At 42.3% G+C, this 127976-nt stretch overlaps 2 protein-coding genes across 9 annotated transcripts in view; both read left to right on the top strand.

Moving 5' to 3' along the window:
* The first annotated feature begins 15964 nt into the window (after positions 1–15964).
* On the top strand, positions 15965–90647 carry gnao1a (guanine nucleotide binding protein (G protein), alpha activating activity polypeptide O, a). Of its 2 annotated transcripts, none has more exons than XM_062390499.1 (8): positions 15965–16673; positions 17471–17513; positions 34566–34707; positions 68109–68269; positions 73041–73169; positions 74735–74864; positions 86394–86547; positions 88524–90647. In XM_062390499.1, exons 1-8 carry the CDS (start codon positions 16556–16558, stop codon positions 88709–88711), a joined length of 1065 nt encoding a protein of 354 aa, XP_062246483.1. In that variant the 5' UTR covers positions 15965–16555; the 3' UTR covers positions 88712–90647. The 2 variants fall into 2 exon arrangements, with proteins under 2 accessions (XP_062246483.1, XP_062246484.1); XM_062390500.1 differs by lacking the exons at positions 86394–86547; positions 88524–90647 and adding exons at positions 79079–79232; positions 80393–85994.
* Positions 90648–101478: 10831 nt separating this feature from the next.
* cbfb (core-binding factor subunit beta) overlaps positions 101479–127976 on the top strand; it is a 30512-nt gene continuing 4014 nt past the window's right edge. The window contains exons 1-8 of one of the 7 annotated variants that reach the window (XM_062390416.1): positions 101479–101612; positions 102058–102186; positions 102684–102770; positions 108702–108818; positions 109670–109699; positions 119460–119576; positions 119944–120039; positions 127327–127976. The exon at positions 127327–127976 is cut by the window's right edge and continues 4014 nt beyond it. In XM_062390416.1, the coding sequence (XP_062246400.1) occupies positions 102109–102186; positions 102684–102770; positions 108702–108818; positions 109670–109699; positions 119460–119576; positions 119944–120039; positions 127327–127398 (597 nt within the window). In that variant the 5' untranslated portion in view covers positions 101479–101612; positions 102058–102108 and the 3' untranslated portion in view covers positions 127399–127976. Of the gene's footprint in view, positions 101613–101708; positions 102187–102683; positions 102771–108701; positions 108819–109669; positions 109700–119459; positions 119577–119943; positions 120040–121228; positions 121295–127326 lie in introns of those variants that run through there. The other 6 variants (XM_062390420.1, XM_062390419.1, XM_062390417.1 and 3 more) reach the window with 6 other exon arrangements.

Genomic DNA, 127976 nt, shown 5'->3' with positions numbered 1-127976 from the left:
GAGTTCCTGCTTGTGGAAGTGATTTTTCTTCTTCCTCTACATAATCTACTATTTAATATTTTTTTATATTTTATGCTTATTACAAAAAACATTTTTTATTGAGGGGCAAACTTTAGTTTAAAAAAAAATATATAAAAAAGTCACTGGTGGACAACTTAGAATATATTACAAGTAATGTAAATATTGTCAGTCTGTGTAAAGGTGTAAGAAATATACGGGCTCCTCATTTGATTAATGCATTTCACACAACGATAAATGTGTCGAGACGGACGAGAGGTGCGTTAACATTTGTGATATCAGAGGTTCTTCTATAGCGAAAATTATGATCCTGCAAGAAACCTTTGATTTTTGAGAATTTACACATTTAAAGACCCAACTTATCTCCGCACATGTCTGACATGTCGCCAGAGACTTAGTTCCTTCTCCTCTGTCCATTTACATGTGAAGTTTGAAGCGTGAAGAAAGACTTCTCATTGACAAAAGCATGAACACCGCTGCGTTTTTGCACAACCTGTATCTCTAGATATATTCAGTTATATATAGACAACAGGTCAGTTACTTTTTGTCTGTAGATGACTAACACTCTGTGGCTCTAGACATGTGTGTCTAAAAGAGATACCGGCCACAGCGGCAGGACTTTTCCAAATACTCAGAAAGGAGACGTTCACCAGGAGGTGTCTGAATGTTACTGCTGCTGTCATCTGGAAACAAAGACCACAAGTCGAGACTGAGGAACTTTAACGATAAACAGTCGATACGACGAGACGCTGGTTTCATACTTGTCCGGGAGCCGGTCTTTAAAAAGATTTTCATCATGGTTTCTCTATGTTTTATTCAATGTATGGGGTGGTTACTTGAGAATTTGATGTAAGACTTTGAATACCTGCTTGAAGAAATGCATATGAATTCTCTTGATTAAGAAAAATCCTTTATGAATATGCCATTCGATGTAAAATATTAATCCTCAGCGCTGGTTGCAGGCAACACTTAAACTGTTGAATATAGAGTTGAATTGTGCAATAATGTACAGAACTGTGAGAACTCACAAAATTGCAATACATGGATGACCATAGGAATGTAGGAAACAACAACTGTGAGTGGTGGACAGGAACACAGTGAGAGGCACAGCCGGAGGAGAATGTTAGCCTGCGATTAGAAGAGCCCAAATTGTGTTTAAAGTCCAGGGGAGGACTTGTCAATCATGGCAAACTTCTTGGATAAATTAACACTTTTAACATCATGTGATAAGAACTAGATAAGATGACAAAAACCATCTTTGAAAATAATTTACCATGAAGACTTTTTATTATCCACGTCCTATGATGCAGCAGCCACTAGAGGGCGATCCAGATGTTTTGGCTTCACTTTTGGGAATATGTCATGGCGTCCATCTTTACATAAGCGAGTCAAATAGTGACGATGTGGCCCAGCGTGAGCAAAGGACCAGGCTACAGCTAAATGCTAACTTCAGAGGAACTTGAAAGCTCTTTACGCAACAGACTGGAAGCCTGCATCAGCTTCTAGAAAAAATCGAATCATTGCAGTTTTTAGATAATGTCGGCCTACATTGATTCTGTCTTAAACTACTAAATACTAAAACTACAACTACTACAACTCTTCAATTAATAATACTCGCTGAATGAGAAATGCTGTAACTTTGCCTCTAGATTTGGTACAGTGTGATTCTGCAAAAGTTAGAAAAAGATATTCCTCAGACACGATTGAGTTTTTCTTGTCCCACAAAAAGGACAAATAGTCCAATAAGTCCGGTTAGAGATGCACTTGAAGCAATTTAAAGAATGTGTTCATATTTATTTACGTAAACATAATGCTTCAGTTAATAAGCCAACGCAGACTGCCCCCTGCAGGTTAACATTTTCCCGGCAGACCCTCCATCTGTGCACGTGCATGCTTTGAGGAGAAGGGAGGAAAAGCAAGCTGTGGTTTGTAACAAGTGAAATTGCACTAAAAGAATCACACATGTATGATAATTGCGAGTATACAGTACATTTTAGACATTTAGGCATTTATTCTTGTTCCTCATGATAATATGAGTGTTAATGATTTATTTTTTTCCAAGGAGTGACAAATACAGAAATTCAGTTGCTGTTGTGTTCCTTAACTTATTCTGTTTTTACCCATTTTAATCATTTGCACTGGAAATAAACGGATGTGTGTTCAAATGACATTTATGCTTGTCAGGATTGCAAAAAATAGAAGTATTTTTGTGAGTGAAACGATCTCTGGCATCCCAAAAGCACCTCGGCACCACGAGGGGACACCACCTGTCAGTGTGTGGCATCAACCGACAACATGCAGTTGCTGTCAGTGACTGCACACACACACACACACAGAGGGTCTTAGTGCCGAGCTGCTTTTGAAAGTGGGCCACAACCTGCTGAACATGTGAATTGTTTTATGTGGATTTTTGCAAAGACTATTGTAACACAGACCCAAAGGAACTGGACATGTATTCCACCTGTGTATGAAATATTTAAGTTGTTCAAACAAATAAAAATGGAGACTCTGATTTCTTTCTTTTAATCGGTGGGTGAATTTTAATGCCTCTTCTGAATCCTTGTGCCTCGTTGGTTTAACTCCTGTCCCAACACAGCACTCATCCAGGTCAGAAACATGATGAAGTTATAGGTATGTTTAGAGAACAGAAAACTAAATGAGCACTAGAGCAAACATTTACTAAAAATGACAGAAACTATGTTTATGGAGAAATGATTTATTGTGTACGTCACTCAGACGCTGCCCGCTCAGTATCTTGCCCAAGGACACTTCGTAGGGCCAATCCTCCTGATGGTGGACGACCCGCTCTACCTCCTGAGCCACTGTGTCAGGGGTACATTATGATAAGCTGCTTCACACGGCGGTCGAGTTCTGACCTGGGACCCATCCACAGTGCTGCTTGTACTTCAACTAAAGTGACATGACTCAAAATCAAATCCATCTATGTCCGTCCCCTCTAATGTAAAAAACCCTATTTTGAATACATGTATTATCTTCTCTGGGCCTCGGAGGACAAACAAAGAGGCGGAGCTGGACTCGTCCGTAATAACCAACACACACCGTCAAACACGTGGCTTTGAAATAAATTGCTTTTCGTTTGGAAATGCAAATGTTCCTTTGTCCTCTACATGTCACCAATAAACAACCCCTGTAGAAACAGCCTGTCCTTTTTACAGAGCTTCTTTTCAACGCTGCCATCGGGACATTAAAGAGATATTTTTAGAAACAGTCATTTTGTGTGAAAATGCTTTTTGGCAAACACTGAGTTTCAAGGATAGAAGCTGTTTTTTGGGTGGATTCTATCTTAATCTACCAGAGTATTATTTTATGTTGTCAACTTGTGAGCAGACATATGGAGTTTCAGGTTATCTCCTGCCTGCAGATCAACGTGATTATCTGAGGTCAGGTCTGTTGCTGTTTCTCTGTTGCACCTGCAACCACAACGACATTTGTGTTAAAGTTTACTGACACATCTTCATCACACTTCGTCATCACCTCATCACGGGGAGAGGTCGGTCAAAACAGGATTTTAGGCTGCTATGAAACTGCTCTTGATATATTTACACCCTAGTATTTTTTATTATCTTTTAAATTTAATAAAAATTCGATTCTTTCCTGCCTTTCTTTGTGTCTTCTTCTATTGTTTTGGTGCATCAATCAACTGCATTATTTTTTAATATGATTTCTAAGTAAACTTGACTCTTTTAACATACAAACACAATGAACTGAATAGTCACAATAATCATTGTTTGAAGATGTTTATAATAATAAACATCTTCAAACTAATTAACTAATCATGACGCATACTTGTCAAACCTGATTAAAATAAGTTGGATCAAAACCCAAAGTGTTGCTCAAATGACCTTGTTAATTATTCACTCTAAAAGTTTGATTAATCCTCATATAAATATGGGATGGAGCCAATAATCAATCATTCTGTAAAAATATGTTTATATTTTATAGATAAAGTGGATACTTATATTTATATTTATATCTATATCAGCACATTACCAGTGTATAGTCATTCATCTTTGTTGTGCCACAGTACCATCTGCTGGTGCTGTCACTGTGAATTAATTTTAGAAATATGTCTAATTCTCTAACAGATCATGACAGTGCAGACATGTAAATACCGGTGCAGGTAATTTTAGAACAATCGCTTCTTTACACCAGATATGAGCTGAAAGTGTTTGGAACGTGTCAACCAGCAGCATCACAGAAACTCGTTCTGACGTTCAGAAGTCAACACTGACTCCAGAATCCTACACACTTGTTATCCACACTCACACGGAGACAGGAAGCACAGCTGCTATAAATACCATCATCTCTCTTCTCCGCTCCGTGTGTCTCTCTTCTCGAGGCTCCGCGGCGCTGGAGGCTGCTCCGCTCTCCAGTTACGCCTCTGATGGAGCAGATATTCCATTTGTGAAGCCTCCAAATTCGATTTGCTGCCTTTTAAACCGGCCATCAACCTGAGAGTGTCGGTGGTGGAATCGCTGTCTGAAATTTTCTTACAACGATGAGGTCAGATAACACGTCTCTGGTTACTGAGCGGAGTTACAGGCAGAGTATGAAGTGAGAAGCTGTCTCCCACATCCAGACTGAATATCACTGACAGATGTGTAGTTTGTGCCTCGATTAATGTGCTTTTGAATCTATTCTCCAAATTATTGAATTACCTGTCAGTGTTATTGTTACAAATGCACAGCCTGATGGAAGTACTACGATACGGTCTCTGGGAGTTTTCATGCTCCGTCATGAATGCAGCAGTGTTGTTTCCTGACCTCTGGATCAGCTCATGTCGCCTCAGGACCCAATTCTTCTTCAACAGGCCACAGGCTGGGCTCACATAGGAGCACACGGGCATGTGTCTTCTCTGCTGCATGAATGTGACAGCACCATGTTGTCTGGAGGCATCATCAGCAGGATCGCTCTTCCTGGGTACATTTCTCCAACGAGACACAACTAAGTGGTCACGAATCAATAGAGCTCTGCAGGCTGCATGACACCGGGAGGTTTGTTTTTGGTGATTTCCAGCAAAGTTTCTATCATTCCAGAAGACTGAGGATTTACTGTGAACTGAAAAACCATCAAAACAAACTGATAAACGGCAAAACTGGAAAATGCAGACTCCACTTTCAAATAAAGAGAAAGTTACACCAAGTATGAGACTAAGAAGTCGAAACAATGCACATAATTGTGAAATTGTTAATTGTGAATGACCCTCTGTCCTGAATCAGATTATTTTTCAAAAGGAAACTCTCCTAGTGGCTGTCAGTGGTGAACTTTAAGGCACCTCCACATCAAGATGTCATTTCATTGCATTTTGTTCACGTAGGGCTTTAATTAAACATTGATACTGAGCCACTTTTATTTAGAGACCGTGGATCAAGATGTAGTTTCTTGATTAAAGGTTAAAAAATCTTTCAAATGAGTGAATAAATTACTGATGCACCAAAATTCAACCATCAGAGGGAGAAATGCTTCTTCTTTGTTGTGCACACACACGCTGCTGTCTCACCATCATCCCTGTCGAACCGTTTGGATCCTTGAGTTTGAGTGATATCATGTGTTTTTCCTATATTGACCTTAACCCTAACCCGATAGTGTGTCTTGGACTAATCTGGAAAATGGCAGAGGAATCAAAGGGGGAGAAGCACTGTTGTGCGTTGACGTGTGTTGTGGTTGCGTCCGGGGCTGCACGGAACGACAAACTGACGTTTATGATCATCTGCACATAAATCAATGAGTTGAACATGAATCTGTCCTATTATGAAGCTGCTGTTAGAGAAAAGCCACGACTCCTGCTTCAGCATCTAATACAGGGTTCTAATCTGAATCTGCATTGGACTGCACTTCTGCCTCTTCTGGATCATTTAGTCTGTGGTGAGTTCTCTGTAACTCCAACATCTCTCTTCTGTTTAATTCCTTTTGCGCTTCATGTCTGCAGCTTTGAAGCTTTGGTCATTGAAGCTGCTCTCTGTGCCGGTGTATTCATGTGAAAGGATAAAGGGTTTGATTCTTTGGCCCTGACTGACTAAACTGTATTAACATCAGTCACATCAACCTTTGCAGTTTTACTCTCACTGTTCTCATTCGAGGGTTAAGGGCAGTCACACCTCGTTAAGCCCTATGAGGCAAATTGTGATTTCTGAATGTTTCCAACACAAATAAAGTTTGACTGATTGACTCAAGTGGAAATTCACTGACTGCATTTTCCAGTTTCGCCGTTAATTAGATAGATAGATAGATGGATAGATAGATGGATACTTTATTAATCAGCATTGACATTCAACTGTTTAAATAGATTTTATATAAAGATGGAGGACTTGCTCCTCAGGCTCCAAAAAGTGAAGCCAAAGCATCTCAATCACCACCTATTGGCTGGCTGCTGTATAGGTCATTAATCCCTTCTCCTATACTTAAATAGTATATGTTAAATAAAGAGGTGAGTTCAGTTTTGATTGGTTATTTGATGCTATAAAATGGGGTGAAACATCATAAAGGACAGCTCAGACTGACTCATGATTGGTCAAGCAAGCTTATTGGCACGATCTATATCCCCCTGATAACAAAATGCACAAGATGGTGGATATTTTGATTTCATTTTTGTAAAGTGGGATGAGGTGGAGTCGTCCATCTTTATCTGTGGTTGTTAGTTTCAGTATAATAATTCACTTGATGCTCTGTGTTGCCAGCCCCTCCCTCCCAGCTGCCAGCGATGTATTGACCATCACACTCTGGGTTCCAGCACATCTGTGAGCAGCTGGACCGTAAAAAAATCCATAAAGTTTTCTCCAGCGCCCTCTGTGCACCTGGGATTCTGGACTGGGCTCACCGACCCGAACTCCCATTTGTTTTCCTTCTTGCTGCCACATCCATCTCTGCTCTTTTTTTGGGGGCGTGCCGTCTTCTTCTCCCATCCTCTCCACCCACCCTCTTCCTCCTCTTCTTCTTGTCCTCCCCACTTAAACACTTTCACTCTATTTAACCTCCCCCCTCTCACTCTCTTTTTTTCTCTTGCTTCTTTTACTGTGCTCAGTTCATTCAAATCTTCCTTACCCCACTCACTTCACAATCTCTTTTACAGCCTCTCCTGTGATTCTTCCTCTTCTTCATCCTTTCATCCCTCCTCCTCTACACCTCCGTCCCTCCCTCCATACTGCTGCATTATTCAGACTGAGTGCCATTTGGAAAGGCTTGTGTTGTCCCTGAGTACCTCTCCTCTCGTCACGCTCCACGGAGCTTCACTCTGGAGTTTAACCCCTGCTTGGAAAACTACAGATATGCATACACAAAAACACACAAACATGCATGAGAACACACCGTTGCTTCTGCACACCCAGGTGAATGAGAAGTAGTTGCTATGTCATGTCGCACATGCTCCCTTTGTCTTTCTATTCCTTCCCCCAAATATCAGCCAGGGGTCCTCAGAGATCACTCAAGCAGTCGCTGCAGGCAGATGCCGGACCAGACTACGACAGAACAAGATGTCTTTTATTTATAACTACCAGTGGAACCCAGATGAAGCACTTCAGTTGCAGGCGCCACAGTTTTACAACACTGAGCAGGGACAAGGTTCTGTACCCGTGAAAAAAACGGGGTTAAAAGAAGAAACCTCCCTGCATATTTAATCACTTAAAAAAAGAGAGCGAGGACTGAAATGGAAATACAAAGAGTCACTGGACAGTCCTGCAAAGTTAGTGATGTGTAAAAGTAACATAGGAGGAGGAAAAGATGAGAGAGGTGAGATGTAAGAAGATGAAAAATGAGCATCTGGGTGTGTTGAACATGTTTCACTGTTAAAAGTAGAATGTATTATGCAAAAAATGGTTTAAATGAACAATAGATGACGTTTAGATGAGGATCATATACAAACTCCCAGCTGATGTGGGACGGACGGATAAACATCTGTGCTGCTTCTTCCTACGTTTACAGTTTGAAGTGAAATTCTCCAGTGGTTTGACAGTTGTCTCCTTCATTCAGTTTCCTCCTCTTCCAGCAAATGTGGGCTGTGCGACGTCTCGACTCTCCGTCTCTTCTGACAGCCAAGATTTTCTTCAACTCCTTCATTGGTGCCCAACAGCTGTGCAGACGATCTAACGGGAGCACGAACGAAAGACGTGAGCTGTGACTGTTCCTGGAAAGAAATGGCCGGGTTGAGTGTGAGTGGAAGCGGCGATGATGATGTGACTGGGGCATCAGGATTGAAACACTTCTGCATTTTTCATGCAAAATATCTTTTTATAGTCGCGGCCATGGTTTTTTTTCTTTTTCCAAGCAGTGAAGTAGAGTTAAGAACAAGATACAAAACATCATAAAAGGCACAACCCCCCCCCCCCCCAAACGTATCGCTCATATCATAACGATGTATTTCACAGTGTAGAGTTTAAACAGCACACATTTTTCCTCACCTTCAATGGGAAATAAATCTGGATGATGAACTGGAAGAGATTAAAAACAGTGAGTGCCTTTTATAAGGAACGCTGCCGAATGAATCACTGACAGCCACAGAGTCATTGTGAAACACGATCCACAGCACAGGTCAGAAGTCAGTTTCATTTTGTTTGTAGCAGTGGGAGTATCTTTCATGTCCACAAACAATATTGTACGACAGATCTAATCCTTGAGCTCAGAGCAACTGATAAAAATAAATGAAAGAATCACGCACAAGCCCCATTTTTCTAAACTGTCACTTCACACCAGATTTAAACAGAAGAGACTATTGTCATGAGAATTTATAGTAAAAGCAACTTTTTTTATTTGAATCCCCAAGAAGCTTGTTTAGCAACTAAAACTATTATTTTCAAAAAAGGTTATTTCTGTAGGCAGGGATGATTTCAAAGGCTTCTCACTGAGCAGCAAAGTAGACACAGGTCCGTGGTAAGTTCTCACTATGGAATAAATCTTTGTGTGGAACCCGTATCTCAAGGTCGAGCTTCACTGAACTTTGAATGAACAGGTGAACATCTCTTTTTGCAGCAGGGGTGGTGCAGCTCCAGCTTCCTGTGGACTGGAGTCCAGCGGGTGGTCTTTATTTTCACAGTTTCAGGAAGTAAGCTGCAACCAGCATTACAACACGAAACCAAACAGCTCATTTAAACTGGTTTAGAATGGACACTACCAAGTAAATTCAAGGGGCTGAGCATCAGTTTCATTTCACTGTGGTATACCCCAAGGACCTATGTTTGGTACCCTGCTCTTCTTTACCCACATCTCTCTCCACATTTCCTGTCTTGTACTTGGCCACGGCTGTAGTTGATCCCTAATGTTCTTCTTTACATCACTTGACTTTATGTTTCTTGTTCTTAAAAATATGAAGTTCATTAAAACCGACTTGGAAAATGAAATGAATAATCTCTTGTTTTCAGTCTCAGTCGTTTTCTCTTAATTGTGGCTGTTGAAGAGCCAGAGTGAAAATCACATATGGCTCTTTCAAACAGACTGCATCTGTGCATCCAGATAAACTGTAGAGCTGCAGGATGCTGCAGTGACTCGAAGCTGTAATCAATTCCTGGTATTAATTAAGAATATAATCAAACTTCAAACCTCTTGAAAAAATGTCTCTCTGAGTCTTTTCTGCTGACGACAGAGAGCTCACACAAGAAAATGGAGACAGCACCTGCCAAGGTTCGGGGGAAAGAAAGCATGTTGTGTCACACAGTTATTATGGATGTGTAGTTTTGTCCTGGACCACTGCTCCATTGCACACTGAGCTATTCCTGTCTGTCTAATTTCATTAAGATCAGTCATATCCTTCAGAGGAGCTGAGATTTTCCATCTGAATAGTGTTCTGAGTTTGACTCGCTTTTTTACTCCAATTCAACCTCATACTCCAAGGTCCTTTTAACCTCCTTCTATTATTCAATCCTTAGTGTATAAACGTGCTGTTTCTCATACTCCCGGGTTTTCAAGTTTCATTTTATAAACAGGAGAAATGCATTTATGCTTAACATGAAGAATATTATGTTCCCATATCTGCCAAGAAACTCGAGTAAATGAATCCCTTGCACACATTCAGCAGGTCAGTAAACAGTGAGCTGCTTTTCTGTGAGAACATTTTTAACTGCTGACAGATTAAAGAGAAGTACATCAATGATGGTTATTTAATGATCACGGTAAAATTTTTATATAAAATATAAAACACATCAGGGAATTATGGGCATCGTAGCGGTGACACAATCCTGGGGATTAACTGTAAAGATAACGGATAGATGGAAAAATATATGCAGATTATAATGTTGTGCTTGTGTCGCCTCAAGTGTAAAAACTGAGCCATTACTTTCTCAACAAATGCAGATGATAGTATTTTTTTACAGCACTTGTTTCTTACTCCTTTTGTTATAGAAAAAAACATTTCATACCTGTTATTTAAAGCCGAATATTTTATATAAATGTTATGATAAATAAGACAATTAACTGTAAAAGTAACAGCCATATACTTTATTTATGGTCATACTCTATCTGTTACTTTAGGTGTTTTGAACGTTACATTCTTCCAGTTCAACAGTTAAAATCTGGCGACAAGGGTGTGCTGTATTCTTAGACGATGTCATTAAAATTAATATATTCTCTGTCTGTTGAACGTTGCCTGTTCCACGGAGTCGACTCCATTGTTGCTGTGGCTCCTTCACTATAAACAGAAACATACTGTCTCTGCTATTTTCTTACATAATTGTATTATTACACAGGCCTGTTTGTTATTTAAAATAAAGTGACACGGGGCATCAAGCAAACAGTAATTTCCAAACCCACGCACTCAGTAACCCCCCCCCCCACACACACACAAATGCATTAATCACATAAAATTAACAATAACAGGATTTCCCACACATCATTAACAGCTGCAGGGGAATTAAATATCGAATGATCAAAATCAACATCTCTGTAGTTCTTATGTAACCCTGAACAGAAAAAAAAAACTGAATAAAGGAGGGCAAACCCCAGTCCCAGCTCCGATGGATGCGTTGTTATTCAAAGACATGTTTGTAACGCTCCCACAACTTTCCAAAGTGTCCAGGTCTTATTCAGGAAGCAGGAGTGGGTGTGTTGTTTTGGAAAGGTCCACAGAGTGCAGGACCCTCACGTCAGCCGGGGCTCTGCTGCTCTGTTTGATCGTTTATCGATGTAATAACTGCTGCTCTGGAACCGACAGGAAACCCTTCAGAGGAGAGAAGAGTCTGATTTGTCCTCTTATATCTTTAAAATGAGAAAGCCACGTCGGTGCCCGAGGTGGAGACGAGGGTGAGCAGACCCTGATACCTGTGACGACTGGGAAGTAAACAGGAAATGAACCCGAGGGGCGAATGTTTAAAGTTCCTCCACGTGAAAACACAGCTAATGGAATTTAACTCAAACAGAGCAAGAGGGATCTCCAGCCACAGTGACATCACGTCTATCCACTCAAACCTGGTTTGTCCTTATACAACATCTGCAGAAGATTTAGCATTATAACAGAGCCTATAAATGGATATGGATATTAAGGGGGGTGATGCTAAGAAACACCGATATATGAGAGTCAAAGTTTCGTACCCCGATATACATTATACATACCATTATCAAACCCTTGTAAAAAAGAAATGTAGTTCAGCATTGATATTTCACAGTTTGACTTTATAACCATGTATTAACTATGAGTATAAATGAAAAGAAAACACAAATACCACCAAATATGTAGAGCTTGATTTTAGAAACTAAACAAACTATTTGTGTGAAATGAATATATGGGCACACATAATCCTGATGATACCAAGATGTGTATTTAACATGTCTGTTTGAGTCTGTTTGTATTGTGGCTCTGCTTAAGTGACACTCGAGTCTGGAAGGAAGATGAGAAGAGCTCCTATTTCCCGGGCTGCATTCCCTTCCCTCTTTTGGTTTTCTACAGTACACCACTCATTGGACCTGTCTCTTCCTTCCCCTCACATCACCCCGTCCCTTTTCATTCATCTCTCTCAATCTGTAGCCGCGTCTCTTCATGCTGCAGACGGAGGAATGCAAATTACCTCCTGACACCTGGAGCGAGCCCTCGTCCCAGACACTCTGCATCTTCACTGCCGACGTCAGGTCCCTGCACCTGAGCTCAGACTTTGGAAACAAGATGTAGATGTTGTTCTATCAACATCTGCAGACGTTTTAATCACTGTTGGTTCTTGTGTTGTAATATTAGAAGCTATTCCAGCATTAGTCTGTTCCCTTTCTCACGCAGCACGTATACACCTCACAATGATTTTTGAAACAGTGATGATTTCAGACAGAGGCGTGCAGACCTAAAGCTGGTTTCTCATTTTTTACTGGCAACCCCTTTGCTTTCGCTGGTTGAGATGATTCTTGCTGGCAGATTTTGTGTCTAGAGATCTGATTAAAAATTGGCTCCATGAGTGGGTGAGATCTAATTAGCTGAATTCCTAATATTTCTCTGTCTCTTTAAAAAAGAATCATCGCGGGGCATCTCCAATATGAACTTGGCGGCTACATTCATGATATCATGATAAGACTGAGACTAAACCTAACAGGTCCCTGGTGAAGGTCCTCACCAGCTGAAGAACAAGGAGATATTAGTTGTATCGTACTGAGTCCCAGTTCATTATGGAAAGAGAAATGTAATATACTTGCATTATATAATATACTTCCTTTTTTTTGCACTTCTGGTTAGACGCTAAACTGCATTTCGTTGTATAAGTACTTGTACTGTGCAATGACAATAAAGTTGAAGCTAATCTAATCTAAAAAAAAATTCTAAATCAATTTCTATTTGACTCCATAATTCATATTTAGACACAGTTTCTTTCTGGGGTTACTGGGGTTTTAATGTCCCAAATCCTTAAAGTGCAAGGCATTATCCATATAGTTAATGATGGGCTTCTTGGTTTAGTAAGAAATGCTCAAGATGAATGTGTAAGTATTTTGGTATATTTACCTTCAGCTATGTTATCTTTTAATTAACCGTGTTAGACGAGGGTAAAATGTCATCACAAAATAGTTTCTTCTGTTTTATTTTGTCTCCAATCAGTGGATTCCAGCCTGAGTGTGAGGCAACAGCATCGTTCTTACACACTGCTGGAGAGAATTGCATCACATCAGCGTTGTTAGTGTGTGTGTGTGTGTGTCGCCTGTGTGTCTCCGTCTGTGTGTGCGTCTGTGTCTGTGTGTCTGTGTCTGTGTGTGGGTGTGTGTGTCAGTGTGTGTGTTTGTGTGGGTGTGGGTGTGTGCTGCTTGTGTAACAGCGACCACAGCCTGCGTTTGTTAACGGACTGACCAGATGTAATAAAGGAAGGAAGGAGAGAAAGAGGCTGTAACCGCATCACTCCCATATCACTGGACATGCAGTGAACATGCAGAGAACACGTCACATGCCACAACCACTGGAACTGAACAGGTCATGTTCAGGCTGCTTTAACCTGTGAATGAGGCCATTTAAGGCGTTGAGGTGTTTCCAGTCAATAATCTTGAATACTGTAACCATATCCTGTCTCTAGTCTCACATCTACATGAGCTAAACAGTGGGTTGAGCTTTTCACCGAACTCAGCCAGGAAACAAAAGTCTGTGTCTAACAAGGTTTGAAAAAATGTTTCTTTCCCAAAATCTTGGCCGTGAACATGATCCTGGACACAAACAACTTGTGGTTAAAATGCGCTGTCCGCCCCAATCAGGATTCCACGAAGGTTAAATTTAGTCTGCTCGCTCTGAACCAGCAGCTGAGACCACAAACAGGTTCATCTGGACTTGGAGCATAGAGCAGAAAGCCGGGGTTAGAGCCGAGGTCTGACTGTGAACCGTCACAGTGACGACAGGAGATGTCACCGCTTCTGCTTTCGTCAGGTTTCCAATGTACAGTGTGAAAACATGAGACGAGATAAGATGAAGTTTTATTCATTTCTACAATGGGAAAATACAACTCCTGCTATAGGCCCCATGAGAGCGGAACAGATTGACCATGGAATGTAACCAATTGGATTAGGCCTGATCTAAACAAAGCAGAATACTGCATTCGGTTCTGTTTTCACCTTTTAGATCTGATGCTCTGATGGAATAGTGATCGTCTGAAAACCCACCAGGATGTGGCAGCTACACCAGTTAGCAACTGCTCGATGCTCGACTTCCGGCAACAGCCACTTGTTGTCGTTGGCTCGCTGCCGTTTCACGCTGGGCAGGGGAATGTACACTCAGCGCAGCGTGTTTGAGGGCGTGTGAGGAAACAGCTGCAAGAGGTGGGGGGGGGGGGGGGGGGGGGTCATTAATGGGGACAGATGAGAACCCTGACTCTGAACCCAATCATCTCTGTGCAGCCCAAGAAACCATCAGCTGCAGAGACCGAGGAGCTCAACAGCTACACATGCACTTCTCTATCCAAAGTGTGAGGAGGATTTTTCGGGCAATGACTTTACCGGAGCATCTTTGATTCTGATATATTAAGTCTTGACAAAAACCACAACTTAAAATACGTTATGTCGACAACCATAAACTGAGACGAACTTTGCATTGCTGCAATTTTACTCTTTGGACATGGCAATATATCATATAGGAGGAAATGTGCAGTATCATACCCGAGGATGCAGTTTGAACTAATGGGAATATTAAATTCAAACAGGTTATGAATCATGCCTTAGAGAAAGTTAACTAAAACTTTTGAATGTTGACTGGAATATATATTTTGTGGCAGAAATTCAACCACCCAACTAAATTAATGTAATTCATTTATATTAATTAATTCCTTTTTTTAAGATTTTGAAATTAATAACCAAACATGGATTCACCACACAGAGCCACTCATTTGTATCCTGTTTGCTGCAGTTCACAATTGATTTAAATGTGTGTAATATCAGACTATAACAGAGGGATGGAGGCACTCTCTGGTGAAACAAAAAGTAAAAATGAAACCGTGATGATGGAAATGAAACCTAGCCCAAGCACCTGTCAGTCACGCTCCAGATGTTACCAACATCCATCAGCGACCCCTGGGAGAGTGGTTCCCCTAAATGGATGAACGCCGGTGTTCTCATCTTGCTCCTTCTGACAAAAGAATATTGATCTGTTATATTTTTTAGGCTTCACTCTCAGGGTAATAGACATATGCACCAATCAAATCTATTATTAAAACTAACATGGTGTTGATGTTGTGGCAGATCAGTGTTCATGGCCTCACATTAACATATCGTGGATTCACATATTCATGCGCTGACACAATCAATGCCTCACCCCTACATCCGGTTAGATCCCATACAATCTGTTGGGAGCCTAAGTTGGTTAGCACATACCTGAAATAATCAATCTCAACTCTAAACATTTTGTTTATGGATATGGCATTTAAAAAGTAGCACGGCCACATCCCGAGGTCCAGGGAACGACCTCTGTGTCCGAGGCCTGTCCATACCTGGGTTCTATGCCTCATTCTTTTTTAAACTGCTGGTTTGACTCGAAACAGCCTCATTTACACTGTGTTTTACACCCTAGACGTCCTCTGTTACCCTACCCCGGAGCAGCGTTATAGCCTGGACCACAGAGGACGTTTAGGCTTGGTGTAGATGACCTTGTTTGTAGTCGAATTTGAATGAGGGGATGGCTAACACTTGGATGACAGCCCAGGAGCAGTGTGGAGGGTTTGATAGAATTGGTCATCATTTACCTTCTGTTGCTGCAACGCTGTGTACCCCTGAAACTCCAGAAGTGTTTTATGAACTCAAACATTTCCCCCCCCCCCCCCCCCCCCCCCACACACACATCCATCAACACAGTGGTACGTTGATAATGAGTGAACTTTTTCAGTGAACTAACCCTTTAACACAATCTATCACAGAAGGTGTAGTTGCACAGTGCCCCGCCAGGCTCCGCCACTTGGACCACCTCGCTCTCTCTCTCTCGCTCACTCTCTCTCTCTCTCTTCCCCCTCCACACTTTTTCTCTCCCCCCACCACCCCCCCACCCCGTTTTGACGTCAGCAGCCCCGCAATTGAGCGACAGAAGCGAGGAAGGACCGAGCCCCTCTCCGCTGGAGCTGTTACCGGGAGGCAGTAGCGTCACACGCCGAGAGAGCGAGTCCCAGCCGCCGCCGCCGCCACCAGCCGCCCCGGAGAGAGAGACAGCGAGGAGCCGAGGGAAGGTCCGCCGTGAGCCGCCGCGAGAACCGAGCGATGCCCGCGCTGCTCACCGACGCCCAGTGACACACACGAGTACCCGTCGACGAGCGGATAGAGAGAGAGAGGAAGAGAACCGTGATTTTCTTTTTTTTAGTTTGAAAGAGAAAACCTGAACACACGGGACGAGCAGCCGCTTAGCACCGGAGGCTCCACCGCGTCGCGCCCCGCGGATCAACCCGAGCGGACCGTTGGGTTCTTCTCAATGCTCTAACGGCCCCCCCAACCCCGGTTCGAGACGCGAGAGGCACCAGGAGGAAACTAACCGAGCCGCCGCCAGGAGAAGAAGACATTTTGGGGGCTTGTTTTGGGGTTTTTCTGGTTGTTGTTTCAATTTTTTTTTATCTAATCGTTTCCGTGGATCCTGGTTCCCGGTGCCACCATCAAGCTGTGTTCTCTAACCATGGGATGTACTCTGAGCGCGGAGGAGCGGGCGGCTCTGGACCGGAGCAAAGCCATCGAGAAGAACCTGAAGGAGGACGGGGTCACCATGGCCAAGGATGTCAAGCTGCTGCTGCTGGGTAAGACTGACCCCAGGGGGGGAAGTGGCTCGCAGCGGCCTGGGGAGCCCCGGCTCCTGCTGCTGCTGCTGGTTGTACTGGTGGTGGTGGTGGTACTGGTGGTGGTGGGGGTGTTAGTGGAGGAAAAGGTGTGGTAGTGATGGTGGGCGTCTGGTAAGGAAATCCTCATCTGAAGGTGTGAATGAATCAAATAAAACACCATCTTCACCATCAGCCTTTTGCTCTGATTACCTAAAACACATCCTCCATCCTCCCAGTTACATGACAGCCAGTACAAACCAGCAGGAGAAGGTGGTCTCTCCACCCTGGTGAAGCTTGTAACTCCACATATCAGATGGTAACTGCAGATAAAAAACAAGGCAGTAGCTCTGCAGCAGGGCAGGCAGCCCCCCCCCCCCCCCCCTGCTCCTTCAGCTGGTTCTCTGGGTTCTTCAGGGGGGGTTCTGGGTGATTGATGCATTGGTTTCTTCTCAGCGGGGGAAATTATCTTGTGTGTTTAAGTCCATGTGAGAAGATGGAGGATGGAAGCAAAGGAAGGGAAAGGGGGTGAATGAGTGAAGAAAGGATGTTGAGGAACAAAGGGTGCAGCAACTTTTCTGCATCTCCACCCCACTGCTGCTGTTCTTATTCACTTAGCTTTTTAACAGGCGCGATCTATTCCTTCCTTCCTCTCTCTCTCTCTCTCTCTCCTTCTGTCTCCCCCCCTCCTCCTCTCTCTCACTCTGTCTCCATCTTGCTGTCTTACACACACACACATGCACCCTGTTTACATTGTCTTCTTGTCTCTTATCCCTCAGGGGCTGGAGAGTCAGGGAAAAGCACCATCGTCAAACAGATGAAGTAAGTCTTAAATAAGCACGGTCTAATAACCCTATAGTGTGTATGTGGTGTCCCTTTATCACTTTTTCTGTATGTGTCTCTCCCACCCACACACACACACACACATACATACACACACACACACACACACACACACACACACACACCGCACACAGGCTGCAGCCTTCAGCACCTTGATTCTTACATGTCTTTCCCAGAGGATTAAAAGCATCTCAGTCGACCCCACTGTACTTCTGACCTCAACCCAAACTGTGATCGGTTTCAAAACATCTGACATCCCATCATCACTCACTCTCAGGCCTGGTCAAGCAGCTGAAGTCGCTCTGTGTGTGTGAGTGTGTGTGTGTTTGGGGGAGGGGGGAGGATGATGCAGATGCACTGATTTGCTGATTTGTTTGAACATGTTGCTGAAACACATCAAGTCGCCTCTCGTGTAATATGTTTAAGTCCAGTACTTCCTCTTCCAAAGCACAAGCCTGCATCAGTGAAAGGTCTGAGGAGTGGCCCAGTGTCACCAGACCTCACTGGTGACACTGGGATAAAAATGGTAATCCCCAAGCAAACTTGGAACACGCATGTTCTAATCAATTTGATCTTTTAGTCACACACCCACAGGATTCATGTTAGTAATAGTATCTGGAAAGGGGGTGGGGGGTGTCTTTAATTGATATTGCATAGTCTCCGTATATGGATGCCCAGGGGTCTGACAGGAAACAGTCAAGCTATTGTTGAAAACATTTTATTTTCTAATATATTCTGCTGATTGATTGGTTCCAGCTTCTTTAATTTCTAGGCTTCTGTACTTGTCTCTGTTTTTGTATTACTGGAAATGGAATATGTGTTTGTCACGCACAATAATTAGGAGTTGAGAACGATCCTTTGTCGCAGCCTTGTGTTGTTTTTAGCTCAAAATATGAACAGGCTACTTTTGGAAAACGAGTTGCCAACGGCTGTTGTGGTTGGTTGTCGCCCACTGGCTGTGTCTGTATCTTTGGCTCCATCCATAGTCCATACCATGCTTTTGTTTTGAAACTCAATTGATCCCCGCCCATGTGAGTGTTTTAGCCCTTTATCAGTAATAATCCCATATTAGTCCATATTAATGCACCTGAAAACACAGATTCAGAGACGATTCACATACACTGGGCTTGTGCATGACCGTGTAGACAGGAGGCAGATGGGCAGGAGACAACAGAGAAACAACAGTTATGAGAAGTAAGACGAGGGATTTCCTGGACTGATGACGTGGTGGAACTTTCAGTATTTTGCGTTCATCACTGGAAGTCCAGTCTTGACTAATACGAACCAATCAGGAAGCACCGGTGACTGTGTCACCGTTTCTCAACGTCTCAGAGTGTGCTCATCTCTACTCTGCCCGTTTTCACACCACACAGCACCAGATGTGTTTCTGAACGTCTCCGTCTTAAACACTGAAACACAGGGGAGAAATGTGGACAACTAAAGAGAAGCCGTGTGGATGAAGCCTGTGAACTTTACAGGGGACAGGCGTATTTAACTAAGAGGATACCAACAAGGAACTTCTGTTTAGAAACAGGAATCTCTTGCACCAGTCATATTCGGCTGTGACTTGTCTGTCTCAATTAGATTCTGTCCGATTTTTTTATTTTCTCCTATGGCATCATTATGTGCTCCTGTTGTTTCTCTCTATCGGAATTTATTTGTATTATTTCCTCTTGGATTTGTTTCCAGCTGCAGGGGAAGGATTTACCTCTGCATAATGTAATTAACAAAGATATTGTACTTAAGGGAGAGTTAACTCTAATAGCACATGTATTTACTGTGTCACTGCAATAATTCTACCATGTAGGAATTACCACAGATTAGATAAACGCTTAAACATCAACACAACACTCAAACCCTGCCCCCCCCCCCCCTGTCCCATATCATTTTCTCTTTAATCCACTTATGACATATGGTTTTTCTTCCATCTCCTCTGCTGGGTCCTTTCACAGGCAGCTGAGTGTCTTTTAGCCGATAATAGGCTTTGGCTGTGCTCGTACACTGACATGTCACAACAACGTGACCCAGAGGATCCAGCTGTTAATGGTCATTCCAGCAGCACAGCACATTGTGCACTCTGCCTGCCCAGCGCTCACTGAATGGTTCATTGAATGTACATACAGTTTAGTAGTCCATAACTCTAAGATCATCCGAAGGCACCAACGGCTGTGAAGCATTGTAAATCACACAGTTATATGACTTGGATTGACACAAATGCATATGAGGTGGCTGCGTTAGTCCATATAGAAGCTGTTATGGTGTTGGTACAGGTGTCAGGTGTGGTGCTTTATTGCTCTGAATTACGACTGTTGAATGAATTTAGCAGGATTTGTTGTTAGCAGAGAGCAAATTGTCTTGTTCTTCTGGTTCACGTCACGCTCACATCTTTCATTCATTCCAGTCATGCCACCTCCATGGGTCTGTTGTTTCGCTGCAAGCTGTTCTTGGTCATTCTTGAGATGATGAAACTGGATCACGTGAGACAGTGTTGTTTTGTAATTACAGGTTTTGTGTTATCCACCCTGTATTAATCTCAGGGGATGTCCTATTTATGAATAGGTAGCAAATTAATACAACGTGCAACAGCAAATTCTCTGCTGACACTTAAGTTGTTGTGGCCATTTCAGAAGCTTATGTCAGACATTTTTCAAAGTGCGAGAAGGTTTAAATACAAAACCAATAGAAAAGACATATTTCTGTTGGAAAAATCCAAACTTCCAAGCTGGAATAAGTTTTGAGCCGAGCTCTTTGAAGGCTGGATTTATTTATTTTCTTGACAATGGACTCCAGTGTTTGTGTGTCTTTTACAGAGAGCCTGTGATATTATAGAGGGAGTGAAGCAGCTTTTCAAGTGGCGGACAGCGCCCTGCCAGGGAAGCCTTCACGTTCCTGTTCAGAGATGCTCAGCTATTTCCGGAACCGCATCAGAGGCTCGGAAAGCACTCGCTGCGTTTTCTTTCACAGTGCTTTGAACATCTGGGGCGTGTTCAAGTGACCAGTTGTGTGTGTGGGTGTGTGGGTGGGGGTTGTTGTGTGCCTGCTTTCTTCAGAGACGCACAGGGAGGAGAGGATTAGATTTAGATTATATGCTGTATATGTTGAAGTGTGTGACACAGCTGTGCATGAGCTCAGGGGAGAAGAATTGAAACTATGAGGAGGGCGTTTTGGAAATGGGTTCTTGAAGTTTCCTCCTTCTTAGTTTTGTTTCTGACAAAACTGCAGATTCTTGAATTAAAAAAAAAAAAACGATTACGCAATTTCTCGCTGACTGAAGTCGGGGCTCCATGGAAATGTGCTGCTAATTTTAACTAGATTTACAGAAAATGTACAAAAGAATATGCTAAATCATGTGCGACATAAGCGACTATGAGGAATTTGTTTATCAGTATATGCAGTAGGTTTTCCGGTCAGTTGAAATTATATATTAGCAGAAGAAGAGGACGCAACATTAACATGATGGAAAGTGTTGTTTTTTTATTGAATTTATGGAAGTAACGTTGCCATCTCCTTGTTTCTATCCCTTCTGGAGCAGAAGCTTGATTGACATTTAAAGGCTCATTTATGCAAAACTGTCGGTAACGTTAGCATGGTTGTTAAGCAATACATCCACTAGAGGGATGTGCAGAGTTGAGAGTTTCGGACATCTTAAACATGGCGACGTGGTGGAGCTTATGATGATGTACCTCCTTAAGAATGAAAATAGCATTGGGCCAACTTACCACTTTTCTTTTGGTACTGCCCCAATTTGTCTGTTTCGCATGAATCCGTAAGCTTTCAGAAGAAATGCACAAATACGGATGAAATGAACGCAGAGTATTGACAGAAGGCTCCGTCTGTAGCCATGTACGTATCTAACCATGAGGCATGAGTCATGATTCTTGTACAACATCATGTATTTACTAAATCCGTGTTACCTGGTAGCTTATACCTTGTATCAACACACCTACTTTTGCAGCTTTTTTCGGCGATGTTTAATATCACTCTTGCTGTATCCACAAATCTAAAATGTGCATCGAAGCAGATGCACGGAAACACACCTGATAACTCAAGGCATTGATAACATCTCTGTGGCGAGCAGAGTTCTGTAGAGAGAGAGAGAGAGAGAGAGAGAGAGAGAGAGAATCTTGAAGAAACTGGTTGGAGAACCTGTGCATGCATACATGTATCACGTGATCTTCTATCATTGAGTTTTTTGGGCCTGCAACCCAAGGGGATCTGGTCATGCGTGAAGAACATATCTCTACCTTGTGCAGAGAGCTTGCCGTGCATGTGTGTGTGTGTGAGTGTGTGTGTGAATGTGTGTGCGGGGGAGACACCATCTGTTTATGGAGCCGGTGTGTGTTTAGACATGTGCAAATGTTTCTCTCGCTGCCCAGCTGGCAAACTGACCTCTCCAGCAGGGCTCAACGTGTGTATGTCAGAAAAATAAATAATGTTGTAACACTTTTATATAATCGAACAGGAAGCCACTACTGACCACACAAAAAGCCTCTACACTCTGGTGGGTACAAGTGTAGCCCCTCCCCCCCTCCCCTTTCAAAGTTTCTTCGTTGACGGCAAACTTCAGAAATGGATGTAAATGTGCCAAGTGAGGAATGAATCAGTCCTGGTTAACTTGCTTTGTAGACATGAGATATTTTTAATGGTTTATCCCGTCAGCAAGCAACTATTACAAGTATGAAGTGAGACTAAACTAGCAATGTCACAAAAAGTGGAATTGCAATGGTGTTAAAGTTCAAAAAGTTTTTACCTTCTCCCAAGAGGATATATTTGTTTGTTGGGTGTTTCTTTTCTTCACTTTTGCAAAGGGAGTAAGAGACATTTCCTGTGAGAGAGCGAGAACAATGAAACTGCAAAAATGTCAAGAGGATGTGAGTTGTCGTGTTTCTAGTCAAATGTGCTGAAAATACTAATTTATGCAAGTTCAGTCTTCTGTTCGGCAAAGACAAAAATGTGTTTTACCAAGACAACAAGCACCCAACAAACAAACGTATCCTCTAGACTCAACACTAGGGTTATGATGTCATAAATTAATAGGAAAATAGAGAGACTAGTTTAGATTAGGGAACTTCACTCTTTGTGTTGATAGTTCACTCAGTGGTGTAAACCAGCTGCTGTGAGGTCTAGACACCTTGGAAAAAAAATCAGCCCAGTGACTCCTCCTGACTTCTCTTAGTCACATGAGGACTTGTGACATGTTTTCATTCCTGATAAACCCTCCAAGTAATTTCTCCCCCAATCATTTACAGAGAACGACCCATATAACACCAGTATACATGTCTCATATAGCTCTCACAACCTGATCTGTAGTTTACAAACCAAAAGTAACTTATATCATCCAAAGGTTTTAAAATGTTTACTAGAACTTATGTTTCAGCCATTTTTACCCTCAAAGATAAAGAGGGTGGATTTGCTAAACGTTTCTATTACGTTGCTGCACTGAGTCAAACATCAGCCTCATTCAGTCAGACACTGCTTGAGTGTATAACATACAGCACTCCTCATTTTCTTTCTCCATCTTCATGTGTGTGTGTGTTTGGGCCTTTTTGACATGATCAGAGGCGACTGCCCAAAGGGAGAACAAACGCTGCCCGTCCCTCACCGCTGCACTGCTTCCCACAGGCTGTTCCCACCGTGTGTGAGTGTGCTAGTGTGAGTGGGTGGGAGGGGGTTCTCTAGAACAGGAGATAATTAGGTTTAAGCCTCAGAAGAGGAGAATAAAAGGGGGAAGGGGAGGGGGACAGAGGGAGGAAAAAAGGTGGCGGTGTTCTGTGCAGAAAGGGAGAGTGGGAGAGGGGACACACGGAGGGAGACAGCGAGGGAGTTTTAATGAAGGGGACTTAGTGCCCTGTGCATTGAATGAAAGACAGAAAGACAGAGAGTGGTGGAAGTAAGGATGAAAAGAGAAGGAGTGGAGGAATATCAGGACGGGTGAGGAAGAGAGAAGTGAAAATCCTCAGTGATAGCGACACCCAGCAAAAGCAACCGGGGGAGAGAGAGATTCCATTTTTTTGCGAGAGTGTGAAAAGAAACAGCAGAGAAGAGGGTGAAGTAAGATAGAAGGAGGGAGGACGAGTGCAAATGAAGCCGGGGAGGGAAGAGGAGCGAGGAGAAGCCATTTTGAGCAGGAGAGGAGAGACGTTGGCAAGTGGAAGAACATGTTCTCAGTTATTAGGCAAGTTGGAGGAAGCGACAAAGAAAGACGGGTTGTCAGGGACACGGTGCAAAGTGCGCTCCTCTCCTGGACTCTGTTCCCTTCGATAATTATTAGCCTCCTTTTCCTGGGATGGTTCCACACAAGGACAGAAAACAGAGTCAAAAACGAATGAAAGACAAGGGGGGGGGGGTGGTTAAAGGGGAACTCGTGTTGGCACCAACCCAAGTGTTGCATGAAGAGACAGTCTGTAACTGGTCATCTGAAGCAGTCTGTCAGCCAGATACTCACCCTTCATTGGTTAAATATAGCCCTGGGCGTGCTCATCTCTCGGATGATTTGATTGGCTGCCTCAGTGAGCTTTGAAATAACAGGCATCATGATAGCTGTGTTTGCATGTGTGCCCGTGTTTGCATGTGTGTGCGTGTGCTCGCCGACGCCTCCGAGCAGCCTTTAGTGTCAGTGTGCGTTCTGCACATAGGAAGGTGAACGTTTTTATATTTAGTATCGAGTACCACAACTTTATCGAGGCATATGCAACCCCACCAGATAGCTGTGTACCACTCTCATGGTATACCAGGTATAATGAATAAAGAATTGTAACCTGTGGGTGTGCACCTCCGTCTCCTCTTGACAGCCTTTCAGTGACACATACAGTCAGCAGGGACAAGCAAGGCTGATAACGCCATTTGTCTTATTTTTGATTTATGGAGGATGGACGTCCAGTTTATTGTGGCTGACGCGTTTCCAGTTCCTCCCACTATCCAGAAACTAAGCCAAAATCTCCTGTATATTAACGCAGCCATCTACAGCTAATTGTGCCAAGTCAATAAACTGCTCTACAATGAACTACAGTTAAATGCTCATCATCTGGTTTTTTAGTATCTCTGCAAAGTATGAAATGAAGAAACTCGAGTCAAGTACAAGTATCCTTTATGTAAATACATTACTAGAATAAATATACTGAGTCTCTTTCCACCATTGAACATGTCACCTGTTTCCATGCCATCTACTTACTGTCTTTACTGGAAACCACCTCTGCTTTCTCTTGCCTGGTCAGGGTGACTGTGTGTGTGGTCTGCACTCTAATCAGGAAGTCTTATAAAATACAAAGGTCTTTTGTGGGAGGAATCTTTGAGTGTGTATGTCTGTCAGTGTGTGTACAGCACTTATACAAAGTCGACAGTGTGTGTTTTTGGGTCTATGCTTTTGTCTTTGTGCATATGTTGATGTGAGAGTGAGTGTTTTTTTTTTATGTAAGACCTATTTGGCAGATTTCATGTCAGTTCAGCACACCACAAGACAATGGAGTCTTGTTACAGTGGCCATGCTCAGCTGATAGAGAGTCAGCTGATGGGGACTGTGGCTTGGTTTAGAGCTGGAAGAGTGTTTGAGTGTTGTATCACACCTAAGTGTGGAATCAAATGTTATACAATCTATTCAGTAGTTTTTCTACACTGCTATTTTTTCACTCCTTCGTAAAGTGGAGTTGGTTTAGTTTAATGTAATTTAAATAATGAACTTAACATCAAAAAACATGATTCGATTTTATCCAGAGCCTCTAACTTTTGGAAAATCTAATTTTGAGCATTGATTCCTCTTGATCAACACAGGAGATAAATTGATAGATTAGTATCATTATCATTATTATTATAGACAAAAATTATCTTTCCTATTGAAAATATATATAACATTTTCAAACTAGGACTAAACCCCAGGTCCTGCTGAGGCTGTATGAAGATGGCCCAATTCTGGGGAGGGGCAGGGCATTACCCAAGAAGGAAACACATTCAATTTTGGTGGCACCAAATTAAGTGGGTGGATCCAGGACTTATTTTTCTTAACTTGCTAGTTGTTTGGATTGTTCAGTCTAAATCAAAGTGGTGGACCAACATTCAGTTTGCTGTGCTAGGCCTCCAGGCCAGAGCCATCTATCTGTCTGTCCATCAATCTACTAGTGAGTCAAATTGCCGGCGACAGGACACACGGTCTGATGCTATCGGCTGCTCCTGGAAACAATTAATTTCCTTAATTGTGCTGACATCTGGAAATGCAGAACAAGAGTCACTGCTTCTTTTCCATCGCTTGATGCTAACACGAAAACTCTTCTAAATAGTTTGTACTTGTTTATAGTTGTTGAGTCTTCTGAATTACACAAATATAATATGTTCAAATACCTTTGCAAAGACATTTTTATGTAGACTCCTTAACGTGTGCTGCCAACTAAGATTACATAATAAGATTTCAGGTTCCTTAGAAGCAGTGAATATAAAACAGCGATAGATCTTGAGACAGTAAATGGCCTAGATTCAAATGAAAGTTTCAAGAAACTCCCAAGAAAAGCTGAACATCACGCCAAAGCAGATACAGAGAAAAACCTTGATGGGAAACTACCCCACGGTGGTTAACTGGAGCTGGTTATTGGGAACAGTGGTGCTCACAGCTTCTCTTTCTCTTAAAGGGAGACATGAATGTAGGTATTCTTTTGTGTGTACAAGTTATGCAAAGTTGAAAACCCCAAATTTGCCCTGTGAGTATAGTTTGGCCGATACTTCCCGGTCATAGTGATGTGGGTTAGGGTCATGTGGCATCACAATGCCCATATTTGCGTATTACACACCCAGCACAGCTAGTCTGACACGTCCCGGAACAAAGCCACCTAATAATAATAGTAAAAATTATGCAAATTTAACGTATCCAGCTGAATGTACGCATAGTGTGTTTCCTTAATATCATTATTGTGATTGTTCCACATTCTGATTCGTTTCTTTACCTTTACTTTTAAGCGGATCTCTCACAGATCAGCAGTTACAGATGCCAAGACTCAAACCTAAAATGTGCACAGCACAGCTAAAACGGCTTTGCTGTGATTGGATGAGGCAGCGAGCCAATGCGGCAAGGCCTCGAACCTCGGCAGCTGTATCGCTATAGCCAGCCAACAATAATATTAGCCAGATATTTACATTTTATTCTCTCATGATTACTGGTCTCTGGTCAGAGTGTCTACCAAGGAACTGAGCATTTATCAAGCTTAGTCCTGAGTAAACAGTTTAGAGACGAATGCAATCGTCAGGTTTACCAGTCAAATAAAAATACTCATCCAAAAATAAAACCCACAATTAAATTAAAACTTCATTACAAGACATCAGTGCAAAGTTTTGGGTGTGGCTATTTTTACCTACAACAGTTATGGTTCTGCACTCAAGTCACACTGAGCTTTACCAGATGAGCACCTGTGTACCTGTGTGTGTTTCCCTGTAGAAATCAGTGACTGGGCAGGGACACAGTTGTGCCCTTCATCAACACTGTGTTTGTTTAATTAATATTTAATTGCAAATGGACAAGGGGAGGAAGCTAGAGGAGAGCGGCACAAAGAAAAGAGGAATAAATGATCAAGAAGGAGGGGTGAGAAGGGACGAAAGAAGAACAACAGACTGACGGAGAAAGAGTGTGATGTGTACGGAGATTGAGAGAGAGAGGACAGAGGAATAACAGGGGATGAAAGAAGGCCTGGCAGAGGAGAGCGGCAGATAGAGATAACACGTGACAGTGAAACAGAGGGATAATGGCAGACAGATTTAATGAGGTCTTCCTAGATGTAATAGCGAACTGCAATTATTCTGCTCTCCTGTCTGCCTGGATTTATACGCATGTGTGTGCAGCTCCTAACATCCCTGCTGAACCGGAGTGAAGCAGACTGTGTCCCTTGGCACGAGGAACCCTCCATCAGCACATGACCCAACCTGGAGCCAGGGCGACTCCTCGGCATTAGGAGAGACATTGTTAGCACGAGAAAAAAAAACTCTTAAAGGAGGAAACCCCTCATCAACCTGTAACTGAGGAAATACTGTCTTTTAGTAGAGGGGACCCGGGGGCCAAAGACATTAACTTTTTCTCATGGGAGTATTCTGTTTTCTGACCTCGCTTAGAACAGTTGAAGATAAGAGATGTCAGATAAAAAAGGGATGCAAGTAAGGGATGAAGTGCAAAGATTGAGTTGTTGTATTATTCATAGAGAATTGCCAGTATGGAAAAAGCCTGGAACAAGAGGAAAAACCGCTTATAGATATAATAGTCTGTGCCCCAGGTTTTTTATACATTAGGGAAGTAGATGTATACACCAGTAAATCAGGGTTACATGCCAAATGCATTGACACAAAAAATATGTGTACATATGTAGTGGAAACTGGAGTTGATTATTGTTACTTGAATATGTTTCACAACTCATTCGTCCAACACTTTGGTATCAATGAGTGACTGTTGGGCCTCGGTGGAGGTACGTGCTCGGCTGAGTGACAGTTTTTTTAATAGGTTCTCATTACACATGTTATACAAATAGTGCAGTGTCAGAATATGCCCCGCCTGTAGAAACTGATTGCTTGCCTCTTTATTTTTAAAAAGGTCTACACTCAACACTGCGCTTCCACGGGCTCTGGGCCATACACCAGCCTCGACATAGTTGTGTTCCCTTTTTTGCTCCTAAAGCGTGTCAGGGAAGTTATAGAAAATGTATTCCAACCTTCTTGAAATACTACATGTGCACAACGTAAAAATATCTGGGTGTTGATCCGCCCATTTCTCAGTGAAGTAACATGGAGAAAAGTGTAGCTGTCTTGAGAAACACTTTAAACCAATCGAAGCTAAATACAGACGAACAGAGGTTCCTCCATTAGAAGCTGGTTTTCTGCATGTGCTAGTTTCATGTATAAATAATGTCCTCAACACTCCTCACAGATGTGATGTTTTTAACTGCTGCAATATTTAGTCTCTTTAGTGGAGCAGAGACCTCTTTGGATAATAAAGTCATATTCTTATTTAGCTTCCAAGTAGCAACTTTTCTACAGCTATTCAGTTATTTACATTTATATTTATATTTTTTTAAAACATTAAAAACACTCTTGATGTTTTACTGTAAACCAGACAGGTTAACTTCTTGGTTGCAAAATAGAGAACTGGAAGATTCATCCTCTGGACGCCATCAATATCAATAGACTGACCGAGCGACTGACCGAGTGACTGACCATCCCTAGAGCCATGCCGCTGTCAGAATTACATAATTGATTGTATCTGTTCTGAAGAAAAGCAGATAGAGAGCTGATGGTGTGGGAGTGTGTGTGTTTGTGAGAGTATGTGCTCAGGATGCTGCTGCTTGACCTCAAGGTGTGATGGCAAGCGAGTGGAGCCAGATGACCGAGCAGCTGAGGCCTCCATCTCACTTATTGTGTGTGTGTGTGTGTGTGTGTCTGTCATTGTGGGTGCTGTGTTACCGACACCTCCAGTTATTTATAGCTTCTTTTTCCTGATTATCGCCTTCTTCTTTCATGCTCTCTTTCATACCCATTATCAGCCATCACATTGTTTTCCCCTCTCTCTCCTTCACCCGTTGCACTTGCTCCATCACTCACAAATACACACATACGCACACACACACACACACACAGGTTGTGTTGTGTTAGTAACTCTGTCCAGCAGTGCTGACAGGAGTAAGTCAGTTTACACTTTACCACAACTAAGAGCTCTGTCGACAAAGACCACAAAGTAAGTGTATGCACAGCATATCAATAAGAACTCATCCAAGGGACTTGTGTGTGTGTGTACGTGTTTGGTGTGTGTGCGTGTGTCAGTGTGTCAGGACAAACAGTGGTAGCTAGCAACAATGCAAAACAAAGATAAAGACCTAATTGCACAGTGCAGTGTGTAGGCTTTGTGTTCACATGAGTAGGTGTGTGGATAAAAATATGAGTGTGGGGGATAATGGGAGACAGAAAGAAGAAGAGGCTAACGTGTGTGTTAGTGTGTGTGTTCTAATTCTCTGAGAATGATTATTATTCACTTGATGAAATGTAATGTTGACAGGATTCACCTTGACATTATAGTCACTTGATTTGAGTTGTTTTTTTTTGCCTCTGTCAAGGAGGTTATGTTTTCATTAGCCTTTGTGTGTCTGTTGGTTTATTAACAGGGTTACTTAGCAGCTACTGAATAAATTTCCATGAAATGTTGTTGAGGGGCAGATCCATGATTTTTACCCCTTTGTTTAACGTTGCAAGATAGAGCCTTCGCCTTGGCAGAGGTGTGCCCGCTATGAGGGCTTTTCAAGTTGTGGATACATCTTTATTATAAAACCCACAGACAATTTGCTTTGTGGCCTTTCTTTGTCCCGGAGTGTAAAAGTAGTGTCGACACCTGAGAGGAGGTGTTGAGGGTCAGTCTGATGCACTCCGGGTCCCAAAGGAACTGGTACCAAAGCGTAGTGGTCATTACTTAATTGCCGTCCAACTGGCCTGGCTGGTTTAGCTCGCTTATATATGCTGATGTGGACATGGTTTTCTAACACAGTGCAGCCCTCAAAGGCGAATGCTGAACAACCAGCTTTGCTGAAAAAGCCCCTTTCAAAGAGAAGAGGTTTCCTCCTTCATCTTAGAAAGAAAACAATGCCTTGGACCATTTCGGTTATTTACTCTGCTGTTCTTCTTCTCTTCTTCTTCTGGAATTTGTTTTACATACTTATCATCCGCAGGTTTCGACTCTCTATGTTCACACATGTAAAATGCCCAAATAAACCAATCCTAGAGTAGTATGTGAACTCAATTTGGCCATTATTTTAAAATGTGCCATTGATGGACTCAAATTTCCCACAATGCAATTCAGAACAGAACTAGAGAGCAGCTCACATTAGGGAACATTTAAAAAAAGATTACATTTAATTGTGAGACACCTCGAGACAGATCCTGGGAATATTCTTGAAAAATAGCCCATGAATAAATTAGCAGATTAGTTTCACACAACCAAGAAATTGAATCTAGAATTGAGAAATTATAATTTTCATGTCAAACCTCAAATATGATTGCTTGCTGACATTGGTCATTAAACTGAACATCTGCTATTTGGCCACCAAAATGGCAGCCGTACAACAATATCACGCAATAATATCATTGTTAAGTTGCCCATATGTCCGTCTCATTGTCCATCTGTCAGCCTCAGTGTGAAACTAAACTATGTTCCAGGTCACCGTACAGATTGTGCCAAAGCTACTGGAAATTACACACACACACACACACACACACACACACACACACACACACACACACACACACACACACACACACACACACACACACACACACACACACACACACACACACACACACACACACACACACACACACACACACACACACACACACACACACACACACACACACACACAAACACACACACACACACACACACACACACACACACACACACACACACACACACACACACACAGTGCTCTCTCTTTGCTGACAGAAGGGCTTGGAGAGTGGGTAATGAGAAAAGGTTCACTTGCATGGACGCTCACGTCAGCACTCCTGCCAGCTCGACACACACACACACACACTCACAGGAAAAAGCTGCGACACTGCAATACACCTTTAACAAACACTTGCCAAAACACTAATCTTAAATTTCTCCTCCTTTTATAATGTAATCTTTATATTTTGTAACTGTTCTTGTTTTTCTTGCTTGATCCTTCTGCCGGTGAATAAATCTTCTACCGAGACATAACAATTTGATTTCATAAACAACCCACACTGAGATCTACTAGAGCTTGTTAATGTTAATTTATCAGTTTGAGTTTTGAAAATTCTGTATTGTTTCTTTTATCGTTTTTTTAAATTGCACACAAATGTTTTGGTCATTACTTTAGAGCAGGTGGATATTTCATGTTGCTTCATTTCCGAGCTCCCTGGTTCCACTTTAAAGGTTATTGTTTTCAAAGCCTGAAGCAATGGAGACTGCAGACCCCGTAGGTCATGTGACCTTATTGTGACTTAATTATGTTTAATTGTTCGAGAACCTCCAGCGGCTTTAGTAGTTCTGACAAAAACAAAATGAGGAAGTCAGGTGACGTAGTCTGAAGGGCAGTAAAGACAGGAGGAGGTGGGTGTGGACGGATCAATAAAACATAGAACTTTCACTCGGGAGATCCACTTCTCTTAATTGGATGCTTGTCCTTTTTTCACCTTTGTGTTGCCGAGAAAGATGGAAGAGAAAGTGTCGGGTTGGCAGGTCATTAAAACTGAGTGAGACAAGGGAGAGAAGACTTAAACTCAGGGCGGCATATTTAGAGCTGCAGAAAAGATGTGGGATCGTTTTTTTATGCTGTGATGCAGGGTCATACTTGAGCCCTGCCTGGAAACCCTCCCACCTGTTTGCACATCATACAGATACAGTAGGGATATACTTATATATGTATATATTTATCCTAGTTCCAGTGTATAGATCTGTCCTTTGGCCCCGTGTGTGAAAGTCACAGATGTAAATAGAAGCCTGGTGTATTTATATAGAACTGGCCGGCTGCCTGATTGATCTGAAACGTTACCCTGCCCAACAATCTGTCCATGAGACCGCAAATACACACACGCACACACACTTGCATACAGGTGTATAGTGGCACGTGTTTTCCAGTTAGCAAGACACACACTCAGAAAGACTCTGATGTGTACGTACCACACTGCCCGCTCGCTAACTACACAACAGCTGAGGTGCTATAGAAACAGAGAGCTTTGTGTTTGTGTGTGTGTGTGTGAGTGTGAGAAATGAAATCCTTCTGTTCCCACTATTTCAAAAATGCCATCTTGTTTCCATGTAAGATATTATAGTTTTCTTTAGAGATATTTATATCAGTTTTTAAATGTATTTTGGTAATTGTGACGAGAAGCATATAAGCAGCTAAAAATGACAAAATTACACAACTTTGTTTTTTTTGTACGTGTAGATTTAAGAAATCAGAGTCAGTTGTGTGTTGTGTTAACTAGAGACCAACCCAGATGGAGTTTTAGGAGCCTTGTATGTGATAACAAGGATTAGGATGTAAAAAATACCCTCTGCTGATCCATATATAAAATAACATTTGGCACTGTTTCAAATCCTTTATCCTCCATCCTGACAAAGAAATGTAAGGTTTCACAGTTTAAGCATAAACCTAAATAATAACAATGGTAAAATTACTATGGATTAAAAGAAAACAAAAATACAACCAAGTATATTCGACGACATTTTATTTGGTTTACTACAAAAAATGGGAACCACATGTTCTGCCTAGTTGTTTGTGTGGAATAAATGTTTTCATTCTTAAACATAATCGTTGTTTCCAGTATGTCTGTGAAATTCTGATATCAAACCATATTCAATAAATCGATCCGTCACACTTCAGCCCCCCCCCCCCCCCCCCCCCCCCGACCCACACCATCATTACAGCTGCATTTCTCAAGTGTGTCATGAATTAATTGGTTAAATCTCCACGCTCCTGATTTGTGTTGGTTAAAAAATGTCCTTTGTAATTTCTCAAAGGACAGAAAATGATGATTATTTTTAAACCGTTGCTCCGGGGCTCAGCTGCACATGTGGGCCGGCTACAATGGCTGCATTTGTTCCTTTCAGTTGTATTAGTTTAATTTTAGTTTCTTTTGGTTTCCTGGGTTTTGTACTTGGCCTTTTGCTTCTTCCTGAGCAACACTTTGTCCTAAAACTCTTTGTTAATTATTTTATTTATTCATTTATTATTATTATTATTTATTTTTTCCCAAAGACTTTGAATTTGTGACACTAGAGCTTTGTTGGCTGGGTGTCCTGGTACTTGTATTCGTCCTGACAGGAGCTCATTAGCATCCCGTCAGTCGGCTCGCTTGTTCTGAGATGTGGACAGGTTATCGGCTGCCTGGCTGACATCTAATAGGCAGGTGACCAAAACAGTATTTCTTTCAACATAGAGATTAGTGGGTGGTGCGCCCATCGGCTAATCTATGTGCTGTGTCAGGCGGTTTCAGGAGGATAGAGCCACAATAATAGTCATTTATTCCAGAGGATAGTGAGCGAGCCAGCACTGCAGCTGTGATGGAGCTATTTGAAGTTGTGCTTCGGGAAGGAGCTCGGTTTGATCATCACTCCAGCACTAGTTCAACCTGATTAATGTGTCAGTTTTTTTTTGTTGCATCATCATGGTCCCAACCCATATCAGTCCGTCTGTATCAGAGGACTGTTTTCTGGTGTCCTGTATATTGTCCTCTCTCGTTTCTCTCACACTTTGTCCATCTGTCCTTCTGACTCTGTTTCTTTGGGTCGGCCTCTCGGTGTGTCCTTAGCTGCAGTAAAAGATAGCATGACATTTAAAACAGCAGGATACACTGCTGCTGGGCACTGTGTGCCTAAATGTCAGCTTAGCCGACTGTTTATGGACCCTCCCCGGCCTCCCTCCAACCTCCCCCCTGTCCTGCTCTCTTGCCTTTGTGTTTTTGTTGTAACCCTCCTCCTTCAACCACCTGTGCTTCTTTGCAACCTCCCACCTCCATTCTCCCAAAACCTTTATTCATCTAACCTTTCTAATATACCTCCACCTACCTTATTGTCAGGCCAGCACACTTTCTGTCTACTGATAATTGAGAGTCTGGTTTAGTAATATTTCAGGATTTATTGGTTATTATTGGCTGATATGAGACCAATATACAGACATATCAGGGTTCGTGTTTGCAGCTCAAACGTATGTAACAGAATATATAACGTGGAAAAGATTCGCATTTATGTTTATGGTTGACTGAAAAAGTGTTTATTTTCTTAATTCAAGGTTTATATTTGGTTGTTAATGTGTTTTTTACGTTTCAAGTCACAATTACATTTCTTTATCATTAGGGTTTGATGATGACAACTTTTTTAAATACTCATTTGTAAATATATCATTATTGGGACTGTTTACTCCCTAATATCAGCTGAGCTCCTCAGAAATCCACACCAGTCAGAATCTGTTGGTAACAGTATCACTGTTAATGTTTACAGCAGCACAGCTCAAAGTCTGTGACCCACTGACTCATGCGTGTGTGTTTCTGTGCGTTCAGGATCATCCACGAGGACGGTTTCTCTGGTGATGACGTTAAGCAGTACAAGCCTGTCGTGTTCAGCAACACCATCCAATCCCTGGCTGCCATCGTCCGTGCCATGGACACACTGGGGCTGGAGTACGGAGACAAAGAACGCAAGGTCAGCACTCGTTGAGTCCTCTCTCCAGTCACGTCTACCATGCACACACACAATGGAATCACACACACGCAACAATGATCACTACAGCAAACTTCAGTTTCCACATTTATGGTGTTTAATGATGTGCAGCCATATTAATATGTGGCAGAGAAACAAGGAAATCACAGTTTGTTGATAATCTCCAAATGTCCTGAGCTGTGAACTGAATAAAGCTGATTGAAGAAGTCAACATGGACGACTGAGCCGAGGTTCCAAGCGCTCAGCATCCCGTCCCGAATGCAGCAAGTAGCCACTGGATGGATGCCATAAGAACTGATGGAGTTCAGGGAGAGGGCACTGTGTGCTTTATACAGAGTTACTGTCTTTCATACAAAGTACCCGGAGTCCAGCTCTCGTATTTGCCCTGGTAACATATCTCTGAGCTAGACACCAATCTCCTCCGACACCGGGTCCTTGCTACGACCTCTTGGAAAGTGATATGTCACATAATGTTGATGGGATCAGTTTAATAGTGATTGTGTCACTGCCAGTGCAGCAAGAGGCTGGAGTTAAAACACAAAATATCTTGTCCCTATGTGCAGTTGCAATGGGTATGGTATATGTATACAGTACGCATGCAGTGACCTGTTGGAGGAAGGTGTTGTTAATGTATGTGTTACAGTACTTTGTTATGGAGGGATGAAGGCTGGTGTTAGATCCTCACAACAAAACTGTTTCTTCATCACCCAGATGGATAATGAAATGTTTTTATGCAACAGAAGTTACTCTGTAGTTCTCAATTTCTATTAGTATTTGGTGATAGTAATAGAAACAGTAATAAGAAAACAGCATAATGTCAATTTATACTTTTCACTATTGATTAGAGACCGACCAGTTTTATAAGAAGATATTCTCATTATACAGATACATGGGTTTTGGTCTTTATGTTGTTTGATTTACACGCACACTTACAGAAATGAGATGCTTCACACCATATTTAGCTAGTTTTTATCTCTTGGCAGGAAAACAGAAACAATATAAAACAGATTAACAACTTCTCTCTTAAATCAATATCGGCATCTTCCCCAGAAATCTTTTATCTGATGACGGTGGTTGCAGAGAAGTAATGGCATTTTGAAATCATTACCTAATCCTATGCTTTGGCCTCACATTTTTACGGTCAATACAGTCTTTCCTTCTGGATGGACTTGAGCCTGAGCAGCTAACTGGGGCTTTGACGTCGTTATTGAGTGTCAGCTCTTCATCATCAGCCAGAGTCTTTCATTTATGATTCTGTCTACATCAGCACTGATACAGAAGTTAATGGGACCGGCTACCAACCAACTCTGTCCTCCTTGTGCCAAAATTCCTTCATTCTAAGTTAGCTGTGCCTCTAAATCCCAAAGCACACAAGTTCAGTGTACGTATGATACTCTAATTGAGGATTATGAGTCTAATCCGGCGAAGAGCATCAGTTGTATCTCAACACAGAGCAGTAGAAAGAGGTTAATTAAGTGTGTAAGGGTCATGGAGACGCAGCGTTGCATTACAGCGCCACTGTCCCTTGCTGTCCCTCGCTGTCCCTCGGTTCTCGTACCACACGCCACCAGAGTCTTTAAGACATTAATTTAGTGTACGAGTGAGAAGGGATGTTTAAAATGGTTTATTGTTTTTTATTCACTATATTTTTGCAGCTCACATTTATTAACACATCTGGAAACGAAAGATAACTTGTATATATAAAGAGGCACATTCAGATGCATCATGTGTAGTAACAACTTCTTTAGTCATTCTCATATAATAGTAAGTTAATGAGGTGTTGAATGATTGATAGCTTACTACTCCAACATGAAAACCTCCTTCCTATGAGAAATACTCAATTATATCAACAAACAATGTGCTGTATATAACACACTTATTGTATTTATAGCAACGCAGTATATGTATATTCTGTGGGTCCCTCTGTGCCTGACACACATCGATGGATAGATAGACCGATTTTTCAACCACTCACACCCTGCCTTCCCCGGCCTTCACCTTATCCAAAGACACTGTACATTTTTAATCACAATGAAGCTGTTGATACTGAGAGTACAGAGCTGAAATAACAGTACACCTATTGATTAGGAAATGATGTGCGTGCGTTTGTGTGTGTGTGTGTGTGTGGGTGTTTAATATCTCTGTATTGTGTTTCTACACTGAGATGCAGCAGTGGATCTAAGGCTGATGAATCCATACATACTAATGCCTTTTGTCTTTAAAGCATTTATAAGTTCAACGGCCCTCAACCGCTGCTGAAACAGCAGAATAGATTGTGGCGGGGTTGTGTCATTAAAGTCTCATTCAGATACAATACAACTCTGCATTAAGGAGCTGTGCAATATTGTTTATTCTATACAAGGGAGTTCTGCTTTATTATTGCTACTTTCGCTGAGTTTCATCACTCTTGTTTAAAGATATTATTAGAACCTTGAAATCTTGGACAAAAACCTAATAAGGTGTTTACCTGCTAATATGATGGAGATTATGATCCAAGGAGAAGGAGAAGTATTTTGATTTCATTCATCATATTTCCCTGTTCTGATATGTATTACTATTTATTTATATTTGTGATTACAGGTAATAGTACTCTGTAGAGTCACACAACAAATTAAACATACAACTAGTGTTATAACTAGTTACTGCATTAAGCATAAAGATGAAGGATGACAGAAAGGTGTTGGACCAAAAAGCAAGTGCTAAAGGAGAGAGACGTATTGAGCTGGATATGAAAGCCGGGAGGAATCGCAGGGAATGAGGAAAGAAAGCTGATTATTTACGAGAGAATGGAGAGAATGTGACAGACGAGAAGCAGACAGAGACCAGCCTGAGCCGTGTTTAAACTTCGCTCTACGTTTGACTTCCCCTTAAAGTAACCAGGAGACGTCGAGACATCCTCCTCACACCAAGAAGAGACGGAGAGTATAGATAGACACCCACTGAATTAATAAAATCCAGATCTTTTCAGATGTTGTAATAGAATTTGTATAAATATTCCTCAATTTCTTCTTGCAACTCCATTCCTCCCACTTCAGTTTCCAGTCTCTCTCTAACTATCATCCTAACCCTTTCTTTTCAGTCATCCAATATATTCAACTCCATCTGTCCCACCTTTTTGTTTTTTTCTCTTGCTTGCTTTCACCTCATCTCATGATAGCACCCACCACTACCACCACCACCACCACCACCCCACCCCCATCTGTTTCCCCTGGTCTTGGCTAGTTGCTGTGGTAACCCAGTATTTTGCCTTCCTTTCAACACATTCCGCCAGCCCATGTCCAAGGGCGGCGTGACACACACTGTAGAGACACACACACGCAGCGATGTCGGGCTCGGAGCAGGATGCTTGTTGTCGCCGATGTTTGAATCTTTTGAGCAATTTTTACTCACTTGTCATAGAAGAAGTTCCTCCAGCAATTTTGACTAATTGTTAAAGTCTCGTCATGTATCGTGCACTGGGATGATGAACTCACTGATGAATTGAGTCCTACTATATCCTGGAGAAATTATTCTTCATTTTGATTAGTGGTCGCACTGTGGGACCTGCAAAATAACACATGTAGGACAAGAGTTATTGGTAACGACTTTTTTAACTTCATCATCCTCTCACAGTGGTCGACAACATGACAGCGCTCGGCTGCTTTATGTGAACATTTGTACCGATGGACGTCTGTAGGCAGCTCACAAGTCACAAGTGCCTTTCTAACCCTCACTCCTCCGACAGAATTATGCAGTTCACATTTTGTCTTTCTAACTTTGGTGAGTCTTAGTAACCTCACAGTCAATTTAAAACCTGGCATCAGACACAATACACAAAAAATAAGGGACGCATATAAATTGAAATAAATCAACCTATTGTACATTTTATCCATTCAGTATTACATTTAATGTTGAATTTTTTTTTCTTAATTCAAATTCTATATATTTTTTTGTATTTGTGTTTTGGTTTAACTGTAAAAAATCAAGTATTGATTAAGTCTTTGCCATACAGGCCGATGTATCAGTGTCACACTTGTATCTATACTGGTCGCAGCTCGGCCCCATGTCAGTGGTCTCTCTGCAGTGGGGCCTAATTAATTTGAGATTGTTAGGAACTGCCGAGCTCTCTTTCACCTCGACTGTACTGGTTGTACAGGACCGCAGTTTAATCTTCAGTACCACGAATCCTCTGAATAGCATCAGTGGAGTGTAAGAATGAGCCCAGGGCAAAATCTAGCTTTTATTTATTTATTTTCCTGTTTGTGTGCCAGCTTGTGCATCACTGCCGCATTGGCCTGAGGCTTCATTTTCTGTGTTAATGCTTCAATGCTCCCTCACAATTCACCAGCCTTACATTATGTGTTCACATGTACACTCAGCCTTATTTGTTCAAGGTCGGTAGACCTACTTGTAGAAATACATGAAGTCAGCGGTAGACCACACACAAACTGCACAAACTTGAGTTTAGGATCAACTACATATTTTTGGTGTGTCAAGAAAACACATTCCTTCATTAAAATCTGTATCATTTGGTCACATCAGCTTTTTCGGTGCTGTCTGTCAACACAAACTGCCACGACAGAGATAATGGGGGACAAATTGTTTGCAGTATAATTGGCTCCTACCTCTCGTTCCTGTCCTCCTCATTACAAGGGCCTGATGAAGAGTAGGACACAGCTGCGGGATTCACACACACACACACACACACACACACACACACACACACACACACACACACACACACACACACACACACACACACACACACGCACACACACACACAAACTGATGACAGAAAAACACTTTGTTTCTCAATGGACTCCTGAAGGGAGAAAGGGGGAAGCAGACAAGAGGGAGATGGAATGAACAGAGGCTGGAGATGAAGTGGCAGAAGAAGCAGAACGAGAGACAGAGAAAGTGAGAGGGAGGGAGCGAGCTGGCAGACAGGTTGCTGCCTGTTGTTGTGGAAACCAACTGGTTATCCTCACGAGTTGGTCTGTGTGTGTGTGTGTGTGTGTGTGTGAGAATGGTAAGGTGGGGGGGTATGGGAACAACGCCCCTCTGATGATAATGTTCCCTCTGCTCGTTATCAACCTGCACGTGAACACACTTTAGTGTTGTGTAAAGTGGAGGTAAGTGTGACAGGTTTACTGCTTCCTGAGTTTTGGCTTTCACACAAACATTTACCAAGATTCACTCATTTATCTCTGTATCAACACAACAGCAGCTCGACAATAAGAAAACACAATCAACACACTGCACAATTAACAGCAGCAATCAACACAAGTTACAACAAAAACGAGGGTTAGGGATTGGGTTATAATACCAATATAAATGCAGTTGGTTCAACTATAAACTCCGTGCCTTTTAAGTGCCATATTATCACTTTTATTTTACCAATATTTTGAAGACTAAATAGAGAGTTGGCCTGGTTTAAGAAGTCCTTCAAATTTCCGAGCCCATTTTCTTTAGTGTAAACTGCTGATGAGGTAAATGTTTTGACTCGTATTGCAATGCAAGTCATGTTTTTACGGATTATAACGATGGAATTCTGTTTAAAGCCTTATTATATTCAAAATTTGTCAATGTCAACAAATCCAATGTAAACAAACCGATGATAAAATCACCACAAACCAACCAACCAACATCCATTATCCATCCATCCATTAACAACAACCCCACAGTGTTTAAAATTATAATAATTAAAAGCTTTACAAATATTTGGATTATTATTGAGTTAAAGAGACCCTTTTTTTGTTTTCCATTACACTGACTTTTGAAAAAGGGATATTTCCAAGTGCCATAATTGTGAGGAACAAACACCACATTCATTCAAGCTGTGTATAGATCTAAAAGGTTAAAGATGGACATTGATTAGGCAGCATGTGACTTTCAGTCATCACAACAGAGCATGAGCATACTGCTGTACACCAGGCTTAATGCCTTTGTCAAGAGTCTCTGTCTCTGTGTGTGTGTGTGTGTGTGTGTGTGTGTGTGTGTGTGTGTGTGTGTGTGTGTGTGTGTGTGTGTGTGTGTGTGTGTGTGTGTGTGTGTGTGTGTGTGTGTGTGTGTGTGTGTGTGTGTGTGTGTGTGTGTGTGTGTGTGTGTGTGTGTGTGTGTGTGTGTGTGTGTGTGTGTGTGTGTGTGTGCGCGCGCTTAAACCAATGACACACACATTTTTGGTTATTGATTATTGTGAGTCTTTGAATCAGCTTGTGCTGCATGTGTGTCACTATAGATTCCTTCCCGCTAGGTTAAGAAGGTCATTGACTGGACAGAGCCTCCACTCAGCCCCTTTCAGATGTTGGACCTTTTTGTGTGCGTGTGTGTGTTTGCATGTGTGTTTGAAGTGTGCATCAGTCTGCCTACCTTCCTGCACGCTTTGATTTCTCCTGATCTCTCTCTCTCTCTCTCTCTCTCTCTCTCTCTCTCTCTCTCTCCCTTGTTATTTTCAGCTTCCTTCTTTTGTCTTTCCCCTCCTTACTTCTTCTGACCTTCCTTCATTCCCCTCTTCCCCTTTTTCTCTCTCTTTATCTCACTTCCTTCCTCATATCCCCATGTCACTCTCTCCCCCTCTTGTCCCCCACATCTCAATCTCCCTCCTCTCTCATATTACATATCTCTCTTGTCATGTTTCCCTCTCTCTCTCTCTCCATCGTCTCTCATTGAAACCTGTCAGGAGACTTTCACTGTCTCCTGGTCCATTCGCTCATTGATCCAACATCGCTTTTTATACGACTCCTATCTGATTGGTTGGTTCGGTCGATCTCAGCTGTGATAAGAGATCATGAGTTATTGAGATACAGCAGCTGGCCAATTAACACACACACACACATACACACAAGCACGGACGTGTGTGTGAACAGAGAGATTGGGAGAACAAAGATTCTGCTTCATGAAAGTGAGATCGTCGTGGCTGAGATATGAACCGTATCCTAGCAACAGAGAGGACCATGATCCCATACCTGAGATTTGGGGAGTTTGTTTCTTTAATAATTTTTTTTAAACACAAAGTTTCCTTCCTGGTTACAGATTCTGATACCTGGCCAACTTAGGTTAATACACTGATGTGATTTGCATTTGAAAAAATAACAGCTCATTTTAACAGCTGTAATCATTATTGTGTGGCCTTGCTCAGGCAATTCCATAGACATCCTTTTATCATCTAGTTTGACAGTCATAACTGTAACGAAGTGCTTTTTGAGATTGCTCGTGTTGTAATTTGCGACACTGGGGCCACACCTCGAAACTGAAGTCTTGCATACACTGCATGTCGCCGTTGTGGGACTTCCCATTGTGAAATAACTCTGGCTGAAGCAACACTACCAGAAATCTCCTTTTCTTCGCTGTGCTAACATACTAACATAGATTTGCATCCTCACCCATGTCAGCCCAGCATTTCAGTACACACGTCATTTTAGTTTTCACAGAAGAAGAGATAGCTGTTTGTGGCCCAATGGCAATTGTCAGCCAAGAGCTTACTGCGACTTAGAGAGTGGAAGCTGCCTCTCTGTGCTGGAGCATCATGGCTTGGTTCATTGGCTTGTCTCCTTCTGGCTGGGACCTTCTTGTGTGCAGTTGGCATCTTACATTGTCCAGAGACATGCAGATTGGGTGAACTCACCACTCTGCTTTGCCTGTAGGTGTGAACGAGAGTGTAAGTAAGTCTTTTTGTGTGTGCCAGCCCCTGCGATAGACAACCATTGAATTCTGGGATAAAATCCAGCATCCTGTGACCTCGAACAGGCTAAGCGGTTTAGAAAATGGTTGGATGTCTGACTCAATAACATCTCAGTGACTCTGCCTGAGGAGAAACCAAGCACTAAACATCCCACCAAGTGTGTGAGTTATTCAAATGTTATGTCCGGTGACCTGTTGAACATCTGATTTCGTTTCACTTCAGTTTGGACACACTGGATGTGATTAGTCACTGCATTGATTGCAATTCGTCTAACTTGCAGAGTGGATTGCCATGTCATTTTCTACACCGTCAGTGATGATCCCCAGATGGTGAATCCTAATGACCTGAGTGGTCCTCTGACTAAGCTAATGTTAGCATTTAGCACATAGACACAGCCCAATGCCTCACTGAGTTATTCGCAGGGCTCTAGACTCAATGTTTGGTTGAGTGTTTCTCGCTGCTGTAAGTGTTTCAACCTTGTTATTCAATCAGTGGGCAAAATGCATCCATCCATTATGTGGATTCGATCCCAGCTGACTTTGGCCGAGAGGCAGGGTACACTGTGGACAGGTCACCAGCATATCGCAGGGCTGACACAGGGAGACGAACAACCACTCACTCTCACATTCACGCCTACAGGCAGTTCAGAATCTCCAATTAACCTGCATGTCTTTGGACTGTGGGAGGAAGCTTGAGTCCTCAGAGAAAAAACCCACACAGACAAAGGGCAGCAACTCCACATAGAAGGTCTCTGGTCGGCCGACAGTTTCGAACCCAGAACATCTCGTTGTTTGGAAACAGTGCCAATCATGCTCACTTTCCTGCCCCAGACCAAAGCCAATCATTTTATATTATTTTTGCACAGTCTGGAAGATACGGATTTTGAGATCTGTTTGTAAAATTTGTATTATTATTTAATTAACGAAGTAATCAGTTGTACACACGTTATATTAGAGGGGGAGTCTTATTAAATACCCAAAAGAAACACCTGGGGTGTGTGGGTGTGTTTTCTGTGTATGTGTGTGTTGTAACCCCACTTACTGCAGCTGCAGCCTCTCATTGCTTTGCCCTCGTATCTTCCCTATGTGTGTGTCTCTGTGAACCTACAGTGCCTTGTAGATAAAGTCTGTGAAATATGTCAGAGTGTATAACATCATACATGCTCAGAGAAGGCCCTTTAGGGGAGGCAACATATACACACTCACAAGCACACACAGCTAGTTCTCTACCAGACCTTTATAAATTACCCTGTAGCTCTCTGAAACCACAGATAGACTCTCACACAGACACACACACACACACACACACATTTAGTACAAACCCTCTTTCCTGCTAACCTCCTCACTGTGTTTCCAGACCGGTGCTTCATATGACAGGCACATGGACCTGTCTCACCTCGCCAAGCCACAACACTGCTGAGAACAGGAGCTAAGAAATGAGCTTCTGTTCAATTATAAAATCTTTCTTTCTCTGAGCTAACGTGAATGAGCTGTAAATAGGAACTTCGGTCATTGAACTATAAGGATGTTCCTAATAACAAATTTACTGCTCTATTAAAGAAAATGGCATTGGAGCAGAGTAAACTTACTTAAATACTTACGAACTGCCCAGGTTTTACAAAAGTCACCAGCCCCACTTATCCTACCCTACGGGCAGAGGAGGGCTGCAGCCCCAGTTAGTGCCGATGGCTGTGTAGCATCTCAGGAACAAAAAATAACCTGAGTGAAATAATATGTAGTTTAACTGATTAATTATATCTGGTACCGACTAGCACATCCCTAATATCCACTGATACACAGACTTAATACTGGGACTTAAACTGAAAACCTTCTCTATAGATAACACGAATTTAAGGGGAATTTAAAGTTTTAACTTAACTCAGATTATGGACATGAAGAGAAAAAGGTGTTAGATTAAGTATATAAATATAACTGTTATCATTTGCTGTCTTTCTGACGACCCTATCACCAGAACATCATCATTTTTTGGAAGGTTTATTTAATGTAAAATAAATTCCTGCTCATATGCTTGTGATTAGTCAGTCATGAACTGGCATTTACTCATGTGTGCGTCCTGTAGTAGCCTTTTCTCCGGGGATGTGTGTAGGTGACCTCAAGGATTCGGATCTCAGGTGCTGTGAGAGACAGAACATGGACCCTACTCCCCTGAGAGTGTGTGGGGGCTCCCTCAGGTGTAAAGAATGATGAATATAGTGAGGGAGGAGAAAAGAGCACAGGGCGGGAGGGAAGGAGGGAAGGAGGGAGATGCTCCTGAGGGGTTAGCACACTGCCACACCATGATGCCACTATGTCTGTGAGTGTGTGTTTGTGTGTGTGTGTGTTGGCCTACGCAGAGTGGATTATGTTGATAAAGCAACCTGCATTGATGTCATCACATTTCCGTTCCTCTGCAAAACAGCCAAATGTCATTATTTGCTGCCTCAGTTCAGATACAGTGTACTGCTCAGTATACAGTAGCCGCTGTTTGCAAACACACACAAACACACACACACACGCACGCACACATAGTGGCATCATGGTGGTTTGAGCGGTGGGATGATAAATGCCATGAGGTGAAACACAATTACCAGCTGATAGATTTTGACTTACTCTCAATACCAAGCTGGCTGCGGCTTTAGTCGCTCGGGTCGTATGAGGCCATTGTGAGCAGAGTTTCACTGCAGTGTTTTTATTTAATCAATTCACTCTATTGCGTAAAAGCAGACAATACCATTGTGTACTTTATACTGTATATGTAAGTATTGACAATTTGAAACAAGAATTTTAATGGAAGCAAAAACAAGTATACTGAATGTTACACTTCTTGTATTTCATACCGTTATGAACCAACATTCTTCTGTTTTGTTGTGACTGAATTCCTCTCTGTTCTGTGCTCAACGTGTCGGCCAACTGCTGGTGCAGCTAATTAGGCCAGGCTAAAAATAGACGCCTGCTTATAAGATATATCATCTCTGTCATACAAAGCCTAGGAAGTGCAAATCTCCTGCCTCCTGGCTGGTCAGAATTTTTCAGAGCGTGGCCAACCACGTCGCCTCTTTTTTAATTGATTTGTTCAAATATATAATTTTTTTTAATCATGTATGTAAGTCACTCAGTAAGGTGCATGCCATCACCAAGACCCAATAGACCCCAATCAAGTTGCATAAGCTCATTATTCTCCAAATATTCCTGTTATTTTTCATCCCGATCTTTTTAATATTCCCTCGGGAATCTGTGAAAATGTCAAAAAACACAATGTTGAAGAAAGAAAGAAGGTTTCCTGGATCCAGCCCCAACTTTAATTGATTGTGATGAAGCCCAGAAACCTTCCACCAGATTCCGTGGAAAATTGTTCCGCAGTTTTTGCGTCATCCTGTTGACAAACAAACAAACAAACAAACAGACCAGCAGAGAAACGATCAGACAGGGGTGAACACATAACCAGCTTGACAGAGGTAAAAATATCCATCCATGGCAACATTAATATGCTTGAGCTTGCGCTAGCAGTTTCCCATAAATAGCCCCAAACTGTTGAGAACGAAGTTAGCCAGTTAATTATACCTGCCTCAATATAGACCCTAATATAATTAAAGTATGATGCTGTGGCTGCTCAGTGCTTCCTGCTCTGGTATCATGAATTAACACGATGAGTCTGTAAAAACCACGACTAAGATAAGAAACTTCAGCAGCTCAAAAAGCAGGTACACATAAGAAATGATGACAACTGACGGCTCTGTGACGCTTTACCTTCGCATAGCGGTGGTTTAAGCTAGATGCTAACGCTAGCATGCGTAAATGCAATGACAATGCTAACAAATTGATGTTAAGTCAGTATAATGTTCACCATGCTAGTTAACTGTGCTAGAAAATTTGTGCCTGATGGGAATGTTGTTAGTTTTGAAGGTATTTCTGAATCAAGCAAAGTGTTTGAGAAATACTCACTTTGATTAAATGGTGGCACTAGAGTCAATTCAAGTGACTACCTGTAATTATAATGCATCCTGAGGGAGACATTATTTTATCATATTCCATGCATAGATATAACAATTATGTTTCTGTACCTTCCTCTGTTGGGTCCTAGTTTTGCTGCTTGGTGACGTACATATTTCCCTGTACACACAATGTACACATACTCACATATAGTGCATACACTGAAGGCAATGGAAGTGTGGGCAAGTGTGTGTGTAAGTGTGTGTGTGTGTTTGCCTGCTGTGTCTTGTAGATGTAAATTATGCAGGACATTTGAATCTATATTTGATGAAAGCCTCTTATTTGGAAAGCAGGCATTTGACAGAGCGGCGGAGGCTACAGCGGATATCTGTGTATGTGTGGGTCTGTGTGTGTTTGTGCGTGCACATAAATTGCCCTGTGTTCCATTTCATGTGTATGAGTGTATATGCATGTTTCTGTTTATATGTAGTTAAAGGTTACAGCTGTTGAATTTATCACTCGTTGTTGTGTATGTTTGTGTTGTGAGGTCAGCACAGACACTGGCTTGGTCATGCAGGCACCAAATGGAGATATTTTCTTTTTAATAGTGAAGGACTTTGCAGTTAAACCCACCACAACCATGTTTCAGTTGTAAATATAAGGTAGAGGTTCACCTGTTGATTAGCTACTTTACCAAATCCAGCTTCTGTAGTGAATCACCAATCAAAGCAAAAGCTGAAGGAGGACCTGCCTCTGTCAGTGTAGGTGTGAAACGATGTGGGACAGAGGGGTGAGGCAGGATTCCTGTAACACCAGGAATCTACTTTCCTCTCTGAGTTGCTGTAAGTCAGACCTGAACTACTGATGACCTTGATGGCCTTATGACTCTCAGCTGCCCAGGAAGGAGAGAGCTCTTCTCTGCTTCTGTCTTCATTATCTGCGAGAAGGCTGATTATTTCAGACTGTCCTCGGCTTGGCCAGTAAAGCTGGTGTACTGTGGTGGACTGCATGTCCAGGGCCAGAGGTGAGTATTCTCATCCTCTTCTCAGACGACTGTAGGGGCACGAGGAGCCTGATCCATGAGCTGATTGTGGACAAGTTGACACTGAGAATGCGGTGGCTTGTTTTCCTGGGGACTGGAGTATGGATTTTGTGGCCTGGCCGCAGATTTGTGTTGGAGGCTGTATTGGAAATTACCTTTTAGTCGTTTGTTTCTGGATCATGTGGCAATCATGAGAGTCTCAGCCTGGGATATAGTTGACCTCAAGAGACTGAACTAATTATTGAGATAATTATTGCGTGTAAGGTTAAAAAATAGCATACATTATCCCGACTTGCCTCGGGATAATGTATGCTATTTTTTTCTATTCAAATAATATTGAATTTAGACACGCGACAAGAATACACTTGATGAGGCTAAATAAGAACTGGTGTAACAGGCTGCAGTCACAGTAGCTCAGTGAGTGACTTAACACTGTTTCATATTGAGGACTACGTGAACTATAATAATCTATTTGATCCAGCTGGAGAAAAAAGCACAGGACAGAAGCAGAAAGAGAAATTTCATAATTCCAAACATTAAATGACTTAATGAGCTTAATTAATAGTGTCTCCTCTGTTCATCATATACGCTATGAATTAAATTGGTGTTGAAGTTTTGCCAACTCTGAAGTTTGGTCTGCTGTTAGAAAAACTGACCTATAAACTTTGTGTTTACAACACGTGTGTGTGTGTGTGTCAGGCAGCATAATATATTTGCTTGGTCTTGGCTCTGTCTCTCTGTCATGTAATGAAACTGACTCAGTTGTTTTCCAGCGAGGCTCTGTCTACCCTGATCTATGGCAACACACACACGCACACACACACACACACACACAGGCTTGCACGCGCTGACAAAGTAACTCACATACATTTACACCCAATGTCAAAGGTGACACAGTAACATACACAAGGACAGGCACATGACTGTACAGGACATGTACTGTTGATGTACTGCTACGGGCTTCCACATGCTCCCAGCCAGATTTACACCCAGTTTACCTCTTCATTCATGCACAAACACAGTAACACTGTCAGCATGCTATTAATTGTGTTTGTCGAAAGCCACACTCTTTCTCTTCCAGGGTAAAAGCCCGACAGATGGAGAGCTTGAGAGGAGAGCAGTGATAGAGAACGATAACGAAAGATGGAGAATGGCTATGATAAGACAACCAAACAAAGATGTTTAGACAGTGAGAAGAGGCTGGAGGCAAACAAAGCAAAGAAGACCAGACATGTAACGTGTCTTATACCTGCAAAATCTATAGAGTTAATGTGTAGTCAGTAAAGCTAAGATATGTTCCTCTCAGGGGGGTGTAATTCACAAAGACGTTGAGTTGTATGGTCAAGTTGAGAATCCCAATTGGACATCAGTCTACATTATAATCGAAACTAAAGATGCTCAGGCACTGATTTTGAATTTCCAGCATAATGCAAGGGTCAGAGGTTTCCAGAGCAGCACACAGGTTAAAAAAGTAATTTATTTTTGAAGAATGGTTAGTGATATTTGAAGGAGAGCAATTTGAGTGCAGTAGCATGTCGTGCAGCTGGATTGAATTCCGTCCAAAAGATTTGAATTGTTCAGCATAATTCATTTTCCTGGTCCTTTGAAATGGAAATCAGGTGGGCGATGTGGTTAACTCATAGTGGAAAGGTCCAGTATAAACAAATTCAGAATAAAGAGCGGCCTTCAGAGTAGACTGTGTCAGAAACAGGTGTTAAGAAGTGGCTGCTGTTAAAAAGCATTGCGTTATTCACGAGCAGACAGAAGCAGGAAGTGACGTATCAACTGCTCTGCGGAGATCACATGATTTTCTTGACAACAGACAGACACCGGTGTCAGTGTGTATCATCACAAACCCTCTAGACGTCTTTGTCGGTGTCTTCTACCTGTGTGTGTCACCACTTTGTCCCCAGCAGATTTTTGTTTTCTGGAGTATGTCGTGCGTAAGAAGCATCAACACTCACTCGCGGTGAATCCAGCGGGGGTCCCCTGCTGTGTTCACACATCAGATCTTCCAGGACATTATACTTGGAGCCCAGGTGGGGGAAGTCTGCAGAGACCAAGCAGCGTCTCACTCAGACACTCATGCGTTCACACGTGCACTTCCTCCAGAGAAAATATGCTGGATCTGCGGCGTCCAGTGCATGTTTGGAAGCAACTTATGCTTGTCATGCAATATTGATGCACTATGTGGGGACTTGTATTGTGGCCGAAGCTAAACACAGAATTGATTATTATTTTTTAACCTAATTCCGTCGAACGTTTCTATGAACATCTAATCCCTTTGCATTCATCTGTACCTGCGCACGAGTGTGTGAGTGTTTGCACACTGCTCTGGCATTTAGAGGCTAATCAATGCCCTGCTGACTACCGCTGCTAATTGAAGGTTAGCAGATACCATCAGCATGAGCCCCCCCCCCCCCCCCTCTATTTCCCTCTCTCTCTCTCTCTCTCTCTCTCTCTCTCTCTCTCTCTCTCTCTCTCTCTCTCTCTCTCTCTCTCTCTCCCCCCTCTCAGTCTCTTTCTGCCCTTCTCTCTTCCTGTCTTTGGTCGATGGAGCTGTTTGTCCATCTCAAGAGCCACATTATCCAACTGCGAGCACACACACATGCTCACAAACACTCACATGGTGACGCACAACACTTTAGCTTGCTATTAGGGACACATCTTTCTTTTCTACAAACTGGATATTCCAGTGTCACACACACTGTCCTCAATCGGTAACATCACACTGTTGGTAGTGCTTCTCCTCCACAGAGGCACCTCACTGCCACTGAGTGTTATGTGTTAATACATGAACATCTCCATCAGCTGCAATTCCACTGGGGTCGACAGCGGCGTGATGCAACAGCAGCGTTACTCTGCCCTCGCACATTTCACACATCGCTGATTAGTCCTGTTTGTTTTTCAAATAAATGTGATAACCATCAAGTAAATGTTCCCCAGCGATTTAATGAAGTAAACCCTCTTTACATGGTCACATTTAAATGTGAAATATTATAAATTGGGTTTCCAAACGGCCGAGACCACTTTTCCATTTGGTTTGTTTTTTACGACTCAGTGTGTGTGTGTGTGTGTGTGTGGTTGTGTGTGTGTGCGTCTTCACTGTAGCCGTGAGAGAACAGAGCACTCTATGTGATGGGTGAGTAATTCTGATGTCTGCTGTTGCCATGGAACCAATGACACCTGAGAGAGAGGGAGCGAGAGGAAGGCTGGAGAGAAGATGAAGATGAAGATGACCAATGTTGACGTGGAAAGATGAAGAGGGAGGTCAAGGGACAGAGAGAGAGATGAGATCGGAAACATGTACCCTAATCCCACCTGACATGAAAATACGCTCCCTGTGATTGGATAGTACTGGCAGGTGATGAACACATTGAGGATTTATTTTTTATCCCATTAACCAACAAACCCCCAGAAGAAATCGTGTCATGGATTGATATAAAACAGATGTGTGGTTCTATAGTTTAAACGCGGCTGTTTCAGAATTAGCACTGTTTCAAATAGGCAGCTAGCAAAACCCACACAGCAGTTCTCTCCCCAGCCCTACACGGTGGACATTATTCAAGACACTCGTAGACCAGTGAAGACAAAACCAAACAAGAAGCTGGCAAACAGAATTATGCAGCTTCATGGATACGATCATCTTCCATCCGCCTTCTAGAATCTATTTTTTGAACCCGTACAAACAAGAAGAGCATGTGACGTGAGCTGGACGCAGCAATCAGATTTCAATCACATCTCAACGTGGACTCAAAGTAACAGGTTGTGAATATAATCAGGTCAAAATCGTGTCAAGAAACTAGATCTGGACATGAGATGCTTTTTAATTCGAGGTGTACATGCACGTATAGATGAGGGAAGGAGGCCAGTCCTCCATTTTGATTTGATTTAATGTAAACTGCTCTGTGAAAAATAGCATCTCTACTTCCTCCTCCCCTTCGTCTCCCCCTCCTTCCTCCATGTTCTCTCAAGTCCTTCCCCTTTTCCTTCCCCAACCCTCTAATTCATATTCCTTCAATTATTAACATCATAAAAAGCAGCATCTGTCTATACATAAATAATTTAGCGTTAAATGGGGTGTCCCGTGTGTATCAGAGAGAGAGAGAGAAATATAAGACATGGTCCCTTGTGAACATGTGAGCTAGAAAACATCCATCTGTGTCTATGCCCTGTCCATCTATCAAAACATTGACGTATCTGTGTATCTCTCCATCTAACCAGCCGTCCATCCGCCTCAGAAATGCTCTGTATTGTGTCTAAATGGACACTGATATTCGAATATCATTGAGTACGTGGTATGTGTGCACACACTGCCGAGTGCAAATGAGGATTTAAGTGGCACTTACTGTTGGATCAGTTCTAATTCTTCCCCAAAAGCCTCCCTTACTCTCCCTCCAGCTCTTTTTGTGCTGCAATCTTAAGTGCTGCTTCTATTGATCAGCTCGGGGGGGAAAGGCTCAAGGGTCTGTGTGTGTATTTGAGTTTTATGTGTGTACGTGTGTTAGGAAATCACATAACAAGGGCCCCAACGTGTCTGGACTTTTAATGGATACCTCTCTGCCACCATTGGTCGCTTCCCTCTTCCCCCTTCTTTCTCCCTCTCCTTTATCATCTGTCCTCTCTTCTCTCCTCCTCCTCTTAGTCCTCCTTCAAACTTCCCTCTCCAATCAGAGAGTTGGCTTTGGAATTCAATCTGTGGCAGGATTGCTGTTTTTGTTGTTGTCATATACACAAGCTTACCCGCTCTCTGACCCTCGCTGCTGAGGGTTAACATTCAGTTATCCACATTTGTTGTCTCCACCATTTTCTGCTAATTAGTAGAGCAGTAGCTGTATTGATCTCAGATTTTCTTTGTCCTCATGGTCCAGGGTTTCCCATTAGATTGTATCAGTGGCAGTAAAGCGGCGACTGGGGTCAGGCTGATGAGAGTATATGATTGTTATTGGCCAGTGATTGCTCATGCAATGTGCTGTCATGTGCACTCAAATGACAGGTACACAGAGAGGGCAGGTGTCTCAAGCGCGTCACAGGAACATGCACAGTGTTCTCTGTGATTTCCCAGTATTTCCTCAAAGTATAATATCAATAAAATTATAAATAAAAGAGCAATAAATAACGATTGAGTGATACAGAAACTTTTTTGCCAGCACGCTCATGAGCATTTTAAATGGATTAATTATGCAGTAATATCTTATTTCAGTGTTATGAATAAATTCACATGCACGGGTGAAATACATTTTTCATTTGACAGATGCACAGCAAGACATCTAACCTTTGAGGGAAAGAAAAGCAGGAGGGTCCAAAATGGAGGAAGCTGTCATGACTTATTCAAACAATTGGCAGTTGGGAATAACTGGTGCAGAATCCAGAGAAAGCAGAAAGAGGAGCTATCGTGTCTGACTGGTGCTAGCATGCTCCCCAGCTGAACACTTGCTGGCAGTTGGTAGTTTACCCACAAGTCCTGCAAGCTGTCACTTTGTCATCCAGCTTCTGCAGCCAAATGTTTCCGATAGGCAGACAGATCTCACTGCGCCACTTCCTGGTGTTGCGAAGTCTGTCCCGTGTCATGCCGCGTTCATGTATGTGTCTGTGCTCCGGACTTTTGACCTTTTCACATCAGTTCAGATGAATAATTTATGCATCTTTTAGTGTTTCTATTTCAGTTTTGTACTTTGTTCATTGTTATCTCCCTGCACATTTATATCAACGCGCTCGCAGGGCTTGTGACAGAAGCTGTACAGCCGAGGGCCGTGGTGTGGGAGATAAAGACTGAACTGGAGGCTGAGGTGATGAAGAAAGTGACACAAAGAGGAAGTGAGAAGAGGGAAGAGAGAGAGAGAGCGAAGACTTAACGTCTGTATGGTCTGATGTGTTCTTTGTGAGTTCACCGCTATTATGAGTACTGTGTGAGTTCTGTCATGCACATAGTAATTCGCCTCAGCGCTCCCCCTCGCTCTCTGTCCATAGCTGCCTCTCTTCACCATTCTTCTGCCTTCTTACAGAGAGAGGGGGGGGAGGGGGTCGCCTGAATAGAGCAGAGTAATGGGCTGAGTGGTGAGAGAGAGAGTTTGGTGGAAGATGTGTGTGTGTGAATTTGTGTCTATGTGTGTGAGAGCGTGTGGAGTTCGCGTCCAGTTGGCCAAGCAGCGAGTGCATAGCTGCTGCTTTCTAGTCTCGTTCTGCAGAAAGTTACCCACAGGCTGCTGACACACACACACACACACGCATGAATGCACACACGCACTGGCACAACACAGTTTTATCATGTTAGGTTGAGTGTTACAGCACTAGACGAGTGTCAGCATTTTTATGATGTTGCACATAGGCTGTCACAAAAACTCCTCATTAAGTGTCTACAACCCCTGACCACACACAGACCCACACTCGCATGCAGACAGGGTTAACTTTAGTCTTTAACCTGTTGAAAGAAACTATGATTAACCTTCACGTGTCATAGATGCGACTGCTGAGAAACATTCCTCATTAAGGCCCGGCCACATGAGAACGTGAGATGTGACGAGGCTGTGCATTTCTCAAGAGGCGAGTTTATCTTCATGAATCTTCTCGACGTGACGGTTGTATTCAATTCAGGTGAAATGTGACACACGAGTTTTAGTCATTGATCCAATGCAAATCTTCGTGACAGTGCTGACCTTTGGTTTCTGTCAGAGCATAAACTGCTCCACAAATGAGGCACGTCAGGAGGCAGCGGTACAAATGCAGGTCATGAATAAACTATGTTGTGAACTTGTTCTTTTTTTTTTTTAGGGACGTAAGCTTGTGTGCGCGCTAACTGTTTGATAGCAAGACCACAAGAGCAATCAATAGACAAGAATAATTATAGATTATTATGAGGAGACTGGCAGTGGCAATGGTGTTGCTGTTTAATGTGACATGCCATAACACAGTAAATGAACCCTTCAACAAGGGAAACATATATCAACTGTCACCGTTCATCAAGCTTGAATTATCAGGTTGGGGTCCTGGTATAAATCTGGTCAAAAGCAATAATTCATAAATCCACCATTTAGAAATAATATGCATGAACATTATTCGATTTTCTTGCGTCTCCATGGCCACTAAAACAATGAAATTTTGAATTCTCTCTCAACTTCTCCTACAAACAAAGCAAAGAAAAGAACTTCAAAGCATTGATGTCATCTAAATTTAAAGGGATTGAGAAGAAGTTGAAGCCTCCAACGTTTACTTGTGAGGACTGTGCTACTGTGCATTCCTGTTTTTTTGTTGTTTTTTTTATCATATTAATGTTAAGCATGAGGAATTGTCCAAAGCAAACAATTACAGTGATATAGTCCAAATAAGCCCCCGTAAAATGATTTTTATCCTGTTTCTCTGTGATAATCATCCATTCATCTCTTTTCATACAGAATGTGTATATCATAGCAAATATATGGCAAAAAATGATTTGAACATGGGAGCCGTCTTCCTCAGTTTCATCCCTGTCTGATTCAGTGCTCAACAACAGAGAGCATACTATCTTCATTGCTTTCTTCACTGAGTTGATTGTCACCTCTGGCAAAGGGGTGTAAAGCACATTCAAAACTATTCAATATTGTAAAACGTCAATCAATAACCTCCAAAGCACCATCTGCACCGATGACACGCTTAGAGCTTGGGGCCTCACATTGAAACTCCACTCCTAATAAGAGCTGCTATTAAAAGTTTTCTAAGGGGGGAACAGCACTTCATAGATGTAGAAGGATGAGGTGACACTAACACACCTCCAGTCTCTGACAGATGATTCACAGACATGCACAGGAATATCTAGGCTTGACTCATCAGGCACTCTTCTGTGTGTGTGTGTGTGTGTGGGTGTGTGTGTACGGACTGTCATTATTTATAGTTCAATGAAGTATTGGCTGACTGACTGTGGCAGAACTGGCTGTGCTTTTCTCTAATTTGTTTGTGTAGCTGTGAAAATGAGATAATCTGGTTCAATAGCTCTTATCTCCGGAGGCCCGATACCTTTTAAATGTATACATGCACAAACACACACACACACACACACAAACACACACACACACACACACTGATATATGTTACTTGTGTAAATTCTCAGATTTGAGAGATGGGATGTGGTTTCTTCTTCTTTTCTCCCTCTCTCTCTGTCTCTCTCTGTCTCTCTCTATCTCTCTCCCTCTCTCTCTCTCTGTCTCTCTCTGTCTCTCTCTGTCTGTCTCTCTCTCTCTCTCTCTCTCTCTCTCTCTCTCTCTCTCTCTCTCTTTCTGGGTGTCTTACCATTTAGTTTCCTATAAGCCCCTTTGCTAGTATCTAGGATACCAACCAGTTACCGTAGCAACCAGGCTAGCCGGCCACCTCCATGGAACATGCAGCCATGTCGTCACCTGACCACCTATCTCTCACATGATTGGATGCTAGGTTTTGGCCACGTCTGTTCACATCCTATTGGTTGGAATGAGGGGCCCCAACAAATCCACCCCTCTTGTCATTTTTACACCCTTACTCTATTTTCTCCTCAGTCTCTCCATCGCTCCGTCACCCCCCCCCGCCCTTTCTGTCGCGCTCTCTCGCTCAGCAAACACAGAGATTGTGTTACATCAGCTTACTGCTGCAGTCGGTGGATGGATTCACGATTGATACTTCTGCTCTGATGGGCTGTGAGGAAAACAAATGTGCTGTAGCAATGGGATTCAACTCAGTGGCATTAACTGAAAAGGCTGAAAGCTTTGACATCGTTGAAAGTGACGATTTTTATGATTTTTTTCCGTTTTAATTACAATACCTCGTGTATCTTCCATGAGCACAGAGCAGCCTGAATCTATTGAGCACAGTGGCAGATACACTTTTCTACTTTGTTCAAGCCCTCAAATGACAGATCATCTTGTGACTCTTTGATGTTCATGACCTAAAGGTTTGCTAACAGCTGACTTGCCACATTCATATAGCTGAAATCACTTAAAAATAATAAATGAAAGAAGTAATTAGGCCAAAGTTGAGGTCTATTTTATGTAAAATCTTTTAAAATATTCCTTTATTTTCTAGGTATTTTTCTCTGTACTTTATTTAATCAGATGCGGTCCAGTACTTCTCCTACAATGTGTAATGGGCTTCTTCTGGATTACGTTTAGAATAGTTCAATAGAGAAATATGTCCAAAGGGCAAACTTAACCTCAGCCACCTCAGCTAGCTGGAGGATTGGTGCATTTTTGTACTTTCTTCATCTTGAATTACAAAACTCCTAAGTGACTCTTGACTTGACTCACCTAAGAATAAAAGTTGTGAGTCATTTTCAGACATGACTGGTATTTATATAATATGTTTATGTATAAAGGCTCTTATTGCCAAAAGCCTTCAAAACTCATGGTTTTTCAAAGTTGACAGCTTGGTCTTCTACATATAGTTCTGTAGTTTAGCATCAGTCACGCCGTTGACATGACCATACACTCATTCTTGAATTTTCCCACCGTATTCTCACATGAGCTCACTCAGACATTATAGGGTGCCAGCAGGAGAAGATCTGGAAAACGTCTAATTTAAGATAAAGTTTGGACTTTATTGCGGGTCGAAAATCATCTAGAAAGTTTTTTGTCTCATCTCAGTTGCAGCTCATCCTTTTCCCGGAGACGCTCGCAGCCTGAGATCTCAGTTTCTAATCCACACTCAATCCTCATGACCCTCAGCTGTGACAGTAGAGAAATGAAATCAGAGATCTGTGTCCGATGAAGCCAAAATTACATCTCCCCTCAAACAGCAGGCAGGCCTGGTTATTGTCACAAACACTCTTTAGACGTTGGCTTGATACCCATGAATATCAAAAATAGAAGCATCCCATTAATAACTGACAAAGGAAAACATTTTCCATTTCTTCCAGAGTTGCAGGAAGTGCATAGGAACCAAATGGCTGGCAGCACTGCCTTGGCACAACGTAGATTATAAACAAAGGATATAATTTAAGAGTCCACGCTGCTGATGGTTGGCATTGATGACAGTAGGGCACAAGTACACACACGGGCAGCAATACACACATCTGTAATGTGTATAATTAGCCTCCTAAATTGCCGTAGAGCCAACACCCAAAGATAGGAAGTACTTGTTATCTTAGAGGTGTGCTATTTGTGTTATTTAGTATTCTGTGTGTGTGTGAGTGTGTGTGGATTAGGCATGCTGGACAGAGGAGGGGTGGCAGCTCACTGCTGGATCTAAGTATAGATGATGTGTGAGAAGAAACAGACAGTGAGTGACAGAGAGGCAGATTGGACGAGAGAGTGATACTCCAAAGACACAACAAGAGACTGACTGGGAAGAGAGAGAGAGCTGAGAGCGATAGAGGAGGAGTTTGCTTGGAAAAGATAAAATCTCAGTCGCGGAAAAAAAAAAAAAAAAAGTGTAGAGACAGTCTCCAGATTTATTGATCTCACGGAAGCAAAAGTTTGAAAATAATCACATTATAGTGTAAGGATGCGAAACGGAATTATAAAACATTTTTAAATGTATAACAAAAAAATTATGAAAATAATTTGTCAACACTTCTTAAAGGAAACTTTAAACACTGTACATGAATACTGATGTTTCCATGTTTACAAACCTTTAAAATTAGCATTCAAAAGAAAATGCTTGGCGTGTGCGTGCATGCTTGTGTGTGTGTGTGGGGGGGGGGATGTGACTATTTGCAGGAAGATCATTTGGCCATCCAGGTGTCTTTGACTGACATACATATGACCCATTTTTATACTTTAATCTCATAATTAACCTGGGAGGCAAGAGTGTTTGTTTCAGAAGTGTTTAAGTTAAATGGTTTTATTTAATAATCTTAGTAAAGGATACATTTTTGTCTGTGTGTTTGTTAATACCAAGCAGACCTACTGTGTTTGGTTGACGTTTCCTTGAATGATGCGTTCTTCTTTTTGTTTGTGTTTAAATATGATTTATTGTGAGATATCTGTCTCTCTAATCTCATTTAAACCATTGGGTTTTACTTTGAAATACTCTTGTTATGATGCGCTGTAAATTGTCCTTAAGGTGTTTAGAAAGGCGTCATGAAATTACATTTATTATTGCTTTGTCTGGTCTCTAAGTTGTTTCATGGTGAGCATGTGATGTGCACATGGAAAAAGAAAAGAAACGCCCCTGACCTCATTTCCAGGCCTCTTCTCTCAAGCCTTCATTGTTGTTAGTTTTCTCACCTGACTTCCGGACAGCCGTGGAGACATCACTCTACGAATCAATCATAGTCACCCTTCAGTTAAAGACCTTAAACAACTGGAAGTCAGAGGCAGACGGAATCAGTTTATCCGAGGATGTTGAGTTCTATGATGTTCCTGAACTAAATGTCAAATTAATGCTAGTTTGTTTGCTTCCACCATTAAACCTTCAATTGAATCTTTGAAGAATAAGACTTGGTTTTGGTACATGAACATGATATGGATTGGAGCCAGGCATTCAGCTGTGATGGTTAGGGTGACTGGTGCTAGGGAATGCATCATGTCAATGACTCACGAATGTAGAAAGACAAACCTTTGTATGTGTGTGTATTAGTGCATAAGTAATGGTGTGAGAAAATAAAGTGGAACATCATCTTTCCATATAAACGTAGCTCAAGAACCCTGTTAACCTCGCTCCTAGAAATCCTCTGCTGTGGTTACCTGTGTGTGAGAACCAGATCAGATGAAACAGTGGTGAGAAATATTAAACCCCCATATGTTACACCATATTCCGTGTTCATATACTATTGCAAATTCAGAAAATGGGATTTCATATTTGTCGTTCGAACTATATGAAGTCATTTTGGAAAAGTAATTGTTTTATCTGGATATATTACCCCACATCTGAGCTGTCTACATTAGCTCTGACTCTTTAAAACCGCTATGAAATGTCTAGGAAATAGATGATCATGTTCATAATCCGTGACATCTAAAGGACGTGCTCATAAACATCAGTGCACATCCTCCATTTTCTGCTTCTGCAAAGTTCCTGCAGAGACGATATCCTCGTGAATCTGCTGCTCTGCGTCGTCTTCGCATCCATTGTGTTTTGTAACACACTCACACACAAGCTTACGTTTACATGCAGGAAGCACTTGGGCTTTATATGACTCTCTATCTCCGGTGTCTTTTGGGGTCAGGTGGGGACAGTGGCTTCATCTCCCCTGCGCTGCTGTGCTGCTATTGACTCAGTGTTATTTTATTGATCCACTCATATAACAGAACATACTGTACATGCCGCATATCCTCCGCCTCCTTCCTACGTGTGTGTGTGTATGTGTGTGCGTGTGTGTGTGTGTGTGATTGAGTGTGATGTATTGGGTGTGGTTGCAGGATGCCCTGTGCGGCTGGCAGCGGAAGCTCCACTGAAGCAAAGCGTGGACCACAGACAGACACACACAGACACACACACAGACCTACACACACATAAATACTGTATAAACGTATACGTGTGTCTGTGTTTGTGTGTGTTAGGATCCATTGGGGCAGTCTGCAGGAGGGCTGAACAACAGTTAAATATTTCATCACTTCCATTATTCAGCAACTGCTTCAGAGAGGGAGGGAGGGAGGGAGGGAGGGGGGGGGAGGGAGGGAAGGAGGGAGGGAGGCAGCGGCAGAGACTGTGTGTACTCCGAGATGCTTTGGCAGGACATCTGACATTTATATCAGTGACATGAGTTGAATTGAGCCAAAGAGGTGATGCAGGAAATAACTATTTAGCCTGTCAATATTGTGAACTATAAATTTAGAGGGAAAGGAGGAGGAGGGGAGGAGGGAAGGAGGGAGTAAAAAAGGGGGTAAGGAGAAGGAAATTAAAGGGGATGAAAGGATTGCTGGAGGAAAGCGAAGGATGATGCTGAGGGAGGAGAAGAAGAAGGAGGAGGGTGCGGCAGAAAGGATGGGAAGGGCAGTGAAAGAGAGAGAGAGAGAGAATCAGAGACACTATTGCATTCCTGGGAAATGAGGATGGTCACCATGGCAACTGCAGCTGAGACTCACATGATGCGGAGGAGTGTGAGAGAGAGAGAGAGAGAGAGAGAGACAGAGAGAGAGGAGGGTGAGAGAGAGTGAGAAAAGAGAGCGAGAGAGGGAGAGCTCAGTAGGGTGGGGTGTGCCAGCAGACGACAGTGGAGGAGAGAAGGGAAAAAAGATGGTAATGAGGTGAAGTAATCAAATGGAGGGATAGATGGAGAGAGTGCGGAGCGGTGGAGACATAAATGATAGTGTGTATAAAGTGTGTGTTTGTTGTTTCTTTAGTTGTTGTTGTTTGTAGGCCACTGGATCACAGTGACATCATGCAAGACTCGTCTAGAGAGGCAACGAGAAAGGTTCGACCATAAGGGACAAAGGAAGGGGGGGGGGGTTTGCAAATCAGTGAACAAGTGAAAATGTGTCCAAAAATGGAAGCGAGAAGAAGGGGAGTGGGGGGGGGGGGGGGGGTGTGAGAGGGAAAATGATCCAGAGAAAAGATTGTTGTCATGTTTTTTTATTTTCTCCAATTATCTGATTGGCTGATGCCCAATGTGACGTCAACAAAAACAATCTCACTTGTTTATCAGTCTTTTCGAGCATTGTTCTCTTTCATACATGTCATCTTAGTGACAGTATGGAATAACAGGTTTCAACATCACAGGCAACACATTGATCTTATCTCGACCGTTTCTCGTCATTTTCCTGTAGTAACTTCATTTGCAAAATAAGATGTGAAGAAGAAGCCGGTCGCACTTCATGGGGTCGAGGGGATTTACAGAAATGTGTCACCTTACTTGTATTTTAGTCTTTTAATCTATCACCATCGTCAAGTAAAATAAACTTGTACTCAAAGTATATCCATGTAGATATCACAGATAGAAGCATTTATCCCTTGGTAAAGAGTGGGATGATTCCATGGCAACTACAGGTCAACACTATGTGTAGATGGTAACAAAGATGGCTTCATATTCCTATTGACACACACACACACACACACACACGCATATACTTAGAGTGTCTTTCAAAATGTCTGTTTAGACTGTATCCCTGTCTTTGGCTGTGGGTTTAAAGTGTGTCTGTGGCCCACTGCCCAGCACTCAAACTGTGACACACACTATCTGGACACACACACATACACACTGTCTCTTCATTCATATTACCCACACACCCAGATACACACACTCTCTCTATGTTCCTTATCAGGCATTGTGTAGCTGCCGACAGAGACACACAGCAGAGAGGAAGCTGGTACAGAGCTTAAGTCTTTGCAGAAACACATTCAGATCAAATCCAATCCCTCCAAGTGGGATCAACACCTCGCAGGGGACAACAGGCGGACAGAGCTCCTGCTTAACGTCAGACGGAGATGCTGCTCTGAGTTCCCCGGTGTCCCAGCAGGCCAAGGATCAGACCTGGGTTTTAAACGTGGCTCCTGGACTTTGTTACTGCCATAGGCTGTTTTTCAAAGACGGCGGAAGAGGGCAAGTTACTGAAGGGAAAATCCTTTCATGGTGATTTCATCAGGCTGAATTTCATAACTATGAATGAGACAGTTCAAATGCAATGGATGTCCTCTCCGTCACACACCCTCACACATTGAAGACTGGAGACTAAAAGCTTCTTCTCTGCTTTCATTAGACCCGTTTGTAAGATCTGGCATTTCCTCTCTTTTCTCAGAAGAGTCATTTATTGAGCTGTTGATAAGAACAGAGCAGGAGATGGAGGATGAGGGGCTGATAAAAACATATTTGATGCCGTAACAAGTTGGCACACAGAGTTTTTTTTACTTTGGTTTATTGGAGAGGAAGGGCCTTCACACACAGAGATCCTCTTTTTTATCACAAAATCCAAAATAATAGGGAATCTAGTTGCTTCAGGCAGATGGATGTGTGTTGGACTCACAGATGGATGTGTGTTGGACTTATAGATGGATGTGTGTTGGACTTATAGATGGATGTGTGTTGGACGTGCAGATGGATGTGTGTTGGACGTGCAGATGCATGTGTGTTGGACTTATAGATGGATGTGTGTTGGACTTATAGATGGATGTGTGTTGGACATATAGATGGATGTGTGTTGGACGTGCAGATGGATGTGTGTTGGACATGCAGATGGATGTGTGTTGGACGTGCAGATGGATGTGTGTTGAACTTATAGATGGATGTGTGTTGGACTTATAGATGGATGTGTGTTGGACTTATAGATGGATGTGTGTTGGACTTATAGATGGATGTTTGTTGGACTTATAGATGGATGTGTGTTGGACGTGCAGATGGATGTGTGTTGGACTTGCAGATGGATGTGTGTTGGACTTATAGATGGATGTGTGTTGGACGTGCAGATGGATGTGTGTTGGACTTGCAGATGGATGTGTGTTGGACTTATAGATGAATGTGTGTTGCACTTGCAGATGGAGTTGTGTTGGACGTGCAGATGGGCAATTTGCATAGTTCTGTACAATGAGAGAGAAGTGGAAGGTCCTACAGTACGTACGTGCTTTGATTACCTATTGAATACAGAGACCGAGAGGAAAAGGAGAAAGGAACAGATGCAGAGGATGAAGCATGATGATGAGGACGGAGGAGATTTGACGACAGTGACAATTGGCTATTCAGTGTTCAGGCAGGGAGGTAGAGCAGTTAAATAGAGTTAGTGTGTTTACGTAGTGTTTCTTCAGAGTGGAAAGACAAGAACACTCACACACATGTGCAGTATATTCAGAGAAAGAATGTCACCGTCAACATGGAGGAAAACTATGACAAAACTAGGTTTGCAAAATCGTGAATATATACACAACTCTTTGAGGAAAGTTAAATGCAAGAAACCTTTTGACTGAATGCTCACAGATTAAATTAACTGAAGAAACCTTCTTGAACTCAGGTATTAACTATCTCACTGCATCTGTCTACATGAGGTCAAGAAAAGGTCCCACACTTTCACCTCGCATGGACAGAACCTTATATAGGAGAAGGACATGTGATATATTGTGTATATTTACTTGCGCATGTTCTTACAGTCGAACATTAGTGATAGAGCTAAAAATGGTTCATTACAACACAGGAGAGTGAAGCTTGTGTCAGTGTCACAGAGGTGAGAGAAGGAGGAGTGGAGCCAGATGAGAGGATGTAGATCTACTGAGAGGGAAAAAGAGATGTCTGATTGAGAAGGAGAACATTGGAAGGGAGGGAAAGATGAGAGGCACAGATGGAGAAAGCGAAAAGTGTCAAAGGACAGCGAGATAGAGAAGAATAAAAGAGGGAGGGCTGGTGTGAAGAATAGGAGATGACAGGAGTGACAGACACACCTGGTCACGAGCACAGACGGGAGGAGATGTGAAGGACAGACATGGAAAAACACTTTAGAGAGATGTGAGCAGATACAGGTGAGATAATGAGGATGGAGGGATGCTTGCTGGCTCAAAGACAGATTGGATGACTGGGGGGGGTCAGAGTGGTGACACGCTGAGGTGCAGGAAGGAGAAAAATTGCCTGCAATAAGGAATTAGAGAAATAATAAAAAATGGAAGGGCCTGGCTGGGGTTTTATCGACCGGTGACTCAGCTCACATTATTATGATCTGTTGGTATTTACAAGGAAGAGCAACTGCCACGGGGTGCTTTCATACCTGTGACTCTGGTTCATCTTACATTGTGATAAACAGATAGAAACAAGGACGGAAACAGAAGCATTTCACTGTCTTTCAGAGACGGAAGTTATTATTGTTTATGGAAATCGTTTGACAGCAGTTTACTGAATTTAGTTCCAAATACTATAAGTGGATTAAAATCCTTCAGAAATCCCCTATTGATGTTTTTTTAGGAAGAAGAGAATGAAGACAATCTGTCTGTACACACATTTAACTCAGCATTACAACCAGACCATGAAGTTTCTACTGTGCAGTGAGGGTGTCGGACTCTCACCACACATTTCGTCACAGCTCGGTGATATTCATTAACCCCGTCCTGACCCACTTCTCTCTGAGCTGCGAGGGGAAACAGCTGACGTTTCACTGGGGGGCTGTTCTACACCTGCATAAATCACAACAATACAGTGGAAATTATATTAATTCTTTATGATTCAGTCAACAGCTGAATAAAAAAGATTTCTTTCTGTGTATGCGATGCACTTAATCTTAGCTGAAGGCCACATTTTTGCACAACAACAGATCAGAGAATTTTGGGGGGAGGGGGGGGGTTACAAAAAAACAGTGGTTGTACTCTGCGGCATTGCTCTCCTCCTTTTCGTGTTCTCACAAAGATTACTTAGTGTATGGACATGGCAGATTAGAAGTCTAATGTCTCTGCTTCAGGATGTCGAACGTCTTGTTCTCTGGAGTTTGATACCTAAAAACCACCTTAAGCTGAATTATCTCAATTTTGGCACAAACGTTTACGTGGACTATAATGAATGCAGACAAATCCCTTCTTACTGAAGTTATCATGTTTTATATCCAAACAGTCAAGGGTCGACTTTATCAATTTCTGCCACAACTCTTTTTTTGTCCACTACTTAAAATAATAACTCAGAAAAAGAGGGGGAGGTTGCAAACGTATTTCCTTTTAATTTTAATCGTTTGGAAAAGGCGTAGATCCGTGACGCTGTTCGTCTACTTTCTTTTTTAATTAGCTGGAAGTGTCAGAAAGAGGCAAAAGAGAGTTTTTTGGGCTGCTGAGCTTAATGAGTCTATTTTGTCAACTTGAAAGGAGTGCAGAGAACACATCCCTAACGTTGTGATCACAACATTACATTTTTTGGACGTTGCTCTGTATAGCACACAAGCTCAACCCAGCCTCGCTCCCTGTCTTTGACACCATTAGCTTTCTGAACTTTCCAAGAGGACGCAGGATTAAACCCGGCACCGGTGCCTCGTGACTTCCTCCACCAGATTAAATGAGCCTGTGCTGTGGCTGCATTGGCGACTCCCAGGTGTGTGTCTGTCTGTGTGTCTGTGTGTGTTTGTGTCTGGGTGAGTTTTAATCAGGTTGATGCTTCAGGAGCATACGTGTCCTCTGTCAACTCGCCAAACCCCTTCTAATCTGTTATTATCTCGCCCCGATTGCTTCGCACTCGGTTCATTTCTGGGGGAAATGTGGAAACTCAAACGCGTTGTGCCTTCACTTATTGTGATTTCAGCCTGAGTGCTATGAAATCTAATTATAATGTCTGGATAAAATTACAGCACAGGGAACAGCAATACTCATCCTGATCTCATCGTGTTTCACTGGTTGAAAAAAAAAGAAGCCTGATGATATATTGTTCCAGTGAAGGTGTTAGCCTGGTCTAAAGTTATATTGATTTCAGTGCTGTTCAGTTGCATAAATATTTAACTGAGTTATATATTTAATTTTGCTGACTCAGCGATATGCTGGTAAGGGCTTCATGTATCACATTTATAGAAATAGGTCGAACCTGTGCATGTGGATGAAATATATTTATTTCCATTGTTCCGATGTTTGTATTTTTCATTTACGCAGCAGATATAAAGTAACATTGGTCGTACTCAGAGGATATTGTGCCGTCGTGTTAGGTCTCTGATTGTTTGTATTTTTGTACAGATTTGGCCTAATCATCCGTAGAAAGAGAAAATTAGAATTAGAACTTTGGAGCATTGCACCTTTTGTGTCATACAACTATAAATGTTTGGCCTCTCTGGAATCTTAATTGGATTTGACTCTTTTCTTTTAATGTGGTGCCATTAGAGAACAGTACTGTAGGTCTATGAGCAGACTTCTTGTAAAATGTTTCATTGATCTCTACAGAGAAATAATTTTCTCATGTAAACTTTCTAGCGTTTGATTAAATAAAGTAATTTACATTTTCCCTCAGGAAGTTAAAATGTTAAAATGATAGATCTATTTCTTTGTGCCATTGAATCAACACAAACAAGCATTTAAGAACTTAAGTGTGATAATAACATGTCACCTACAGGGAAATGTTTTGGGAATTTATGATTAGAAAGGAAATAATTGAAATCGCTGTTCTACAATATAAATTGTTGATGTCAAAAATAAATAGAAGTTTTTTTTAATGTCAGAATATATTCTCATTGCCTCATATTAATGTTGTTTTTGGAAAATTATACAATAATTGTCAATAACATTCTTGAGAGATCAGTTAATCTGATTCTCTTATGGTTAAATGTAAAATCCTTGATTACAAATGTTTCATTAAAAATAACAAGTATTACAGTATTAAAATTGTTTTTTTATGTCCCGGAAAAAAAGTTTTCATTGCTCGATTAATTTTTTTACTAATTTAAATTACTGTATTTCTTATTATCTGTATTGAGCATCTCCCTTTTTTCTTGTTATTGTGTACAGATTGCGTGCGGTGTAGAAAAAGAACAAGCCATCAAGCGCACAAGGTGCAAAGGTCAAGGCCTTACTGACCCATAAATATTACTATAGATCCAAGAATAATGATGTAGGCGGACTGAAGTGCTGGTAAGAGAAATCAATAACAGCAAATAGCGGGGGGGGGGGGTTGTCTGCTGGATTCACACGAGATGCTGGTAATGGCTGAGAATCTAAGTGAGATCTCCACAGCAGGTTTACTCATAGCTAAGTGGTCAGAGTGATTTTCCATGAACAAAGGATGACGTGTTCAAATATAAATGGAAATGAATGAACAACAGTTTATAATTATTCCAAAAAATGACCTTGTAACACAGGGTTTTGTAACTTCAGTAGGGAAAAGGCTTTTTTACAAAGAAGTTGTTTCATTATGAAACGATCACAAAAAACGCAATCACAAATGACACCAACTAAATTCCATGGAATTAAATAATTGTAATAAACTCTGCAGCAGCGGCGACTGGAACTCATTTACATCGGTGACGTTGTCGATCTCGACAATAGCAGTGACTGATTCTTCAGTCTGAGGTTCTATGCTCTCAGCTCCTTGTGCAGCTGCAGTGGATCAGGATTCTGTGGCACAGTCTTTGTTTGTCGCGGATCAATTACTTGCAGGTCACTTTTACAGTTTTCAGAAAGAAATCTGCAACCAGCATCACCACAGGCCAAAGAAAACAGCCTGTTCCAAACAGGCAGGTTTGCAACAGCCACTGCTCTACTGAATGTGAACGTCTTTATGTTCCCGGTGTTAGCAGCTTGACTGACTGAACTCTCGCCGTCATATGACCTACATTGCTATGGCCTTTAAGACACTGACTCCTTTTCAGTTTTGTCAGTTAGCAGCAGCTAATCTATCTGGCTCTTTGAGTGGAGGGAGCTGAGTGTCTCTGCCACTGAGGAAGGAAGGAGCACTGCTGCATGACAACAGCCCCCTCTCTGGCCTCCTGCAGCCGGAGACTAGATAAGAGGTTTACCTTTGTTCGAGCACATTGCTTGAAACAGTTTGTGGAGCATTTTTCTTAAGTGCATGATGACATTAAACAAATAGGTCTATAAACCACAATGGCTTTGAGAGATGATGAATTGTGTATCTGCACTAACTCTGTCCTGTAAATGACACTTTCTGTGGTGACGGCTTTTCACTGAGAAACTGGACCACAAAAGTTTTCTTTCTAACCCCTTTTCCTCTGTTATCTGCAGAAATCATCTTCTGTAGTTGTTAACGCACCTTCTCCGGTTCAAGCTGTCTCTGATAGTTCTTCTTTTAAATATGTCAAACTACAGGCAGCTCTTCTCCTACCGTTGGGTTCAGAATGAATATCCCTGTGTGGCAGTATCTCTCTGATGCTTGTACTGTGTTATCATTTTATGAGCTGACATTTGAATAATGTGATAGCATTTCAGCACCTGTTACAGTGAAGAATACTAACCTGCTCTTTCTTCCCTCTTGCTGTACCTGCAGGCGGACGCTAAGATGGTGTGTGACGTCGTCAGTCGTATGGAAGACACAGAGCCTTACTCTGCTGAGCTGCTCTCCTCCATGATGCGCCTGTGGTCCGACTCCGGTCTCCAGGAGTGCTTTAGCCGCGCCCGAGAGTACCAGCTCAACGACTCAGCGCAGTAGTACGTACACATGGTCACCTGTGTGTGTGTGTGTGTGTGTGTGTGTCAAGTCTGTCCATCTCTACGTCAGTCCCATTATCGTGAAGGCAGCATCTCAAGAACTCCACAAGGAAGGTTCCTCAAAGACATGAACATGAACAGATGAGATGAGGTGTAAGCCGTAACCGCAAGGGAATGAATGTCAGTTTATTTTGTGTGTGAGTGTGTTTGTGTGTGTGTGTGTGTGTGTGTGTGTGTGTTACCCAGCTGATTCCTAATTTCCTAAGTCGAAATCAATAGATCACTCATTAGCCCCCACACAGTCAACTCACTCTGTATAAAACCACCGAGACACACACACACACACTCCACCCTAATCTTATAAATGCGATCATACTCTACGCTGTTAAGACACACAGTCAATCACCATTACGACTACTGGCCCTGATTTATGCTCGGTGCTTGTGTGTGGGTGGAGAAAGAGCGAGACACAGCAGGAAAAACACACACACACACACTCAGAGAGAGAGACTGTGGGGGTGAGCGAGGCATTTCTCTTAAGTGCCATGTTTGTGCGTGTAGCTGTAATTTAATTGTGCTCTGTACATGTTAGTGAGTGACGTAAAGCAGAGATGCAGTAGAACGATGGATGTAGTCACTGATGGATGCACCTCTCTTGTGCAGCAGGCTCTAACCACGCATGTTGTGAAGGCAGCATATATATGACATATGACAGCAGGGCCGTTTTATAGGGAAACCACAAGTAATGAGAAATCTTCATACAACAATTTTAAATGATGGCACATTAATCGCTGGGATTGATCGTGTATCTGGACACATCAGGCGTGGCTCAGGTCAACAGTTCAGCCAGTTTGAACCAGCTTTTCAACTGGCAACAAACGGAATTTAACATAAGGAGCTAATTTCAAAAATGTGTTCAATAGCGAGAGACTATATTAAAACTTTGCATAATAAAGCTTTTCCTCCATCTTTAGGATATCATTTAATTCAAGGTTCTGTTGTGGCCTCGCAAAGTTTAAAGTATAACATGATAACTGAATCAAATGATTGGAAATCACAAAGGAGATCACAGCATGTGCACATTTCTAGGATCAGAATCTGCCCTTTAGAATAGATGTGTGAAAAAGAGGCTGATGCAAACATAGAGGCAACAAAAAGTGTCTTAAAAAATCTGCAGAGAAGAAGAGAAGAGACAGGATGTAGTGATTAAGTGAAGTGAAAGTTAAACACCACGACTGCAAAGAAACACAAGATGATTGAATGATACAATCTGTGGGACAAACAGAGGAAAGGAAGAGGTGAGTCAGTACAAAACTGATGAAAGAGTGAGAAACAGAATGAAAAGACAGCAAGAGAGAGCGAGAGGAAGTGAAAGAGAGAGAGAGAGAGCAATTCCTCATCACGGCAGACATCTTGAAAGGAGAGCAAACATCGTCCTGTCAGCATTTACATAGGGTCAATTAACTCAAACAACATCCGCTCTGTTTGTGTGTGTGTGTCCGTGCGTGCGTGTGTGTGTGTGTGTGTGTGTGTGTGTGATTTAAATGTCACATTAAAGATTGATGCACACTTCCTATTATGTGGTGGCCTATGGAGCCGAACAAATACACCAACCAATGAGCTGATGGGAAAGATACCATGTGATCTGACCACACTCAGTTTGACCGTGTTTGTGTGAGTGTGAGTGTGAGTGTGAGTGTGTGTGTGTATGTGGTGTGTAGGTATTACTCATGGTGTAGGAACCTTAATCTATAAAGTGACACAGTTTGGGGACAAGTCACCACAACGTGTGTGTGTGTGTGTGTGTGTGTGTGTGTGTGTGTGTGTGTGTGTGTGTGTGTGTGTGTGTGTTTGTGTGTGTTTGTGTGTGTGTGTGTGTGTGTGTGTGTGTGTGTGTGTGTGTGTGTGTGTGTGTGTGTGTGTGTGTGTGTGTGTGTGTGTGTGTGTGTGTGTGTGTGTGTGTGTGTGTGTGTGTGTGTGTGTGTGTGTGTGTGTGTGTGTGTGTGTGTGTTTCAAACATACCAACAGTAACAGAAAGTTGAGGATGTTTCTCCAGATTAAGAGATTTTGTGTTATTAATTCCGACCTTCAGATGTAAACTGCAGGTATTTAGGTGAAAAGGTCATAATTCCACTGGATATTAGTGATTCTTTTAGGAACTGCAGGTGCATCCGATATGTTTTTATTACATAGAAAGCAGAAAGCTTTGTTCTCCCTGAAGCTGCTGCTCTCTCTCTCTCGCTCTCTCGCTCTTGCTCTCTCGCTTTATTCCTGTGCAATTTAAGCACTACATGTACTGACCTATTTACCATAGTACACATACTCTCTGTTTATGATTTACATTCCCTGCCTTCGTTACACTGGTGCATGTCCAGACTCGGCTTCATAAAAAAATAAAAATAATGCAATGACATCCTTCATACACACACATATTAAAATGTCAGGTAAAGTTGTTAAATAGACAGTGAGCATGAACATGGCCTTGCAGCGCTGGTTTATTGCATTACATTACTGCTGTATTGAATTGAATTAAAGTGCATATTGTCTGCTAATGGCAGCCAATCTGAGTGTACCTGTTTAGAGCTGATGAAATAAGATAACTCAGGTTTATTTTCAACAGCTATTGATTATGGATCTTGCTTTCCCTTCGATTAGGTGCGTTTGTATTGTTAGTGTGAAATTCCCTGTTTTATCTTCTTCTCTCTGCCAAGTAATGACAGGGCTCTTTGCTCTTTTCACATTCCCTTCTCCTGTGAATAGCACAGCTCGTCAGCAGCTCTACCGCTTTCGGCACTGGAAAAAACAAACACACACATGTATTCATCTTTGTCATTATCACATCTCTTTACAGATGTCTCTCTTTTGTGCTTAATACTCTTATAGAGAAAGAACATAACACTAGACGTCACCAGGGAAATTAGGCAATAATTCTCCGGGCCCTGGTTTTAATTGACTTGTTGGAAAAAGCCAAATGTAGTGGTGGTCCATAGTTTATATGAAACCGGGCTGCCCGACTGTAAATCCACAGGGTACTGCAGCTCTGTGCATGAAACAATCTTAGCGTCCGTGTGAGCGTGAGTTCATAATTTTTGTTCTAATCTGTGCTGTAGTTTTTTTTGTAATCTTGATAACTGACAAACCAAGAAAATGTATCAAGGTTCAGTAGATCATTACCCCCCCCCCAACACACACACACACACACACACACACACACACGTCTCCCTCCCTCCCGCCGATCTACTTCTCCTCCCAACCCTGATCAAAGCCATGTCCCTTTTCTGTGTTATCAGTAGTTTTTATCACTCAAGCTGTGTGTCTGTATCCGTGTGTGTGTGTGTTTGTGTTTGTGTGTGTGTGTGTGTGTACTCCCCAATCTATAAATAAAAACCTCCATTACACACTCGATGGATGCACGATGTGGACACACAGTAGATTCCCTCTCTGTTGTGTCAGTGTTGATCTGTTACTGACCTTTCGCCTTCCAGGTAGAGGAAAGCAACTGCAGTCAGTAAAACACAGGGTCAATACAGGAAAAGGAAGTGGAGTCAATAGAGTAGCACATTTTCTTTCATTATTTATGACATCAATCCAGTGGGTTTCTCCTTGAACTTGTTGTGTAATGTAAACTCTGAGGCCCACCTGAGCCGTAACATACCTCATCAGCTTTTCGGTTCACTGCAATGTAAATTTATCTATTTATAATACTCCTCTTCTGTCAGTGGGATCAGAACCTCTCTAGTCTAAGTGAGACCAAGTTGCATGGAGCTACTGATCGATCTGAGGCGGACTTCACAAAGACAGCCCGAGGGCCAATGAAAACAGAGCCATCAATCATTTATCATAGGATCAAACCAGCTTTAGAACTGAGTGTGTGCTTTATAACCCTCACCCTTCAAGAGTAGGGGATAGAGCGGGTGCTCTGCAGCCAGAAGGTTGCCGGTTCGAATCCCACTCTATCCCGTCAGCTAAATGACATGTAATGAAACTGATTTTTCTCCTTCTCCAGCTGATGAGTAAAGGTTCCAAGTATGAGGACTGTTATAACTGCTTGTGCTTGACCAACACATCTTGTGTAAATTGTTGGAGTTGCACAAGTTTAAACTTCTGCAAATCTACTAAACAGTTGCTACAGCTTCACTTGCATAGGATTCAGGCTTAAACAGCAGAGAAGTGCTACATAGAGTAGCAATTCTGCAATGATTAATATATTGCTCGACGATCATATAGCAATTTATCATGATATCTGTCATAATAATATTACAAAATGCCTCTAAATAGGTAAAGTGTAGGATGTGTGTATTTAATAACTGCAATTTGGAGTCAGTTTCACAGAGATTGACAAAAACTGAGATGAAACAATTTGAAAAGTGTATACAGTGCCGTACCAATGTATAAAATATAATATTGATAATCATATTGGATGACGATATATTGCCACATCAGTATGTTGTCCCATCTCAAACCAGTACCTCCAAATACAAGTTACATGTGTTTCTCCTTTGTATTGTAGATTTCAGTTATTTGTGGAGGAAGTTAAGCACTTAGCCAGAGGTGCAAACAAGCACAGCTGACATCAGAGCAGATTAACAGTCTAATCCATTCATTGGGTTTTCCTCACATGCTTTTGGCTTTGAAAAAGGTTATTAACAGCCCCATGCACATGCCTCAGAATGTGAAGAAATCCCAAGCCCGACAGCCCTGACTCACCTTTTCACATGAGATATTCCTGCTGATTAACAATCTATTTCTTTCTGTGTGTGTCTGTGCGCAGCTACCTAGACAGCCTAGATCGGATTGGTGCAACGGACTACCAGCCGACAGAGCAGGACATCCTGAGGACCCGAGTGAAGACCACCGGCATCGTCGAGACACACTTTACCTTCAAAAACCTTCACTTCAGGTCAGTATGAACTCTTACCGCTGATGTTTTCATATTAGTCTTTCCATTCTTCTACCGTCACCAGCATCCGACCATCAGGCTGCTCCTCTATCCATGCATACAGTTGGAACTCCGGTCTGTAATTAAATACTTTGAACACGTGTCCATATTTATGGATGTCTGCCTTTTTTAATGAGATCTGATTCAATTAGAGCGAGGAGCTATGGGAACGATGACAGAGAGGAGGAGAGGCGTTTTGGGAGGTTTGCCGGAAAGGAGAGAGAAAGCAAGGAGAAAAGACGAAAGGCGTCTTGTCCCGACCTCTAATTTAATTAACATATATATCTGCCGCTGGTGTGTGCGTACAGAGCGGCACACTGAGCGGGGGAAATGAATCAAATGTTGACACGATTCCTCTGCACGGATGCATCGTTACACTTTGCAACTTGATATTTGTTTCACTTTTCCTCTCATTTTTTGTGTCTTTCTCATTCATACACACATTTCATCTTAAAGATGCAGAAATACAGATGTTAGTTCTACTAAATGGTGATTTCCACTGTTATGCTCGCAGGTGAGTAGGCAGGGAGTTGCGTGTGTTTTGTGTAAAAGTCTAAATATTCTTACCTCAGTTGCTATTACTGGCAGTGAGGCTGTGTGTGGGAGACGACAGTGAACCTGTACTGAATTAGCACCATCTGTTCTGAGCACCACAAGGATACACATATAACTGGAGGAAGACGTGAGATGAATTCAAAGGGAAAAGTCAAATCCAGCCTCAGACAGTTTATCTTGACGGTTTCCGCTCTCCTGTTTTCCTTGGATGGTCACAGGTCGAGCTTTGAGCGTCACCAGCGGCTGATCTATAGCTCGTCCTGTCAGAGGAGACATGCAGTGTTTCCATCAGTCTCTCCTTTGGTATTGTTGTTCTTATCCAGATGAAAACATAAGGAGAATTGAGACATTTTTATATTTTTAAAGTCACAACTCTGCAGTTCTGTTTGACAGAACACACATCTGACTGCGGCCCATCCTGTTTTTAACTTTTTTGCTCTTCTGCACATCATGCTAATGCACCAAATATTAATTTGTGCATCTAATCAGTTCCATTACAAAAATAACATCTTTAACTACCCGGACAACAATTCTCCATTCAGCTCATCCCTTACCCACACAAATCAATGCTCTCACTAACCACACAGATCATTCAGTGACTTGACAGATCTGAGTTCAGAGGCATGCTACGGCAGCTCTTTGTCCCACTTGAGTGATTCCATGTGATTAAACTGAGATTTCAAACTACCTTGAAAACTTTACACATTGATTTGTTTTGTACTTGACACAGGTGAGGAATCGAGTGCAAGACTCAGACACAAGATATATAGAGAGAGTCTTTCCTGAAGACTTTGGCGAAGGGAGAAGGTCAAAAAACAAAACCTGCTCTTACACTCACAAAAGATTACTTGTGTTGTGCCTGTCGGAGGAGGACAGTAGGAAAAGCTGTATTTTCTGACAGTCCACTGGGTCTAGGTAAAAAAAATGTCGATGTCCGTATGAATTCATGTTTGTGTCTGTGTGTCCATCAGGCTGTTTGATGTGGGAGGTCAGAGGTCAGAGAGGAAGAAGTGGATCCACTGTTTTGAGGATGTCACAGCTATCATTTTCTGTGTGGCGCTCAGCGGCTATGACCAGGTGCTGCATGAGGACGAGACCACGGTAAGGACATGTCTCCACACGTATGTTCTCTCTCTCTCTGTAGCTATGTGTTCCTCTCACTGATGCTCTTTCTCTGTCGCTGTGTGGCCAAATGACCCATTTAAACTCTAAATATTGGAACACACCTTTTAAAAGACCCTGAGTCAGAGTTGTACCGTATCCAGGGCTCTTGTCGGCTTAAGGATGTGGGACAACATCTGCAAATCCTCCCTCAATACATTTTGACACAGGATTTATAAAACAATAGCAATGAATAAAGACAGTGTTTGCTTGGTTTATATGAAGAAGGAAGATGAAACCTACTGTAAACTAACATTAAAAGCTTGAGACATGAGGAAAGAAATCTCCAGTACTCTGATGAGTTGCTAAATAAATGACAGCATGAAAATGTTTATATGTATATTCATGCTTTACTTTATATAATGTTTTAAGAGGGACAAAACTTAAAGGCCAACTTATATGCTCTATGTCTTTCTCATTTGACATCTGTCTGATTATCTGGTGTTATTTAACCATGCTGCCACGTCAGCCTGTGGTTTATTTCCCTCTGGGTGTTTCCTATAATACAAGGGATTATTGTATCTGTGAGTTATTTTTCTTTATGCAAAGCATTCGTCCCCGTATTGACGATGGAAACAAAACTCCGTTTGTGGCGAAGCATGCTTTACATATTTGGAAGGCCAGGTACAGTAAGTTGTATATGAGCTTGCACGAAATGCAAATTATGTGCACTGAGACACGCAGTAGGTGTAAAAATTATTTAAGATGTTTTTTTTACTGAACTTAGAACTTAAACATTTATTTCTTTTAAGTTGTTTAATTTGTGCCACGACAGGCAGTGTGTGAGTGCCATAATGGCGGTGGAGAGGATAAAATGAAAATGCGGCCCTGTTTGATATTTGGTTCAAATACATGTCTCTGTATGGTAAAACAGTGACAATGGAGTAGCTTGGTGTTTCCTCAACAAAAGGCCACGACCCACCGTGAGGCTTTAACAATGATGATGCCATGTAGTCGAAAAATAAATAAGCTTATTTGAATGAAGGGTGCTCGCTGCTATTTATCAGCCTGGAGTGTTTCCTCTGAGGATTGCAGGCTGGAGCAAAAACATGTCCACTAGCTGCTCTATTTATGCAGATGTCTTCGAGCTTCCCTCTGTGCTGGGAGCAGCAGAGGAACGTCAGAAAGGGCGAGGAAATATTCATATAACACACACACACACACACAGCCTCCAGTATTATGTGTGTTCCGTACACAGATGCCTCAACAAATCAGGCTGCACTGTAAGGATAAATCCGGTTTAAATGAAGTGGCCAATTTAACATGGTAATATGATTTCAATCAGAAGGGACTCGTAAGTGGATTGAAGAGAAAATTTGAAGTAAGATTACATTTATTGTGCTTTAGTGGAAGTGGATTCCATGAAGTGGGTGCTTCAACATGAAGGATCCCCCTGAGCCCAACACGGGGCTCAGGAGGAGGAAGGGAGCGCTCGGCTGGGTGGTCTCCATGGGAGGGACATTTCTAGTAAGAGAGTTTGATGGAGAAGAGGAGAGACGACTTTTACAGTTTGATGTCTTATAGGTGGTTGGTTAAAAACATCAGGTTATGATTGGGTGAAGAGGAACGAGCTGATGGAGCTTAGAGATTCTCCTCAGCTCTAAATCCTCAACACAGCACTGCTAAAATACAACTGCAGGTCCAATCAAGATTAGTTTTATGTGTGTGTTTGTGTGTGTGATACATTTAGATTAAAGAGCTAAAACATTATTGTCCAACGTTTTGATAGTAACTTGTTTCAGTGAGGCTACGTCCCTGTGTGCATTTATACTTTAAAACCTCCCTTTTCCTGACTGCCACGATTCCCTCCGAGCATCAAAACAGTGTCTCTGATTGTGATTCTGATTGTGTGTGCACCCGGAAAACTAAAATATCAACAAATAAACAAAATGTAGCACGAATCCCGTAAACTTCACTGATCTGTTGATTACATCAGAGAGACTTTGTTTTGATCAACGATTATGTGTTATTATTGCTAAAGAGTGTGGGAGTTAAATTAGCAGGCAAATAACCAAATGTTTTTCAGTGAGCTCCCACGTTCCACCGTCGGTTCTACTACCAGACACGTCCATGGCAAGTGATTCAGGAATTACAAGCACAGAAATATATTGCACAGTCAGTCAGTGGATAGTCAGTCTCTCTAATGAGGGTGATAAAGTGGTACATATATCCCTTTTGGGCAGTTCATTAAAGTCACTGATATGCCGTGAATTTAATTAGTGAAAACTTTTTCCCATAACACTTATCCTGTCTTGACAAGTGCTTGAAAAATGTAATGGTAGATTTAGTTTCTTTTGAAGCTCAAAATGTCCTCATTCATAAGATGCTACACAGACAGTTCCCAGTGTTGTTTAATGATCAAGTTGAACTCTAGGACAGAGTTGTCTCCCAACAGCAGAAGAACAACTGTTTCCTAACATTTCAAGATTTTTAAATATATTCCATGTTTCTTTTTTTGGTGGTGAAAAATTATTCAAATGCTTCTATGACTTGTAAAAGATAAAACAGAAACCCTGTCAGATTTAAAAGGAGCCACAAAGAGAAGGCAGTGTTATTTATGATTTCTGTTGTCCTCATTTCGACGGGACAGTTAGGAAATAAAAGACCACTTCACTGGTCCTATGCTAAAGGTTTTATCTACATGTACAAACGTGTGCTGTATGAAAACAATCCAGTGCCACACACCTGCCCTTCTCTCTATTCGTGAACTGCTTGCAATGTGTGTTTCTCTGGCTGTCCTCCTCTTGTTACCCTCAATACACACTGGTTAACGCACACACACCTACACACACACACACACACACACACAAACAAACACGCTCACGCAGACTGTTCTCTGAGATGATAGCTGCTCTCGGTGAACACTGTCTTCCTGCCTCCTTGGGGGTGAGTGGGCGGTCTGGGTGGGTGGGCCCCTCCCTCCTTGCATTTTCGGTTCCTGCTCTAAGCTCCGCCCTGCAGCATCTCTGGCTCCTTCTGCTCCTCCTGTCACTCTCGCCATCGACTGTCCTCTCTAACCAATCAGCAGTCAGATCTTCTGCAGATGCTCCGCGCACAGACAGGTACGAAACCTCCTGATAGGTTGATGCACTCACTGAGAGTTGAAAGCAGTGACTCACTGTGTTAGTGAAGCAAAGACTTGAACCAGTGTGTGTGTTTGTGTGTTTGTGTGCTTTGTTGTCAACCTAATTCATGACTATTTCTATCTTTCCTCTAAACACTATTTAAAACCTGTAAATAACTGTTAACTCCTCCTCTCTTCTTTCTTGTGAGAGAATGTTTTTCCTCAATCGGCAGTGATTCGCTTCAGTCGTATTTTCTCACTAATCCGATTGGTTGATGGGTCAATCCTCTATTCTGCACTGGTGACTGGGGCTTCATGACCAGTGAGAAACTGCTTCCAACTCGTTCTTTTAACAAATCTACTGTCTTCATCTGGCGCCTCAGGCCCTGTGACCAGGTCTCTTGATTGATGTGGGGTTTCCTTTTGCATGGGCATTAAAATCTAATGTGAACAACTAGAAGTTGTTATAACCAACAACAGATTTCATAAGCAAACACAAGAAGTGGAATGATTTACAAAGCACCTTGTGAACAAAGCAAACAAATGTTTGTTTCATCATTCCCTTGTGCATATGCTGCTTGACCATGGGATACAGACCATGTGATTCAGACAATGCAGGGAACTTCTCTTCAAAACCTTGCTCTTCAGTGCCCCCTGTGGTCAAAAAAACTCCACATGGTACTGTTAGGCGATTAATTACTCGGTGTGTGTACCACAGTTAGCAAACCGTAGCTCGCGGCTAACAAGCTAAACGTGCATGGCTTTGTTTAACTGATTGACTGCAATAAGCTTTCTAATGATTTCTGTTAATGATGTGATCGTAGACACACACACACGCATACATACACACACACACTTAATGCACAGCAGCAAACCACCATAGACATGAGGAAGTGCTCAGTACCTCTGTTCTGCTTTTTTGTTTTAATTTTTCACACTTCCTCTTTGTGTTTCGATGACGTGTGTATGTGGTTTGTCTGTTCTCGGCGTCCTCTGAGCACATTTACATTTCATTCAAATACACATTTATTTATGGACCTGTCCCAATATATGTCTGCCCATTGAACTGGAGCTAATGTCTCTCCTACAGAACCGCATGCATGAGTCTCTGAAGCTGTTTGATTCCATCTGTAACAACAAGTGGTTTGACGACACGTCCATCATCCTCTTCCTGAACAAGAAGGACATCTTTGAAAGCAAGATCGCCAAGTCGCCACTGTCCATCTGCTTCCCTGAATACATTGGTATGTATCCATGTACTTCATTCATATATACTGTAAATGTATATGAACACTAGGAGGCACTGTGGCCACTGAGGTGAAGCACGTTCAACCCGGTTTTGAGAAATCACAATGTTGAAACTTGCACCTTATTAAAAAGTAATTGTTATTTCTAATCTTTATTTCTAAAGCCCGCTCCTAGAAAGTTCTGGTTACTTCCAGAGATTATCTCTGTGGCCTGTGGATAGAACTGAACAGTACACACCTTAAGATACCTCATAATAAACCAGTTGGTTAAATGAATTGGGTACATGGTGACTTTCCCTCATTTATCCAACTTTACGTCATCCTGTCCTTTATCTTAGCTGAAGAGTTCTCTCTCATTTTAAAGTAAACTTCTCCGTATCAACTTAGTGAACTAGTTAATAAAACAGTTGAAGCTGTACAGTATGCATAAAGCTTTGAGATTAAATGGAGGTAACGACAAACAGACCGGATGGTTACCATAAGATTAAAAGGCTGAGCAGATTGAGGCTGAGACTGTGGAACACAAGATGAGAGTCAAACAATTAAAAGTGAAAGGGTGAATGAAATCAGGGCTGTTACCAGGGGTCCAAGACGACACACAAAGACGAGTGTGAGCGAGACAAGAGCAACTGAGAGACACCGGGAAAAATATAAACAGCTCACAACTGCTAGATGGTGAGAGATCAAACCAGCGAGAGTGTGAGAAAATCAGAATTCAGAGCCTGTTTCCTCTCATCCGCTCGTCCGCTCTTCATCCTTCTACGTAGCCCTCACTAGTCAGAATCTTGATGATTTTTGAATACTATAATAAATGAATCCATTAAATTTGAAACACCCATTAAAGTTGATGAAAGTGCAAATGATTACTTCATCAAATGAAATTCCACATCCATATGTATGAACTTATGATTCGATGGATGGAAGTACATTATTTTAAGTATTTTTATATATTTTATATATATTTTATGTATTTCACTCCCTATCAGCTTCCATAGCGTTGCCCATGTTTTATGTTTTGAAAGCTTGGCGAGCAGCGAGCACGCCTCAGCAGATTGTTTGCTGAGATTGAAAGTCAAAAGTTGTGTTTTTTAGAAAAATATCAGAAGCAGCGTTCCGGCCTGAACCTAATTCCCGCTCTCTGTCTTCTCTGTCCTCAGGACCTGACACCTACGAGGACGGAATAGCCCACATCAAGTCTCAGTACGAGAGCAAGAACAAGTCGACCAAGAAAGACGTCTACTCCCACGTGACCTGCGCCACCGACACCAACAACATCCAGTTTGTCTTTGACGCTGTCACTGATGTCATCATAGCCAATAACCTGCGGGGCTGTGGCCTTTACTGAGGATGCTGTTAAATGTTAGTCACAGGGTGTTGAACGAGGTTTTAGCCAAGTAGGTGTCACAAGGGTAAATACTTGTGCTGCCTACGTAGTTGAAATCATATGGTTATGTGGCTTCTGTCAGTGATGCTATCATGTGACAGGAAGTCAAATATGGGGGTTATATCGTACAACTTAACCACACGGCTGATCATTGCTTCAGCTTGACTTTTAATTATTGATTTGCCTGGTTGGTTGAGACTTCTTTTAACCTAGTTGTCTTTTTTTTTGATTCCTTGTGTCGGCTCCGGAAGAGGAACCGGCAGCAGCATCCAGTAAGACTGTTCTTTGTGTGTTTGTGCGCCTAAATGCCAAATGTGCTGCTTGTGTGCTCCAGCAATCTTATACAATACCCACAGTAAACTCTTGAGGGACACAAGGTTCCTGAGATGAATTTGTACATACACAAAAGTGCCTTATTCATAGAAGTGGACTGAATGCAGTTCAAGTGCATCCCTCTTAGAGTTAACATCCACATTGATAAAGTGGGAATCCCTCTTCTCCCACCCTGAACTATTTCCAATCATTTTTTATTGGGCTTGAAGTTATATACCACAGACACATGCCTTAGTCCATTGAAAGATGGATTTACAACTGCTCTAAACTATGTCCTGCAGTGAGTCCCATTCAAAGTCAAACTTATCCCCAGTTTTGTTCAGAAAACACTTATAACTGGATTGTGCCCAGCAAACCCAGAACACTGTCAGATGGTTCATCATCTCAAACTTCATGTCATGGGACATCCTGCTGGTCCCGTGGTTCGAGGCCATATGTTATCACTGCAAAGTCCCCATTTTGATTCCCTTGCATTTTATTCCCCTCTTGCTCTCTCTCTCTCTTTCTGTGTTTCTGGAAAACGTGGACTTGTGCCATGTTGTGATATTTTGTATTTATTCTGAGGAGGATCCTGCTCGGTCGACTGTTGCACTTCGCCTTCGTGCTTCAAACCATGGCACTTCACCTCAATACCTTTGAGCAAACAAGAATATAAAAGACATTATGAACCCAATTATAACGGATAAATACAGAAAAGACAGAGAAGTGGTTCATAGACATATTACAGAATTTTTTCAGGTTACAAAATCGTTTATCTGCTTCGTATAAACTACACAGCCACAGTTTATACAGTATAAGTGAATAGTGTTATTTCCAGTCAGTGTTTGAATCCAAAGGCCATTAGGTTGAACTGTTGATGCTTTTCACTGTGAGTGAAACAGTGCTTTTGATTGAATCTAGAAAACCAAATGGACGTGTTCTCGTTTCTTTGTTGCTATTCGTGTGAGGAGGAGGAAGAGGAGGAGGAGGAGGCTGCCGTCATCCTTCATCACCACTGGTCATATTTTAGGATTGACTCTCCCGCCTCTAGTTTTGCAGAATGCCAGGATCCACTATAAATATCACTTTTTACGTAGAAGTACCAGAGCCAGTGTGCTGACTCAACCGGCAACTCCCAGATATTAGATATTGCTTCAATGGAAGCATTGATTTTAAATCGTCCCCAGGGCCAGATCCATTGTGTCGGGCTGCACAGTGTAACATCCCTCTTGTCCACCACGCCGCCCTAATAAGCCAGCAGTGAGCTTTGAAAGATGCTGCTGGTGAGCACACACAGTCCTGTGGGATAGGAATGTCAACCTTGTGACTGTAGTCTGAGCCGTGATGTTTCACAGGTTTTGCTGAATGAGTTTCCTCTCTGGTGGCGGCCAGAGCTGCCGTAGGATTGAGGTCTGATGCAGCGCTCAGCCTAGGTGAACTGGAAATTGATGCGTGTTGTTTTTTGGGACGGTTTGAATTTTGAGCCTTGGCGTTAAAGCCAGAGAGATGCACCTCGAAAACATAATGGGCTCCTCCCTCCTCTCTGTTCTCTGCAGAAGTTTACAGCGTCACATATTAACTGAGCTCGGTTCCTTTAGTTATTCATGAGCAAGGCATTTATTCCACCCTCCCTCCAAACTCTGAACAGCGAGATCGTGTCACCTCCCTCCGCTCGGGGCTGCCATCTTATCTCTAATCAGGTAGATGATGTCATCAGCTCTCCCTCACACATCTGTGCCAACGTTTTCTAACTAGACACAGATAGCTACCTAAGGCAACATCCTGTGTGTGGCTGTGTGTGTGTGTATCTGTTACCTTCATGTGTGTGTTGATTTTAGGAAAGGTATGTGTGCGTGCGTTCATGCTCATGAACATGTGTTGCGTAAGAGACAACATCAGCCCATGGGTGTTGCGCTGGAGCCAGTATTTGTGGATTAATTACCCAGAAGGCACCAGTCTACCCTTTCCACACACACACACACACACACACACACACACACACACACACACACACACACACACACACACAGACATGCACACATGCACACGCAAAGGCACTGAAGACACAAACACACCCTTGGGACTCTCCAAATGTCACAACACCTTCCTTGGCAGCACCAGATAATACCACCGCACTCAGCCAAGGAGCCTCAGATGTTTCCAGGTTCTTTTGCCAAACAAGACGTCTGCTGCCTCTTGTGCTGTGAGTTTAGTTGATCATCGTCTCCTCTGTCTCATTACATCCACTACGTGTGAAATGATCTTCCTGCTTTTGCTGTTTGATTGTTGATGTCAGGACGACAGGATGTGAAATATGCATAAAGTTTTGGGCCTGACATTAATGCAGAAAAGATGAAAGCAGTTTCGAGCACTTAACTTTCACTTCTCACTCCTGTCAGTGGTTGGATCGTGTTTAGAAGCTTCTCTCCTGTTTTAATGCACAAGTGTGCACGAGTTCTCTTTTCTGTGTCACTTCCGTAGATTTCAAACATATATTTCACATGTTTCAACAAGCGTCTGTTACTTTTGTTAATTGTACTTTAGTATTGCAGGATAATTACACGATCCAGGATTTATTGTTGTCTCACATGATGGAGGCGAAGATGCTCGTGGAGACGTTTCTGTTGTAATTAAATCAGGACGCTTCATGCCTGAGAGCCTAAAGGGCGGGCAGCGGGCAGCGGTAGACACAAGCTGTGGAACAACCAGCTTGTGAAATTTCCATCCACACCAACTTAGCAGGCTCCTGTTAACATTTAGGTGATTTATTTGCCCTCAGGGTGGAAACAGCAGTTCTCTGCTCGAGCGCTCGGCTTCTTTCCTGCCTGTGTCGACCTCAGTGCACAGGTAGAGGTGATTCTACAGCCAGTATTCTGCTGTACAGATTCTTCCCTGGTTTACTCATTAATTCAGAGTGCGATCAGATGTATTTACAGTAAGAATACCCATCAATTCAAAATATGTAAGATCACAAATAATATTTCTATTTAAGCAAGGGCGATAACCGTGTTATTTAAATGAATTGCTACAAGTTCTATTCGGTAAAAATCAGTTCTGTCTCCGTCCTTTCAGCATGAAGTCACCTTGAAATCATTCAAAATGCAGCATTCAGGCATTTCAACACAAAGTGAGCGTAATGTGATTATTTTACCGTTGTGAAAAATCCATTAACATTATGTAAAAACCCGTCTCTCAATTGTATATTGTATTTCCGGTGTGGATCACATCTAGAGAACAACGTTATCACAGCAGGGACACGCTGGTGATGTTGCCTTACTCATTTTAACAAACACATTACAGGCCCAGTCTCTTTGAGAGCATAATTGATCTGCTCATTTTCAAAGATGTGGCTCAGGAAAGAGATTTATTGACTGTTTGGTTAACTACACATTGACCAGGGAAGAGCATCCATCCAATGACACGTCATCAAGGGGGCAAACAATGAGCTCTTAAATCTAGCCGGCAAATAGAAGATGTATTTGACACTTATTTGACATCTAATCTGGAGCTGGAAGTAACTTGAGTTGAAATCTCCGCCAACCGTCCCCTTAAATTCAGTCTGGCTGCACCACATTTTACTCATGTTAAGACTTAACCTCCTTATTGAAGCTACGATCACTTCCTCCATTTTGGCTCTATACGGTCAGCAGTGGCAGGGCGGAGTGCTGTTGGTCAATAAGGAAAAGTTGCACGTCGCAGTTCAACAATTTCATTTGAGACAAAACTTCAGGTCGACTAACTATAGCAGATCCATTGGAATGAATTAGTTTTGCAGCAGAGTTTTGCTTCTTCACAGAAACTGTCACTTGTGAGGTGATACATGCAAATTAACAGTTACAATGAAATGGACTGAAACCAATTTAACAAAAGTTTGGAGGACTCAAGCACAGAGAGGAGAGTGAAACGTTGTGCTCTGTTTGAGCTTCAACCAACTGAGCTCAGTGATACAAATCAAACGAGAGAGGTGTGAACCTTCACACTCCAAACATGTCTCATCTCACATATGATTCTTCTTTGAGTCTTTGTTTCTTAGGAGGAAACGTCCTCACTTTCCCTCTCTGACCCGCTCTGCTCTCCTCTGGCTGCAACACTGACGCTCCAAAGCTATTAGTGGTTTATAGGGTGAAGACAGGATTGATACTTCCACAGTGTGTGTTTGTGTGTGTGTGTGTGCATGCATGTGTATGTGTGTGTGCTTTTCACATCCCGTCCCTGCTCCTGATGAAGGACTAATAAACCCCCAAACAACCAGTGGGAAATCACATCAACAGGCGAGGCCAAGAAGACATTGGGTAATGTGGTTTATGTTTCGCTTCGGCCCCAATAAGAAATCCGTGTTTTTCCTGTATGAAAGGAGAGATTTGTGGGTAATGTAGTTTGAGGCCATGTTACAGAGGGTTTATGGGCAACACAGTTTGATGATAACCCTGCAGGTCCTTTCAGGTAACACAGGTCCTGTGGTGTCTGGGCTGCAGCTGCTGTTCCAGAAGAGACGCCTGCACCTGCTAGCTATTAAAAACAAGTTGTTGAAATGTCACAACAGCCAAAGGAAGAACTGATCAGACTGAACAGTTACATTTCACCATATTGATTAAAAACAGTTTTTTTCTCTCTGCTGCCGTATTTATGCTTTCAAATTTAGAGATAAGAGTTTCGCCTGCAGATATTGAGTCGTCTTTATAATGCGTTTAGTTCTGAGGCCGACAGATGAAACGAGCACTGGAGCCTCTGTAGGAGGTCAGAACGCCCGGGCAGCACCCGACCACAACGAGCCTGGGTAGAAGTAAAGAGTCTGACCCGGTAGACGTCCTCACACTCGTGCTCTCACCGCTGCCGCTCTTTTCAGCTTCATCCGTCCGAACCAAACAACACCTGTCTATACTGTACAGATCACCTGAAGGCAAAATGTGTGTTTACTTGTATGTGTCTTGAGCAAGTGCTGTATTTCACTGAGCACTGTGAGTTGAAATGTGTCTGCTGTATCTCCGTCACTGCTGTGATAATTTATTGAACGTTGTATTTATACGTAAAATAAAACGATAATAAAGGACCACGTGAATAACTCCATGTGTGCGATTATTTCCCTGTGGCCTAATTATTCATGTCTGTGTTTTCAATTGTTAAAACAGCTGTGTTCAGTTGTGAAGGTTGAGATTGTGTCTCTTTCTCTTTTCCTCTCGCCACAACGACAGCAGTCTTTTCTTATTCTTCCTTTTTGTCTCTGTCGCACTGTTTTGAAGGTTTAACAATGGTTGTAACTTGTTCCTCTTCTTTCCTCCTCTCTTTCTATCATCATCCATCCGATTCATTTTTCTCTGTCCGTTCTTCACCTTCCCTCCCTCTCTTTCATTTATCTTCACCTCTTCACATCACCCCGTTTCCTGCTTCCTTCTGCGTCATCTTAAATTTATTTTATTATTTTTTCCATCCCTTTCTTTTTTCCTTCCTTCCTCCCACGACAGAATCGCATGCACGAGTCCCTGATGCTGTTCGACTCCATCTGCAACAACAAGTTCTTCATCGACACCTCCATCATCCTCTTCCTCAACAAGAAGGATCTGTTTCTAGAGAAGATCAAGAAGTCTGCGCTCAGCATCTGCTTCCCCGAGTACACAGGTGAGAAGATTATACACATGCATTTAATTGTTTACATTTAATATGGTGACAAAAAGCCGCTCTCGAAACACGTTATCAGGGAGAAAACTTGACAGGTGTAGACAATGGGTTTCCCTGGAAACACTGAATCCAAGCACACACAACAGAACACACAGCTGATCCACAATTTAGAAACGCATAACAAAGAAACTGGTAAATCCATTTTTAGCAGCATTTTGATAAACTGAGTTTTACTAGATTGTTCAACTCCAGACTAGTGGACCACTTATTACCAAAGTAAGAGTTTAAAAGTGTAGTTAATTCAGTTTTAAGCAAATCATTTTATGTTTTGTTGGAAATTGTGTTGTGAAATTTTCTGATTCTGAGCGACAAAGGATCCAACGTGTGGATCTGTCTCAGGTCAACTTGTCCCAGAATTCATTGCACATCAGGGACGCAGCTAACAAGCCAGTCATGCTGATGGTAGTAAAAGCAGTTCCACTTCCAAACTTAAGATGAGCTTTAAAACCGCCTGATAGACAACATCCAGATGCTGAGCTAACACCACACGAGCCGGAGGTAAAGTGAGGACCCCAGTTTAAATTACATCATTTAAAAGTAGGATTGAAGACCCCCTGTCATATCAAAATACGATTCACAGATGTGAGTAACGTGTGTAAACGCCCTGTCGTGTTCGTGGACACTGATTAACCTCGGGCTGGATACAGTAGATTAGTTTGAGCGAGCGCCACATTAACCGTCAGTGAGATATAAACCACACTGAGGAACGTGGCTCTTTGAATCACAGTTTGTTTACAGTTATAAGTCAGTTGGATTTGTCCGGAGAGAGAGAGAGAGAGAGAGAGCTGTAACCCAACAAGCGGCTGATTGAAATGTTCGCCCCGTGTGAAGAGCATCTGCCTCTGAGGTGAAGCCGATCAGTCAAATGAGCGACGCACTGTACATGAAGATTTACTCCACCGCTGTGAAAAGGAAGAGGAGATGATGATAAACAGGGAAGAAAGAGGGAGGGGAACTGCATGTGTGGCTGTGGGCAGAGGAAAGAAGGGAGGAGGAGAAGAGGAGACGGTCACGCTCGGTCAGCCATGAGGACGGGAGAGAGAGGAGATGCTGTCTCCTGTCGTACCTCTGAGCTGATCCCATTCTCCTCGGTCTCTCATACTTCTCTTTGATAATCACATTTGACTTAGTCTCTCTTCATCCCTCCTTCATCCTGTCCTCCGTTACTTTCCCATGTGAAGCATCTTGAAACGTGATGTGTTCAAACCCTCACATCTTTGGAACAGGAGCAAACTAACTAGGACATGGATTCTGTTTTTAATTCCTCCCCTTGTTTTTGTGAATTCAAAAGATTAAACAGCTCAAAATTCTGAAGGAAACTCTTGAAGCTCCTGAAACACCTCGTCAATAGTCCGATACCCCCCCCCCCCCCATATCACATGAGACAAAGCCCTACATTTGCATAATATACGTCTAAAGCCAGGTTTAATATCAAGAGGTTTTTGCACTATTTAGCTACAGATTGCAAATTTACTCAAAACGGCGGCTACAGGCTTCGAGGTAGCTATTCTCCGGTTTGGTGGGTGTGTCATAGCTCTTGCCCAATCAGCAGCGACATGTTTGTAAACCTCTCCGGATAAAATCAATCGTAACGCTCTCTACAAATGTGTTTGCATCATTTGAAGATGCTAAAAACAGCTGTTCTGGACAGAATTACAAATATTTGACCAATCAGAACAGAGTGGCTCAGCTGGCCAATCAGAGCCGACTAGAGAAGGGTCTTAAAGAGACAGGAGCTAAAACCAAGTGTTTGAGACGGAGGCTGAAAGAGGAGCTGCAGCGATGAACAATGTGAGGAACTTGGGGTTTTCTGAATATAAGAGCGTTTAAACCTTTTCAAGTAATATGAATATGATCCTACGAATGAGTGTATTGTTACTTATTGTGTTGTGTTTGTCTGTTTTCTCTCCGTCCAGGACCCAACACCTACGACGACGCAGCAGCTTACATCCAGGCACAGTTCGAGAGCAAGAACCGCTCCCCGAACAAGGAGATCTACTGTCACATGACCTGCGCCACAGATACAGGAAACATCCAGGTGGTGTTTGACGCCGTGACCGACATCATCATCGCCAACAACCTCCGAGGCTGCGGCTTGTACTGAGCACGCCGGCGCCGCCATCGATATCCTCCCTCTTTGTCCCCTCCTCTCCCCCGCCCCTTCCTGCCCCCCTCCTCCTCCTCCTCCTCCTCTTCTTCCTCTTCCTCCTTGTTCCTTTGACACTGCTCTGGAAATAATGATGATGATGACGATTCTGCTGATTATTTAAAGAAAATAAAACGAAAAATGCAACTAGGTACATATTAATAATGAGGATAATAAAAAAATAAAATAGGCATACGTATATATAAATATATATATATATATATATATAATGTTTTTAGTTCTCGTCTCTTCTCCTTTCCCGCTCCCCCTGATGTTCTTTGGCCCGTCGCCAACAAATTTTAGTTTTAGTAGAAAACACGAGACCCTGCAGCCTTGAAAACTTCGATGAAAGCCTCCGCTCCTCCTCCTCCTCCTCCTCCTCTCTTTCTTTCTTTCTTTCTCCGCTGTGTCTTTTATCGGTAACAAAACAAAACCTGTGCTTTTTTTTTTTCTTCGCATCTTTTTTATTATTACTATGAATATGACTTCTGTTTTTATTTTGTTGATCGTGTGTATATTTATTACATGAGTGTCGGTCTGAACACTGATTTGTATTCACATTTTGCCTCACCTGACACCTTCTACTCGTGTCTTATTTTGTTGCCATAGTAGTGATTATATAATAACAAGTTTTGCTGGAATCTGTGAAAATATCGATAGCACTAAAAAAATACAAAATAAAAAAAATACACCAGACAGGTCGGCCAAAACCTTAAAACAACTTTTGAGACCTGCTGGAAACTGACAACGCTGTGTTTTAGTCTTTTGTTTACATACGCCGAGACATTTTAAGATGTTTGCTGTCAATTACTTTCTTTTTTTTAATTTTGAGTAACTTGTATTATTTGACTTCCCTTCTCCCGAGACCCGGTTTTCATCGACAGGAAGTGAGGCTTCCTGTTTCCCAAACCCGGCCTTAGCCATTGGCCGAGCTTCAGCCGAGGCTGATCCCGAAAGCCAATAGGAAATGTGCTAAATGTCCGATCAGTGCCATGTAACAGAGGTACTGTTCTGTAGATAGCTACGCTTTTAGAAGCAAGTACACAATGTTATAACTCTACCTTCCTCACTGTTATAACCTTTAGACCCACTAACATTCAACATGTAAGAAAACTCACTCCTGGTTTGATATTGATTGATTAATTTATTAATTTATTTATTGATTGATTGCCTGTCCGACACATGACCCGATCTGTCTGCCTTCTCTCTCTCTTCATTTACCCTCCTCCACCCCCTCACCTCCTCCATGCCTTTACGTCTCCTCACATCCATCCATCCCTTTCAGTTCTGGCCTTCTTTCCGCATGGCACCCTGGCGCCCAGATTTAGGGGTCAAAGGCCCCCCCCAGCGTTTCTGCCCCGGCCCTTCCCTCCCTCCCTCCCTCCCTCCCTCCGCTCCTCACACAGACAGCATGAGATACTCAAGCCTTTGTATAAAGAGACCAGTACATAAAAATCTCAACAAAAAACAACACAAGCTCCTCATCGATACTGTTCAGATAATAATTTTGAAAAATAGTTTTAATAAAAATTGCAAAAGATGAATAAAAAAGATGGTTTAAAAAAAAAGAACTAAGAATAGTAACTTAACAAATGAGGGGATTGGTTCCTGAATTTAAAGGGCCCGTTGTAAAAAATAAAATTTAAAAGAGTTGTAGTTTGGACGTGTAGAAAAGTCACGTTGGGAAGATCAAAGAAGTTTAGATTTGGGGGATTTTGTGACACGTAGGATTTTAAGTTTATTACTAAAATAATTGATGAAAACCAGTGAACGTCCTTCGTTCTTTTTGTCTATTTCTCTGCTTTTAATTAATTAACAGGATGTTTTGACGTCGAGCCGATTCAATCTCAGACCCTGTGTTGTAGTAACCGCCCCCCCGCCCTGCCCCAGCCCCTCTTACCGTTTTGCCTGTTTCCCTGCATTCGAACCACGTCCTCACTTTTAGCCTGACTCAGAACGATTAAATATAAAACTATAACAATATCTATTTTTTATTATTTCAAGAGAAGGAAAAAAAAATGTAATAATAACAAACCACTGTTTTTCGGGGGGGGAAGCACGTTTCTCGCTGCGTTCGCCTGTAGGGACGCCGCATGTTCACACATTGATGCTGTAAAAAGTCATGCTCCTTTCTTCTTCTACTTCTTCTTCTTCTCTGTCTCTTTTCAGTTCGACACACGACTTCCAGGTCTACAATGAAAAGCACAGTTCTCTCTCTCTCTCACACACACAAACACACAGACACTTGCTCGCACTCACTCACACACACAATAAGTAGATTTGGACATTTGTTATCTACTCATTCCTGATCTATGTTCCCCCTCCTCGATCTCTCCATCCATCTATCTATATAAACCGATCTTTCTTGATTTCTAGTTTTTAAAAGAGAAAACAACTGTGTATAATGACATGATATACCTGTTTCTGTTCCTTTGACCTTCATTCTTTTTTATTTCACCTCCTCTAATGTTCCGTTCTCTACCCAGTGAATGCTTTCTTATGTGCAGCTTTCTCTCTCTCTCTTATTCTCTCTCTTTCTCTCTCCCTCTCTACTCCTCTTTAGTGAATGGTTGTTATTTCATGTGGGATGTCCGTGCTGGAAAAACCAATCGAATGTAGTGTTTACATTAAAAAGCCACTGTTTTCATGACTACAAAAAGCGACCTCTTCTTGTGTCTGTGTCCTGTAGCGTCAGTCGTGTGTCTGTGATTTCACCTTCGAGCTTCAGGCTCAGCTGGATCGAACGTGAAGAGCGTTTCCGGACAGATGTTTGTGAAATCTTCCAGTTTTAACAGAGAGTCTTGAGATATATGATCATAAGTGTTTGTTTGTTCGAAGGCTTTCGAGTTTACAACCCCAGAATGAGGAGTAGGTTCTGTAAAATGTGAACCTGCCCGGTGTCTGCTGGTGACGCAGATGCTTTATTTAACTGGAATGTCACTTTAACCTCTGCCAAGGACCCATGAAATAGAAAATAATAATTTTAAAAGTCCTGAATCAGCCGCTTTGTCCAGATCCAAACCAAACTGTATATATTACCACACAGTGGCTGACAAAAGAGAATCCTTACAAAACCACATTTGAATCTGCTAGATCTAGATTCTTATATTGATCATGAGAAAGTAATAAAAAAGTTGAAAGATGACCAATTCCTGGTTCCACCCCAAAATGTAACCTTGTCTCTCTCGGTTCCTTTCTGATCCTTCCACCAAATTGTGTGGAAGTCTGTTGTGTAGTTTTTTTGTATCCCTGTTGGCAAACAAATACACACGGGTGAGAACAAAACCTCTTTGGAAGAAGTAACTGCAACATTTAATCCAGTAAAGTTGCTGTTTAAAATTTATTTAAATGATTCAGTAACTTGGAGAACAGAGAGAGTTCGTCTTTCATTCCCACTCGTCCCCCTGACGTCATTAAAACCTGAGTTTATCTCCAATATTCAGCAGGAAACTTTTAAAATATGAAGAATTCTCAAACGAACACACGGCATTTCACTCGGCCGCTGACAGGAAACTTTTCAGAAAATGACGGGAGCAACTTACTGGGACTTTTGTGTTCTTATATTTCCAGAAAAATTCCAGGAAAACGTCCAGATTCAGTGCACACACACACACACACACACACACACACACACACACTTCACATGAAGCCGTGTCATTCATAAAGCAGAGGAGTCGTCCTGGGTGTATTTGAACTGTTCTACACACACACACTGTCATGGCAGCTTGAATAGTAAGTGTGAGCTGTGGTGATCTGAAGTGGCAGACAGTTTTCATTCACACAGGGAGAGAGGAGGAGGAGGAGGAGGCTTTCATCTTCACTGCTGCTGAGGCTGCGAGGAGGAGACTGGTTCACTGGGTTCAAGCTCCTCGCAGAGGGAGGACGAGCAGATGGAGAAACATCAGACACCAGAGGAAACATGGAGGCTGAGCACAGAAGAGTGATGGAGGAAGGGAAGCTCTCAGTCTTATCAACCTGTTCCAGACTAATTGCTTTAATAAAATTATTCCATCTCCCTCCTTCACCTCCTCCTCCTCCTTCGCTCATAATTGTATATTTTTAAATCGTCGATTCTTCTCAGGGTCGACATGAGAGTTTCATAAACAACACACAACACAGACAAAATGTTGAGCTCAGTAAACATTTATCAATAAACGGCCAAATTATAATATGTACTTATTTCTTTGAGTTACGTTTAGCATCATTATGATAATTCCATTCACCAGGGAGGATGAGTTTTCACCCTGTTTGTTTGTTTGTTAGCAGGATTATGCAAAAACTTTCCAAACCTATTTCAGATCTGGTGCAGATACATTCTTTAATATTGCACCACAGGTCATTCTTTTCTACATTTGTATTAATATCTCAGGCAATAATGAGCAGATCGTGATTTACAAAATCAGACATATTCAGTGGGCTGTGGGTACAGTTTATCTTTCTTATCTCACTATGTAGTTTAAATCGTTTTAGAAAATATGTTCAAATGAAACGAACACAATCAACAGGAAGAGGAAGAGACGATCTCTGGTCATTTCACATTAACAGAACCAAGGACAGATGGAAGGATTGGAATTAAAAACAAGACAATGAAGTTGGAGGAAGTTATTAAAAGAAATGAGAAACAGCAGCGTTGTTGTTGTCGTCCTGAAACGACTCTTCCTCTCTGGGTTTGTCTCTTTTTTGTCATGTCACTCACAACAAGCGAGTGACGTGACATCACTCAGTGTTTCATTATCTCCAGTCTCAAACATACTCATGCACCAGTTTTTGCTGAAGGCTGAATTTGCTCCGAATGGAAGAAAGTGAAGAACTAGTTCTCCTGCATAATCACATTCATCCGTCCCCATCTCGTCCCCACTGGCGAGTAGAGAATCATTCACTGTGCATGTTTCAGAGCATGAGCTCCACTGGAGCAGTCATCTTAATAGCCATGGGTACAGACTAATTCCTGACACACAATGCTTATTGCCTTCCTGTAAGCCATTGCGATGGATAAAGGAGGATGGATAATCCCTGTCAGGTTTAATGCAGCGAATAATTTGTTTAATTTCACTTTTGGTTTTTGATTTCTCAGGGTTCTAAAAAGCGTTCACAGGTCCCGACAATAACAGAGCAACACAAAGAAGGGAAGTATTGTTTTTCTTTTGTTTGGTGAGTTTGGTTTTGTCTCCTTTCCACACTAAATGTTGTATGAAGGCAGTAAATCAGAGATTCGACTTGAAGCTGACACATTGCTGCGTCATAGTTTCAAAGTTTGGGTTTTGTTTGAGTTTTTTAGCTTGGCACAGAAATAACTATAGGTTAGAGAGTAGAGTTAAAGAGACGTGTGATGGAGTGACGAAGCAGAGAGGAGGAGTGGAGGAGTGGTGGAGAGGTGGAGGAGAGGAGGAGGAGAGGACACGACAGGGGAGTGAAAAATATCACCTGTCAAACCACTGCCATCGTTATTGAGATTCAAATTCAAATATACCAAATATCACTCTCTCCTTTACTGTCACTGTGGAGCCTCCTATCAATCCTGACCACAGTCTGCATGTCCTGGGCCAAAGAGGGATTCGAACCAGGAACCTTCTTGCTGTGAGGTGACAGGACCTGCACCACCACCGGGGGTGATTTGGCACAGAGCAAATAAAATAAAAAATAAATGGGACTTTCAGTATTTCTTAGCCACTACAAAGACCAGTGGAAAAACAGGATGGTGTGATTGTGATTGGGAATAAAAGATTCCTGTCTCATTTAAACATAACGAGCTGCCCCTCCTCTCTCTAGGTCGCCCGCCTGGTGGCCAGACGGGGGCACTGCACCACCGCACCCAGCGATCAGGAGAAGGAGCCAAACTCCGGAGCATCTGTCTCCATGACGAGGAGATGATGGAGATGATGCAGTGACACAAAAACTGTTGCTTCCTCTCCTCTCTCTCTCTCTCTCTCTCTCTCTCTCTCTCTCTCTCTCGCTCACTTTCCCTCTATCTCATCTTTTTTTAATCCGATAGAAAGATAGTGTCCACTTCATTGTCTTGTCTACACACACACACACACACACACACACACACACACAAACACGTGCAGACACACACAAACACACACACACACACACACACACACACACACACCAAAACAGGATATTTATAGCACTCTAACACCAGCCTGTTTGTTGCTAGGATACCAGCCGGCTCATCTATTCTCAGACATGCACTTTATCTGTGTTTACAAAAATGAGCAGGTTCGGTTCGTCTCACATGCACGCGCGCACACACACACACACACACAGACACACACACACACACACACAGAGTGAGTCAGAGGAGCAGTTTGAGGGGATTCAGTTTTTTGGTCCATGCGTCTGGAGGAGTCACAGAGAAGCAGGAGGAGAGATGCTCACAGAGTTGATTTCCTGGCCTGACTCTTCTCTGGCTCCTCAGCAGCATCACGTCACTCAGGAGCCTGATGGTGGAGCCGAGGAGCCACAGCGCCCTCTACTGGTCCAGGGAGAACTCAGCAGGACGAGGAGGACTTTTCATAGGAGGACTTTGTATGAATCTTATAAAAGATGATGAGTGTAGAGGACTGAAACTACCAAAACTTTAAATCAATCAATCAATTAACAGTTGACAGAATTCTACATTAATTCCTTATTCATTTGTCTCTTTATTTGTTTTTACTTTCTTCGATTCCAGTCCTCTGTGTTTATGAGGATACTCTACTGTAGAATCTATATTTTGTATAGTTTTCATCAATAGAAAGTTGGTTTCTTGTGTTTTCTACGGAGGCCGAGAGAGCTCAACGCTGTGCAAATAAAGAAAACGCATGCAAATCGAAAAAACACGTTTTAACACTTCCACTAGAGGGCACACATGTTCAAAATACTAATTCCCACCCATGTTGGTGCTCCCACCTGTGGCCTCCAGGGCATCTTCCTGCCTGCTCTCATGGTGACCTGTAGAGTGACTGACCTCTGGTGGTGAGTGAGGAGCATTACAACAAGGAGAGCGTGTATCAGTACTGAAAATCAAACCGTCAGCGTGTATAAATACTTTGATCAAACTACAAACCATGACACTACCCAGGTCGATTGCTTCCATGGAGGTTGTGTCACATAACACACGATGATGATGAAGATGATGATGATGATGATGATGATGATGATGAGAATTATTATTATCATTTTATCATTATCGTTATTACTAATATTATTATTGTTGTTGTTTTTAATATTAACCGTCATAATCATCATAATCTATATTTTATATTAATATGTAATAACTGATGTATCATATAATGTAAGCCATAGGAAACTAGTGAAAGCTATATGAGAGCACAAATATGAAATGAAAAATAATCCAGATGAGAAAAGAGTAAACATGTTGTTGATAGTTTGTCAGAACTGAAGGAGAAAGAAGAGCGATGAGGTTTGTTGTATTGTTGCCAACGTCTGGTGATGATGTGTGATTGTGTTTGTTTCCAGTTACAACTTGTGATGAAGAATTAGTGAAACTGTAACACAAAACAAGTGCTTAGAAATGTAATCAAAAAATTACTAATTTGTTCTCTCACATCGAAGATGCTTGTGGCACTGTGGTGGTGTGTGTGTATGTATGTGTGTGTGTTTTATTTATTTGTTATAGTCATGAGGAGCAGCAGACTCACTCACACACATACACACACACACACACACAGCCACCCCCCCATCAACTCTCCGGCAGACAGACAGACTGACTGACCGTAACATAACAGATAAACTAAAATACTGCATGCGCCATTCCAAATTCATCTTTCAGCCACGGGATCCCACCGTCTGACCAGGAATAAACACACACACACACACACACACAGTCGTACAGTATGGAGCAGGGAGACGCCTGTGTGTGTGTGTGTGTGTGTGTGTGTGTGTGTGTGTGTGTGTTGTCTGGGGTGAGGAAGGAGGGCGATTCTCAGTCGCTGATGTAACCGGCCTGGCAGGGTCGGGTCCAAACGAGCCCACGTGCAGCAGCTCTTCTCTTTATGGGGGGGGGGGGGGGCAGTCTGTGGCTGATGGTAACTTAATTCAAAGAGTCGCTCTTCCCTCTCTGTCACTGTGGGTTCACCGACCCTGCTGAACTCCCACTGACCCTCTGCGACCCCTAATAATACCGGGGCCGGCCCGGGGCTCTGTTCTGTGTTTACTGCCTCATCAGCTGCACGGGACAGAAAAACACAAGAGACAGAAAGACGCTGGGACGCTGAGACAGACAGAGACATATTTAATGTGCTGGATTGAAAAGCTGTTTTGAAATATCCTCCCTCATGCATCATGTATTTGCTCCTTTGTCGTTTCAGTTCTGCAGTGAGAGCAGAAACGATTGAGTCAGACGGCAGTTTTCAGAGTTACAGAGGGAGGGGGGGGGGGGGGTAAACTTGCAGTTGTGTTGTTTCTGTGTGTTTCAGCCTCGTTAAAGAGGAGGAGATGAGACCCAGGTAACCAATCACAGACAGGACGACAGACGACAAGTCACTTTGTTCGTGTTCCTGCTCGCGCTCCTTTTCATACAGGCATCAAGGAGTTCAGCTGAGAGGGGGCATCTACACAACCCCACACACACACACACACACACTGATTGTCTGCAGTCAGCTGTGTGTCAGTGTAGCATCATTAGCTTCTCCGTGTTCCTGTGTTATTGATGCATTTTAAATATTTATTAGGCCACTTCCACCGCAGCAGCAGCAGCAGCAGCAGCTTCTTCTCCTGAGCCGGTGAACAAAGACGATTTATTTGTGCGTTTGTCCCTGAATAACAATGAGGAGGAACAACGGGGACAAATCCAAGTGATACAGGACAAATGTTGTCTTTTTCTCTTCAGTCTGGAGAAGGTTCGACTGTTAATGAAATCTGTTGTGACACAAATAAGACGATTTGATGTTTAAACCAGAGGATTAAGCTACATTCTCTATATGCTATTATTTCCATTATCAAACAATCAATTCATAATTTAGTGTCAAAGCAAAAACTGATCAATGATGATTTCCCTCACAGTTGAATGTGATGCAACAATGACTGATCTTATATAAGAGACAGGAAACGAGGCCGTCAGTTGATTTGCATGAGCGTGTGTGTCCGTGTGAGCACGTGTGTGTTTCTACAGAGTGAAGGTGAGAGGTCGTACTAACGTCATTGTGCTAACAACATGCTAACAGCTGCGTAACCACCAGCATGTTCACAATCTTTAGATCCACTTGTTCAAATGTGAATATTTGCTGTTTTTCAGTCAATTTCAGGCCAAAGTAGCAGATTTAACCGGATTTAAAAACTGAAAAGCTCCTGGTATCATGAAGTGTCACGAAGCCTTTGATCATCATGAGGTTTTCAGGTCTTCTTATGATCGATGGCGTGTGGACGAGGAGCCGCTCGGCCACTTCTCAGCCGGTGATGGTCAAAGAGCTTCGGCCTGAAAATCATCAAACACAAACAATCTCACGAGCTTTTCTACGAGTGAATCCATCTTCAACGGGATTTCAGCTGCTCAGCTTCACTTCCTTTAATAAGCTGCTCAGTGTTTGCTCTCCACTCTCGGCCGATAATAAATAAAGAGGAAGAGAAAAGTTATCAAGCCAAGAAATTCAGCAGAATATGAACCTGATCATGTGAAGCAAAAATAGTTCGGCCACATTATTTTAAGACATGAGATCAGCTGCTTAAATCTGAACAGGAGCTGCATCGACTATTCTTTTAAAATCTGGAATTAGTTAATATATAAACTGAGGTGACATAACATTTGTATTCATGTGAATGAGCCAGAATCAGAAATCCATGAGTCCGGTTCACGACCTCCAGCTCAACTCTCAACAGGTCAACAACGACTTGAGGGAGAAATTCAATAGCAGTTAAATTCAGAGTGTAAACAAAATCCGTTTCTATTTACTATGGCTACTATATTTAAACCAGGCTTAACTGGAGCAGACGGATCAGGACCCAAGTTTCTACGTGTGATTCTATCGTCTGGGAATTCTCTCTGATGCACTTCAAAGATTCGGTTAGAAATCGATGACACAGCAAAATAAAACATTTCAGAAGTTGAGCTGCAGCCTGAGGCCACGTGTCACACTGTGTTCAGATGAGAAGAGGATTCCAACATTATAATAAGTAAACACAAATTGCTCAATGTGCATTAAATACAAATATATATGTTTGTCTCAGACAGTTTCTTTCATCATATGAATCATCATGTTAATAAATTTGACTTACATGAAATCCTTATATTCAATTCAATATAAAATCTTAACTAAACCCAAATAAATGAATGTTGGATTAATCTAAAATGATTCTATTGAAATAACTTAATCTGCGGGTCTCATAAAATAAATAAAACAAAGCTAGAAACTAAATGTAAAACTCAAACCAACATAAATCCAATTAAAACAAAAAGACCAGTATGCATAATAACTCAAACTGAGTTGAGTTTAGGGCGAAGGAAAGAAAACCTTATAAAATCTCATAAAAAGATGATAAAAAGTAACGTGAACAAAATTTTACTTCACACTCGACTTGATAATAAACACGTGAGAAGAGACTTTAAAAAGAAGAAGAGATGATTTGAAAGGAGCCGAGCAGAGATGAGAGCAGACTGTCAGAACGCATCACCATTACAACCACAGATGATCTGATTAATTAATGAACCTTTTACTGCTTCACGTCACCGGCTACTGTTGTTAATCACTCACGCACTGTTTGGCCTGCAGCTAGCACACAAACACAGACACACACACACACACACACACACAAACACACACACAGTCCAGGCCTCAGTCTCTGAATGGGACATGATTTGGTGGAAATCAATGACACAGCATCATAAAAGGATCGGGAGCATATGCTGCAGCCTGAGGCCTCGTTTCCAACCCTGCAACCAACGCAATGATGAAAACACTCATCCTCTCATCCTGCAGAAACACTTTAACAAGTTTTATTAACTTTAAAGCAACACTATGTACGTTTTTACTGAGCAACAGCGCCCCCTGCGGCCACATGTGGTGACTGATTCTGTGACGAAACAACCGACTGATCGGGAAGCAGCTGTGAAGAATCCTCCAAACTTCTACAGGTTTTCTTCATATTCAAGTTTCCTCTCTGAGGTTATTAATGAGTTCTGCTTTAAAAATAACTTCCATCTTATTTCTACTGTTACATGAAAGTTCTCGATGTTAGAAACAGATCAAATGTCTTCAGTTCTCCTCTGTTAGCTCGTGTTTGTGTGTGCGTGTGTGTGGTAGTGTGTGTGTGTTTTATTAAAGCTTCATCATATGTGTTTGATTTTTCTCTCTCTTTGTCTCAGGGGATCTTATCTATTCACAAACAGCAACAGAGCAAAACAAACAACTCGTCACGCCAGAACTACACTTGCACGAGAATACACACACACACACACTCACACACACAAACACACCGACACGGATGCGCACACACTTTCAACCTGATGGTTCTTGTTCAGAGTTTAATTAAGATCTGTGTTTATGTCTATGAAACTCCCTTTAGGTAATAGTCATATTTACTTTGTGTGATTGTGTGTTTCTGTGTAGGTGCTGTGCTAAATTTCAGGGGCGTGTATCTCTCTTTTCATTGAATAATCAAACATTCATTCCTTATTTAGTTGCAAGTGATATGATTTTTGATTTTGTCAGACACATTAATGACAGGCGTGCTGATAAACAGCTTTCACTACTTTTGATCGATGCAGCAGCCATCTTTGATTTGGAAGTCGTGTGTGTGTGTGTGTGTGTGTGTGTGTAGGGACGTTCCAGTTGCAGCTTCCCACTCTGAGCTCCGAGGTTTAATGGGAAAGTTCCAGCAGCTCAGTCTCAATGAACTGAACCCCAACCTGCAGGTGTTGGGACCGTGGGAGGAAGCTGGAGGAAAGAGAAAACGTACAAACTCCTCACAGTTAGAACCTGGACCAACCAGGGGATTCGAACCCGTGAACCTCCGAGTGTATTGCCCTCGGAGGGATCGTTTCCCTCCCTTCAGTGAGTGAAGTGAACATTCATGGTCCCCAGAGGATGTTCTGTATCTCACTCAAACATCCAGAAACACTTCACCAAGGATTTGTATTTTATCCCCACACACACTCTTCCTCCCTGCCGCCTTTTCCTGTTTCCTTCTCCCTCCATGCATATGCTTCATCTGTGCCTCTCCCCTCCTCCTCCTCTTCCTCCTCCTCCTCCTCACATAAGGATCCTATAAAGTTCCTGCGGTTCCACACTTTGACGCGTGCGCAGTGGCGGCGCTGAGTTAACGCGTGTGTGCGTGTAGTAGTATTATTATTGTGAATGGGGGAGGGGAGGGGGAGGAGGACGAGGAATAGGAGGAGGCGGGAGGGGGGGGGTATTTTGGGTGTACAGTCACAAGAGCGACTCGACGGAGCCAGGAAGTAGACTGATGATGCCTTCAAGTGCTTCTCCAAAGTGCCGAATTTTTTACTTTTCTTCAAAGGCATTGCGCGGAACGAAGAAACAGATCAAAGAGATTTTTGAGAGTGATTCAAAAGATTACAAAAAATAATAAAAAAGATACATACAGAATAAAAACAAAAATTTAGGTAGATAATATTCGGTTCCTTTATGTTTTGTTGTTATAATGTGTGCCTTGTATCCATGTCTTGTTTACTTTTTAAACTATTTCCTTGTTTGTTTTACGGAATCACGAGTATTTAAAAACATAAATAATCATATTTCCTCATTGAACAACCTCTGTGTCAAATACGCACGATTCATGACTTCCTTATTAAAGCCTCCCTCGTTGCGAGACGCAGCCACTTTCCACGACCCGCGATCCTTTGTGCTCCAAACCCTTTTACGCACAGGCTCGTTCCACGAGGACTTGAAAGTTGCAGGTAGGACGCAGGCGGAGCGCGCGCTCGTTTCTGGCCACTTGCTTTCAGATCACACGCGCGTCAAGGAAGAGAGAGAGAGAGGGAGGGAGAGAAAGAGAGAGAGGGAGGAGAGAAACACACAGACACACACACGCACACACACGCACACAAATTGAGCCTCATCTATCGCAGTGGGTCACTTAATCTGAGCCATTTGGAGCGGGAGGCGACCCGGAGCGCACAGGAGCCGCAGCCAGGGATCAGATCATCACAATAAAGATCAGCGGTGATAATCACACAGAGCAGCAGCAGCAGCACATTGCTCCACACAGGGAACACACACACACACACTGACAGACACACACGCTCAGACACGGAAGAGAGTTGAGTGAGAGAGGAGGCTGAGCGAGCGGAGGACGCACGGAAAAGTTCAACTTCTTCCTCTCGCCGGATCGTTTTGGTTTAGAGCCCCGAGCAGCGAGGACCGGGAGGTGAAGACCGAACCAGGCTGGAGAAGATGCCGCGGGTAGTTCCGGACCAGAGGAGCAAGTTTGAGAATGAGGAGTTTTTCCGCAAGTTGAGCAGGGAGTGTGAGGTGAGTCTGTCTGCAACACACTGGCTCCATTCACTCACACAGACACACACAAACACACACACAGCGGAAATATAGAGAGAAGAAGCAGAGAAACATGCTTGTTATGTCTGTTTCTTATAATTCACTTCATCCACTTTTATTCTAACAGATAAATAAAACCCTTAAAATAAATAATCCAAAATGAAAGTTATAGTTTGATTTGATGAGACACACACCTTTCATTTGAAGCTCTTTTTATTTTTCTAAAAGCCAATGTGTTGCTGTCACTACTTTGCTATTGTGTGTTTATTATAAATGAGTTTCCACTAAACGCACAAAAAGCACAATGATGCCTTTGGTCCTGAAACATGACAATTCGTGTGGCTCATCTTCAAATGACACATCACAGCATTCACATCAGTGTCAAACAGCCTCACACCACAGACACACACTGCTCACTCTCTCTACACAACTGTGTGTGTTAAGGTGTGTTTCTTCTTTATGTCTTTTCCATGTAGATTAAATACACTGGGTTCAGAGACAGGCCCCACGAGGAGAGACAAGCTCGCTTCCAGAACGCCTGCAGGGACGGACGCTCAGAAATAGTGAGTCCACTCTTCTTTGTCTTTTTTGAAGTTTCCTAATAGAAGGGGGGGGGGGGGGGGTGCAACGCTGATCACTGATGCTACTCTGCAAAAAGACAGAAGTACAGACATTGTGTGCATGTGTGTGGTTTTGAGGGTGAGCACACTGACTCAGACAGACTTCACACGTCTGGTCTGTAGTCTCTCCTGGAGTCGTGGGAACTGTTTAGCTTCTCTGTGCTTTTGTAAGATCTCGACTTTAATATGTAAAGAACATTGAGATAATGCAGGTTGAGATTTGATGCTATAGTTTAATAGAATTAAAATGTTGAGAATGGTTCAGATTTATCAATTTAACGGTTGGGCGATACAAATCGTCCGGTACGAGGCTTTCCATGGACCAATCGGTATCTGTGAAAATGATTGCTGATGTGAAAACTTTTATTTTATAGAATAAACAATTCAGAAGAGATCTCACTATATTTTTACATTTTATATTTAAAAAAAATGTTTTACTTTCTTAATTGAAGTTCTATATATCCTGCGGTATTTGTGTTTCTTTTTGGTTATTCATAATGAAGTTTAAGGTTAAACTGCAAAATATAGTTTCATTTCTTTGTCATAAGGGTTTTGATAACGACATTTTAGGAATAATCGCCAATTTTTTAAATATATATATGGGTCAATAAATGCGTAATGGGAGTATTTGACTAGGTTATAGTACAGATATACGTGTTTTGTGAGAGGAAGATCATGAAAGAAACTTTACAATCCTCCTCAGTGTCAAGTATGTATCTCAAGGTTGTCTCCATTTTAACAGACATATGAACTTGTATCACGGCTCAGTTTGTGTTGAAGTACAGTGTGTGTCTGTGTGTGTGTGCGTGTGTGTGTGTGTGTGTGTGTGTGTGTGTGTGTGCAGGAAGTAGACGTGTTATCAGACATGCAGACCCACCAGGCTTAACTTCACTCACAGACTCATCACTTCTTCCCTGTAGATTGTGCGGCTGCCGATGCATCACCATCACTTTGTTTTGCAGTAACACACATTCACACGTGTGAAACCGTCTGTGGTGACAACATTCTCTGTCAGAGCTGTAATTTGGGGCCTTGGTTTGTTCACCTGAGGTCAATTTCACGCGTCATTGTCTAATTTTAGTAACATGACAACGTGTCATCGATGCATTCGGCAAACAAAGGATTTCTATGACGTGAACAAAACCAATAACACAAAACCACACTCCTGCACTAAATCCTATCAACTGTTATCATCTTTCCTTCAGTCGTAAAAAGGAACTGAACCTTCATGCCGAGCAGTCTTTGTCGTACGTGATTTATCAGACACTTGATTGACTGATTAATAATCGAGGGAACAACCACAACGCCGCCTTGCAATTAAAATAATCGTTTTCTTGCAGCCAGGTCTGAGTCCGGGCCTGGCGTCGAGTCGCACCACACACACACACACACGAAGGAGCAGCCATGTTGCAGCAGGAGGGAGTTTCAAACCACACTAACACACTCGTGTGCAGCCACGTCTCCTTCAAACGCAGCCGCTCGGCCGAGCTCGAGCTGGATGTGAGGAAATAACACCGAGCTTTTTATGTCCAATGAAAACCACGATGGTGTTAAATATATATTCAGGAATTTCTCTGAGGTACCTACGTGATATCAGCAAAATGTGTTTATTATTAGCTCGTGCAGAGAGGTGATCTTTTCTTCTGTCGGCAGGATTACACAAAACCTGCAGAACGGATTTTGCTGGAAGGAGAGAAGGACTTATGATCTTTTAATGCGGCTCTGGATCATTTCTTTCTCTTTCTTTAACATGATGTTTTTCTCAGCTGACTAATGTCACTCTGACCAGCAGCTACTTCCACCAAGGCCCAACAGGCGCCTCATCAAACCACATTTAAAGTCACCGGATCTTTATCCTGCCGAGCACCAATTATCAGTCTCTGAATATTCCTTTAAGGAGGAAACAATGAAAATGTTGAAAAATGCACTTTATCCCCATGTTACAGAAGAGCCTGTATCTGCCTCCTGATTTCATGTGTTCTGTCCCGACCCAGTTGTCCTGTAATATTTACCTAATCTTGCTAATAAACAAACGCTGATGAAAACACAACGTCCTTGGTGCAGATAAAGAAATAGAGCTTTTTATAAAAAATATAAACAAATCAGTGTAGAGTGCTAATGGTTCTTTGAACTGGTGAACTTTGGTGCAGATCTGGAAGGTGATTCAGATTTTGTGAATGAAAATAGGTATTTTTCTATTGGAGGGATCTTTATTGGAGGTGAAGCTGATTCTTACAAATGTTCTTTCACTTAAGTTTGTGTGATCAAACTGTATTGTACATGCACAATATAGGTTTTTATGATGTGTGTGTGTGTGTGTGTGTGTGTGTTCCCTGACCTCCTCCCCAAGTGCAGCTGAACCTGTTTGAACCTTTTTTAGTTTAAAACAGAGAGCGCTGGGTGCAGTGTTAGCGATGAGCTGTTTATAACTTTAAAGCAAGTTCGTACACATTCATATTATCATCATGTAATTACTTCAGGCTCACGGTGTGTGTTTGAAACTTCGTAAATCGTGTCCTCGACAAAGGGTGAGGCCGAGCGTCCTCCAGGCTGCTGGCACCGACGCACACACACACACACACACACACACACACACATGGCAACTTCTGCCGTCTTAGTCACCCGCGAGGTATTTTTCACAAACATGCTGTCATCATCGCCGGAGTGGGGGAGAAGGGGGGGTGGGGGGGGCACATCTAGATTTACCATCTTTTAGTGAGACATGATGTGCGTGTGTGTGTGTCTGTCTGCCTGTCTGTCTGCGTCCATCAGTCTGTCTGTCCTCACTGTATTTATAAGCCTCCCTCTGCTGTGAGAATGGAGATTTGAATGGTTTGACGGCAGCTGTGACATCATGGCGCTGATTTAACCAGACGCCGCCGAGAGACCTCCTGCTATTTTCATGGCCTCAGACACAATGAGACCGGGAGCACGCTGCAGCTCTCAAGGTTCACTTCTGCTTTTAGAGACGAGGCAGATTGACACACGGAAACAAACAGGCAGTAGATTGTGGTCGGATTATCGAGTGAACGCCGAATTGATCTGAAGTCGTCCTTCAATCAAAGTTCGAGTTTGGTGTTTGGTGATGAGTCACCGGGACTCGTGAGGGGTTCGACACCAACGGGACGTTTCCACGTTCAGTCGGGACGACCGGGAGTTTCTCTGCGCTCACCTAGAATCTGACATCACAGCCAGTGTGGAGGAGATTTGAGTTTTAATGATGTTGAGAAGTCGAGAAGTGAAACTTTTGAAATGAAAACCATTTGCACATTTAGTGATTTCTGGATAATTTTCATGAGGCAGATGGAGGGAGTGTGAATTCAAAGTAGTAAATTGAACTTTTATTGTGGGAAAAAAAACAAGGCAGACATTGATTAGCATGCAGTATTTAGGAGAGAGTATTTTTGTATTCAATAAAAGACATCTGGACATCTTTGTTGCCCCATGGAACGAACTTGTTATCAGATTAAAGATGAATTAATAACTGTAGATTTAGTTTTCTGTCATGTCTTGCATGTAGTAATAGCAGATGTGCAGGTTTTTAAGAGAATGAGAAACTGGTTAAGTAAATTACTTAAAGAGCTGTTAAAGAGACTTTAAACTCTTAATACTGTATTAAAGCTGTGTAAATTGTTGTCTTTACATTGTTTTGCCTTCAATTGTGTTTTTAAGAGATTTATTAACAAAGTAAATGGATGGACTTCATGTCTTTATACTGATCAGGTTGCATCTTTATGTATTACATGTAATATGTCTTGTTTTAGAATAAATAATGTTTGTACTTTATCATGTAAAATAAAAGTATTCGCCAGTTTCTAGGAAACAGAAAACATCACACACACACACACACACACACACACACATACACACACACACACACACACACGCTTGTGGCTGGAATCACAGGGCGACTCTCTAATGTTCAGGTTCGATTTGATAAATGAGACGATAATTCAAAATAAATTTCCTTCTGCTCAGCTCATTAGAGATGAGTCACTCTCTAAACTACTATTGATTTTAATGCTGCGCTGCGTCTCTCTCTCTCTCTCTCTCTCTCTCTCTCTCTCTCTCTGTCTCTGTCTCTGTCTCTGTCTCTGTCTCTTTCTCTCTCTCTCTGTCTCTCTCTCTCTCTCTCTCTGTCTCTCTTTACTTTCTTTTATTTCATTTCCTTTGCTCTCTTCTCCTTCGTCTTCTCTTCATCTCACTTCCATGTCATTTCTCTCTGTCTCTCTCTCTCTTTACTTTCTTTACATTCATCATGTCGTCCTTCCCCTGGTCCCTCTTCCTCTATTTCGTTTCTCTCCGCTTCACTCACTTTTTCTTCCTCCTCCTTTGTCTCTGTGTTTCCCTCCATCTCTCTCTCTCTCTCTCGCTCTCTCTCTCTCTCTCTCTCTCTCTCTCTCTCTCTCTCTCTTTCCTCCCTCAGACTCTCCTTCCCTCTCTTTCTTTTCCAGCAGTAGTAGGCAGCAAATTGGTATCAGATGGTTGTAATCCAATACTTTAAATACAGCAGAAACGATGACTCGGGTGTTCTCTGCGCTCTCGTTTCAGTGTGTGTGTGTGTACATGGGTGTGTGAGACGTTTCTTCTTTGTGTGTCCATGTACACACTTAATAATTTTCAGCTTTCTCCCTCCTTTATGCCTCTCTTCTTCTTCTTCTTCTCCTGCTCGGTGTTGCTCTCTCCTTCATCCAGTGTTTCTCTTTCATGCTCCCTCTCTCTCTCTCTGATGAGGAACAGATTTGACAGGGTGCATAATTCATATGCTTCTAGCTTCAGTCGCAGCCCTAATGCCCTTAGTATTGATCTGTCCCAGCAAAGACAACACAGCACACACACACAGACACACACACACAGAAAGACACACATGCATTAAAAAAACAGCCATTTCTAACTTGATTTTCTGTCTCTCTGTAATTCATTGCTTTCTGACTGCAATAGAGAAATGCTTTCTATTGATTTTAATTTTATTTATGTCTCTCTATGTCGGACGTGTGTGTGTGTGGGCAGGAGTTCACTCTGAGCTTTTGTTTTAAGAAGAGAGCGGTTAGACCGAGAAGTATCTCAGGGTGTGTGTGTGTGTGTGTGTTTATGTAAATTGTGTCACATTTAAACGCTTCAAGACCCAAATAAGACATTTAAACTTATTCAAGCATTCAGTTAGTTTTGCAGCAACCATCTGAAAAAGTTTTTTCTTAAACTTCTGCTGCAACTAAACAAAAAATTCTCTCCAGCAGTTCACTGTATTATCTCCTTAAAGATGGACGACCTTGAGAAACAGAACATTTCCCAAAAAATAATTTCCCGATTGAAGTTTGAGTCAAACTCCCCCAAATGTTATATTTCCCATAATGCAATTCCATTTTAAATCTTTCATTAGAACTTTATGATGCCAAAATATTTAGTGCTGGTGATGTCATTTAGAGCCAGAGTCCTCACAGTAGGGATTTTGTCGTGAAGCTGACATATCAAGGTCCCGCAGATTCGTGGGCTTTACCAATCGTGAGTCTCAGCTTAACCAATAACCAGTAACCAAACTTACCAGAACAAATGATCTAACATCAGTGTGATAAGAACTCACCTAAATGACAGAAACCAGCTTCCAGAAATATTTGTATGTCTAATTTTGACATTTTATTTTGATCCATGTCCGTTCTGCAAACGTGGAGGAGGTGACGTTTGTGAGCTATACTGCAGCCAGCCACCAGGGGGGCCACACATGTATTTTGGCCTCAACATTGACATTTATTAATCCAGTGACTAGAAATCCACTAGTGGGATTGTGACGATGTTGCTTTTCTCTCTGTTTGATTGTACGTTTTATTTTGTTGAAATAAAACCCCACCCTCTTTCCCTCCCCCCCTCTCTCTCCAGGCCTTTGTAGCTACAGGCACCAACCTCTCTCTCCAGTTCTTTCCAGCCAACGTGCATGGAGACCAGCGACAGGTTCCTACGAGGGAATATGTCGACTTTGAAAGAGAGACTGGAAAGGTAGGACGAGTGCAACACATCCACACACCCTCTCAAAGACACACACACACACACACACGTGACGTACACACACACGTCTCTCCATTTCCCCTTCACCTGTTGCAAAGGTCACACAGTCTGAGTTGCAGCAGATGGAAGGTGAAAAGAGATATTGTGATTGAATCCCCCAAGCACCTCTTTAGTCATGTGACCTTGGTTCATCCCAACTCACTTCATCCCAAAACAGCCTTTGCAGAAACACGTCCGTCTCCTCCCACTCTTATGCTCTCAGTTCCTCTTTCATTTTGTTAAAATGAGTCCAACAGCTCTCGACAGACGGCAGATTGATGTGGGGCCTTGCTCACGTCCACAAAGTCAAAGTAAAGGGAACAATTCATGTTGATCTGGTCAAACTGGTCACACTGGTCAAATCATTGCTGAGCGTCCTGTCGCACAACGGATCAATGAGGAAAAACAATTCACGACAAAGTGAAACAACGTAAAGAGCTCAGAGGAAGTTAGTTTCCTGCTGTTGTCACAGGGACATCCACAATACAGTGGAGCTGCTGCTGTGTTTATGTGTATGTTAATTGTCTCCCCTGGTGCTAAGTGTGTTTGTGAGTGTGTTACTGTGTGTTTGTGTGTGTGTGTGTGTGTGTGTGTCTGTGCATGTGTGTTAGTGTCAGAAGGCCGTCCACGGACACTGGCCAGCTGAAATGAATGCCGGCTGGCAGCTCATTAAAAATGCATTCTGGGAAAATCAATAGACCTCCGTGGCCCAGGGCTGACGGACTAATCTCACACACTGTTAATTATTTAACACAAGTGCTCTGATAGTTGGTAAAGGTGTGTGTCTGTGTGTGTGTTTATAGGTGTCAGACAAAGACAAAAAGAATGCGCGTGTGAGTATTCTCGACAACATCATCTTCTTTGTCACCTCAATGATGCTAGTTTTAATGAGGCTAGCAGTTACACACACACACACACACACACACACACACACACACACACACACACACACACACACACACACACACAGACACACATCTGAGGATTCTCATAAACATCTCTGTTATGTGCTCTTTTCATCCACAATCATATATTGAACTGAAAAACAAAAGTCCTGCTCCTCACAGTAACTTGTGTTTGTTTTCATCCTCCTCCAAACACGAGACACAAGTTGAGTGTGTGTCTCGTGTTCTTCTCTGTGATGTCCTTTCATGTCCCTCTCGTATGAAACATGACAGGCGAGTGCAGGACGTGTTTTCATGAGTGCACTGCACTGTAAAAAGATGTTGAGACAACTTCACTCTGCGGCAGAGCCAGTGCAGAGCCTTTAATTGTTTGTTTAGTGTATATTTTTAACACACACACACACACACACACACACACCATGCCACTGCTACCTCTGGACCTCCCTGCAGAATACAACTGTCAGACCAGGGCAGAAATCTTGTGTACGTTGCAACCTCTTCTCTTAATTAATGCACATACACATACACACAAATACACACACAGACACACACAGATCTCTGATGCATGGGGACATTTCGAGCTTTTGCAACACAATAGAGCTTTTTATTGTTTGCCAAAATACTTCATATCACCTAGAACTGTTTAAGACTCTATTTCCTACTTGTTAGGCTTGGCTTCTTTCTCTCCCGGTTTCATCCATTTCCTTTCTGTGAGACCAGTAAACAAACGAATGACCAGTAGTCGTTCCCAGTAACAGTGGAGGGAAATCTGATTAAAAGACAGTGACTGAACGATAAACTGAAGAGAGGCAGAGGAGGATGAGACAGTAGCTCACAAGCTGGGATTCAGACCCAAGCTGCAGCTCTGGCCCCGTCTCTCATTCTTTTTATTACTTTCCCCCACATGTTTTTCTCTCTCTCCGATTCCCCGGCTCCTTCCTCTGTTTATTTTTCTTGTGGCATTTTATATGCACGTCCATGCTGCACGTCTCTCTCCTCCATCCCTCCCTTCTTCCCTCTTTCCACTCCTTGTGTTTCTCTGCATGCATCCTCGTTCCCATCCCGTGCATCCCCCCTGCTCCGTCCGTCGATCATCTCCTCCCTCGTTCTCTCCCATCCTCCCTCAATTCACTCGCCCCCCCCCCCCCCCCCTCTCCATCCGTCTCTCTCTCCCGCCTTCGTTTTCCAAACACAGACGGTGCCAAACCAAAAGGGTAGCGCAGCCAGGTTGAACTTGGCGGATAAAATATACTGTGTGTGCGTGTGTGTGTGTGTGTGTGTGTGTGTGTGTGTGTGTATGCGGGGGGAAATGGGGGGGAGAGTAGAAGCACAGTGCTAATGGGAGCCAGCTGTGGCGGAGGTTAATTTTAGTGCTAGCTGCTAACTTGATAGCAAGCGTTAACCCTGTACTGGACACGAGTTTTAGCATCGAACGCCTTAGATTCAACAGACTGCAGTTTGTGTAGTTGTGTGTGTCTGCGACGACCTCAAGTTAACACAATAACACAAACAAACTGAGTGATTGAGGCAGCGAGACCAGCAGCTCTTTGTTCTGTGGAGTAAAACTACTGTTTTCCTGAATGGGCTCTGGTGGCTTTTAGCTTAGTGATAAAATGGCCGTTCCTGTCTAAAATAGCATTTCATGCAAAAAGGTAAATTTAGGGTCCTTTTAATTTTTCTCCAAATCAAACTGGTGTTTCCCCTTCACTATCGAAACTGTGGCAGCCCGCCATATTCGTATTTGTCCCGCTACATAACAACATAGGAGATCTCTTACTTTGTGTTTGAATCAGTTCCTGCATTTTACAGCTGCATGCTCGCTCCATCATCCGTAAAGTTTTTACCATCCACGAAGAAGGTCACACCTCGGAGTTTCAAATTGCAGTTGTGCACGTACTCGTTCATCTCTCCCTCTCTCTCTTAAGTGACTGAACCTTTTCACTCTGAATCTGTCAAACGTTTGTCGCGCTTCCTGATAAAAGGCTTTTCACTCGTCCTGTGTGCTGCAGGAAAACACTGATACTGGTCATTCTCCCTCTCTTCAGATGTTAACCGCTGATGCTGCGCCTAGTGCACCACAGCTTTTTGAAAATAGGTCCAAAGTAAAGTGAAGTGATCTTGAGCGAGGAGCGCTACTGGTGAGACATGTTCAACTGATTAACATGTCATTATGCTCCCATCACGTTTTCACTTCAGTGTCAAAGTGAAGGGAACTTAACCGAGTCGACCGTTCTGGGCACATACAGTTTTTTCAGTCAGGAAAAAACGTCGAGATGTGGTTTGGAAACTATCTCCATTACAGATCCTCTGCTGCTGGAAAAGTCATATCTGAGGATGTGACTCTGGACATTGAGATTATTAATAATAATAATACTGGTAACCCGCAGGAATCAGGTTTGGAAGGTAGTCGCTATGCATATCTGTGTGTGTGTGTCTGTGTGTGTGTGTGTGTGTGTGTGCACAGTGAGTGTGTTTGCAGCACTGCCCCTGCATGCCGATGAGACGCTGGCGCCACACTGACGTATGCAAGTCTACACACAAACATATAAACAGTAAACAAGAGCGAGCAGAGAGAGAGAGAGAGAAACAAGTGAAAAGAGGCAGAAAGAGACAAAGAGACATTAGTGGTCATGTGGAGGAGGAGTGAATGTGAAGCAGATGACGCTCTTTCAACTTTATGATGGAAGAGGTCGGACTGTGGGGGGGGGGGGGAGTTCAAACGCAGAACTGAGATCAGAAACACACATGTGCAGAGCTTCATTCATTCTCTTAGGTCGGAATTTACAACATTTATCATTTAATTTACCAATTAACCAGAGAGAATCCGATCAACAATCGATAATCTACAAGAACAAAGCCAACACACTCAAAGTCCATATTTTTCATCTGAACTTTTTAAATCCATCATCCAATAAAAATGCTGATTTATGTCTGAGACCAAAAACTAATTTAAGAACAAATCAAAAACTAAAGCTTCAGCCCACAGAAAATCTAAGTAACTCAATCTTCTGTTAATCTAATTACTTGATAACCATAAAGTATTTTAGTTTCTGTTGCCTTCAAATTGATGCGTCAATTCCCAGATTTTAGTTTCTGCTTCGTTTCTGTTCTATTTGCTCTCCAACCTGTACGATTAGATTCCATTATTGTCCCGATGGAGGAAAGAAGTAAGAGAATTAGCAAATATGGACACAGCTGGGAACTGGGTAAATAGGTCATTGTCCCATTGCAGCCGTGCAGCTCCACACCTACAACCAACTTTACTCTGCAAGTCGGATCAACCATTAATACTTTAAACCTAAAGTTAAAATCTTGATTTATCTATTCAACCACCTAAGAATGTTCCATCAAATCACTACTAGAACCTGATTGTTCAGTGTTGTATGATTGTGTGTATGTGTGTATGTGTGTGTGTGTGTGTGTGTGTGTGTGTGTCCTTTTCTACTTGAGGTTCCTGGGTTTCAGCAAAAAGGCAGAGAGAGAAATTTCTTCATTCTTTATCAATGTAGATTCAAATTCAAAAAGTTGACGGCAGTGATCTCTCTCTCTCTCTCTCTCTCTCTCTCTCTCTCTCTCTCTCTCTCTCTCTCTCTCTCTCTCTCTCTCTCTCTTACTCTCTTTCTCCTCCCTGTCTCGTTTTCCCTTCATCAGTTTTAACCCTTCTCCTCTGTCCAACTTCAAGTGTGTGTCTGTGTTAGTGAATGGTGTCTGTGTTAGTGTGTGTCTGTGTATATGTGCGCTGTGCAGTGTGCGGTGTTGTGTTTCCCTTTGAACGGAAGCTATGCCATTAGTGCGTGATTTGTCAGTGACATCATCAAAGCCAGACCACTAATTGGTTCCCTCTGCTTCTGCTGCTGTTCTTGCATTCAACCGCGTGTGTGTGTCTGTGTGTGTGGAGGATTGTGTTTTTCATTGTGTGTTCTGAGTGATTAATAAGTATAAATTAACTTTCTGTTCCTAGAGTCCCTGAAAAGACGTTCATGCACGACAAAACTTCTTCCCTTTAAACACACACACACGCACACACACACACGTATGCACACACAAACACACACATTGTCCGACTCCTCCCACAGAGTGTCATATTTACTGCTCGAGGCCTCAATTACCACACCCACTCCCATAAGGCACTGCGGCAAACATACAGACAGGGTACTCTCTTTATATGCTGTGTGTGTTGGCATCGCTTTATGTCTGGGTGTGTGTCTGTGTCTGTGTGTGTGTGTCAATATTGTGAAGAAGAATAACTAGAGCCAATCGGTTCAGACAGGAACCTGCAGGGCCGTCAGTCTGGTGTGAAATCCTGCATGTGTGTGTCAGCTTCGTTCCTCTATTCTTAGGCCGTCTCTTCCAGTAACACAACTCAGCTCACCTGTGAGGACGCGTGTGTGTGTGTGTGTGTCTGCTGGTTTGTGGGTCAAAAGGTTAAATCATGTTTCTGTCCCCTGGTCTGTCTCAACAGCCGTAACCTGCCTTAACCTTGATGGTGTTTGAATGAGTAGAAGAGTTACTGATGGAGTTTTGTGTTGTGGAGCTTCCAGTCGGTCTTCAGTGCAACTGTCTTCCTTGTGTCTCTCTCTGCCGCTCTGGCTGCAGATAGAGTTACCAAACCAACGTGTGGATTTGCATAATATTTCCATGTTCATGAATGTCACAGGGAACAAACTGTGGTTATTGGTCCTCCTGTGCACACAGACACTTTGCATATAGCAAAAATTCACATTATGTGTCTGAAGGCAGTTAGAGCCTCAGATGGGGCCCATTGAATCACAATGGAGACACAAACTGCCAGTGAACCAGTGGACAAATAGTTTTGCTAAAGAAAACATGCGACACGACAAAAGTTTTAAATGTTTCTATTCCAAAAAAAATAAATAATGGTTTCTGGATCTCTTGAAAATGATCCGTGTCACGTCTGCAGGTCATTACCTTCCCTCTCCTCCCTCATTACCTTCACACAAACACATTTGACATCAACCTGGATGACCTGGCTGTCCCTGTGTGTCATGTGACACTGGTGTGTGTGCGTCTGTGTGTGTGTGTGTGTGTGTCATGTTGATTTGCAGCCATTATAATTATAGGGTGGGACGTTAGAAGAAGAGAGAGTGATCATGCATAAGGAGAAGCACCGTGCTATTATACTTACGCCGAGCAGGTGTGTGTGTGGTGTGTGGTGTGTGGTGTGTGAGTGTATGTGTGTGTGTGTGTCAGATAATAGGCCAGAGGACGTTAGGCTGCATTCAGTCTGGGATTAGGAACAGAAGGCCAGTAACGTGCTTTATCTCCACCTGCTGCTGTCACACCTGACGCACACAAACACACACACACAAACACACAAACGCCACCTTTATCTTTCATCTCAGCTTTGTTAAAGAAAAGAGCGAGGGAAAGAACAACTGGATTTTCTTTAGGTCTTTGATGTGAGTATCATGTCGCACCAACAGACTCTTCGGTAAATTGTTCAGATGTGACTGGGATCAAATGAGAGGTGTTGCAAAATTGCGTTTTTCCACTGTGATGTGGTCACTGTGATTAATACTGTAATCTGCGTCCTCCTGCTCATCTCTCGCTCCTCTATCCCCGACTCAGACTGAACGAGAGAAAGAAAGAGACAGAACGAGTGAAAGAAAGAGACTGAACGAGAGAAAGAAAGAAAGAGACAAAGCGAAAGAAAGAAAGAGACAGAGCGAAAGAAAGAAAAAGACAGCGAGTGAAAGAGACAGAGCGAGACAAAGAAAGAGACAGAGCGAGAGAAAGAAAGAGACAGAGCGAAAGCGTATGAGTTGTGTGTGACTCGCTGCTGACTCAGACACATGCACAGAGATTTATTGTGTGACTAACACACACCCAGATTTCAAGAGATAGATTCCATCTTTAATCTAAATGATCCACACACACACACACACACTCACTCACACACTGTGACATTCATTGATGTAACATTCTAATGGATAATAACATAATTACTGCTCTAAATCATTTGGTGTCTCCAGTTTAGACACATACACACATACACACATACACACATACACACATACACACATACACACATACACACTCACACACTCACACACTCACACAAACAAGAAAAAATAAAGAAAGAGGGAGACAGGTTATGAAGGAGGATTAGAAGAAGAATATTGAAATCTTTTGACGTCTTTGTTGTTTATTTGTGTGTGTGTGTGCGTGGGAGAGACAGACTGTCACAATTCACATGGCTGAAAACACAGATACCCATTGTGATGGTACACCTCGTGGGTGCGTGCATGTGTGTGTGTGCGTGTGTGCGTGTGCGTGCGTGTAGGCAGTTGTGCTGACTAGATGGTTGGCAAGAGGCTGAATGAGAGTTACTGTGCCAAACCATCCCTTTACATCTGTGGCACAAAGTCTCTGCCAACACACACTCTGCCTCTCTCTCTCTTCTCTCTTCTCTCTTCTCTCAAACACACATGCACACACACACGCACACACACACACAAACATACACACACACACAGTGCAGGAAGCCCTCACGGTAGCTCTGAGAGTTTCACATCAGAAGTGAGAGATTTGATTTGCCGACACTCGAGCGTATCACTGTGTGTTCACGTCTTTGCTGAACAAAGCTGATGGAGTCAAATTGAAGGAAATAAGATCGAGCGGACAATTAAAAAAAAAAAAAATCCTAATTCACGAAACTTCAAACCCTCACTACTCAGTGTATGAAAATGATCCACCGTGATCCAGTGAAACAATCCTGCTGCAAAAAGAAATCCTCCAAATTTAGGCCACGATGTTTTGCAACACTCTCGTTGTGTTTGTCACGGAAACTCGGAAACATGTGACACACACACACACACGACTGTCGACAAAAACATGATGATAGTGTTCGCAGCAGAATCACACAACAAACTGACGTGACAACACTTAACGTACACAACAGATACAGATGTGTGATGAAGCAAAGGAAGCATGAGGTGTCACAGCGAGCTGCTGCCGGGTCACCACGAGGTGGTCGTTAGGCGTTGACTTATCTACTGCACTCGGTTTTAAAGTGAGGCTAAATTTCCACTGCATTTCACCCGGCTTGTGTTTCTCATTCACTCACAGTGAGTGTGTGTGTATGTGTGTGTGTGTGTGTATGTGTGTTTGTGTGAGCGAACGCCCCCTGGTAAATGGATGTGGGGGTTGACATGGTTCTCTCTCAGAGGAAGTCTGTGGTTGGGCCATTTCAACATATTTTCCCCTCTCTCTTGCTCGCTCGCTCTCCTTCTCACACACACAGACACACACACACACACACACACACACAGAAAAACATTCATGCGAATAAACACACAAAAACCCACAGTCTCTTGGGGTGCGGTCTCCCCTGCAGCCCCGGTGCAGTGTGGGTAGCTGTGGTAAGAAAGAGAGACTGTCCAAAAATAGCCTGAGTAAAAATGCAGGAACGTGGCGATTGGCCGGTGTCACACAGTTAAATCTACTCATCTTTGTGTGTGTGTATGTATGTGTGTGTGTTTTTAGGGGATAGTGTGACTTTGTTCATTTACTCCTAAATACTTACCCTGGGAATAAAACGCACTGAGTGGTGTCTTGTCCTTGTGGAAATTAGTGCCGTGGGAAAGAAGAAGACTGAGAGAGAAAGAGAAGAAGAGAAACGAGAGATTACATTTTTTGTTATTAAATCACAAATGAAATTTAAAATATATGAAAAAGACAAAATACTAATTTGTTATATATCATCTTAAAAGCTTTATTTGCAGATAGCTGCTAATTTGAACATCCGGCAGATCTGGAACAACGCCTGTGTGTATTAGGAGTCATATACTGATACTGAAATTATTATATTTTTAATATTGGAAGCAAAACAGTGTTTTTTTTTATTTCCCTGGATCAACACTGGTTATTTAATAAGGAAAAACTATAATATCACACTGTTGAGCACATAGCTCCGCCCAACAGTCTCCTTATGAAACCATTTTGATTTGCATATTGCACAAACTTGGACATCAAGAAATCAAGGACAATATTGAGATATGTATTAATATAACAGAGCTGTACGCTGCCACAAGCTACGTGGAAGTTGATTTATGGACATTTTATGTATTTTAGAATTGTTCTAAGACGGATCTGATTCCTCCAGAGAGGATTCAAATACGGCTTCTCTCTGCGGGACGTGGAAAAAAAAACAGAAAAAAAGCTCTCCCCTTCACAAAATATAATTTATTGTCCCAATTTTAGAGGCAGTTAAGTTAAATCCACATTGCACCAGCCCGGATTAACCTCCAGACATTCTGGCAAATCTAAACAGAGGAACAGTTCTGTGATCCTACACATGAGCACATTCCCCTCGGCTCAGGGAAACACACACAGACGTGTACACACTCACATACTTGGTGGTTACACTGCAGCCGTCCTGGCAAAGAGCCACAGCCATGTAACCTAACCAGGAGAGAGACAAAGTGCGGCCGACCCTCCTCCTCCTCCTCCTTCTGTCTGACTGAGCTGCTCTTTGTGCTCCTGGAGGAGAACGTTGCTCACAGAATAGAAGTGAGAACCTTTTTCTCCCTGTTGTCTCTCACACACAAGACAAAACATAGACTACACACAAGGTCAATGACGACAAACACGGCCTCTGACCGATAGTGATGCCGTTCTCTTTTTGTTGTTGTCAGAATTAATCAAAGTGAGACGAGAACTGAACTACAAACACGTACATTTTCAAAAATGAGAATGATGAGATCATTATCCGAGGATAAGAAGATATTTGTCACATTCTTGACAAATAATTAAACCACCGTATCAGAGCCTGAGCACTGGCTATACAAATGAATGCACACATATAAGAAGTAAATGGGTCTGAAGCACATGATGTTAAGTTGTGATCTCTTCGCCTCCACTCAGTACAACACACACACACACATACACACACTCACACTCACATTACCACTCCAGCAATCGATTGTGCCGGGCGAGGTTCGGACGTAGTTTGTGGTTTTCCTCATTCACAGCAGTCACAGCGAAGTGGGGGGACACAGAGCTCGGTATTATTCTGGAGGAAGAGCCGAGAGTCTCTCATGGTTTTGCGTCATATGAAGCTGCTGCTCCTGCTTGAGGCGAACATACGATCTATGGTCGGCCAGTGTTTTCTTCCCAGGGTCAGAGAACGAGATTCTGAACAAGTCAAACATCGGATTTATTTACAACATGACTCAAAAAAAAGAAGATACCAAACATACCAACCCAGCAACTTAATTTAAAGTCAATACAGCAAATGTCGAGTCTCACACAGTATCATAGACTGTTCTCTAAAAGTGAAGCCAACATGTCTTGGGCACCACCTACTGGCTGGCAGTGGTACGGGCCATTAATCCCTGCCTCCTCCATGCTAGTGGATGGAACGTGGAGACAAATACCAATATCACAGACAGTCTCTGTCAATTTAGAAAGTTCCTATTGCACTGATGTTTGTTCAAGTGTTAATTTATAATGTAACTTTTTAATTAGTTATTTGAGGTCATAAAAACGGGATGAAATATCACAGTCTATGCATAGGACACATTTAAATGTGTTGCAGCACTGACAGTAAAGTAGAGCACTGCAGGGATGTCCAAATGAGCTGTGTCTGGCTTTTATCTTTATTTATTAATCTCTCTCTCTCTATCTCTCACTCTCTCTCTCTCTCTCTCTCTCTCTCTCTCTGCAGGTCTATTTAAAAGCACCTATGATCTTGAATGGGGTGTGTGTGATGTGGAGGGGCTGGATCGACCTGCAGAGGCTGGATGGGATGGGATACCTGGAGTATGATGATGAGCGGGCACAGGTAACACCTTACATCACTTTATCTCACATTTGTCTGAATACGCTCAGAGATCAAACAAAATACTCCACGTCATCCTTTCAACTCGGTTTCCTCTTAATATCTCGGTTGTTTCCCAAGCGTAACAAAACTACATTTGTGGTTTTAAATATCACAAACAGCTGCACTGTAGTTTCACATCATCTAATCGAGCAAGAACACAAACACCAATTTAATAATCAAAAAGATGTGAAATAAATTTAACATCATTTCACCCCAGAGCTCGTGTCTTTGGGACTTTCCTCATCATGGAAAGATAAACACACTCTTTGCCTCTGTTTGTGTGTGCGTGTGTGTGTGTTTTTGTGCGTTTGTGTGTGTGTGTGTGCAGCAGGAGGACGCTTTGGCTCAGGCAGCTTTTGAAGAGACCCGACGCAGAACCAGAGACTTTGAAGACAGAGACCGATCGCACAGAGAGGATCTGGAGGTGAGAGGGCCGGGGGCTGTTGATGCAAGGATCTGCCTCCTTATCATGAACCTGCAAAGCCAACCTCAAACTTCATTAAAAAAATAGCGACCGTGAACCTGACGAGCAGAATTTCACAAGTCAGGTGAAAAAGGAAAATATAAGAACAAATGGAGGGTGTAATTAATCTGTACTCTACTCTGTGACCACACCCAGCAGTGAAGATTCAGTGTTTTACTCTAAACACACGTTCTGCGAAATTAATGAATAATGAATTGTTTTTATTTGAAAATAGGAACCGATGACAGTTCCACAAATTTTCCATTTAAATGTACACATGCAAAGTTGTTCTTGTCACAAATGTCTATGTCTGAGTCTTGACAGACCACAGTGAGCAAAGGGAATTTAAGATTTGCAGGTTGGCTTTGCAAGACTTGATTTACACAACTGGAAATGTATTATTCTCTGATTTAAAGTGAAATTGAGAAACGTAGCATCACATATATTCAGTTTGTAACTTGCAGACAATTAGAAAATTGTCTCTTTAGAAAGTAAAATGTGAAATTTAGCCTTTAGATCCTGGACATTTTTTACAGATGCTCTTAAGACACTGAATAGTTATCACTTTTTTATAATATGTATTATTAATGTGTTTTACTCAAACCACAGAGTCAAATTTCCAGTTTGATCTTCTTTCCTTAGACCTTACTGTTGTGTGATGTGTGGTTGTGTGTTTCAGTAATTACACAGTTGTCTTACGGTTTGAATTGGTAGGTTTAGTGCATGATCAGTTTGATGATAAATCTAATTTGATAATTGATTTGATTTCATAATAATGAGCTAGAGAATGACTCGTGCAGTTTTTTGTCAGGTGTCCACAAAAGCCCCGGGGAACCTAGTTTCCTGACTTTGTACCAGATTCAAGTGGAAAAATAACATAATGATTGTTCAGATAATGAATTTGTTCCCATTTCACTTTTTAAATTGCATGTTTTCAAATTATCATTTAATAGTGATACTGTTTGCAGTGTCTTATATAGACTTTAGATTCAGTCATTCACATGCTTTACATTTTGAAATCTATAACTGTCCCACGTGCATTTCAATACTCGAGAGGAACCCACCTTCCCAGCGAGGCTTCTGGGAGATCGGGGGTCTCCTTCCCGAGACAACGCCCAACCAATGAACCCCAAACTGTTTATTTTTTTAGGACCCTGTGGTTTCTAAAATCTGGGACTGATGACACACAGACAGACAGCCAGCAGAAAGGAACAGGGTCTGTTTCCTTCATTTCTCCTCATCTGTCACACTGTCATGCACTAAAACCCCCCTGTGTGTGTGCGTGTGTGTGTGTAGGTGTGTGTGTGTGTGTGTGTGTCCACCTGCTCGATTAGTATATACATGTATTCTTGTGTTTATTATTTTCTTTCTGTAACAACAAGCATTTTAACATGCACGTGTCTGTTACCGAGCCTGTGTGCGTCTTTGTTAGTGTGTTTGTGTGTGTTTGTGAACGTGCATGCTTTTCTAATGTATTCAATGACTATAATATCCACTCAGAATCAAAAAGAGTTTGCACAATTACACTCACGCACACACAAACGCACCCACACAAGTCAAGACCTACCACAGCTTTGCAGCACATGGCCCTGGTCTGAAATTAGAGAGGGAAAGAAAGGCATCACACGGAGAGAACAGAGAGGAAGAAGGGAAAGAAAAAGGAAAGAGGCATTTTTTTGAAGGTCGACTTTCATCTGACTGATCTCATGTTTCCTCCCCGAGGCTCTCGAAGGCAAAAAGGATAAAAGAAAGAAAACCTTGTGTCTCCTGCAGAATCGATAGAAGTGCCACCACCGCCATCTTCTTAAAAAAAACATTTTTTCTTCATACTTAACTACAGCTCTCTGAACATGGGTGTGATCATGAACAGGAGTATCTCAACTTTCTTCATTGGTTTGCTGCAGTGAGATCATGTACAGTAAAAGAATGATGGCAGTCATTAAGTTCACATGAATGTCGAGGGACCAGAACAGGTTCAGCCACACTGAGAGTCTCTGCTCGATGCTTTGAGACCCCACCAAAACAAAAGCACTATTAATTGAGCGATATAACTTTTTAAATCCACGAACACTGTTATAGTGATTTTTATTTAAATGTTTTGTTAATGAATTACCACTTAAAAGGCTTTTAAAGTATGTTTGGCTACAGTCTGGAGTACAGATGTATGTTCAAGGTCTAGAAAGTCATTAAGAGTCTTTTGCTTTTAAGAGTTTTGAGTCATGACAGATTAATTTCTTCGAGTTATGACTTCCCATGAGTTGAAAAAAGTTTTGTTTGGATTCATCAGAGCCAGATGTTCTCGATTAAAATCCATATTCAATCTTTTCCCTTCCCGGCTGTTGTCTGACCTTAATAAAACAGAGGCTGTGAACTTGTTGTATATTTGATCCCAGAAATAAACAGTGACATAGTATTTTCAGACTTGATAAGCTGTTTTTTTTCCGTGTTCGTTCTGTTTTCTTCAATGTGACCCAGTAGCTCCAACAGAGGCAACAGATGGAAAGTAGTGGATGAATAGATTAATGTTGAATATGGAAGAACATTTCGAAAAAATTAAATAATCAACAGAAATATTCCCCGTTGTCTTGCAGATAGTTTGACGTGTTATTGTGATATTTGTCTCATGAGTGGAATCTTCTCAGGGTGTGACTGATGATCTTCACTAAATTACTGCTCAGTTTCAGCCTCAGCATTTCTGTGGTCTGAACTCCAGCTCTCCTCCTGCCTCTCTTTCTCTCTCACTCTCGTCATCCATCTATTTATCTCTCCATAGTTCAGAGCTAACAACCGAATTTGTGTCATCTTTGTTGCATCATATACAGTTATTCTCCTACTCGACAGATTAATAAATGTGTTGCATGTGAGCTGTTGTAAATAAATAAAACATAATAATCAGTTTGTGAAGAAGAAATGCAAAAAGGCAGCACACAGCAACAGTGAGTGACACAAAATAGCAGAGACAAACATTTTAGTATAGTTCGTTTATCTGGTGCACACACTGATGTATGGCTGGTGGAGTCTCATATTCAAATTTAATAATTTCAAGCCGACATCTGTAACCAACAAAACATCTGTGTCTTGAGGTTTTTATATAGCAGCCAACAACCGTTGTCTATATAAAGTTATAGGGCTTTTTAATGGCGTCCTGCAGTAACAGAAGCCACACTCCCTCCCTCTGTGTGTAGTGATCTGCATGTCAACCCACCCGTCCTGTTCATTGACCCGGGACTCGGCAGGTTTGAGTCAGCTTTCTAGGAGATAATGAGGGTTGCATTCAAAATGTGCCAAAGGCTGAAGTGCATGCAAAAGTGATCACAAGTTCACTTACCGGATTTAATCAGACAAGAATTAGAAATGGGCCAGAATGCAAAGTGAACCAAAGAAGTGAGGTGTGCGAGAGAAGCTGGTGTTGTGAGGCGTTTACACAAATATGACGTAGGACAGAGAAGTGGACTCTGACACTGACGTAGCTCAAAGTTGAAGATGAGACCTGATGGAGGTATTCTTTCAGTGTGCATGGTCGGTAGCTGGATTGTTTTTTTGGTGATGTCACTCTTGGGTAGTGTAGGTTTCTTTATAATTAAGATTTTCCCCGGTGGCTGCTGAATGAATATAAAGAGGTTTCCCTCTCGAGTCCTGAATCCTTGTCATTGATGCACATAAAAAAAAAAAAAAAAGCATCCAAAAGCAGCAGATATTCCAGTCACTGAAGGTCAGAAGGCACCTGTCAGAGTGATGGATGGAAAAGCAATCGATCAAGAAGAAATGTGGCTTTTAACTCTCTCTCACACACACACACACACACACACACACACACACACACACACACAAATACACAAACACAAACACTCACACACAGACTCCCAAGTGCTCCGCAGTAAGAGATTTGGTGGTGAATGATGAGCTGGCACTGAAAGCATTAATATATCATTAGTATTGATCGCAATCAGACCCCCTGCTTTGACTTACAAACACACACACACACACACACACACACACACACACACACACACACACACACATACACACACACACACACACACAGTCACAGACACATTCAGATACTCTACAGGCACATATGAGCACAGAATCGCAGATAAAGCAAATCTGGTCTACATGACACACACACACACACACACACACACACACACACACACACACCCATTACACAGACGCACACACACACTTCTCCAGTATTGAGTTGTGGTGAGGAGCCCTATAGTGGCCCTGCAAGCTTCCATCTGTGTGTGGATCAATACAGAAAGCTCCTCTTCCCTTATGATTAGCAAAGACCACTCCCTTCATTTCTGCAGAATTTATTGCACAGCTTGGATTCTGTCTCGTCCGTCTCAAAATTGTATTTAGTTGAGACGATTAAATGTGGACTGATGAATGAGTGAAACTAAAGAGTCCTTTTTCCCCAGCAGTCAGTTAACCGTGGGTATAGCTCATCACGTAATTATCACCTGTTAATGTTATTAGTTCCAACAGCAGATTTAAAATATAGCTCTGATGCTGAGAAGGTTGTCAAGATATGAAAATGAATATAAAATTATAATTGAAACATTTTTTTTTTAAAGTTCAGGTATATTCAGTAAATGCAATTTTAAAGATTCAGAACCAGTAGAATTATTTTGTTGGAATGATCACACTCTCCCACAACAAATTGGCTTCAGTGTGTTGTTGAACTTGTTTGTAAACAGTTTCCTATTTACGCGCTCGTACCAGCGTTATCATTCATTTGGAGATTTCTGTCATTTTCCTTTTAGTTTTTCATCTCCGACACTCCTGAGGTTAATATGTGGCTCTTTAAACCAACACTATGTCACTTTAACTGAGCGAGAGCGCCCTCTGCAGTTGAAACACAACAGAACACTCGATATTACCCATGATCCTCAGCTTCCTTGACCAGAATCCACCAAATTCTGTATTTTAAAAGTTTCCGGCTGAATATTGGAGGAAATGCAGGTTTTTAATGAATTCTACGACTTTTTAACTGATCTACAGTTCAGCTGCAACTCTTCAACTGGCTGGACCTGATTCTGAGGATTGAAGCTGTGACTCTCAGTCAGTTCCTCACTTCTCACAGGAGATCGTACCCACTCACCAAAGTTACATAGAACAGACGTTCAGGGTGAAGGAAGCGGCACCATTCTCCATATTCCAAGTTATTAGACCCCCACACTTATCTTGAAGCTGCTATTTTAAGTTAAAAAGCTGCATGGTGTTTCTTTTTCTTGCACCAGCTCTGAAATTTGCCATCAAACCTGCTGCAGAATCCTTCAGTACGAGCACAGGGGCAGAGTGAAGACCACAGATGGTGCTGCACTGTGGAAATTCATTGTGACGCCACTTTCAGCCCAAATCCAGTCGCTCTAATTGAGCCACACATGAATATTTGATGGCAGCCGTTTTGATGAAGCTACAGAAAGCTTTCCAGAGGAGACAGACACAAACTGGAGTCAGTCTGGCTGTGAGGAGTCGAAATGGTAGCATGACATACTGTATGTGTGTGTGTGTGTGTGTGTGTGTGTGTTTGTTTGTGTGCATGTGAGTGTGTGTACGTTGCTATTACGGTGAGTCATTGAGATGACACAAACTGCATTCCAGTTGAACTAAGCAACCCCTTTACTATCTCTGTCTGCATTTCTGTCTGCTCTGCTCCCCGCTTCACCTCTGCCCACACTCTCTCACCTCTCTCCCCCGTTCTCACCCCCTTACCCCCGCCCCATCCGCTAAATTCTCCCAACTATCACTTAAGTGTAAACACATAACCACAAGTATTTTTTTACAGCAGCAGCAGCCGGCTCGTGCCAGTAGCTCACACAAATACACACACACTATACCCAGTCATGAAATATATTTAGTATATATATATAAGTCCTGTCATGCTGATGGCCTCTAATGATGACCTAATGTGTGTGTGTGTGTGTGTCAGACAGCCTGCATGTCTGCCAGTTTATATGTCTGCCTGTCTGTCTGCCAGCTACCTTGACGAAAATATCAGCACCAGTTAAAGAGTGTAAACAGTCGCACGTACCCGACAGTAGAGCGCTCTGGCTCCCTCTAGTGTCGGTTTTGAGGAACCGCAACCTCTGTGTTGTTGAAGCCTTACGAGAGCCTGAGCTTTCTGAAACCCAGGAACCAAACTGTTTTGTGGTAATCCTAATTTTAGGTTCTAGTTGTGTTCTGTTCAAACTCCTAAGAGGTAAAAACTGGCATCAGCACCCCATTTATGAACGATAGGAACAACCAGGATAACACTTAGTAGAGCGCACACCTCCACCAAGGCAAAACATTCCAATTAAATTCAATCAATCTGCTCCACATTTCACATTAGATATCAGTTCCCTGTGGCAGATCACGATCCATCTGTTATTCCCTGGGAAACTGGTTAAAACATCAAAAAAACATCCATATTAGCAATGTTATGGCAAGTCAGGGTTCTGCCCCCTGATCCAGACCCACAACCATATTAAACAGATTCTTCCCTGAACCATACAACATCCTTCCCCCATGTCTCTCATGTAGTTTTTTCGTAATGCTGCTAAATAACAGACAAACAATCAAACCCTGGTGAAAACACAGCCTCCTTGGTGGAGGTGATAAAAACACAAAACAGACGTGTCTATTTATATGAGTCGTCAAATGAAGCGCTAAGTCCGTGGCACTGTTTTGAAAGTGAGACAGAGATTCAGCAGGTGCCACAGATGATAGATTTGTTGTTGTTTAATGTGAAGAAGCTCCTCACACGTAGACGCTGGCACATCGAACACATCTCACCAGGGGAAAATAAATGTCCTTATTTCCAGGAGGAAAGAAAGTTTCAATTACTCAGATCTTCTGCCACATATTTCATTCACTCGTTGATTTAATGTAAAGTGGGGCGACAGCTGCATTTTTCAGATATAAACATCATTTGTCCATTTCGCAGTGAGTTTGAATTTCCGTAACTCCAATCAAATCATCTTTATTTGAAAAAGTAGAAACTTGCATATCATTGATCATTGAGAAAATACTAGTCAGGAGAATCTGTTTAAATGTGTATATTTTTTTGATAGACTGAATGTATCTTTAAAAAGATCTTATCTAAAATATGTACTTAATTTATTATTTTTTTCTCTCTCCTCCCTTTCTTATATCCTCCTTCCTTCCCTCTCATCTGTCTTTTTTCACCTTTCACCTCCTCTCTCCTCTCTCCTCTCTCTTCTCTCCTCCTCCCATACTTCCATCTCTCTCTCTCCCCAGTCCAGACGACAGCAGGACCCCAGCCCTGGCTCAAACATGGCCAACGCTGACGTGGAGCACAAGATGCGCTGAGGTGGAGGAGGGTGGCGATGAGGAAGGAGTGGAAGGAGGAAGAGGAGGAAACCGGGTGCTGGCAATCTGTTCACTTTCAACACAATCAATAGAAAAGAAAAGCTTTAGACCAATTGCTCATCGTTATTCTAGAAAAGGACTTTTTTTCCAATGCCAAGATTATTTTGAATATTTGAATTGTAGAGGGGAAACAAACTTCCTGAATTGATTTGAATTGAAAGTGAATAAAAGCCACAGACAAGACGGATTAAAAGGCAACGACAGACCTTGACAAGAAGTACTTGAACAAATTTTAATTCAGAGGAATGAACATGGGTGTATTGTTGACATATCCAGAGTCGGAGTAGTTTCTCCAGTGAGACGAGAGTTTCAGATACAGAAGATAAAGTTCAGATGTTTTTTGTCCAGGTCTAAAAATATTGAAGGGGGGGGGGGGGTTTGGATTACCAAAGGTATATTTTCTATTAATACGAGAGGTTGAATATAGAGGCAGAGGAATTTCGAGGGGGTTATTAACAGGAGGAGGTGGAGGAGAGACGGAGGCTTGATTTGGCTCAGGGTCACGATCAGGGCTCGTT

This window comes from Platichthys flesus, chromosome 6 (genome assembly GCF_949316205.1).
Source record: "Platichthys flesus chromosome 6, fPlaFle2.1, whole genome shotgun sequence".
Taxonomy (NCBI): domain Eukaryota; kingdom Metazoa; phylum Chordata; class Actinopteri; order Pleuronectiformes; family Pleuronectidae; genus Platichthys; species Platichthys flesus.
The sequence above is the reverse complement of the archived record's forward strand: the minus strand, read 5'-3'. Positions and strand labels throughout refer to the sequence as shown.

Excerpts from the sequence above, each read along its gene's own strand:
- gnao1a (XM_062390499.1), top strand. The coding sequence starts at position 16,556 with ATGGGATGTACTCTGAGCGCGGAGGAGCGGGCGGCTCTGGACCGGAGC. Across the intron at positions 17,514-34,565 it reads ACCATCGTCAAACAGATGAA|GATCATCCACGAGGACGGTT; the intron begins GTAAGTCTTAAA and ends CTGTGCGTTCAG. Across the intron at positions 74,865-86,393 it reads TGCATGAGGACGAGACCACG|AATCGCATGCACGAGTCCCT; the intron begins GTAAGGACATGT and ends CTCCCACGACAG.